The following is a 144,179-nucleotide window of genomic DNA, read 5'->3' on the forward strand; positions in this document are numbered from 1 at the left end:
GGTGGTTCAAATATTCGCACTCATAGAAATCGCTGTCAGGTCGCCCGAAGATATGTATAATGTTAAAAGCTGAATCTCGCAGGCTGCTGAATGTCTTCATGCCATGTCAGTTCCTGTGGTTGGGAAAAGAGATAAATGAACTCGCTCACTGTGCCCTTACATAGATGAGGGTTGATGAAACTGATGATAGGCTCGGGCTGCTGAAGAAGTGATCCCAGTGGAGACCTTACAGTGCTCTGTCCCACTCACAAGACAAATTATATAATTAGGCACGTGTCTTAGGGGATGGCCACCTTTGCCCCTTTCTTGACATCTTCAATGGTAAATGACAGCATATCTTGCTAAAATAACTGAGCAAATTCATCTTGGTGACACAAGTGGAATTCTCTTTACAGTTGTGTTAATTGTCTGGTTTTGAGAAATCCCATGAAAATGACGATATGCACTCAAGGGAAACATTACATTTGATTATAAAGATGATCACGATTCTTAGGCTGGCCTCTCTGAGAGATTTGCATGAATCAAAAGCAAAATATTTAAACAGTACAGTCATTTGCATAAATAATGAATAAAATACAGTATCATACACTTCATTTGGGAAGCATAAAATAGAAATGTCTTTTTGTCCAATTCAAAACTCTATAATTGTATGCGTATAAGTGTCCGTTTTAGGCATTGTTTAAAAGTTTGTTTAGCTCTTAATACGTTTGGGAATCGTCGCACTAAAACATGGGCGCTTTTGTCTTGTTCTGAAACCCACAATTCTTTATGAAGAATTGCCGTGCAACCAAACAGAAACGCCCTCGCAGACAGCTTCCTTTCATCACCTCGTGCTTATCACCGGCATTGTCAAAATGTTCGTTGCGGGCCGCGTGCTCTGCAAGGGGCTCCGATTGAAAAAGCAGAGCCCGGGCTCCTGCCTCGTCCAGGCAGGGTTAAGCCACCTCTCCAACCAGGCGGCCCCCAGCGGAACCCTCATTACTTTGGCTCCTGGAGCAGTCAGCTGTGCTGTGGTTCAGAGAAGAGAAGCTCCTTACCTGAGCATCACTGCTTACACACGCGCCTTCACCAACCTGATTTGACAGCTCACGCTCAACTACAGCCTGCTGAACATGGACATGTGATAAAAATACATTTCGTTTCGTTCCCTGTGAAATGTCACTGTCTTCCTTTCGCTGGGAGTATATGACAGCCTTGAGATAGCCTAGTTGCCAGGTTTTGTTTGTTTAAATCCACTTCTAGATAGAATTAGGAGTGTTTATGCTGTCTGTATATTCAAATAAAGCTGCCATTTTTCAGCTAACAGGGCTTTGAGGTGTGAGGTTTTATTAAGTTTAAACCCCCATGTGGTTTCTCTTCTGTAGAGGCAACACTTTATATTATGCATACGGTGCTTTGTGGACACTGCGGTTATGTTACGTTGTGGAAACAGAAATTGATTTAGTAACCTACTTTTAAACATTTTTAATAATTATAGCGTGATAAAATAATTATTTAAAAAAAAAACGTTTTTTGAAGGCTATACAAAGCGTTTATAAAAGGAAGCCAACGCCATAAGCATTTATGATGTGAAATTCAACTTGAAGTGAGAAATGAAGTGAGGCTGTCTACTGCGCAAAGAAAAAGGTAAAACGGGCATGATAAAATGATTCATGAGTCCCATATCCCACTTTACTCTGCCAGGTGTTCTTTACGCTGCCCGGAGTCCAGAATTCATTCAAAATAAATAAAGTGGCTTGTTTTTAAATAAAATGTATTCATTTAATATTCTAAATGATAAATTAAAGATCATTTTGTTAACTTCAAATCAGACGTGAACAGATGTCGGTGTGAAACAAGCAAGTGAAGCAAGTAATCAAAAGTGTTGCGATGTCAAATTTTGTGCGCTAAACATTGTTTTATACTAATTTTAGAGTGAAACCAGACTGTTATAGAGTGTTGAAAGGAACAATTCAGTATTTAAAATTACACTTATTTTGGGTAGAAGTATTTTCTTTTTCTAATCGAATTAAATTTGTCACATATCTCTCTCGAAGATATCAAATAGATACCTACGTTTTTTTTATTGAAAATGTACACATTGTTAAGAGTACTTTTTCGTTAATATAGAAACAAATGTTTACGAAATACTGATTTAGATTAATTAAAAACTTTCCCATCTAAAGTATTTCAATGAAGTCAGACATATTTTTTTAATCTTGCAGTCGCGTTTCCAATTTGTCTTTTCTGACAAGCAAAACTTATCAGAAACGACGTGAGCTGAAGAATGAACCTGAAAAAATTAAGAAATTTTTAAATGTCGAAAAACTGCTTTTCTATGCGGAATTATGACTTTAAAAATGTCGGTGCTTCTGCCTGGTGCTTCTTTTATAAAAATGACCATTTCTAGGTTTGGAAGGTTCTCGCCCTGTTTTTTGTTTAGTATTTATCCAGAAAAACTCTCTCGGGTTTTTTTGGGCTATAATTCAGAAATTCGATCCCTGTAATTCCATAAAGCAAAGTATTAGGGAAATTATATATTTTTTGTAATCAGTCATAAATTAATGTATACATTCATTCATGTTTACTAAATACAAAAGAGCATTAAATAATTTCCCATTCCAAGCAAGTTCAACCAATTAAATGTATTTAATTGAAAGGCAGAAATGTGTCGGCTGCCCTGTCTTTAAACAGCGGTATTCACTCTTCACAAAGTTCTGGGTCTATAGGACAAACATGTTTAATTGGATTAGCAGAGATGATGTCATAAACTACAATTAAGAGCTTGACTGTGCAAACACAGGCACGCGCTGAACGTGTTAAGACACAAGCATATGAAAATTACTGTAAATCATTTTTATAGTAACTATACGAACAAGGTTTATAAGCTTTTTGACAATTTATTTATTTTATTTATTTAAAGTCCTAGCATTTACAAAATAACAGATCAGTCCCTAGTACTCAAAAATAGATAATTATAACATTTAACAGATTAATTAAAATACATTTTGGAGAGAGTAATTCAGTCTGCAAATCATAAGAGACACTAAACACAGATAATGTTTATATGTCCCATAGGACCCATTGTCCTCCCTATAGTGTCTACAGTCTTTCTAATATAATCCATAATTAACTTTGTTAGGCTAATGTTCTGATATGGGATCAAACCCAGATCAACAATTTCTTTATAATTTTTTTAAACACTTTTCAACAAAACATGATCAAACATGTTCCGCTGTTACATTTATATTCATGTCTGTGAGTTAAAGTGATTTTTTCAGTAACCTATCACATGTAGCCTAATGTTTGTTAATGTTATGTTTAAAGTTTCCCGCCATATATATATCTATATCTATATCTATATCTATATCTATATATATGTGTGTGTATAGGCTATATAAAGAAAAAAAAACTATTTAGGAGAGAGAATGTAAATATTTAGGTGTTTCTAATGGCTTGTTTTAAGAATGTGGACACGGAAAGATCACTGTGTCAAGGGAAGGTGATAAACCAGCGGCTCGCGCTCCCATGACTCAATACCTGACAATTAAGTGAACTGGAAAAGATGTGAGCCTGTGTAGGTGGTTATAGGGTCACTCCAAGATACCCAAAGGGTAGAAACCTCTTTAAATTAAATAATCAGCCTGATCTCATGAAAATGCGTCTCTGTAGCACGTATTGTGCAATTTATACGCGAAAATGAGTTTTTACGTGCATAATGATACGGAGTTTTCGCGTGCATTTGATACGTAGCCTACTTTATTGCGTGTAATACCAACGCACTAATCCTAATCGAACGTATAATACACACGCACCCCACACCACTCCTAAACCTACCCATGCGTATCCTTTGCACGTAAAAACTCATTTTCGCATATAAATGTCACTATAAACACAATGCCTGCTTTAGAGACGCATTTGTGACCGGGTTGCAGCAAGAGGGCTTCACGGGCCTCCCGGGAGTTTTATTTATTTATTTATTTATTTTTTATGAGATATTGAAGACAATATGTTGGCCTTACGAACACCTTAAAATAAGCCCCTTTATTACATGACTTATTTTATCAATTGGCCTATTTCACATCCTTCTCTGCCAACCTTCGCATTTCAGTTATAGGTCTAAATGTGCATCGAGTTTAATTCACAGTGCACCTGTTACTCATTATAACTTATTGGGAGTAGGCTACAGATCCTATGTGCAGACAACAAACTAGATCATCTATTCCTCTCGACGGCTCGGTCTGGATGCATCTGCACCGTTCTAGGGGGGTTCAACTGCAAAAGTCCTAACAGCCAAGAAGCAATAAATGTCGCCTTTATGAACAGCCATTCTCTTCCTGCCCCCAATTTTGACAGCATCCGGCGGCACACTTCTTAAAGTTCTGTTCTTCTTTCATCAGAAAGCCAGTGGGTGAGATGGTACAAGCTGCGCCAAGCAGTCAAGTCACACAGCAAGCTCACCAGCACTCAAAAGCGTATCTGTTTTATCGCATCCATGAAAGATATAGCAGAATTGTTTTAATTTCTCTCTAATTCACAAGCGGTTGTGTGATAATGAGCCAGCCGCCATAATATACATAAAACCATGATACTCTGATTATCCTGGAGGCTACGCGACAATTGCACCATTTTGTCACAACAGAAGGAAAAGTCAATTTGAAGGGGGGCTGCCATGGGCTTGTAATTGGGGAATCCACCCATGGGCTGGTCCTAAGACTGCTAACAGTGAGGTGGAAATTACATCTGCTCATATTCTCTGTATAGGCCCGGCGATGAAGATATTATTAAAGTATAAAATATTATTAAATAGTAATCAGCTTGCAGGAAAACCCTTTTAAATTGTCTCTTTTTTATATATATAATGAAGTAATGCATTTCTATTCAAAACGAGTGGCTGCACTTCATAGTAAATTGTTATTATTATTCAATGTGAACAATATTATTAAAATAGCATCAGGCCTAAAAAAAAGTAGGCACAATAATGCACAAATCAACACTTTTTTGACATTGTATTTCTTTAAACTCGCTTGAATAAAGATACATGGGGTCAAGTCAGCTAAAAACAAAAAAGTTTAAGAGACTTTTTGTCGCACTGTAACGAGTCTGATTTACGTGGCCCCTCGACTTGAAGCCATAGCAACCGCAGACAAAGACCGGAGGAGGTTTACTGGGGTTTGTCCTTTGATCTGTCTCCATTTCAAATAAAGAGTCAGCTCAAGTCTGCGCTTATTCAGAGAGAACTATCCTTCACTCAAGCACACATTCAGTAGGCTACTCTGGCAAAACGTTAAGCTTATAATACCACATGTGAATTAAAGCTTTTTAACAGGTTATACATAGGAAAAAGGACCATAATTAAATATGCATCAACAAAATATGCAGCATTTCTGGAAATCACGCTTTCTTTCAAAAATGTTTATATTACAATAAACTCACGCTGGATTTTTATGACATCAAGGTGTGCGCTAGGGATAAAACAAGAGTTCTGATTGTGTCTGGTTCTACACACAAGATAAAGCTAGGCTATACAGTATTTTTAAGACGTTGCATTGCACCTAAAAGAAATAATAACAAATAAAAAAGCAGAGTTGAGAGTCTCGAATCATTTGTACTGACCAAAGAATAACAAAGTTTGCACAGACAAATTTTTTTTTTTTAAATGTATAAAATGAAGACACGAGAACAACACAATAAAAAGGTCAGCGTCTGTGTAGGTAACATCCTCATTCATGCACATTATTAGCCTATTATAATCATCACTGTAATAAAGCGGAGTATTCAGTAAGTCAATACCCCCAAATACAATCATTTATTGTGTTAATAATTTCTCAAAATAGCTAAAGGAGTAAATTATTGAATGTTTCTCAAATGTCACCAAAAGCTATATGGGCATTAATGTCGCATCTGCACCTATTTTCCATAGTGGAATAGCCTATTTGAAGTTATTCTCTGGCAATGTTATTCAAGCATTAACCTACGTGCAAAAAAAACGCCAGACATTTTACAACATTACTAGAGTTCAATTTCACTCATTATACCCCCACTGCCAATAAATTAAATTTCATTTCAATTACACATTATTTCCAAAATTGTTCCTGCTTTGCTCTTGTTGTAAACGATTCGTTTTATTGCAGGGGAATTATCTTTGTTGAAATGAGTTTGTCATATATTGTCTAGTAAAAGAATGAAGTCATTATTGGGAGATCCCTTGGCGAGAAATTAGGCGAGCAAAATCCTCCCTGCCACACGGGTCCCATTGAGATTAATGAAAAATATGTAAAACGTTTCCTTTTAATTTTCCTCTGAAAGCACTTTGCATACATGCATTTTCTCTGCTGGGTTGATATCAGATAATTTATGAGAGCAATCTCAGCACATAACCATCAGGACTGTGTTTCAAGCCTAATTGAGTGCTGTCAAGATTAGGTAAGGTCCTATTCGTGTTAATTGTATTGTACTCTCTTTGGGAATACCAGTAAATGTATTTAAATAATTCCGCCTTGTGAGCTGAAAAGATTATGTCAACTTACAGGCATAATAGAAATGTCATGAAAAATGACAAAGAAGTGGGAGGAAGTAGTATTTTCGCTGAACTATGAGTCCGCAAATCCTTTAAACCCTGAATCATTGTCTATGTCAGTTCCAAGCTTATTAATTAAAGAAATGGTGCCTTTAGTGCACTGATCAGAGGATTAATTCTACTGCTAAATGTAATTTCACTTTACAATAAATATTACAAACATAAATGACAATAAAGGCACAAAAACCCATAAGGTAGGGGTCAGCCAAAAATAATAATAAATAAAGCTAGTTTCAAATTAATGTCATATCAATCAACAGTCATATTTCCTAGAGGCTTAAGTTTCAGAGGTCATCATAGGAGCTCTTGTGTTTTGGTTGAGTGGTGTCAAAGGGATGGTTCACACATTTTTTTTTTTTTATTCTGACATTTACTCACCCCTCCAAATCTGTATGGATTTATTTCTTCTGCAAAACAATATTTCTAAGAACAAAAAAAGATTCTTCTGAATGTTTCAGCAGTTTTTTCATATAGTTCAAATAAATGTGGTCTAAAAACATTTCATTGTATGGAGTGGACAGCAAAGACATTTTTCAAAATATGATGACAGAATATATATTTTGTACTATACCTTAATGCCAATATCAATATTAATCACGTATAACAAGTTTGCAAATAAATAATAAATATATTAGTGCTGTCAAATCACATCTAACATAAAAGTTTTTTATACAAATGTATACTGTAAAATTGTATAATTTAGGTAATTAAGCGCAGGACGGCTCTAGGTGAATCTCATCGCATTGGCCTACCAATCCTACGGTCTCAGGATCTGATTGAGAGTCTTCAGACATGCTTAAAGAGCGCTTAGAGCGAAAGGGCTTGTCTGACATGAGTCCAAAAAGACAATTCCAAAGAAAATGAAAAATAAATGAGTGCAAAAGGCAGAGAGCATGGAGGGGTGGGGGGGGGGGGGCGTGGAGGGGTGTGGGACGGGTGCCAGGCCGTCAGCTTACTGTCGAGCCCTTTGGGCCACTCACAGCAGCGGCTTCCATATTTTTGTTTGTGTCCCCAGGCTGGCACGGATCTCAGGCCGAGTCGCTTGCTACAGACACTATTGATCACGCCATATTCAGTTGTGCTTTATGCAGAGGCCTATATTACCATAGTGACCAACTGAACCATCAACCATTCCCCCCACCCCCATCCCAGACAAATCCGCCCCAGACATTTCTGCCAAAAACCTCATCAGCTCGTGGGAGACCAGCAGGAAGGAGCGGGAACATAGCGTACTGTAGGATGCATTCATGACAAACACGACATAAACAATAACAACGCCCTCAAGGGTGGAAAGGAAGGTCATTCATTGGGAATGACATCCTAAAGTTTTATTTCAAAAGAGGCATTCTTGTCAAAGTGAGTGTGAGGAACACTGGCGAAACAGACAACGGCGGCACATCGTGGCCATGTTCATGGTGACTCCGAAGCTGGATGGAGAGATGGGAACCACTGACCGGGTAACAAATCCATAGAAAACTGCTGATATTTACATAGAGGGATCCCTTGCGGAGCTCTTTGTGTACGTGTTTGCGAGCGAGCGTGTGGCACGCCGCGTAGAGCTTACGCCAGGCTGCAGACACATTCAAGCCTTGTCTTGAAGAACAAAATGACTTGCTGAGTCCCCCTGAAACAAAGGCCTACAATTTAGAGCGGGATCACAGGCTCATTCTCTCGATGTTGGTTTTAGTAAATTCATGGCGGCTTCTTGGCAAATAGCGCTTTGATGTTCCGGGGCCTGGAGGAGCCTTCAGGCTGAATGGAAGCTCAACGGCAGGGCAGCTCTGTTTGTTTGCCCTTTCGCTGGGCACGCACAACCTTTACCACGGTCAATCGTCTACCCTGTCACTAGACGTGCAAGGGGCGAACATGACACACACACACAAACAAACTAATGCATAAAATGGTCATGCACCAGGTATTGCAGAAGACAAAATAATCAATCAATTACTAATTAAGTATCACATCTCTGTTACTGGTTAAACAAAGCACAGATCGTTTTAGCTGTTGACGTGAAGTGCGCGGCACCGCCAGCATGGTGCAAAGTTTGATGTCTGAGGAACCCAGATTTGGCTCATTTTCCCTGAACAGTTGAAGCCATTGTGACAATGTTCTGAGCCTGCTTCAGAGACGGCATGTCAATCATACTGCCATGAAAGGTGAAAGCCCCCTGAGGAGAAGAGAACAGAACACTGGTTGAATAAAAATAAAGGTAGATATTGTCTTGAAGAACATATCCTACTACACAGCTTTAATGCAATGCATATACGACACTACAAAGAAGGATAGGGTGGTTAGAGAGTATATATATATATATTACAAAGGAAGGATTTTTTAAATGCTTGTGTTAATGGTGTTTATTGTAGCGAATCAGTAACTTCATGTTAGCTTCCAAGCCAGTGTTTCATTCAAGATGGTTGGGAATTTAAAAGGACTAAAAATACTGAGCAGCATTAGAATGAAAATGGAGATATTCTTGACAGCTGCAGGAATTAGAGCTGGAAGTCTTTTATTTGCATGCCAGATACTCCTATTCACTGCACCACTGGACTGAGAAGGATATTTCAATCGGTCTACTCGTTCACATCCTCTTAAGAAAAAAAAGAGTTTCAATAATTACATGAAATATGCATCCAAGGAAACTAAATCTGCAGTTAAACTGCATCCTAAATGTAATGTTATGCTGATAGAGTCTAAAAATGATTTGTTGAGAGGCAGTAAAACCTCACGTGGGTATTTTGCAAACATTTTCTGTAATAAATCTGCAAGGAGATCGAAGAGGGCACAAACAAAAAACACAGGAAAACGCTAAATAAATCGAGCAACTGTGTCCCGGAATTTCAGTTTGTGAGCAAAGAGCCGAACGGGGAGAGTGCTGCTGATGCACCCCCAGGCCATCCTTAGCGTAAGAATTACTGGCAGATTGTACATTACTAGCACATCTCAGACACGCGCAGCCCTACCGAGCAGAAAACACAGGACTCAATGATGCACTAAATTAGGAACTATAATATTCAACACCTCATTTGATTTTCTCAGACAAAAGCTACAATGCTGCATGGATCATGGAGGATATCTTGATGCTATATCAGGCTGGAAAATAATACAGATCTTTGTGTGGAAACTCTGGGACTACTGAATGTGCACCTTTCCCAAATTCTGATGCTCCTCGAATGCAGCGATCAGCTCCGTGGCCCACTTGATTCTCTCTGGACTGGGGGAAAATTCCTCTTGAACGGCCTTGATCTGGTTGGGGTGAATCACTTGTTTTCCTAGAAAGAACCAAGTGCAAAAAAAAAAAACACAAACGAATAAGTCACTAACAACATAAACAGTAAATAAATATTCCAAAGAGAATAACATATTTAATGAGCATGTCTCAAAATGAACGAATAGACGTATGAATGATTAAATAAATAAATTGAAATCCTGAACATTCATACTTCAGTAACATTTATAATAAAATTGATATATATTTTTTTTATTAATAAAATATTTCTTATTTCTTTAACCACCTATCGTAATGTACATACCAATTCATTCCACAACCAAAAGTGTCCAATAATAAGAGTGAGTAGTATTTGACTAAAGATGTCAGCCCACATGTATTCATTTCTAAAACTTTTTATTTGTATTTTTAGTGCACCATTAACAGTGGAGCCCACTTACATACAGCACTACAGGAAGTAGTACTATTCTGTAAAAATAGAAGAAAAAAAAAACATCATCTAGGATTATTTCTCCACATTTAAAGGGCTTTGGCTCAGTAGAAGCAAAGGCATTGGTGTGTATTTTCTCCTCTTTCTCCAGTACAGCTCCCTGACCAAGAATGAATTTAAGGGACACAGCAGGGACAGAGGATGCTATGAATTATGGGTGTCATCCCGATTTTCGCCTTGTGCCCCGCTGAACTCTGAAACTTTACTGCACGCTTAGTTACACTCCAATCTGAGGCAGCCTCTGTGAGACTTCACTTGCTGTTTTTGTAACAGGCCTGTGTGAGAGCCACACACATGTACAGTCACCTCAACACACTTCATGCATACACACTACACATAGACATAGATGTCAAGGATAGCAGCATCAGCTACGTGTGTTAATGATCCAACGCTGGGGTGAAAAATAGATAAAAAAAAATAAAAAAATAAAAAATTCCTACATATGACCATGAAATGATCCATAATGTCCATGCACTTACTAAATCTACCTCTAAAAAACACAAGCTTTGTGAGCATCTGATCAATTAAAATGATTTCTTTCTTTTTTTTAATTTCCATAATCTATCTATCAATCAATCAATGTTATTTCTAGAGCATGTTTTAAACATTTAAAAAACGTTTTAAAAATAATATACATATATACCAACAAGCCAAACTAAGTAATAATAAGTAATATAAGCAAAATAAGTAATAATATTATAATCTGTCGTTTATTTTTATTGAATAATTGTATTAATAATAATATTGATATTAATAAATATAATAATGGCTTTTAGAAAGGCCCTATGTAAATAAAAAATAACAACAACAATAATATAATAATAACCCACAATATTATTAGTATTATTAATTTTTATTTATTTATGTAGGGCCTTTGTAAAACCCAAAGTTGCTTCATTGACACCGTGGGTACCATTTTCAAATTGTACATTTCCTTTTCCACCCTACTTTGCTGCATCGGCTAAGAAGCTAAAACGGATTACGGTCATGGAGGCTGAAACCTTATTCTCAAAAATAACATCTGTCCAGTACTGCACCATAATAATCAGGGACGTTTTCCCAGATCAAACCTTTAGGTGATGATATAAAAAATAAATAGCTGTTACGCTCCGCTTTAGCTCGTCTCTTAAAAACAAACACAGAAAGGTATCTAGCTGACAGCCGTAGAATTTAATACATGAGAAAACCATTAGCTCCATCTGTGGGTCTTTCCCCAGCTAACCCATCTGAAACAGCTTCTGCCATGTGTTATCTATTGAGATCCCACATAATTTAGCACACAATATTACATATTGCAGCATTATGTCAGTCATATGTTAACACGGTCTTGCAACAGCACAGGTGTTACTTTCTGCATCTTTTACACATCGCCGAAGCCAAATACTGCAAGGTACGACAATCTGATGATGCAGCCGAGAGTGAACGAGGCGTCAGGTTAACCAATGACAGCTAAGCATGCGCTTTAATGTAAATAAACCAAACCAGCTTGGTGACGGTGTTTTCTATTTGAGCCAACAGTGCTGCAGAAGGAAGAATCACCAGTGTGTGTGTGTGTGTGTGTGTGTACTGTCCCTCTGCTGCTCTGGAGGAGACGGCCTGTTGGATCAACACCCTAAAGCTGAGGCTCAAGGTCCATGTTTGTGACGCCCATCCCAGAAAAGACTGGCAGGGGGTCGTTCCCTCACATCAACAAAATATGCCCCTTCCCCAGACTGCCACCTGTTCAGGAGCTGTCTGTTCTGAGCCAGCTAGTGACAGAGTGAGCAAGGGGGGCGTGGTGAGCCCTTACGCCGCGCCGCTATTGGCCGGCTGCAGTGCATCATTAATGTTCCCCAATGCCATTTGGCCAATCGCAGGGTGCCATCTGTTTTGAGTATGTCTGGTTGGCTCACTACCATTTAGCAGAGTACCACTGTTAGATGATTCTCAAAATCTCACTTAGAAGGACAGAATTTATGAAAAAGGCAGAAAAACAACAACAGAAAAAGATAAACGTGAATAAAAGAAAGAAGGAAAATCTTATTTTGAATGATCTTAAATAATATATAACCTTTTTATATTGTTTCATTTTAGGAGACCAGCAAAAAAAATCGTATTCATTATACAGCACCACATATGTGTAGCTATGACTCGACATAAGGGCCAAAGTCAATTCACAGGTGGGGAGTTCAGGGAAATAATGTTTAGACAATATGTGTGAAGTAATACATACAAGAGGAGAGGATAAAATGTATGGTAAGACTCATCTTAATTTGTAACTTTTTGGCCTTTCTGTTTTGTACCAGATTTAACTGCTTGTCTGTTGCTAAAGATGTGATCATTGTAGTATTTAGCCCAATTATTATTTTCAAAGGAATATATTTATTTAAGAACAAATATATTGGAAAAAGTATTTCTCATGGTAGATAAAATGCCCGATTAGTTATTTAAAAATATTTTAGATAAGTCTGCCAATTTATTTCTAAGAACACATTGAAGGACATTTTCTGATTACAATTTTAAAACGTTAAAATCAGAAACATAAAGCTACAATTTACTGATTTAAAATAAATAACTAAAGTACATTTTGAAAATACAAAAAAAAAATAGTGATTTCAACTAACCATTTTATTAATAAAAAGTTTAAAACCGTTCTGAGCCCCCAATTATTGTATTTGCATTAAATATTATAGTAATAGATTTGCTCATGCAAGTTTAATACAAAATAAGAAGAAAAAAATTGGCTAAACTACATTTATCTGCATGCAATCTTAATTGCCTACGGATAAAAACCCATTCACTGACACACACTTCACACTGAGGGTGTAAACTGTAAACAGTGATTCTGTAGGCTTCCTCACACAGGGACCTCAGACTAGCAGTGGCAAACAGAACGGCGGTGAGCTGAGCGCATGCTACACGAGGAGCCGTTCCAATTCAGACTCGCGCGAGAGGCAGAAGAGAGTCATCAAACCCGACCCCACCTGCCTAATGACAGGCTGCTGAACAGAGCGCCCGGCTGATGGGCTGCAACATGGCATGGTCAACCCGCGGGCTGGCTGCTGGAGAAATACAAGCAACCAACCTCGCAGTGGCACCCTGATGGACGTCCTGGGACACCACAAACCGTAAAATGATGATAAAAAGTAAAGAATTCAGTTGGCTCACATGAATATTTGCATTTTTTTAATTGTTGTATGGTAACCAGTTTCTGCCAAAATAAAAAAATTACTCAAGTAAAAAAATTTGGTAATTTACTGCACTGTAGTATCCATTACAATCATCAAGAAAAATGCATAGTTTTGCATAGAAAGATTCTGAAAGTCTTTTGCATAGTTTGAAGGCAATCCAATATTAATTAATTATTATTTTACAGTAGTAATAATAATATGGTATTTTTGGAGAGACTATGGTTATCATGGTCATTTTTATAATGGTTGTAAATGCTCTTCAATGAATTGATGAATTCTCTTAAAATATTTTCATTAAATATTATAATATTCTATTAAATATAATATTCTATAAAATATTTCCCCGGAGCTGAATGATAATAAAAACGGTGGCTTAAATTAAATTCAGTGTTAGATGGAATTATTGATTAATTTTGATGTTTAAAAAAAGTGGCATGAAGAAAAACAAGACAAGTGAAATATTCTTTAGCAGAGGAGTGTTCTGGAGGAATGGCATTGCTAGTGTATACAGAGATGTGCATGGAGAACAGTGTGTATTCTGCAAACAGCAATTACATATTCATTAGCGGAGGCTCAGAGGAGGGCTGTGTCTGGCCTCCCGTGGCCAGTTACCAGCTCACCAGGACTCCACACACACACACACACACACACACACACACACACACACACACACACACACACACACACACGTACGTACGTATGCACAGACACACGTACAAACACACACACACACACACACACACACACACACACACACACACACACACATAGACGTACGCACACACACTTTCCTGGCTACAAACCCACACATCGCTAAGCTGTGAACATACGTCTATCTCCAACAAACACACTCGCAAATAACAGATACACATTCACACAGGCAAATAAAAAAACATTCACGCATGCGCACACTGACAAACACATGCCAGTAACTTTCTTTTTAAAATTTCATGTACTCATGTAGGATATTAAATGATTGGGTAATAAATCAAATCACCAATGCAATATGGGCAACATTATAATTATAAAACAGATGCCACAAAGTGTTGCAGATTTCAAATATAACAACCAGCACTAATGTCAGCACTAATAAGGTAGATGTCTGATCAAATATAAGATGTAGAGGAACTCAAAGGTGTAGGAACAGAAATACTAAAAAATACACAGATGAACCCACTAATCTCCAGAGGATAAAATATATAATTTATGAAATGTAATTAATATTTTCATTAAGGAATTTTGCAAGTTAAATACAAGTGGTGCTCTATTCATCGCATCTGTGGCAAGTTGTCCATTACCACTTGTTTTTAACCTGGAATATCCCTTTAAGACCTGAATATTATGATGTCAATCACTTCTGTCAATCACTGGTTCTCTTACTTGTTTTGCTCATGCAACAGAAATGTTTACCAAGTTCTGCCAGTATATTCTCTATATGCTATTATGCTTATGTTAGTGCATGAATTTTCATTGAGATCCTAAATCATTTGAGAACCAAGACCCACTTAAAGGAGGACCAGGCAAAAATGCAATACAGTAAGTGAACAGAAAAGAAAAATGATGCAGTCAGCGTACCAGTGAAGCCCATGAGTGCGCCCTCTCTGGCCTGCTGCCTCAGTCCATCCACATCCTGATAGTCGATGTAAACAAGGTCGATCGCCTGGAGACCGAACGCTTTGGTGGTGACCACCACTTTCTGCCGAGCGTACAGGAGTTCTTTAGCGTCTTTAGTGCGTGTGGCTCCTAGATCAAAAACATCATTTTTAAAAATCCCAAGCATCATATAACAGATAAATATGTGCAGTTTGAAGGGGTATTAATGACATATTATCATACAATTGCATCTTTTACATTAACTTATTATTTTTGGTACTGTCACAAAACAAAGCAAAAAAATAACAAAGTGGAAAAAAGGTTTATTAAAGAGAGAGATAAAAACATAGCAGACCTATGCTGGCGCAAAAGTCATCTGACCCAAAGACAACTCCGTCATGATGAAGACCTGCCTTTGGCCCAAGATCTCGAAGTGCTTCACACACTGCCTTCAAGAGAAAGAGAAAATAAAGAGCTGTGCAAATGTGTGTGTGTGTGTGTGTGTGTGTGTGTGTACTTTGGCACTCAATCAAGTCACAGAGTCAAACGACTCTAATTTTCCACCAATACTCCCTTTATCGCTGTCCATGCCTCTGTTCTTTATATTTGTGTTTAGAAATGGAACTATATCAGATATTAAAAAAAAGAAACACACACACACACAATTAATGGCCCGTCTCTGTCCCTGTGGATGGAGGAATCTAGAGATCTGTGAAGACCGTCCAAGGCTGAAACTAACCCCAGAACCAGGACTAGTGAGAGACAGTCTGGAATGTGATATGACCGTGTCAGGCGCGGAGCAGATGGAATTTCTTGAATGCTTTTGTTGGGTTCCAAATTAATTTCACTTCTCGCTGTGACTCTGCAAAATTTCCCTGTCTTGGCTCTGGGATTCTGTCTAGCCAGCACAACAGAGGGTTTGGGGGAGGGGGAAGAAAAATAATCAAAAGAAAAAAAGGAACTGCATATTTTATAAGCAGACAAAAAAAAAACATGACTTCGGCCATTTTTTTCCTAATAGGGGCATTTTTAATATCTATAACTCAAAATATAGGGTGTTATTTACCTTAAAATTCAGCAGACCCAAAGCAGTTTCCACAAAGGTGACCAAGCGGATGGGTTCCTCAAGCTCTCTGCCTTTTAAGTACCGCTGAAACCTGTCAACAAACTGAAACAAACACACACACACACAGTCAAAAACTGTTTAAACAGAAGACATTGTTTAAAAGCCAAGCCTAATTAAATTGAAAAACTTCTGACTCAGGGTTTTGGAGAAAGAAGAAGAATAAAGAGATATGGCTTCAAAAACTTGACAGTCTTTGGACAACTCCTGTTTCACAGGGGCCCTCGAGATATACTACAGGTTCCTGTCTGAATTTACAAAGAAAGGAGCGCTGAATATGAAAAGGGAAGGGATGAGATTTGAGCTGTCTGGGAGTGCATTTCATTTCAGTTTTATGCAGAGCCTCGGCTTCCCCCGGCGGACAGACTCGTGAGACTTGCGATGTGTGATACGACACTTCTCCGAGCTATTCATTTTACCGCTAATATTTGAGCTTACCTAAGAAGGTTTTAAAATGAAGTTTGGTGCTTTGAAGACCAAAGCATTCTGATTTTTTCCAACAGACCAGTTCACAGCTAGCCGTGGACTGCCAGTGGGGTTGCCCAAATTCCAAAATCTATCATCTGGAAACACACAAAAGCTCCCTCTGTCAGATATTTTCTTTTAAAGCCTGTACAAAAATAAAAGGAGGGGGGAAGGGAAGGGAAGGCAAGGGAAGGGAAGGAAAAAAACTCAAAGCAGAAAAGTGTAATTCCCTGTCCCCCCCGTTCCGTCTCTCTTTCACACATTGGGGACAGCAGATTAAAATAACCTCAGGTACGTCAAGGCTAGTTTTCCAAATAAAGGCTAAAATATCCCACACACACTTGTTTTATTAGCTCAAAGAATATGCCTTCATTGAGGGATTTTTTTCTAATGGGGGAATTTTAATCATCTCCCCATTCAATCTCAGTAGGATAAATCATATCTGAGAGATTTGCATAAATATAAACCATCAAAGACTTTTCATCTTCAAAGGGGTTTTCAAGACCCAATAAGCTTTGTACTGTAATCATCTGAGGTCACAACCCTGCAGGAGTAATGCTGCTATGGCAACATAAAAACGCCAACGGCTTAGCATAATATTCCCCTCGAACAGAGAAAAGGGAGGGAGAGGGTAGGGCTTGTTTGGCGGCCCTTCCATTTCCTCACAGTTTCTTTTATCAGACGCCACACTGCCCTCTCCGACGGCTCCGTATTTTTGCACAAAATTATAGCCACTTGGCAGAGAAATTAAGCATTTATAGCCCTCAATCAAACGAAAAGCTCGGTCCCGTCACGAGGTGCCATTAGGAAGTCGATGAGTGACAACAAATTACAGGTGTGCTTTTACTACACTGAAGTAATGGGAACGGTCAGCCCTTTCAATATTTACACAGTCTGAGCATTGAACCGCACTTGTGCAAACGCTAATACCGCTCTCAGGTGACAAGCTTTTCCGGTCGCTATAGGCCGCTTGTGAAAACCCACACTTCTCGACAACAAGTGCCACGGCGGCCCCATCCACCATGATCCGGATGGAAACGAGGCAGGGATTTTGGGGCGAGGGAGCCGCTAGAGCGAAAAAGGCGGCAAGTGGATAAGTTTCAATTAATTCTCTTCAAAAGAGGGCCAGATTAAATGTTTCCGGCCTGCTGAAGTGCTCATTTCACCGTGTGGTGGTGGTGGTGGAGGGGGGAGAATTAGGAGCGGACGGGGAGGGACGGGACTCGAGCTGGTTCCTTTCAGGACTCAGTAGTGTGGCGGCCAAAGAATGCACACAGCTCCGAATCTGTGGGAGAATTGTCTGTGGACAAAAGGAGGAGGGGGGGAGAGTTACGCCTGTTATAGTCCAATAAGCCTTGTCAGTCAAACAAGCACAGAGAGAGAGGATAGAAAGGGAGAGTAGAAGATTTTCACACAAAAGGAAACAAGTAAGTCCATCTTTTAGCAACAAATCAGTCTGGAGGTTCCTCTGCTCATCTACGTTAGAAAGGGGAAGAAAATAAACAACAGAGGGATTTAGGGTCGGTCGGCCGCCGGGACGAGAAGAAGAGGAGGAGAGAGAGATAATCAGGCTTGTAGTGGTACGACTTTGTGATGTGTGTTGGATTAGACACTCACTGACTGCTCATCAAAAGACACAAACACATACATAAGGGAAAAAGAGATATTTAATGCTAATTTAATAGCCAACGATTATTTTATTAAAAAATAAACAGTAACAAGTACCATTATTAAGCTCCCTCTTCATTCCAGAGTAAAACATGTTACAACATCACTGGATTACTCAAACTAAAAACAATTAATTTTGTAAAAGGCATCAAAATGCTGCGGTTTAAAATAGTTTATTCAGCATGTTGTTATTTTCTTTAACTATTTCCCTCACAAAAGCAACCATAGCTTCTGCAGTTACTGTTACTAATGTATGCCTAAAATAAAGTAAAAAAAAAAAAAAAAAAAAAAAAATAGTTTAAAGCAAATAGAATTACAAAAATAATCAGTTGTTGAAAATGTAATGAAAAACGTTTGCCTGCTATTGATTGGTCAAACAGGTAGTCCTGCCCCCTAACTCATGCCATTGGTTGAATCAATGTTGCTGTGTCAGACAGCACAAACAAACAGACCAATAACAGCACAGAACCACTGTCCTTTTAAGAGGAATTAACCTACAAATGACTTGCATGGTTTCTGCATATATTAAACAGTTTAAAAAAAAAAAAAATTTGTGAGGATAGTTTTCACTAAAACCAAGATACCACAAAAATAATTCGTGGCAACAAAAACTGTAGTAACTATGGTATTTTTTTTTTACAAAAACTAGTGACCAACCGTGGTCAATTTTGGTAAGGACTCTATATAACCAAGTATGATAATGTATCTAAACTGTTCAGATCTGTGAGACACAACAAAAGGGAGAGAAAGAGAAAGATAGAAACATCCTCTCCTTTCATGTTTGTCTCACGCCACTTTCAAAGCAATGGGCCCATGTCAGGTCAGTGCTACATGACTTCCTCTCCGCTCACAATCTCCCATATCCTGCTGCGGCTATGAGCTGGACCGTGTGCAAAGCATGTGGAGAGCATGTTCTAACCCCCACCACATATGTGTGCACTTTTTTAATGCATTCACACACACTGTATTACTCAATGTGACATGTGTAGGGGTTGTATTGATTTTCGAGTGGCTTAGTAGGTAGTGAATAGCAGATAGCGTAGGTAATTTTACTTGGACAAAACTCTGAAAATGGGGTTATTTTACATGTGGCTGAGAGAGGAGGATACCCGATACCAGCTGTATGTAACAATGATAGTAAGATTATAATATAATTGGAATATTACCGAGTTGCAGTAAGTATATATATATATATATATGTGTGTGTGTACGTGTAATGTATATTAATGTATATTAATATATATATATATACACATACGCACGCACGCACACACACACACACATGCACGCGTATAAGGGCTATTCATTTAAGTTGTTGTTTATGAACTACTCTATGGACGGCAAATATTTTTCAGCAATAGACAAAATGGCAGTGAACAAGAATGAGAGAGAGAAATATGAGCACCTGTCAGCAATTAAAAAGGGAAGAAAAAGAGCGGCCCGGGAAATATATGAGCACTAATTAAAACCACTAGTTAAAAACTTCCTGCTTCAAGCCTAAACTAACTGTGAGCAACAGACTAGGGGCCCCCTCCATTTCTCAGCCTCCCTCCCTCCCTTCATCTACCTAGTTAAGACATTGTGGCTTCTTTCAGGTCTTTTCAGTGCTCATGCAGAGTAGCTGAATACTGCAGATTTGGGCTGGGTTGGCTGGTTGGGGGAAATGAGCTGGAGGGATTTGGGGGCTGGTGTATTGGCTGTGCTGGGGGCCTCCTGGGGCCGACTACCAGAGGAAGCCCTGCTTTGATGGACGAACAAACGTCTTGAAGAATCCTCAACACCTCCTGCAACTCACACATGGAGGTGATCAGGAGGAATGAGTGTTTTGTGGCTTTTAGACCATGTCTGCTAGCTTTAAGACCTATATGCTAGTGCCACTGACTGACTGACTGGCCATCTCTATAATAATGAGATCTACGAGTGGCTTAAGTGTCCACCAGCTTTGATTTTAGAATATTTTTGCATTAAACATCAAAGCTCAACATTGCCAGCTTCATGGTAGGTTTACTGAAGAGGCCCTGTACTTCCAGGGGAAAGAAGTATTTTGTGACATCTGTCTTGTGAGGCTAGTTTTAAAATGTCATGGCTTTCTTGAGCTGATGCCAAGATATACAGCCCCATTTCTCCCCGGGCCTGACTACAGAGATCAAGTCCTCTGTACAGCCCAATAGAAAAGATTGTTATTATTGCTTTGAAAAGACCTGTGGTTTCTTCTTACCCTGCGAGTTCAGAGAATGTTGTGTTCTATACAAATGATGGAAAATGCAAGAGCACATTAGAGGTTCTCATTTTTCACATTAAGCAGGTCATAGTCTTCAATTTGTGGGATAAAATGATCATGAATGTCACATTAACTATAATTTAACCATAATCATATGGAAACATATGAGTCCTCAATGTACAATTCAATGTTTGCTAAATGTACTGATAAAAAAAAAGATTTTTTTAAATGTTTTTGAAAGAAGTCTCCTATGCTCACCAAGGCTGCATTTATTTGATCAAAAATACAGTAAAAACAGTAACATTATGAGATATTATTACAATTTAAAATAACCGTTTTCTGTTTTAATATATTTTAACATGTATTGTGTATGGCAAAGGTGAATTTTCAGCATCAGTCTTGCTCAAGAAACATTTCTTATTATTGAAGCATAATAAATGTATTTTCTGACACTTCTGATTTAAAGCATCCTTGCTGAATAAAATATTTTAGATATGACCCCACACTTTTGAACAGTAGTGTACAGTATAATGGAAAATGTATGATTTTCAGAAAATATTGACTAAAATGTTGCTCTGTTTCAAGCTAGACTTGAAAAATAAGACATGGGTTGTATGGGCCTCTTTTATGGTGCTTTTAAAATATTTTTTGGCCACTGCACTGTATAATTTCCATGTATTCTTTTGTATTTCACAGAAAGCGTATAAATATTGACAGAGTGCTCTTTTAGGTCAACTCTTTGTTTAAAGTGCTTAAAGAGTCATGATTCTCTCACCCACTGCACCTCTCCTGTGTTCTCCACCTTTGGCAGCATGAGAGCTGTGGGCAGCACGTCCGCCTGTAGAATAACCTCCATGTCGGCTTCGGCCAGGCCGCTAGACACAGAGTTCAACCGTACACACTTCTCCGTACGCCCCAGATCCAGATCAGCCAGCATCTTTGGGATGGTTTTCCGAGCTTCCTCCTGTGAAAAAAGGAAAAAAGAAAAAGAAATCACTTGTGCCATTGTGTCAAAAAGTGCTTATTTCTCCACAGCAGATAATACAGCATGACATTTCTCAATGCAGGCTGGACCACAAAATGAAAGGGTGACCCAACTGTGTATGCTCAGCTGGGTCACTATTCAGTGATGTAATAAACACACAATATGATTGCAAATAAACACTGAATGGTTATGTTACCCAATTCAGACTCTCTATTTGACAAAGAACACAGGCTTGTGGGCATCAAACCTGCAAAAAAATGATTGAAAATAGGTTAGGCAGGTTTATTGTTTGCTTTTGTGCTACTGGATGACTATGATTTGTGTTTACCTGATAAACGGGAGGAAATATGTCACGTATGAAAAGCTACAAGCAATAAAAATGGCCATTGGAGCACTTTTAAAAAGATAAAGATGCATCAGTTTGGACGAGCGGATGTTATGTGAATTTACAGGGAAGTGGCGGTTGGCGCCTGGGATTACAGTGCGGAAAAAGATCTAGTGAGAGGGATCAACCTCACTACAGCTGATCCACCAAAGGCCATAAAATGAAAAGCCCTGCACACACAAACACCACAGACACATGACCAATGGAAGTGGAGGGAGGAAGAAACAAAGTTAAAGCCAAGTTCCAGGGCCTAACTGTGACACAGCAGCACACGCCAGGAGATTCAAACCAGATGCAGCTCAAGAGACTGAATGTAGGTGGGAGGGAAAGGTCCAAAAAGATGAAGTTTCCATTGGTCGGAAAACAGCACTCCGTCCAAAGGGAAATGTGGTCTCAGTTAAACAGGAGGAGGAAACAGTAGCTCAGGAGTTGTCAGGTTAGATCAGAGGAGGGATGAGAAACGTCAAGAGAAAGAGGGGAGGGGGGTTAGCTCAGGGGTTCATTTAACTTGAATAAGAAACTCCTTAGGCTAGGTCATCCTCACACCATCCACACAACTAGGGTCACCTCTACCCAAAAACTGTTGAACTTTAGCCTAGACCATAACGGCCAAATACATGGCATTTACATCAAGATTAGAGATAATTCATAAAAAGGAATTAATTAAATAAATATTAGTATTATAATTAAATAATAACAACAACAATAACAGTTATTATTATTATTTAAATAAATAATAATAAAATGAATTAATCTTACAAGGTATGTATGGTTTTTTAATGTTTTAGTCTAATAATCATCCAGGTGTTATGGTGTCAAAAAAACACACAAAGAAAAATAACAAACATTTGGTTCGGCATATCAGTTACAAGACACTTAAACAAAAATAACCATTATACATATTGGTTATAAAAAAGGGCAAAGATAACCAATCTCTAGTCTAGATCTGTAACCCCCTTTTTAGATGAGCCTGCATGACCGTAAAACTCAGCCTTTTGAACTGGTAATCACAACCGGTCTGGATTCAGACTCCCTTAAACTAGATCTAAAATAACAATGCTGTCAACCATTTTTATTAGAAAAAATGTGTATACAAGCTGTGAAGTCTTCTATATGACATGTGAAGCATTGCAGATATACTAGCAAAACAGATTAAAACCAAAACACAGTCTAGACACTCGCATGTCTAAACTAACATTGTGGTCCTCAACTTACAGTTTATGTTGAGAGTTGTTGAACTGCAAAATGAACACAAAAGATTCTCAATAGGAAGTCATACTGTATGTATGCTTATAGCCTATAATATATTTGAAGATCACAGTGGTAATATTAGGAGGGCCGACGGATTTATGAAGCCATAACTCAGCATTCGTAAAGCTGTTCCATGGTGGATCCAGTTTGAGTCCTCCAGTATAATCCAAGACTGATCCAGTGTCTTTGACACTGCCGAACCACTGTTCTTTGTATGTCTGGTATCACATTCACTCTTGAACAAAAACATGAGGCTTTGAGTAACAAATCAACATCAAAAAGCACCTATATCAAGTCAAAAGATATGAGAGTAGCTAGAAATGGACCAATCAGACTGAAATAACCACTGAATTGTGTAATGCTATATCAAACCTTCATGCCACACGATTCTCTGCTTTTTATCACCACATTTCGCTTTGAACTGATATTCCCGACAGAAAAACATTTGAATTTCTATCAGTAGGAAGGGCTCGCTATTTCATCTCCCCTCACAGTAAATTGACAGAAAGAACATTCTCGAGAAGATCTCGGGCTCCTGAGGGGACCCAGCCATTCCGAGCCGGAATAAAAGTACTTTGAAAGCTGAAATGTTTTACATTAAATGGAAGCCCGTCCAACTAGTTGCTTCAAAAGACACTTCCCCAATCACACAGCATCCCACAGAGTGACCAGGAGAATCGCAGGTTTGAGGGATCTTTGATTCCTTCCATCAAGCCCATCATTAAAGCTCAACACAGTATCATGACAGCACGTCCACAAAACACTCAAAACAAAGGACAGACTTTAAAGTTGGTAGACGCTGACTTCTCATTTTAAAAAAAAGGCCGATCTTTTACATTTGTAGAGAATTCGGACTCCAACTGTGAGATATGTCAAGAAATGGATCTGCGTTTGGATTATTCAGTGTCTAATCAAAGCGCAGGAAAAACGTGTGGTTTGTATGACATTTGAAATGTATAATGATTTTGTATAGATTTGCATTATTAGAAATGAGAGCAAGAAATGTGAGAGGGAGGGACAAGAAGCAACTCAATTAGATATATTTCCATTTAATGTTTCTCACTCTATTATTTTTTCATCCCAGCTTCTTCCAACCAACCATGACACTTACGATTTCAAAAACCATGTGTAATCTAAGCAAACAATGTCTCACGGACAGTGTCTGACAGGTGACGCACCGGGCATCTGGAGCTCTATTCCAGATGAATGACTAACAGATCCAGCATCTGATTCCGCATTTGTCCGGTTACGCATGAGAGGGAAGCCTGTCCCTCTAGGCTCGCTGCTAGATTCTCTCAGCCTCTCGAAAACCGCCACTTCTCTTCACACTGTGAGGCTGAAGAATGATCTGTTACTACTTCAGAGCACTGCTCAGGCAGCTCACATTTTACTGACTGGTTCTGCCAATCAAAACAGAGGGCTGTAATTTGATAATGAGAGAGGGACAATATGTGCACTTTTCTTTAAAACTCAGCGTTTTGTGATACGCTGGGCTGCACTGGACTCCCAGCATTAAGATGATAGAGAGGTTGCTGGATTGAAGCGTTCAGATGGGACTTTCAACATCTGCCGTTCACAGTTAACTGGAGGCTTACTGTTCATGGCCTCTATTTACTTCTGTTCTAGAAGTACTTGAAATGTCTGTCATCATAATCTGATTTTAAGCAACACAATCTACACATTTGATAGCTGTGCCAGTAAAAACTTCAACCTAAACAAATAATGCTTAATGTGCTAACAGTGTAGCCCTGTGATGCAGGATGCATGTGAGAATTTCTTCTGCTTTTGAAGTGCTGAAGGAAAAACATCTAAGCTAGTGATGAGAGTGGGAACAGAAGATATTTGTGTCTCTGGGGAAATGACAGAGCTCAGTTTTTCTCAGGGATTTTTACTGCATCAAAGTTTTATAGGTAGCAACTCTGAGAGAATTATCTAATACTATTCAAACAGAAAACACCATACAGAATTGCAAAGTAAAGATCTCTGTAACTTTTCAAAGCTGATTATGATTGGACTTTTTTCTAGTTGTGTTGCAATCATAAAAGTAGTCATGTAGACACGTTACACAAATTTGTTTCTTTTTGTCACAACCCTTATATTTTCACAACCCTGTTACCAAAGTTTTGCATATCATTTAAAAATAGATTAAAGGAATATACATTAAATAAATTACATTTATTAAATTGATAAAATAATGACAACAACAACAATATATATATATATATATATATATATATATATATTATATATATATATATATATATATATATATATATATATATACACTACTATTATATAATATACAACACTACAATTTAATGTACAAAGTAAGAAATTGGAATGATTTTATTTATTTTAATTTAAAAAAGTACATTTCTTATAACAGAATAAAACTAAATTTTACCTTTTCATAGAAAATGTATAATCTGGATTTTTTTATTACACTAACCCATCTCTACCTGGCCATGCTCTTTATATTGCAGACACAAAGGTGTTTCTTACCCAGTTTCTTCTTGCTGTAAGGCTGATTATTTGCTAGACACTTATAAAAGCAAAGGTCGTATTTTTAAAAAGTGGCATTACATGGAGTAGCCTACCCGGGGCACATGGAGCGTTGGCAGTAACTGACTTTCAATTTTCTAGCCATTAGAGTAGTTCACACCTGCTGCCTGCCAGAGCTTTATAACAAAGTCACCTTTCGGTGTCAAGTGTGCCATGTAAAGCAAAGGAGAACTTAAATAATAATAATAAAATAATAATAATAATAATACTAATACTAACAACAATATGCTATAGGACACAACAAATCAGAGTAAAAGTCCTTCAAAGTAGAGCGATGTGAAAGTCTAGTGAATTATGCAATGCGATTATCTTGCTAAATCATGCTTAAAAAGCTGGAACATTTTGACGTTTATCAGTTGTTTATACAATATAGCACTGATCCGACACAAACCACGAGAGTGTGATCAAGTCACATTTTGTCAAGAAACAAAAATAATAATTACGATAATAATTAATAATAATAAATATAGCTGCAAGCAGCAATGAAAAAGCAAAGCACAAAAAAGGCACGATAAGTAATGCAAGCATGGCTGGGAGCTTCAGAGCAACTGCAACAATGAGTAATTAAAGACTTTTTTAAAAGATTGGTGTCAATATGCCAAAGCGTTGCAGAGTTACAGCCTCAGAATCAGCTTGGCATCATGCCTTTTAATACATTTTTGACAGGAATAGACTGAAGATGATCTGAGCCGATTGCCGAAAATTGGACCAACGGTCTAGGAGTTCGAAAAAAATAGGTTTTCAAATACATTTTTGTAATGATTCGTTAATGCATTCATAAATACAGCATTTTACGACAAAATTCAAAATGGCCGACATGGGAAACTTGGGAATCATTTGACTCGATATGCTGCACTGAATCAAAAGAGTTATTAGCAAAGTTATAAAATATAAACTAGCCATTGGAGAAAAAAATATTCATATATAAAATGTTATAGGCTACATCTCCTGACCAGTAAGTGGCGCTGTGCAGAAACGCTGCAAGTAGCCTCAGGTCATGCTTGTGATGACATATACCAAGATTGTTCTCAATATGCTAAAGAATTGTGGAGATATAAACTCACATCCATTTTAATGCGATCATTGTCGAATTTGTTTGTGCTTTATTAGAGAACTGTTCGGTTCATCAAAAAGCTTTGAATAACTTTATGCCATCATTGTTTATAGCCCTTACAGTTCAAAAGTTATTAGCATAAACGTAAGTGCAACTTTGGACAGTTGGTGGAGCAAGAGGAATTGAATTAGAGACAAAATTGCTCTGGTTGATGTTCAGACTGTACTTCATCTGTGTGCCAAATATAATAATTTTCCCACAAACATTTCTATGGGCTGCCATAGACTTCAACAGCGGTAGTAGTAGTAGTAGTAGTAGTAGTGGAGGAGGAGGAGGAGGAGGAGGTGAAGAACATATACAATAGGTGCCTTCGCATCTTTGCTGTTTGGCCCCTAATAATAAATTATAAAATGAATATGCAGATTTGGCATGAACATAAAAAAATGGGTTAATATGTATTAGATAACATGCTAGATAAAAGACTTTAAAATTGTAAAAGACTGTAGATAAATCAAGTTGACAGTCTTTTTCATTCGTAATGTTGTTGAAACAAATTCCTCATGGAGCTAATCTCTAATCATGTGTTGTTATTCTAATAAGAGCACATTTATCCAATCATCGTAAATAAGGCCATTACACATCAACCGGTCTTAAACACCTCTCATAAGCATTCATCATACTGGGTGACAGAGAACCAGATCAAGTAGATATCACTAACACACAGAAAACACTCCACACACATCTTATGATCTATCTCAGTTACACGCATCAGGCATAGCATATACGTATCTGGTTGCTTATAATGCAGCAGCTATGTTTGGCAGCATTTTCTTTTCCCTGGTGACAGTGAGGACAGATCTTCATATGATATTATGGCTTTCACAGGATTCAGCAAACAGATGCGTATCATTTGTCTTGACACATCATGAACATGAAATAAAATAGTTTACCCTCCATAGCTCTCATTTCTCATTTGCGCTTATTCATATACATTTATGGCATCTCAAGATATGGCAATGACATCAAACTGCATTGGTTCGGTTATCTTAAATTATGGTCTGTTCCTCACACTAATCTAGGGTATGGTTTGTGTAATATTTTTATGGTGCCTATTTTACTTTTTTGGAGTTCGAATGCCCTTGGTCAATGTCTATTTTCATTGTATGCATAAACACAGCTTGAATAAAAAAAAAAAAAAAAAAAAAATTCCTTTTCAGTTCCACAGAACAAAGTTAGTCAAACAGAAGTTTAAAACAACACGAGAGTGAGCAAATGATGGGAAAATTCAAGTTCTGTTTGGTAAATGACCTCCTTAAAGTAAGCTAGAAAAAAAAACAGGCTCTACTAGACCTCAGATTTCACACACCAAATCTTATAAAAACATGCTACAGATGACCAATCTATCGTGTCATAATATTGAATTTACATAAAAAAGCAAAATGATGTCAGTACCGTGATGTTGGAAGAAATCTTTCAATCTCTTCCTCAATCATCATCTCTCTCATTCAGTTCCAAACAATCGGGACCACCCTACTTCACTGACCCCTCAATAAACTTTAGCCTAGTATGACTACACAGTGCTCATAACTCCTGTGACGAAGGTATGACACACGCACACACACACACACACGGTTGACTGGCAGGCAGTTTCTGGCAGCACACAGGCTATCAGAGTTCACTAATGCTGGGGATCCATTTTCTGGATAAACGCCTCAGATCGCTGTTTGTTTCTCTTGGCAGCAGAATGCCCTGTGTTCCTCGGCTGCACCCTTTGATGAGAACCCTCTCTTCTTAAAGGAATGGTTCATCCAAAAATTTGCATTCTGTAATAATTTACTGACCCTCATATCACTCCAAACCTGCATGATGTTCTTTCCTCTATGGAACACAAAAAGAGAAGTTTAGCTGAATGTACAAGCTACTCTTTTTCATACAATAGAAGTACATGTGACTGGACCTGCTGAGCTGAAATGAAAAAAAAGAGCATCATAACAAACAAATATTTGTGTCGTAATTTGTTCAAAATATTTCTCTGGCTTTCAAATCTCATATGTGCACATTTAATATGCATATATTCATTTGTAGAGAGTTGATGACACTGATTAATTACGTTTCTGTCTTTTCCTCACACATGTTGTGTGTATTCCTTTTATGGTGCTTTTTGTAATTTTTTTAGCTTGGCAGGCCCCGGTCGCCATTTACTTTCACTGTATGGAAAAAGCAGCGTGAACATTTTGCTAAACGTCTCCTTTTGTGCTAAATGAAATAAAGTTACAGGTTTGGTACGACATGAGAAAAAGTAAATTACATCATTTTACTCTCTCTTTAAGACACAGTCTTTGTTTCCTACTCAGACCACCAATAAGCACTAGGACAGCTTTCTACAACAACCTCCCAGCTCAAATGAAGAGGGCTAAATCTAATTATTTAAGAAATGTGGACTTCACTAACACTCACTAAATCTACACATCACTACACTATTGCAAAGCATTGTGGCACCCCCTCTTTGAACTGACTCACAGAGAGTGTGGCAGAAGAAATCTGAGACGACTTCAAAATACCAGCATTGCATTTTAAGCTTCTATATCAAATAACAGTTGGTTGCATAGATTATGGTAAATTGGAAATGTTGACATGAAGCCAAAGTATTACACTTTCAAATAAGCTCAAACTGAAATCCAAGACTACAATAGTGTATTATTGAGCCTGACAAATAGAAGATGCATACTGTACTTGTGAATGTATACGAGTGCAAAAGATAACAGAAACGTTCTCACAAAGGGCGCTATTGCTATGGAGCTACACTGCAAAACATTTTAGTCATAGCTGACATATTAACTACAGATAGCATGTTAAAAATATAAGCCATTTCTTTTCACCAAATCATTTCATCTACTGCCACCACCAGGGTTGACAAAGAAAAGACACCACAACATAAACAGACACAGTACAGTCTGCTGTGACACAGTCAAAAACATTTGAGCTCTTAGTATCACAGACATGCAACTTTGCGTTCTTTTTGTTCTTGACTTTCGGTTTGGGGTCGGTATTTTATTTTTTTTAAGTCTCTTCCGCTCACCAATGCTGAATTTATTTGAACAAAAATACAGTAGAAATAGTAATATTGTGATATATTATTACAATTTAAAATCATTGGTTTCTGTTTTAATATATTTCAAAATGTAATTTATTCCTGTGATCCAGGAATCATTCTAATATGGATATTTACTGCCTTAAGAAAAAAAAAAATCTTATTATTAACATTGAAAATAGCTGTTGCTTAATATTTTTGGAGGAAACATTAGCTATGTTTCCATCACACTGTTTTTATCACCCAATGAATTAGGTGTTATTTGACACGGATAACGGTGGTATTGGTAAACAATATATAGTATGTATAGTATATAGTAACTAGTTTGGATGGAAACCCAGCTAGTGATACTTTTTGTTCAGGGTTTTGAACATAAAAAATGCCTTTACTGTCACTTTTGATCAAAAAGTGTTGAATAAAAAGTATCTCTCTCTCTCTCTCTCTCTCTATATATATATATACAGTACCAGTCAAAAGTTTGGAAACATTACTATTTTTAATGTTTTTGAAAGAAGTCTCTTATGCTCATCAAGCCTGCAGTTAAAAAAAACAAACAAAAAAAAAACAGTAATATTATGAAATATTATTACAATTTAAAATAATGGTTCTCTTTTTTAATATATTTTAAAATGTACTTTATTTTTGTGATGCAAAGCTGAATTTTCATCAGCAAGTACTCCAGTCTTTGGTGTCTTATGATCCTTCAGAAATCATTCTAATGATTTGATACTCAGTTATTATCAATGATGGAAACAGTTGTGCTGTTTAATATATTTTTTTTGGAATACTTTTTTCAGGATTCATTGATGAGTAAAACGTTAACAGCATTTATTCATAAAAACAGCATTTATTCAAAATAAAAACATTTCTAACAATATTAATCGTTACCATCACCTTTTATCAATTTAACGCATCCTTGTTGAATTAAAGTACTAATTTCTTTTAAAAAAGAAAATAGTTATTGTTCCCAAACTTTTGAACGGTAGTGTATATTGTTACAAAAGATTTCTATTCTAAATAAATACAGTTCTTTTTAACTTTTTATTCATCAAATAATCCTGAAAAAAGTATCTCAGGTTATAAAAAAAATATTAAGCAGCACAACTGTTTCCAACATTGATCATAAATCAGCATATTAGAATGATTTCTGAAGGATCATAAGACACCAAAGACTGGAGTACTTGCTGATGAAAATTCAGCTTTGCATCACAAAAATAAATTACATTTTAAAGTATATTAAAAAAGAGAACCATTATTTTAAATTGTAATAATATTTCATAATATTACTGTTTTTTTGTTTGTTTTTTAACTGCAGGCTTGATGAGCATAAGAGACTTCTTTCAAAAACATTAAAAATAGTAATGTTTCCAAACTTTTGACTGGTACTGTATATATATATATATATATATATATATATATAAATGTAGTATATTACACAGACCCCAAACCTTTGTTTGAATGGCATGTTATTTATTTTTGAGTCAAAGACATCCTACTCAAATTAAATTGTAAAAACAGAATTGGTTATACATTTAAAATGTTATTTTAAAATTGTATTACTCCATCAAATAGCTTCAGATTGGCAAGTTACTTTTTGGTAGCAGCTAATTATGGCTGGCTATTTTTCAAAAGTAGCTTGACAATCATTTAAATATCTGAAACCAAGCTGCTTATTATTTATAACAGCTTCTCCCAACACTGATCTGAATTTTCAGAACATCAAAACATCAAAATCAAAACAGAAAATAAGCAAACACATCTCCATCAGACTGAGCCGAACCAGCAAACCTGTTGCCTAGCAAGATGTTTCGCACTTGCTCTGCTGACTAAAGAAAGAGTGTAGAGAAGTGACAGAAAGGAAAAAAAGAAAAAGAGCAGGGATAAGTGTCATGATTCCAAGCATCAGCCGTCTCCACCCACAGGTGAGTGCATCAGATAATACAAGGGTCGATGCCAGTGACACTGCACAACCTCAGAAAAGCAACAAGGACAGACACACACACACACACACACACACACAGACAGCCATCACAGCTCGAGTGTGCCCGTAAGCAGGGGGATTTATTCTCTACATACGGTGCCGGGTGGTTTGAGGGAGCTCGGAGCTGATCACAGAGGATCCGAAAACAACATCCGTCCACTTTCACACTTCAGTGGAAGAGGTGGCCCCTCCCGGCAGGGCTGCGTAGTCTTGCCATCTGGAGAATAAATCGAGTGTGAAGTACAGTATAGTTTGGGACCAAGCTCCGTGGCGGCAGCTCAGCAGTCAGTTCATTAGTTCCAAACTTCCAGGGATTGGAGCTGGGAGGGGGGCAGTGCGGAGCGAAGCTGCCGCGGAGAGAAAGGGGAGGCGGGCAGGGAAGGAGAGGGGGGAAAAGGAGCCGTTGAGTGGAATGCCCCAAACTGAGCGGCTGTCTATAGGGCATCTCTGCCACAAAACACACAAATAAACAAACTCGCCCCCGGAGCGACAAAAGACAGGTGTAGCCTTCAGCCCCTGCCGGGGGGAGAAAAGGACAACTTCCTACCCCTCCTAATCAGTAAGGAGAGATATATTTACATACTAACTGTATGCTAGTGTGCAGCCATCATTTTAGAAGTGAGGGGGGACAGAAATGTCATGTGTAATAAAAAAAATTCTGAATAGAATAAAATATTTCATCTTATTTCTTGCTTTTTAACTGGCTAATAAATCAAATGTACTGCAGAAAAATTGCCAGTCATTTGAGTTCTATAATATTTTAATAATAATATTTCTAATGACAATTGTATTATTGGTTGATGTACTACAAACACGTTTGCATTAAGTCATCATGGATTTCATACAATGTAAAAAATGTAATAGCATGTATTTTTTTAAACCACTCATATACTTTCATATACTTTATTGTTAGGAAAATACCCAAAGATGGGGTGGGGTGGTAATGCTTTTGGCACACAGACAAAATCAAATCATCAACAAACAAACAAATATTTCCTGGCACTTTCAGCCTGGGAAATCATCCTCATCTACTGTGATTCTACTACAGCTCAACAGTGTATTTGTAAAATGACAGCAACAAAAATATGATGAAGGACTAAATGATTCCTAAATGTTCCAAAATCTAGTGAGCGGCCTTGCGGCCTACTAGGGAACCTCATGAGGGACTAGTTTAGAATGCTCTACATAGGCAGCAACTTTTTGGCACGCAAGTGCTCTGCATGGAAGACTCAAATGACAACGGATTTCAGTTAGCATGTTGCTAAGCTAACAGCACAATATTCTAAAAAGCATAAAATACATAAAACACACAAATTTTGGGTACGTTTAGTGTAGAATGAAAACCTATTTTATGTTGGTTTTGGAACAGAGCATGTGTATTATTCATTAAATAATTTGTTAATTTAGGTATGGACTATGAAGCTTGTACTTAAAAATAATCAGAATAAACAATTCTTCCAACACTTAAAGGGACAGTTTAAGCAAAAATAAAAAAAGATGCAATCATTTACTCAACTTCTCATCATTCCAAACCTGTATTTTCTTCTATACTTGTACTCTTTCATCTAAAGTTTACAGAAAATATTTTGAAGGATTTCTCAGTGTGTTTTTTTTAACAGTCAATGTGGTCCAATTTTTTATTTTATTTTTTGTTGCTTATCCCGTATAACAAGACTTTCAATCTGACGTTTTTCCATCACTCTACCCATTATTTTCAACCCTCTCTTCAATAAAATGTAACAAAAGTCCCAAATATTTAACATTTAGAATTTTACAGCAAAGATGCTATCAATCCTCAGCTATACAAAACTGAACATTTTTGAATAATGACACAATCTGAGTGTGTTTGAGCACTGCACGTGCATGTGTGTGACTCGTACCTTTTCCGCAATCCGCACTGGCTTATACAAGAGTAACTGAGCTGCGGGAGGAGTGTCGTTTAGTGGCATGGAAAATAAAACATCCATCTATAGGTATACACAAACCCCCATGGATTTTCAATTGCCAGGATAAGGGAAACAGCTGAGAGTGTGGGAAGTGAAAGAGCGGGTGCAGAGGAGCGAAGTGTGTTTTATTATTGAGTTAATAACTCATTTTTACATTACGCAGTTGTGCGCTAGCAAATAAATAATGGATCACAGCTTTCCCAGTTCCACGCCAAGCTCTTTAAAGCTAACATATGGTCTTTAAAATTGACTGCGTCTTGTACGAAGGATTGTAAGTGCTTGTAGCCTTGACAGATTTATACCATCAAAAAGCAGAGAAGCAATGGGATTATTTTTCAGTCTCGTCCCGAAGTACATTGTTATTTTCCAGAGTGAGTTATTAGCATTTTTATCTGGGAGACTACAGAGAGCGTTAATTCTATCAGCCCTGACAGGAACATGAGCTAGCAAAAAGAAACCCGCTTGGCTCCGAGAGGGGACCCGAGACCCTTCTCTAATGCCATTTTCTTCCCTCTCAGATCACCTAGCATTAATATTCCACCACAAAATAATCTTATCTGGGCAGAACCCCACAGAAGAGCTGAATTTTGTCTAAGCAATCTTATCTTTTTATACTAGTCATTCTAAAACAACGTTAACATTGTCAATATGCTAAGGTCTTACATGTTAACAAAGTACGTTTTTGACACTTAAAGGCCATCAAAGATGTATCAGGTTGAAACTAAGGCTCTGAAACAACACAATAGTCTTGAAAGTATTAAGCTAGTGTTATTTGTCTAGCTTTAGTGGATTCTTTCTTAAAAATGTTTCCCCCACTTGGCTGTGATAAAAGAAATTAGTGGGTGTTGGAAAACATTGGGATCCATCACCTTTTTTTTAGGGGTCACCGTTTAGGCTGTCTGTCAAACTTTTTCCCACTCAAGCAGGAATAGCCTCTGGCCATATCAATCATCTTTATTAACATGACTTAAAAACCTTTGTTAGCCGACTCTTTTCCACCGGTTCTCCTTTTAGCTCCTGCTCCAATCACGATTTCATGGAGAGGTAAACAGGGCCAATTGGCTGGCTGTGTGGGCGGGTCGAGAATGCTTTTAACCTGCAGCATCTGCTGAAGTCCTGCTGTTTGCTCAGTGTGAAGTGGGCACCTTGTTTCAAGTGAATGTGATAGGGGGGCATTTTTGCCTTTATTGGCACATAATGGGACGGAAATGTGCTTGTTTTAAGCATTGCGCTTAGGTAGCTTTCTTTGGAGTGATTAAGGATCAGCACCTGGCTAAAAGAGAGCTTTAAATGATGAGGATTTTGTGATTATGTCCTACAGAGTCAGGTGCTGGACGAAGAATGAGAGGTTAGGGTGGTAGGTACCTTCTTGTTAAGGGCGACTCCATCTTCACAGTCGAGAACAGCGCAGTCCACATCCAGTGAAGTCAGTTTCTGCAGTTTTCTCTCGTCGTTGCCGGGAACGTACAGCACGGCGCGGCGTGGTATGTACCTCAGAGAGGTGCCAGGAGTGTGGTGGGAACGCAGGCCAGACTGACACCAGGGGACCGCAGACAAAAGTAGACGACTTATCCCCCTGAGAAAACACAAGCATTTTATAATGGATATTTCAGTACGGGTCAATGACATGGCACTCATTTTCTGTCTCATCTATTAATTTACATTAAAATGCAATTCATACATACAATGACTTAAATACACCTGGTCTATGATGATGAGCATGTTTTTAATTTCATGTTTTTAATTTTTGGGGGGTGGGGGCATAAAATAAGGAAATACGGATATAACTGTCCTGATTAAAAGTATAATTTAAAGACTGAAATTCTTGAAAAGAAAACCTTTAGCAGTTTGGTATAATATTTTATTCTTATAACTTGACTGCTTAATATCTAATAACTGTCCATCACCTCAGAGTCCTGTGGCTCAACCTCTACCTTAATATATTTAATTAAAAATAAATATATATATAAAAAACATTTTGAGCTGCATGTAAGTTGAAAGAGAAATAGGTTATTCCTTTTTACTTGATGTTACATTGAATGACATTTCTGAGAACGTGTTTTTAAGCTAGATGAAAATACTATGACTTGTGTAAAGTGTTATATTTTAGAGATCTGTTGTAGCCTTCCATTTGTTTGCTGATCTCTCTTTATGCCTGCACCTATGAAACAAACCTCTGGCTAATCTCAAGTACTTAGCCTGAACTTCAATTTCCCTCCCAAATCTTTACAAACTGAAGAAACAAGGTTTGTTTTCCTTTCAGTCCTCTAATGGATAAGCACTGCTGACCTGAGGCCGTTATTTCCGACAACATCAGAGCAAACGCTCCTTCTCTAATGCTAATTCACAATGGCTTAGCAAGCACAGCTGAATAAATCTATTTAGAGCCAAGTCAGTGTGATGTGAAAGAGACTTGGGAGAGATTACATACCCTAACACAAGAAAGTTGAGACAAGACCCTAAATCTGTCTGGTAAATTACTTCTTAAAGCTGTCAGATGCAGATTTCCCTGCACCAGGGCTAATAGAGGTGTGCGTTTATGGCTTAATTTCCTCCTATCACATTTTATCACACACTAATAACCACTGTTATGCCTCAGACACGTTTTAATTGTTTTTTCGGTATGTCAGGGTGTTCAAACAATTAGCGTTAATAAATGCGCCAAATAATTGGTATCACATACAACTAATTACAGCCGGGAACAGTCTTCGCCTGGCGGTTCCTTGCGATTGCAAATGAAGGGATCGTATTAGTTGACTGTATTCCTTTCCGCCTTGACAAAAAGAAGGGGGTAGCAAAGTGCTTTAAAGGGGGAGTGAAGGGGTGAAGTATTCTTTTTTGGTCTTTGTTGTCAAAAGAAGCTAAAGTCACTTCAATAGCCACTTAATCCAATCCTTCACGCTTACAATTGCCCTCAAGAACCAAGCAAGCATATTCTCGACTGAGATGATGCAGCTATGCTAGGCAATTAAAAGCAATTCAGGTAGTTATGGCTGCAAGCACTTTGCAGGCCTAAGTACACAGAGTCTCGGTAGGGATTCTCAACTCTATAGTGTTCGGATTTGGTCAGTGGCAGTACCTCAACAAGGGGAAGGAGAAGGAGGAGATATGCAAAACCACTCTCAATGCAGACGGAGAGAGAGGGGAGGAATTTACTATTACTCAAGACCCCCAAACCTTACAGTGCCCAGATTGGCAATAAAGAATACAAACAGAGAAATTGGATGAAACAATCGCAGAGGTGGTAGAGGGCATTATGCATGTACGTGTGTAGGGGGTTGGCGAAGAAATGGGTAGAGCAAAAGGGGGAGGGAGGATCCAAATTAAATCTTCTACATTCAATGCATACTGCTGCAGGGTGAAAATGTTAAAAAGACATTTTAAGTGGGCACTTGAAAAAGAAATAAATTATCTTGTAAGTAGGAGGTTTACAAAATGATGGCACTCGTAATTAAAGAATAGATTTCATAAAGGTGCAGAAAAAAACATTAAAAAAGCTCCATGGGGGAAGAGAGGGGTATCCTTGATGGATCTTTATCAGAGAGAGAGAGAGAGAGCGAGAGCAGATCGCTTGACGGAGGTACAAGAGGTCTAATAGAGAAACGCCATTCAGTGCTACTCTCCCTCTATGCCTTTTTAAACACAGTAGGGGTTTCACTTTGCTGCAACCTAGCTGCCACGGGGGAAAGAGAGGAGTTTGCTTTGTTTAGTTGTTACTCTCTCTTTTATGTTTGAAGGAGATAGAGGAGGGAAAGACAAGTCGGTAAATTCAGGAAAGGTTTTTTGGTGTTCTCCGAGGGTGGCGTTTTGAAAGCCAAGTGGCTGGCCTCTCACGCGAGAGAGCGTGATGATGTGTGAGCAGCAGGAGACGATGCTGGCTGTGTTTGTGTGCTGTACACACGCACACATCCACGTCATAGTCATATTAATACATGCATAATCATCAGACTTCTAATAAAAGACTTCAAACGAGTTGCATGACAATACACACACGGATGATCATGACGGAATAAGAGAGTATTGTGTATCTCACACTCTCATTCTTCTTACAGTATATACACACTTTAAATAAATCTACGTTAAAGGGATAGTTCACTTAAAAAATATGACTTACTTTCTTCTGTGAAACACAAAGGATTTGGTATTTTTTTATCCATACAATGAAATTAAATGGCATCCAATCTTGTTTGCACCCTAACGTTCGGTTTCGCATAATAAAGAAAGTCATACATGTTTGGAATGACTGAGTAAATTATGACAAGAATTTTCATTTTTGGATGAACTATCATTTTAATGATTTTTGTTTTGAATAAATACACAGAATTAATTTCTATTGAAGCATTTTTGCTCTGTAATGTGTTTCAAAAATATACATGGTGGCAAAAATTAAGACCAAAGTAACAATTTTAAGTTCTTGGTCTTGGAGACGATTCCCATCTTAATTTCTTCAAATACATAATTACGATAAAAATGGAATGTAATGAGTTTAATACAAATTGGGTAATATAAACAGAAAACCTTATTTAAATTAGGTCAGTGACTCGAAGTCCACTTAGCACATTTCAAATCCATTTCATTTTAAGGGTTCTTTATTCAGAACAAAGTATTATAATTCATTCTGACTTGAGAATTTAATTCTCAGGTGGAGGAACTGATTGACAGAGACCAACCAAAGGGAAAAAAAGGTCTGCATTTACTGAATGAGATTTTTATTCACACGGACACTCAGAACCATGTCACACAAAGAAAATTCATCTAGTCCCTTTTTAAAAAATAAAATCTGTAACAAATGTTTTTCAAGGTTTATAATATGCCATATTGATGCTATACAATATGAATGCTGAAACACTGCAAAGGTAATTAGTATTAGCTTATGCAGTAGCTTGCAATGTTGGCTTACTTAGCCATGAAAGTCATAAAACTTTGTGGCATACCACTCTCACATTATAAACCAACCGGAATCCTGTTTAACAATGACTAATGAGATTTTTATACCAGCATAGTAATTCATTCAAGAAATTCACTTCAGGAAAATGAGCTTATCTCCCAGTGATTTATTTGATTACATGATTTGCCCACTTCTCATTTAGATCCACGCTTAGCTGAGAAAACCCTGAAATTAATATACGTAATAGTAACTCAAGTGGCCAATATTAAGTGTACAATAATTCACATAAAAAGCAACACAGACCATGGGCAATAAAAACAAGAAGCAATAAATGTTATTACGGCACTACGGCAGCTCTGGAACCATTTGGAGAGAGCTGGCCTTTCTGACCATATCCATACAGTGCTTCCGAGATATGCAATCTGGACCGTTTTATTGTTACATCTGTCCAGCATTTTACCCTGTCATTAACCTATGATATATGTTTTATAAGTTCAGCAATCCCTGATGTAGACAATATTTCTGCAGTCCTCACTTTTCTGGACTTGAAAGGCTATGATAACAGGGTGGTTAGCTTAGCAGTTAGTGGATTTACTGGTGAGAGTTCTGAGGTTTTCTGCTCTTTGCTGCTTTTATATGCTTCTAGACAGGCCTGGTCCTCATTAAATGTAAGTCTGGCTTCCCTATATAAGAGGACCAAGAGAAAATACAGAAACCTCTGGTGGTTTCGTTGGACATTCATTCTGCTCAGCTGTAGCTCAATTACTGTCCTTCCAAACTGCACTGTTGTGTCAGAAAAAGAAATGTCTAAACATACAATTTTTTCAGATGTTCTTATTTAATCTCAGATGTTCTTTTTCCTCCTCTAACCTTGAGATTAGACCCCAAGTATGAGGTCTGAGAATGTATGGGGTCGTATACCATCACTTTCAAAATGCCAACTTACCAGGAGACATGATGTGAAGATTTACTGCACAACTTTAACGTCGACATAAGTAGCTATTATATTTCTTCTAATGATACTGTAAGCTAGCCAAACAAACTAAGAATGCACTCGTTTAACCGCCCACTGTGTTGGCTCTGGCTAAAAACATGTTGGTGACATTTTAAATAAGTACACCGGTCCTATGATGCAACTTGCATCAGCATTTTATGATAAAACAAAAAGACCAGCATTTTATCTTAACTAGCACTGACAAAACAACCAATAGGCCAAAACTTCTTCAAAAGTTTCTTCAAAACCCCACTTTAAAGTGGCTGTGAAATCAAATGGTGGCAACAAAAATAAAATAGCCTTTTAAACAACACTGTAAGATTTTCTCCTCTGTTTTGTCTGTCTGGTATAGCAACGCATTTCAGCCTTTGAACTCCTGCGTTTTATGTATTCATAAAAAGCCCTGGACACGGCACCATGGATAAATATGTTGTCCAATTTAACCCCCCTTCACCATCTCATATAAGCACTGTTAACAGCAGCTCTTTCAATATGCAGATTTCACAATTATTTCCAGCATCTGGCCACAACAGCAGTAGCTGTGTCTAAAATGCACAAAATTAAAGATTTGTGTTTCTACTCTGCGATAATCAGCATCTTTTTAATATGCAAACTATTTCCAGGATCTGTAGTGTTTGGGGTTTTAAATTAAATTTAAGAATGGGGGGGGGGGGGGGGGGGGGATGAAACAGAAGGATAAAAAGAAATAACAAAAACAAATCAATGTCTTGATGCATAAACATGAAATAAATTTCGGAAGATGGTGGAGAAATAAATGGTCAAGGAGTCATCAATATTTATTCTGTTTCCAGGCCTTGTCTTGCCCTCCCGCCTCCTCCTGGCACCAGGCTAAAACAATCCCAATAAAAGCTGTTTCTCAGCATGGGATCGGTGTTGTTTTCCAGTTAAAAGACACAAAGTGCCAGTGCTAAAATATGTGGCCAAATTAACTGTGGGGCATTGATGATAGTAAGTGAAACTTCTTTCTGTTGCCTCCTTAACTCCCTCCTTCCCTCCCATTCCTCTCTGGGCTGACAGACACATCTGATCCGCTTGTAACAGGATCAGCTGGTGGCTGGTGACCCTGGCAACAGTATCCCAGAAGTTGCATGTTCTCCGCTCCTCCATCGTTCCCCTTGCCGCTGCCTCATTAGAGTGGATGTTACGCCCTAATCTGCACATGAGGGTGAAGTCATAGCAGTTACGTGCACTGGCCTACCTGTAATCCATGTGGAAAAGGGTTGCTCACTCTCTCTCTTTCGCAAAGCTGCACACACACAATGGCTGACAAACCGCAAACTCTAAGCTCTAATTCTTCTTCCCACAAAGACTACAGACGGCTCAGCTGTCAAGCATCAGAGTTTTTTTTGTTTTTTTTTGGACCAAAGACTCATGACTACCTGCCTTCAGCACGAGGAACGTCTATATCCAATTCATCACACCTAAGCAAAATAATAACGGCGACCAATTGTTGAAAGTTACCCAGTCCTGAAAGAACTTCTACAGATGTGTGCAATAATAATTGGCATAAAACCTAAAGTTTCAACCCACACCATTGCAAGAAACTGACTGCTCCGTTCGATTCTCTTCCGCAGCAGGATCGACACTGAAAAAGTTCCCATTAATTTTTCTTTAGAAATAATTTAGAAGGGTCCATCAAAAGGAGGGAGCAAGCGATGGGTGTGGGGAGGGCAACGGGGTTAGCTTTTAACTTAGCATTTTTATTGACTCCGGGAAAACAAAATAAGGGATCCTACTAAGAGTGTGCACTCGGCAATAGCCATTCAGGCCTTTGGAGCTCCATTGTAGCACTTTGAAGGGTTTGAAAGGAAACCCCACTGGTGAAAATCCAGTGGAACATCTCCACAACAGAGCACAACTGTTCCCTTCGGCTTGAATGGGAGGGACATAAAAGGGGAGATGGACTTCTGAGGTACAGCCAGAAACAAAGGCAACAAAAGTGCTGATCATGAGGGAAAGACACAACTCGTTGCGGCAGAGAGGCTTGGAGAAAAGGAGCCTTAGACAATGGCACTCACGGCCAAGTGACACACAGAAGAACCAAAAAATCTACACAAGAAGTGCTTCTCTCCCCACTTCACAAAAAACCCACAAGGAACTGCTGGATGGCCGAGGGGCCAGAGTGTCCCAGAGGGGAAGAGGACGAGTGAGAGAATCAACGGCAGACTGACAGCAAAGTCTAGCCAAAGAAGTGAAGTCAGAGAATCTGACAAGAGACGATGCAAAAAAAAAAAAGAAAAAAAAAAGGGAGCTTGTTTTGTTTAGGGAAAGACGGGAATATACAGGAAGAAAGAGACCTAATAAGAGGGAGGAAGTCACCCCTGTCTCTTTAGGCACTTTAAAAGGTGAAGCTCAATCTCTGATGCTTTCCCACAGTGAGAGCTCTGCCACAGCATCACTATTCCTGATGCTCTGCTCTGTTCTTTTCCAGGACTTTTGAAGTGCCTCTTTGTGCATCAAAACAATTAGCTTTTAACCCCCAGGAGAAACATTTATTCCCACCAACTTGCCCATTCAACAAGTGGATGACACTTGAAGAGGTGATCGCCTTCATCTCATCCTGATAAAAAGGTCCTTGTGACTACGGACATAAATAAATAAGTCCCATCTACAATTATTATGCCCTCCACTAACATTTCCCCTATTCCCGACACTTTGTTGGAACAGAAAAGATTATTTTACCAGAACCAGCATGCGTTGTCCATTTTAATGGGTGGCAGGGCTTCATTTACAGTTAAATCGTGTCACCTCCAAGACTGAGCGCATCTGAACACAAGCCGGCAAGGAGGGGGGAGGGGGAGTGATTTGTTTGACATGTTTTTATAAAACCTTTCCAAACGATGGCCGCCTCCCCTTCGCACCAGGTCATTTGCATGCTCCGAAGCACAGCCCCAGTCTGAAAGATTAATGCTGATATGCATACAGAAAGAACACATTTTGAGATATGCATAATGTGGTTTGAACTGTTCTGCACGTGCCTGTCCTTAGAACTTATGATATGCAAATAAAACCACACTATTTGGAACTTAAAGGGGGTAGTTCACCTAAAAAATTTAATTGTGGCATAGTTTGTTCACCCTCATGTCATTCTAAACCTTTGACTTTCTTTCTTCTGTAGAAATCAGAAGGGTCCAAGTTTATTTTGAACCCCATTGACTTTCATTGTATGGACAAAAAGAGCAAAAAAAAAAAAAATCTTCAAAATATCTTCTTTTGTTTTTCACAGAAGTAAGACATACAAGTTTGCAACGACATAGTAAATGATGACAGAATTAAAAAATGTGGGTGAACCATCCCTTTAAGCTAGATGATAATGCTTTCATACTATAAAGTCAACTGATAATCTGAGGAAAGAATTATATATTTTTTTTAAATCAAAGTTACTAAAAATAAGAAAATAAAATAAAAATTATATATATATATATATATATATATATATATATATATATATATATATATATATATATATTTATTTATATATATATAAATATATGTACCGCTCTTCATCGGTGTGCTCCCCCAAATGTCTCTGCGTTGTGTTTAAATCAAGGTTGTATGAGGAAGCTTTATTTATTGGGCTCTTTATCTGCATCAGCCACTATGCAGTACACAGCAACATCTTTCCACAAGTAAATAGAACTGTTACCAATATCAAAATAACAATACATACAAAATTATAAAACGAAATAATATAGTTTTAGCTGCAGTTATAGTAACCTTAAATCACAGGGGGTTTTACACTGGAAAAATAACTTTCAGCATATGACAATTAAAGTTAAATGTCAGATGCATCCAAAATACAAAGAATAAACCACAAAATACTCAGATAAACGTTAAACACTATTCAATATACAGAAAAATATATCCCACCACATGGAATTTACAACACATGAAATAATATCAGAAATACAAAACCATCCATCGAAAATAACTGCACATATATGTTAGTAAACATCTTTCACAGCAATATATTTCTTCAAATAGCATGGATGGCCAAAATAATTTAAGAAATGAAATAGATTTATTAGAGAACAGCAATAACCCTCCTTACCTTTCCACAAGGAAATAGAACTGAATTAAACAACAGCTCCACCCATGTGAAGAAGGGCTCACTCACACAATGAAACACTCATAGAACACAGCTCCCCCCTAAGGCTAGGAGAAACATTTTACATCTTCCCTACATCCACCCTTTCTTTAAATGATGCCGTCCCAGTCATCACTTAAAAAAACAAAATTAAGTCAGTTTAAATCTTAAGATTCTCTTTGAAGTGTCTGTGTGGGGTGTGTGTGTTTATATGTATTGCTAAAGTAGAGCTTCTTCTTTGCTTTAGGCTTTTCCCACACTTTCCTTCCTCTCTCTACCTTCTCCTTATCACTTTCACTTTGGAGGACATGTATCTCCAAGGAGAGTCTATTTGGTGGGCGCCTTTTCCACTCAGGATATCTCCTCTCTGGCCGGTCAGGATTGGAGACTTCCAACGGCGTCTGCTCCCCATGCTCTCCATTTCACTCACAGTCTCTTTCAACTGACTTCCATCCTGTTTATGCTCTTCGTCCACAACATCTGGCCATTCCACACTTGTGCCAATGTCTCCACTTTCACTTGTCTCCACTACTTCCTCTTCTTCCTCTGAAAAACTTGAGTCCATTCCAGACACTTCCTAGCCTAGAAATCTAGACACACCCTAGCAGCAGCAAAATTGATTTTGCAGCCAGTGTAGTCTAGCAACTCTACGTTCACTGTCGAGCTGGAAAAACCTTAATTAGGTCAGGCCAATCACATCGTGTATAGAGTAGGCGGGGCGGGCTTAACATAATGACGACAGAGTTGCGACGGTTCCCTGCTACTTGAAAACAAAGAATGGCAGCTGCTGGAGAACAGTCTTTCGAATTGGCTTTGGCCGCGACTCTGGAGAACTTGGAGTTAAGTTTTTCTGTGAGAAAAGAGCAAAGAACGGCATTTAAGTCATTCTTAAAAAAGGAAGATGTGTTCGTAGTTTTGCCGGCCAGAATCAAAAGTTGAATCTATCAACTAACGTTAGCTCCGCTGTTGGGAAAACGCTCTGGTTGTTTGTAGCGCTATCCTATTGCGTGCAGAGGGAATTTGAAAGACAGTCGTTTATCCCGCCCCTCGGATTGAGCCGTGTCTATGGTGAGTTGCCAGACCTAACATCTTGATGTAGGTCTGGCTTGCCAGGCTAGACACTTCCTCCATGTCAGGCTCTTCTCGGGCAAGGTACTTGGAACTAACCGGGAAAAACATACACTGGGACAGAAGATTTCGGTGGATGACTCTTTTCCTGTCATCATCTTCTGGACGAACCACATACAATGGAATTCCTGGCTGTTTCTTCACCACAACATATGGACATGGTTCCCACCTATCAGCCAGCTTCTGTTTCCCCTCGACATAACACAATTTCACCATCACTCTGTCACCAGGTTGGAACATGTGGCTTTTGGCTTTCTTGTCATAGTACTTTTTCTGAAGATCCTTCGCATGCCTCGACATTCGGTCTGCTTCATCATAAGCATAGGTCAAGCACACATGCAGAGTCTGGACATATTCACTATACTCACATGGCTCTTTTGCTGTTGACAGGCCAAAAAGGAGACCAACAGGCAGTCATGGATGTCTACCATACATCAAGAAGTATGGGGAGAAACCAGTCAAATCGTGTTTAGTGCAGTTGTAAGCATGTGTCAGTGCGTCAATATATTCATGCCACCTGGTTGTTTTTTTTAAATCAGGATCAAGAGTGCCCAACATATTCATTAGAGTTCTGTTAAATCTCTCTGTGGTCCCATTGCCCTGCGGATGGTAGGGGCTAGTATGAGTCCTTGTAATTCCCGTCAGCTTACACAACTCCTTTACCACTGTACTCTCAAAATTTCAGCCTTGATCTGCATGGAGTCTTGCTGGGAAACCAAATCGACAGAAGAAATTCTTCCAGAGCACCTGGTCTTTTGTGGGGTAAGCCTGGGCTATTCTTGAGAAATGATCGGTGATGACCAGGACATTCTCTATTCCTCCCTTAGACTTCTCCAGGACAAGGAAATCCATGCAGATGAATTCCATAGGGGCATTAGTGTGAATGCTCACCAGTGGAGCCCTATTTCCAGAGGGAGTTTTCCTCAGACAACATCTTTCACCCTGCTCACACCAGGACGTTATTTCACACTGCATTCTCGGCCAAAAGAATCGTTCCCGAAACAGATTTAAGGTACGTTCAAATTCCAAATGACCGGAGTCGTCATAAAGACTTATTTTAACCAAAAGTCGCATTTTCTCTGGCAAGACCAGCTGAGCAATGGACCGTCCCTGAACATCTTTAACTTGCCTGTGAAGAATTCCATCTCTAACCACCAGCCTCCTCCACTCTTTTAAGAGAAGCCGTGCATCTTTCCCTTTTTCCAACCTTTCTCCACGTCTTGGCTTTTTGTTTAGTGTCTTGTAATGTAGGACTGGCCCAATGACAAGGTCCTCTTTTTGACATCCTCTGATCTCCAGCTTTAGCTCGTCAACCCGGTCCAGAAACTCTCCCTCTTTGCTAGGGCTGCACGATAATCGCATGAGATTGTTATGCGCATCTCGTCAGTAAAGCCGGTTCCTTGATTAGTAGTAAATCGCCATCACCTGCTTTCAGATGGAGCGGCATTTACTACAAAGAGCCGTAGTTAACTGAGCCATAAGTCCGCTGGCGATACGTCCGCGATATTAATGCGATATGGCTCAGCTTGTCAGTTAACTACGGCTCTTTGTAGTAAATGCCGCTCCATCTGAAAGCAGGTGATGGCGATTTACTACTAATCAAGGAACCGGCTTTACTGACGAGATGCGCATAACAATCTCATGCGATTTATCGTGCAGCCCTACTCTTTGCATACAACAGTTCTCTCCGTTTGCTCACTAACATCCACTTCCTTCCTCCCTGACTCATCTCCGCAGGACTTGTCTTGCTGTGTGGAGGAAATGCACTGTGGGCAGGACTGAAGAGTTTTTGTGACCTCTTGACTCGTCATCCTTGAGAGTGAGTCGGCATTAGAGTTGGACTTCACTTGCCTATACTCAATGTCAAAAAGTCAAACATGGCAAGCTGTGACACCCAAAGCTGACCTGTGGCGTCCAACTTCACTGTACTCATGGGTTGTTGTGGGTTGTTGTCAGTCAGCACAGAAAACTTATGCCCATAAAGGTGATTGTAAAACTTATCTGTAACAGCCCACTTTAGAGCCAAAAATTACTTTTTCCACACCATCTTGAACTTGCGCAAGGACCGCCCCAAGACCCTTCAGCTTCAAACCATGTTTGCGTAGCCGGCTGAACACTACTTCCAACTGCTCAAGATGCTCTTCAAAAGTCCTAGAGAAGTTAATTATGTCGTCGAGGTAGATAAGGAGGCTCTCAAAGTTCAGATCAACAAAGCAGCAGGTCATCAATCTTTGGAAGGTTGACGGGGCATTCTGCAGACCAAACGGCATCCTGTTGGCCTCATATAAACCCATGGGGGTGCTGAAAGCAGTTTTGAGCTTGTCGTGTTCAGCCACCTCAACTGGCCAGTAACCAGATGTAAGATCGAGAGTCTGCCTGTTCCAACGCCTCCAATGCCACCTCTATTCTTGGTAGCGGAAAAGCGTCTCTAGTACTGCAGGAATTCAGTTTCATGTAGTCCATGCAGATCCTCAGGGAGCCATTTTTTTTAGATACAACAACGATGGGGGATGTATAGGGGCTTTTGCTTGGCCAAATGACTCCAGCTTCTTTGATATGGCCTTACGCACTTCCTGGTACTGAGACGGGGGTATTTTGCAATAAGGGAGGTGGAAAGGTTTTGAGTCTACCAGATGTATCTACTGTTGCACTGTGGTGGTATGTCCATAGTCCATGAAGTGTTTGGAGAAGACATCAGCATTTCTCCTCAGCAAATCCTGGAGCAACACCAACTGCTCCTCACCTTCTACTGCTGCAGCACTAAGATCAACTCCACATGTCATACAATTAACAGACTCAACATTGGTAGTCTGCTGTTGACTTTGACAAGATGCTGTCACTGAATTCCCACCCTGACTCTGACACATGAACTGGTTCTGGCACAGCATTTGGCACTTTTCTTCCTCTTCAACGACATTCTGAACCAGGAAAGCATCTGCAAGTAGGGTCCTTGGTTTGACAATAATATCCCTTTCAGACAGATTCAAGAGCCGGATGGGAACACAACCTTTTTCCACTAGAACTGTGTAGTGTGTTCTCTTCGGTCCACCCATAACTCTGCCAATAACATCCTGCTCCTTACCAGCTGGTATCCTTATTCTGTGACCAGGATACTGTACTTGACCAACTTTACCTGTAGCTCCACCAGGTTTACTTTTACTCACAGCAACCACTGCAGAGTGCCACTCAGGATTGGTCAACTTCACTTTGGCCAGAGATTTTCTGCCATGTGATGCTTGGAGGTCATTTCTGGAAACCCTTATTACATTAGTCCCACTGAGCAATGGAACACTGGCTCGGTACTCTGTTACAGGGACAACAAAAGCAGGAACATTTGAGTAGACCCTTCCCAGAAACTTGAGGTTGATTCAAAGCACACCAACATAAGTTACGGGTTAGCCAGTGGCACCATCAATGGGGATGTCTGATGGCTGCAATTCCTGAGTACATAGGAGAGGATGTTGTCGAAAGGAACTCATCAGTAATTGTAGTTACTTGAGAGTGTCGTGGAAATTTTAAACTGTATATTAAACTAACCATGTTTCTAACATCTAACCTTATTTAACATCTAACAATGGAACAGGATGTACTGTACGAAACCAATGGAAAACTTGTGTCTTTGACCATGTGCGTATGTATGTAAAAATAACTTAGTTTTGGGAAATGAAACTAGACAGTCTGTTAGAATCTTGTGATTAACAGATGAAGTCATCACAAGATCAGAGTTTGCTTTACCTAGTAACAGAGGGGTTTGCATATGAAGAACCAATCAAATAGTGGGGAAATTATGTAATACAGCCTGACATTTATGTCATACCTCTATACTATAAAAACTGTTGTATATGCGTTTTACGGTGGGATGTCTCAATGGAATTTGTTTGAGATCCTCCGGCCTTGATTCTTCTTGGGAGAGTTTCTCTGAGAACTGCTCGAAGACTCTCCCAGCCGTTATTAAAGCATTTAAAGGACATTTGCTGAAAGTCTGTCTGTTAATTTCTGCTGCGCAGCAGGTCAGTTTAGGGAAGCAAGTAAGTTAGGGTAAGAGACTCGGCCAGTTGTCGACTGAAGACGCAAAGAGCTGGAGTATAAAGGTTATTAAGTGTCGATTTGTAGACGCTCTGTGTCGATGAGTAGACGCAACAGATTTATTTATTAAGTGTCGATTTGTAGACGCTAGATAGTCGGGTTTTAGGGGAAAATCCATTACAAGAGCCAGATCAATAAGAGCCTTACACATTTCTCCATTCACTCCAACCACCCCTTCATTACAGGGACCAACCAGCGGGGTATCAGCTGGTTTTGACCTGCCGGTTTCATGTTGCTAGGGACTCTGTTGCATGTCTGTGGTTGCCCCGGTAACCACAGGCCCTACACATTTAAATCCTGCCTGGACTGCTCCATTTTCAGCTTGGGCTGCCTCATCAGTCATCACTGTCCGACACAGACGTGTGATGTGTCCCGGTTTTCCACAACGATAGCACACTACGCCCCTTACTGCAGAGTCACTACTCTCTTGAGGTCTCTGGGTGTGAGGAAGCACAGTCCGTGGTGATGCTCCAACTCTAGCCTCCAGGTGCGTCAACCTGTTGATCTGATCCTCTTGACTGCTCACCAGTTTCTTCACCATGGCTGTGAGTTCAGTAAGATCTATGTTCTGCCTATTTCCTTTCTCTGTTCTCGGCTTTCCACCACTCTGGTTACCGCTCCCTGCCGTAAACCGAGCCTGGGCATACGTCTTTTTGGCCTTTGGCTGTGTCTGAAACTTCCTTGTCTCCCGAGCAAGGTTACAAAGTTCTACTTGAAGTTCTTCAAGCACAATCTGCTTGAAGTTCACTTGGAAGTCTAGGCCTCATCAGCGCTATCCTGTGAAAAACCTCTTCGTCACTCAATCCTCTCATGAACTGATGAGTCAGTTTGCCGTCCCGGTCTGGAAAAGGCTGGCTTCCATACTGTGCATCTTCCACCGAACGTAAAGTGGCCTCCAGAGCAATGGCGTATGAACACGCTGATTCGCCAGGACGATGGTATCGCTCATATAAATCAGCTAATGGGTCCAGGGATGTCTGCATATCACTATAGTCAGCTCGTAGTTTTTCAAAAGCTCTGCCGGCAGTCTGCTCATTAGGAGGGAGATTCAGAACTAGCCTCCTGGCTTCACCACTCAAATGTCGCACTACAGTAGCTGGGCTGTGGCGTGGTCATTACAGAGGCATGGATGTATGCATCTTGCTGATGAGCCACATGCGGAGGTGCAGTCTGAGGTCTTTGCACTGAAATGGGTTGTTGTGCATATACATATGTGAACTATGAGACACTGGCACTGCCATAGGAGCATGAACAGGAGGTGAGGAGGACGACAACGGCACAGTTCGAATGTAAGGTGCGCTGTCGCTCATTGGAATTTCGGTGTGTTTGAACAGAGTCTGTTTTTTGCAAAAAGTTTGTTCCAGACAAGACAGAAGGCGCTGGGGGCTGGAGTGTGTCAGGTGGTTTTGAGTACATGGCATTTGGCACACCATAACAGAAGGATGGAGGAACCTGAGTGGCCATTGGATGGCCAGGCAAGTTGGTTTGGGGTGAAGCAGCCATTGCAGCAGGAGAGTGCAGGCCATGTGGAGAAGTGCACATATTGGGTGCCTGCATCATACCTGGATAAGTAGAAATGTAAGCTGTAGGCGGCACAGTCAATGCTGGGGGCAGGTATGGGTCATTTGGAGAAGGGGACATGTCAGTTGGCATTCCTTTGGCCACGTTTGGAGAAGGCTGAATGGTAGTGACATTGGCATGCATGTTAGTTCGGGACGAAAAAAATCGGCACATTAGATGGCTGTGGGCTAACTGAAGACATGTGCATGGTGGTTGGAAGTCCATAGAATGGGTTATCTGGGGCTTGGGCATGAGCTGAGGGCTGATGTTGCGCAAAAGCGCTAGGCCAGGTGCCCAACTGGTGCCAGCTCACTGCTGAGGGGGGCACATTCTCTGTATGTGCCGCTAGCTGCCTTGTCTTTGGCCTGACAGACTGTTGGGGGTTATCATTTGGCTGGGATACAGTTTCAATACTCACATCGAAGGGCATGCTTATTTCATACAATTGGATTTTGTCCTGCTTTACTGGTAACCATGGGGTGGCCTGGAAGGGCTGCCTTAGTGGTACTCTGGGACTAGGAGGCGGTCGTGAGGGGTGGTTTCATGGAGCCCCTGCATTTCTCTTCCACTTCCACTTCCACTGTGTATGTAGTGTGCAATACACTGTGTGTAGTGTTGGAAAATGTAAAAATATGAAAAGTGTAGAAAAGTTAAAATTAATGCTGTATGTGAATGTGTTGTATATATATCTTATGTTTCACAAAGCACATAACTCCATATATATCACAAAGCACATAATCATAAATTAAGGCAAATGTGTGTGTGGGTGGGGGGGGGGGGGGGGTATAGTTTTAGCTGCAGTTATAGTAACCTTAAATCACGGGGGTTCTCAAACACTGGAAAAATAACTTTCAGCATATGACAATTAAAGTTAAATGTCAGATGCATCCAAAATACAAAGAATAAACCCCAAAATACTCAGATAAACGTTAAACACTATACAATATACAGAAAAATATATCCCACCACATGGAATTTACAACACATTAAATAATATCGGAAATACAAAACCATCCATCGAAAATAACTGCACATATATGTTAGTAAACATATTTAACAGCAATTTCTTCAAATAGCATGGATGGCCAAAATAATTTAGATTTATTAGAGAACAGCGATAACCCTTCCTTACCTTTCCACAAGGAAATAGAACTGAATTAAACAACAGCTCCACCCATGCAAAGAAGGGTTCACTCACACAATGAAACACTCATAGAACACAGCTCACCCAAGGCTGGGAGAAACATTTTACATCTTCCCTACATATATTAGGGATGTCAATTTTCACAAATTCCCATGATCGATCGTCATTTAAATTAACGATCAATTATTCGATTAATGACCTCTGAAAAGTTACCTCTGAGTGACACTAAGTTTACGTACCGTAATCACACGCATCACACACATGACCAGCGTCGGCCAATAGTGAGCCTATGTTCTGACATACTACCCAGAAGCGCTGCTGTTACACTACGTGAACTCATTTAGAGGCCCACACTGAAGAAAATGAATTGGCCTAGTTGAATAAAGTCGTTATTTTTGTTTGTTTTTTTGCGCCCAAAAAGTATTCTCATCGCTTGATAAACTTAAGATTGAGCCACTGTAGTCACTTGGACTATTTTAACAATGTCTTTACTAACTTTTCTGGGATGGCAGATATCGATTACATAGAAGCCTATAGGAGTGAGCCAGCTCTCAGATTTCATAAAAAATATCTTAATTTGTGAACGAAAGTCTTACGGGGTTGGAACAACATGAAGGTGAGTAATTACTGACAGAATATGCGTCTGATGCAGTGGCATATGGCCAACAGCATGACAGGGTGTGCAAATGCTGCTCAAAACGCTATTTTCGCTATTTCAACTAAACATGAATTCACAACGATTTAATAAAATGAACACAAAACTGGAGCACTTTGCTAACTCCAAGAAACGCATCCTATATGAGATTAATCAGATATACATAGCCTATTACAAATTATATCTTGAACGTGCCATTCAGAATGACTCATGTTGTGGACGCGCTCTTCCTGGAGCAACGCAATGAAACACGGCAACTAAGCCCAAATAATTAAATGTTTTATTACAATATTGTTCTCTTTGTAATGTTATGTAATATGACAATCCCAACATAGTCATTATTAGTCGTGCATTGCCGTTTGAGCTGCGCGCGCTTAAGCTGATCAGTGCTTTACTACAGCATGTATTCTTAACCAAATGCATCCTATTTGAGATACATTTGATATAGACAGGCCTACACAAAATAAACACAATATTACAACCTACATTTGCACAAAACAAAAGGCTGCGAATGTACACGCAAACTTATAGCCATGAAGAAGGTGTAAAATGGTCTAAAACATAACTCCGGCGCGTTCGCTTTACATGTTTCGCGGTTGAGCAGCACGCACACGCATGAAGCTGCTTAATCGACGATCGATACGTTTTATCGATTAAATGTATTATCAACAATTAATCGATCGTCGATTAATCGTTAACATCCCGAATATATATATATATATATATATATATATATATATATATTTATAGCAAGCATTAGTAACTTAAAAATTTATTGTACTGTCATTTATGCTTACAGCAAAAAACACAGAGTGGGAAAGCCAAAATAAAATCTACCGTTTCCTCCTGCTGATGCTGACAGACACCATCCCAGCTTGCACATTCCCAGGCAAAAGGTCCTGGCGATAAAGGCATGCACTGCCCCATGCAATCAAGAGGAGCCCACTTTTAACCCACGACTCTGTCTTTCCCTTTCACTTTAGCTGATTAATAGATCAACGCTATAATTGATTAGTGGCAAGGTGTGAATTTAACCAGAGTTCAGCAGCAATAATGGTCTCCCCACAATAGCAGCCGACGTAAAATGTAAAATGATAGCCTGCAGCCTGATGGCCATCAAAGGAGCGCAGCCCACATAAAGAGGCCAGCTATTCTCTGGAGCGCTGAATTTCTTTGGGCTTTTTTCTCTTTGTAATGCTGTCAGTTTAACTGACAGGAACCATTATGGATGGTGCTTGTCAGCTCACCTTCATAAAACAAGCTGTAAAACAGCAAATAACAGGCTTATATGGCTTCATTATCTGAGGCACTCTAAATCACAGTGGAGGCGCTGGGTTCTCGTGCGTGTACCATCCCTTCAGTTCAACCCTCATCTGAGAGGGCAGACAGGGCGTTTTCAGAGAGTAAAAAAGAGGGAGAGAGAGAAGTTGAGTGGCCCAGTCTCTTCTTCTCTAAGCGTTAATAAACTTCATCCTTTTCATCAGCCACAACAGCAAGAGAAGCCCCTCACCATGTTCAACAATCATTATCCAACATGTTATTAATTAGACCACATCCACTCTCCTATAGTTCCAAACCGAGGTGATCAGGGGCACCCAATGTTAAGATAAAATGTCCTCACAGTGGGACACAACTGAAGCGGAGAGGAAAAGAACGAGGAAGGAGAGATCGAGGGACAAAGAGAGAGAGAGAGAGAAAAAAAACTGTTAATAAAAGTACTGCTCCGGTGAAAATATTTAAGAGGTAACGCGACAGAAAGGGGTGGTTGAGGCACAGATGGAGACTGCATCTGGGAATAGAAACCTTTTGCCACTGCAACACGCTTGACGAGCAATTGGTTTTATTTATTTCATGCAAATAGATCCGGGCCTTTCACTAACCTGACAGCGGGGGCTGTGAGGTGTCGGCCTGTTTGAGGCACTGAGCGTTTCTGACTGCTTGCTGAGGTGCTGCGGGGAAAGATTGTTGCGATAGGTGGAGGCAGGGCTGTCGCGATATCAGATTTTCACTACATTATTATTGGATTACCAATATATATATATATGTATTACCATGATATCTATAGAAATTATGAGAAAAAATGCTATCAGTCAAATTCATCATTTGTGTTTTCGCTTTTATTTTGGCAAATTAATCACACTCAAAATAGGAATATGGAGGCGGAGAAAAAACTGCTAAAAAACATAAAAAAAATAACACTGCTGATCAGCACCTCATGTAGACGGAGGTGTCTAACACCCCATTTTTCTTTTGTTGTTTAACTTTTTTTCTTCTACAGAATCCCCCCAAAAATGAACACACTGGTGAGATAACAGCGTTTCTCAGCCGGAGGTTCCTGAAAATCTATTGTGAAATTTAGCCAGCATAAATATGTTTTTTTATAAATCACGTAGGTCTGGTTTTTAGCAGGTTTTTGTAAGTAGTACAGCTTTGATTTATTTATTAATTAATTGATTAACCGAATCATTCCTTTTTAGATTAATTCATTCTTTCAACCCTAATAAAGAACATATTAAAACAAAGACTGTGAAAACCAAATGATTAGTATCAGAAAAAAACTATAAATCATGATGAATGCAAATAAAGAAAGAAAATAATTGAAGGGGCTGAGCAGAATACAAGTAATTCTATATTTCACTGAAAGTCTGCCTTTGGCTGAGACAAACAAATGTAATTGTTTGTCAAACAGTGTGATTTGAGCGGTGCAGGTTGGGATTGTTCTAGATGCAGCAGTGAGTAGAGGACAGAGAAAGAGAGAGGAGGAACAAGAGATCAGTGTGACTGTCTCTTTAAGCACAGACAGGTTGGGAGGGCTGACTGATTAGCGTTTGTTTTAAACAGCAGTGCTAAGATTGACGAGTTGCCGCCAATAGCTCTGCGTCCCTGACACTCTCTCACACCCACACACTCAAATGCACTACAAAAGACATTAGATGTCATAAATGACTTAGATGACAAATTACTATGAAAAGGGACATTTTTATACTTTCTTTAGAAAATGTGAGTGCAAGGCTCACTGCTATGATGCAAGGGCATCGCCGAGTGGTTGCTAGAGTGGGTTACTAGAGTGCTAAGGTGATAAAGGTTGCTAGATAATAATTTCCTGGACCAAATAAATAATCCCGCCTTGTCAGTCTCTATGATATTCCGGGCTACAGATTTAACTCGGACTCCTCCTTCAATGGAAGTCAATGGAAATATATTTGCAAATGAGGCACCAACATTCTGGCAACAAAAAATATTCAGCCAAAATAGAAAAATAGGGCCAAAATCATTGACATTCACAGATGACGCGTTTTGACTTTGTCAGTGTCTATTTCATGTACACAATGCGAATAAGCAACATCAGGTAAATATGTCAGACACTTCACCATGACTAAAAATTTTGCTAGAGTATAGCAATATGTACAATTTGTTCAGCTGAAATATTGAGATCACCTGAGAACAAAACACTCTGAATATAATAAAGAGTTAAATTACCCAAATTTAATTAATACAAAGGTTTTAGTTTTCGGATAAATAAATTACCTTTATTTGGGTAAAATAAAAAAAATAAAAAATAAAGATTCTGGTACATAACAAATTTTTGTCCCTTTTATTGTTTACTAGGCAAAAATTGTGAGTCCAACAACTTAAAGTGATAGCTCACCTCATCTCAATAAGCCACATTGTTTAAAGTATCATTCATGTCTGTAGCACAAAATGTTGCAAGATGAGTTACAATCCAAAGTTTAATACTTAATTATGTATTCACAAATCCATTTACTACTCCTGCGTTAAGAATACGCAGGTGTGCACATTCAAGCACGCAACCATGCACCCACACACTCTTGCACGCACCCACAAGTGTGTAAATAAATCTAACCTATATGCCATGCCAAAGGAAGCAGACACACACACACACACACACTCACTCAGCCCCAGAGAGGCGTTGCTTTGTCATACCTCTACTCTCGACAGGCCCTGCCGTCTCCATGCCATGCTCAACTCTTCTGGCTACACTCCAAAGCACCTCAAAAGCACGCCTCGCTCTGTCCCTCCGCCATATGGACAGATCTGAGCCCTTTGTAGTCATCTCTCTATGGAGGGCCTACCTGACTAAAGCCCAGCGGACTGCGACCTGCAGGGATGAGCACGCCGGCGCCAGAGATTGGCCCTTAAACACGGCGTAACACTTGCCATCTGACTGCCGTAACAATCTGCACCCTACACACACACACACAAAAACACACATTTTTCAAACCATCTTTTTCAAGAGTTCAAATGTAATACATTTTGAAACAAATAATAACAAATATGTGTTAAACCAGCCTGATCTCATGAAAATGCGTCTCTATTGCACGCATTGTGTTTATCGTGCAATTTATACACGAAAATTTGTTTTTATGTGCATATGATACGCAGTTTTCGCATGCATTTGATACGCACTTTATTGCGCGTATCATATGCACGTACCCAACACCACTACTAACCCTACCCTAAACCTACCCATGGGTATCATATGCACGTAAAAACTCATTTTGGCATATAAATTGCACGATAAACAATGCGTGCTATAGAGACGCATTTAGTGTGACCGGGTTGGTTAAACAAAGGAGCTATGAAAACCCTGACTGGTGACAAAAACATTAAATAAATAAATAAATAAATATTTTCTTTCAGCAGAACACGCACGCTGCTATTTTTTCATAGAACAAAATCATATAGAGACCCCAGTCTGTTAAGCACTGCAAATGTAGCCCCAGAAACTCACACACAATATTCCATACACCCCTTTGCCTTCAGAACTACCTTATTTCGTTGTGGCATAGATTTACCAAGGTGCTTTCCTTTTGCAGATTTGTTGGCTGCACATCCATGATGTGAATCTCCTGTTCCAGCACAACCCAAAAGTGCTCTATTGGATTGAGATCTGGTGAGTTTCATATGATCTGAACTTTGTGACATGGTGCGTTATAGTGCTGGAAGTAGCCATCAGAAGATGGGTACACTGTGGTCAACAATAGTGGTGTTTAAATGATGCTCAGTTGGTACTAAGGGCCCCAAAGTGTGCAAATAAAATACCCTCCACACCATTACACCACCAGCACCAGCCTGAACCGTTGATACAAGGCCGTTGATATGCTTTCATGTTGTTTACGGCAAATTCAAACCCTTCCATCTGAATGTCGTAGTAAAAATGGAGACTCAGACCATGCAACATTTTTCCAATCTTCTAATGCCCAATTTTGGTGAGCCTGTGTGAATTTTAGTCTCAGTTCCATTCTTAGTTGATAGGAGTGGCACACAGTGAAGCCTTCTGCTGCTGAAGCCCATCTGCTTCAAGGTTTGACATGTGGTGCATTCAGAGATTTATAACAAGCTCATACCTCAGTTATAACAAGTGATTATTTGAGTTATTGTTGCCTTTCTATCAGCTCAATCCAGTCTGGCCATTCTGACCTCTGGACTCAACAAGATATTTTTGCCCACAGAACTGCCGCTCACTGGATATTTTCTCTTTTTCGGACCATTATCTGTAATGTCCCATGCCACTTCTCCAGAATATCTGCATTGGTTTTTATGGCAATGAAATTGCATTGGTAGGTATACACCAAAAACAACAACTTCAACATGGAGTGGTTGGCAATATAGATGATTTTTTACAACATGACAATGTGAAGCCCTGCACTGGACTACTGCGTATTATGAGGCAGCAGCAGAAACATTGGAGGCTGGTTTGCATGGCTTTATTCTGTGCTGTCATTTCTGCCTGTTTCAAAACATGCCTCCGTTATAATTTCATTTTCTACTCGTCCGGGACTATGCAACAACACAACCTTGTTTCTTCAGCGATTTTCAGCATATTTCCTAATAACAATGTCTGATGTTTACATAAACCAAACCAAACCAAACCAAACAAAATCTGATTAGTCAGACTGAAACGGATTTCCAGAAATGCAATTTGAATAGGATTTCAAATCACATATGAACGCAGATCGAAACAGATTTGTAAAAATCGCATTTCATGTGATTTTTTGCCGTTCACACTTGCTGAATCTGATTGGATTTCAATCGTATATGTGCAAAAAACGGATTTGGACTGACAGTCTGAACAAGGCTTTTAATCACCTTTCTTACCCATTTTGATTCTCAGTTTGAACTTCAGCAGATAGTCTTGACCATGTGTAAAAGCCTAAATGCATTGAGTTGCAGGCATGTGATTGGCTGATTAGATATTTGTGTTAATGAGCAGTTGAACAGGTGTTCCTAATGTGGCTGGTTTTGAGAGTATATGCATATTTAAACTTGCCATAATGGTTGCAAGACATGTGATAATCCAACACTATCTCACGACCAATTCGTACGAATTCGTACGAATGATAAAAAGTTGGCTAATTCGTACGACCTCACTCGTACGAATTTGTACGATTTGTCTAAACCCACGTGATGGGTAGGTTTAGGGGCGGGGTCAGGGGTAGGTCATTCGTATGAATTCATACGAATTGGGCAATTCGTAAAATATGTACGATTTTGCAAAAATCGTACTAATTTGTACGAGTGAGGTCGTATGAATTCGTACGAATTAGCCACCTCGTAGAATTTGTACGATTTCCTGTGAGATCAGGTTGGATAATCAATGCTGTTTGGTCACTGATGCTAAACCTTGATGTGACAAGTTTAGAACTTAAATATGCGCAAAAAGTGATTTGAGAGCCATGATTTAATTTAATTAAATTTTTACAAAAAAGGGACGTAAAATGTACTCTATTCCTCACACAAACTTATATGGCTTATTGGAATATAGCGCACAAGTTGTATGGACTACTTCAATGGTGCTGTTTTGTCCTTTTTGACTATCCCTGAGTGAGTTCACTGAAAGGACAAGAGCAGTGTGAAGATTTTTCGGTATTTTCTATATTTTTTTCCAAAACAGAAAGACATACAAGGTTGGAACACCATGAAGATGGGTATATGATAACAGCATTTTTATTTTTGAGTGACTATTCCTTTAACTGTTACATTAAGACATCAGGAGGATGCTTACGCAATGACTGTGGGGTACAGCCCATGTGTGTGGATAATTGTGTGTGTGGATGTGTGTGTGTGTGTGTGTGTGTGTGTGTAGGGGAAAGACGGATGGCCTAGCTGCACCACAGGTGGCTGAGGCCCAGCGCAGGGAGGATACGGGTCAGAGAGACTCTGTCTCCAGCTTTGTGGATGAAGGCAGCCCATGTGGCTCTTTGAACAGAACAACTGAACACAGAACAAATAGTAAGAACGCACAGACACAGACAGACACAGGTAAGATCTTCCCATACCACCCAGCATGGAGCTTATGTATATGATGGACATTGGGGTTTTGTACCCACCAGACCAAACAAATGGCACTGGACTGAGCTTGAATTTGGTTAATTTCTGCTCTGAGCTGCATGTTAATGTTAGAGAGCAGATCTGGAAATATATTCTGCTCTATATTTTGCATATAACTTATTAATTGCTTTACCCCGAAAGCAACATAGTGTTGGCCCAGATCCGGACTGGAATCCACACGTACCAGATGTGGGCCGGATCTGGGCCGACACTATGTTGCTGTCTGGGTACTGAATTCTTAACTCACTAAATGATGGGAGAAGTCCAGCAAATGAAGATTGCATTGTGTATCATGCTTCCATGTGAGAAAAGTTCCTTGTTTCATAATCATTGTTAATAAATGGAAAACTAATTAGGATATATGCAAATGTATTTATGCAAATTTTAATGTTAACAGTGCCTTTTAAATGAAGTTGAACTATAATTAGGGGTGAGCGGGGCACAAACTAACGTGGGGCTAGTTGTAACACACACGGGTTGCAACTTTCCACACATGCCAGCATGACGAAACTTAGTGTATTTACTAGTTGCCATATCAACACTATATAGAGAAAAAAATTGCGCCAACATTTTAAAATCTTAGGACGATATCACTGAACATTTATTTAACCATAGCAAAAGTACATTTCTTACTGAAGTAAATTTTTCATCAATATTTTGTTTATTTAAAATGAGACAAATCTGATATTATTTTAGTCTAATATACTTAACAGTTGAGATAGTTCTTTAATGCTGATCTAACCAGCAGAAGACACTAGCCAGGTTTAAATCCTAGTTGCGCAGGTTTTAACAGTTACAATGTGCCCCTATTAGAACTATGCTATTCTATTCTATACTTTTATGAATTCTGTTGAGAAACCATGAGAAAAGGGTGATTAAAGACAGAGTCAATGTTTAGAAACTATTCATTATTATTATGTTTTGAACTATGCTGTATAGCTGTGTTTTGCAGTGTCTTTGTTGTCAAACTCAAACTCAAATTTTTACTTTATTTTTAATTATTAAAAAATGCCCCACTTATGGTGCATGTTGTCACATTTCACTCCCATTCTTTCAGGGTATATCAAGAAAAAAAGTACACACTGTATTAATAAAACAAAACCACATAATTGTACTAGACAACCCCAAGTGAATTTACACAAACTGAGAAAGTCAAAAAGTGTTATACTAGCCATGTCTAGTATAGGACTGTTTTCTCTATTGCAGTTCTATCTAATCCCAAACACTCCCTCTAAAGCTGCCGAACACAAGCCTGATTAGTTTACCTCGCCCTCAAGTGGTAGGATCTGGTACTGCATGTTTATGTTGCATCACATGGGTGTGCTTTTGAAAACCTGGGAAATCATGACTGATTTTGATCAGGCTGGTCTTCCAAGAGTGGCTTACAAATTAAAAACAAACACACAATTATATATGCATTTATAGATAGGAACAGTTCAACTGTTTTGAATCACATTTCCCGGTTGCACAAATCAAAAATTGCTCAGATAAACTCACGCATGCTTAGGTTGGTGGTTAGACACTGAACAAATGAGAGGTGTCTCTTTCATAGGTGTCCCCCTCTCCTTTAAAACACTCTAAACCCAGAAAAGACACAGAAACGGGCACTGCCATTACTTAACAAAGAGACTGTGACACTCGCGCTGACCCTGGGTCAGTGAAACCTGACATGAACCGTGTGCATTTACAGCACTATTAGACATTTAAGCAGGATTCAGCCTCTCTCAGGCATGAATGTTTCCACCAGACCTGCACTAATAGCATCTAAACAGCTAATATCAACAGAACGGCCATTCAAATGCCGCACGCATGACTGACGTTTAGCTAGAGCTCTGTATCAAGCAAGATACTAGGGCAATGTGTAAGCGCTACCAGTAACATGCATCGTAAAATGAATGAATGAAATGGTGGAATAACATTTGATATTAATTTATAGTTCATAATAAAATGCTGTTATTAGGGCGTTAATAGAAATATCTTTTAGTACACAAGTAATAATCTGTTTTAGAGGCTGTTGTGGTCTGCGTGTGTGTGTGTGTGTGTGTGTGACCCAGAAGCCTATGTGACTGAACACCCCCCAACCCGCACCCTCCCTTCGGCCCAGTCCAGATCCTTTAATTAATACTGGCTTAGACCCGATTGCTTCTGACACTACAGGGAGTTTCCTGAAGCCCAGCCTACTTCTGCTCCACAACACAGTGACCAAATCCACTGAGGCCGCCCACCTCCACTCAGACACAAGACCTTGTGAAGACAATAATTAAAATGAACCATATTCTAGTCACTCAAATAGTAGCCTTTGGTCCTTACGGTCAATTTCAAGCAGGCAAAATAACGAAGTTCTGGCGTCAGGCTCTTAAAAATGATCGGTTAACAAGTATTACCGAACAATCAAACCACATCAAATTATTGAGCCTGAATTGTGGTCTATCGTGATAACGCACAGCTGAAAACCTAAACATTTTCACTCAGGTTAACCACTAGCACGTGGGGAAGCAAATCCAGATAACCAACACTGCCAAATTTTCACCCAGCACAGCGTATGAGGAAAAGTGGAGCATGTACGTTCCAGTGCCACGATATTTGGCCCATCGTGGGGTCATGAATCCAGCGGCGCCCTGTGTGGAATCGCTCCAACTCAGAACTGCTATGATCCGCACAGACTTGCGGTCTGCATGGTATGTTAAACGTTACATCAGACGGCTCCAGAAACATTTATTATGAATATTGATAAAAAAAATATGTAAAACTGAGGGCTTATTTAAATGCATTTACGATATGAAATTCCAGCTCTAAATGCTAAACAGACATGCTGCTGTGTGTTTCTCGGAAGTAAATACCAGGTTTCGTTTAATTAGCGTGACAGTGGAAACATGACTGAAGGCTACGGCTATAATCCAACATTCCAAACCACTGAATACAGTATTAACATACAGAATCTAATGGAATCTGGAATACAAATGCTGAGCGGAGGGCAGCGGGGAATAAAAAGAGCGAACGTGGAAAGGCAGAGTGGAGGTGGGAGGGTGGAAAGGGCAGCGTGTTTGTTTTCTTGCCTCTGGCTAATGAATTTACTAAACTGCCAGGTGGATGCAAATGGCAGAGCAGGCGCCTCGACTCTGCAGACGGCAAACTTCACAGCATCTGTAGAAACGCTGCAGTAAATCCAGAAGGCCTACATCAGTGTGTAAGCAGAGGGGGCAGGGGGGGATAAACAACCCTTCATCCTAAGGAGAAAGGCATACAGTCAAACAACTCTTTTAAATAGACAGTCAACAGATTAGCACTAGCACCAAACAGCTAAGTAGAGTGCAACGGGTTGAGTTTTTCACTAAATGACGGTCCATCTTTTCATTTAAAGATACCAACTGTATTCATACAAAAAACCCAACCTAAATATTACAATATGCATGTAGTGATGGTTATCTAATACTTCATGAAGCTTATTTAAAGTAAGCCACAGTTGAGCAAAGACAAATGCTTTTTTCACAATAAGCATTTTAGAGTGACCCCCAATGGTGAGGGAGTCCTGGAGTATGACGCGTGAGAGCAACCCCAGTATCGCAGAACAGCGTTGCACAAGTCATGATATAACATTAAGAAAAGCAACAGAGAATGTGTCTTTCTCGTGTCTAATGTTTGTTCGGTATATCAGCTTCAGAGGGAATAACATTATAATCTCCTTTGCAGTAGAGAAAGCTGCCTGCATACACAGGGGAAAAGAGTAACCGCAAAGACTTTGAGTTAAAGCCCTGATAATCATAACATATACAGCTTGCAAATCTGTTTTCGTGAATTCTGTCTCTCTCTAGGCCCGTCTTACTTTTTTCTCAATCGGCTGTACGTCACAATGCGGAAGAAAAGATCTGTCGCTCTTTCCATTTCATCACGAATTTAAGTCCCTGTGCACATTTTACATTGTCGTCTTTTTTTAAATGTGTAATAAATACTTCTATTTCGCCATATCTATTTCTATTTCGTTTTATTATAATAAATTTGATGCTTTATGATCTTTAATGTGCTTCTTTTTGTTAGTTGTTTATAGTGTCACTAACTACAGTATGTTTATAGGCTAGCTTGGTTGTAGCTTACTTTAAATAAGCTTGATTAGGCCTACACTCTAAAAACTGCTGGGTTGTGTTAACCCAATTTTGGGTCAAATATGGTCTCACCCAACGTTGGGTTAAAAAATGCAATTTAAAAATGGACAAATTGCATTTTGGACAAAATCAAAAATGGACAAAAATGCTATTTAAAAATGGACAAATTGCATTGGTTACATTAAAAATGTAAACCAACGGCTGGGTTTGTCCATTTTTAAATTGAATTTTTAACCCAACGTTGGGTGAGACCATATTTGACCCAAAATTGGGTTAACACAACCCAGCAGTTTTTAGAGTGTACTAATTTTAGGCTGAGATGAACCATTTTGTCATGCTACACAACTACTTGTTGGGAAAAATTGTTAGTGAACTTCAAAAACTGAGCAGTTGCAGGAGAAATAAATAAATAAATTAGTAGTTGCTATTTTAGTTGAATGAGTTTAGTTACCCCTCATCCCTGGCAGCCAGTTCATTCGCTGATAAGCTCAGCAAAATTAATTCTCACATCTTGCTGAATAAAGTCTGGATAATCAGTACGATGGAGGGAGGGAGGGTTGTGGAAAGGGAGGAATGGAGGGTTGTGGAAAGGGAGGAATGGAAGCTGTTGAGCTTGGCCGTGGACCGCATCCAACCACCACCCTTCCTTCCCCACTCCACCTGGACAACATTTTCACCACCTGATACACATCAACATGGAAAATACACGTCACGCGTTTACAGCAGGTACACGAGCTGAGAAAGCACAGCATCTTGGGATGTGAACGGACTTTATAATTTATCATTGGCTGGGGTGATTTTGCAAAGCCCGAAGTGTCTTTTACCTAAACTGTCCGACTTTTTCACCTCCAGCTGACATAACCGCCGACAGCATGGCTGATGACTCAGAGGAAATTATTTGAAAAGGTTCCATGTGATATTTCAGAAGCTTTCCTGTCCAGGCGGCACATAGGTGTGTTAATGATGGAAACTTCAGCAGATTGACACCCAGGTCAGGCAGGATGGCACTGAACACACGCTATTTTGCTTGGATAATGCTGGCATTTTCAAAACCGCTTGCCTAAATGTGGCGTCAATTGATAACATTTATCTTCTTGTTTGTGCTATGACAGGAATCCAAAAATAGACACAACTGCATCACCCCGTAAATGACATACACTAATCAAACTTCACTGCTACAGTCAGAGTCCGATTATAACTGAGCCCTTACCACTGCAGTGACTCTAATGAAGTCCGTCTGCGCCTCCTTAACCCGAGTTAAAGGAGGAGTAGCGAACTGGTTTCAATTTAGACTTGTAAGGGACAGAAGCTTTCCAAAATCCCAGGCCTCATGACTTCCTTCCGTGGATGTAGAGGAATGCTGTCTGGCTTTATGCACTGCTATAGGACTATAATAAAGCTAGAGGAGAGGAGGGGAGGCAAGTCAAGGGCATGTGTTTACCCTTTCTATGCAACTAAGTAAGACTGGGAAAAATCTAACCAAACAATAAGAAGTTGAACCAAAAGAAAGTTTTTATCCCCCCAATAATAAGTGGTTAATTATGGTAAAATGTCAACACTAAAAACTTCTTCTTTTTTTTCAGTTTTAAAGTTCAACCCACCTACAATCCACCAAAATACACTGCTAATAGAATTAAATAATAATACAAAATAAGTAACAGCAAAATTTACATGTTTTAGTAAAATTAACATAAACCAAAAAGTGACCTTCCTATAAAAAAAGGAAAATGTAAAAACCTTGCTCAAAGCAAGCTTGCCGTAGCCTTTATCAAACACACAGTGGTTAAAGCAATCGAACAAGAAGTCCCTTTTCTGACCACGGCTGTATCCTGTATTTTCCAATTATCACCTTTTAAAGGCCAGCTGGGTGCATTCCAAACCATCAGGGGGCAATTCCATTTGCATTGCTCTGAGACAAAGTCATGCTCAAGTACGCTCGTAGTAAAGTTCATTACGAGTGGAGAGACACCATCATTGCTTTCATTATTTTGGGAACAGGTTTCCTCATTTTCTGATCCCGGGCCCACGTTATTGATCCAATCTTTCGCGCTCTCTCAGCTATGACACCAATCAGAATCGGCACAAAATAAGAGTGCTCAATGCGAGCCACAGGGAAATACACTTCATTACAGAGGAGAAAATTGTCACTGGGGATAAACTGGGCAGTTTGTTATCTCTATGTTAGTTTTTCTCCTTCCTTATCATCTCCATAAAAGCTTGTCTGGTCTATACCAATGATTATATTTGTATTTTGTATTTAAAGGGTTTTCTACCATTTTAATTCTAGTCATGCAGTGGAACTCCAAACTGTGAAAGTTTCTTTCCTCTGGGTCATTGGTGTGTTTCATTCTTTCTCCATAATACAGCATTATTTATATAAAAAAATTAAATAAAATAAAAAAATATTCACGTTTAGATGGACCCCAGTTCATCTGGCATACAATTATATTGCTATACTACATTTGACCTTACTGGCATTGTGGGTATTTTTACAGCATATAATGCTGTGCCTGTGCATTTGGCACCAAAAGCAGTGGGACGGGAGCTTAGCAAGGAAAGTAAAGTCAACAGGGACACAAAAACAGTATTATGACGACTCTCGGTTGACATAATGGCAGATCAAACACAGTGTAACAAGAAAAAGAAGCGAACAATGGGCACCCGTTCTCACTGGTGGAGATATATCTAAATCAGGAAGCTACTGTGTGAAGTGGGAGAATGGGGGGGACGAAGTACAAAGGCCCGCTTAGAGCTTTCGCAGTGTCATGGCCCCTGATCTGTCCAGACAGAGCAAAGGGGCCGAGGTGTGAAGGAGGAGAGAGACGAGGGCCTCTGGGACACGCACCCACCTCCACACCAGCAGCCCCTTAATGTGCTGTGTCTAATGCGCCTATTTAGGTTTTGGGGTGCAACAGTGCACAGACTCAGGTTTTTGGGCGGCCTCAGGGTGAGGAGCACGGCTATCACCTATCCAAACAGCTGGGGCCCAGCAGGGTAAACAAAGGCCTGTAGGAAGTAGCGCATGGCTGCGGCTGGGCCTGAAAGACATGGCGATGTGTCTGAGAGACGGTTACCGTGGTCTGACTACAAGCTAGAGGTCTGCGTGGGATGGATTTTTCTGCTTCCGGCAAAAAAAAAAAAAATCCTATTTTATCCCGCTCCTGCCCGAAACGTTCACGTTTTGTCCCGTTCCCGCCCGCAAAAGTGGCCTACGCAGATTTTTTCAGTTAGTTTCTGTCTCGTTTTGATGTCTATAGGCTATTTATTTTTTCGATTTCCACACACAACACTTCAGATGTCCAGAACAGCCTTTGCGTGCTGTTATAATTATATTTTGCGGGAGCCCATGGGTCATTTAATTCTCCTGCTTCCCACATACATTTCAGTATCTTCCTTCCCGCATATGCACTCAGCAATTTAAACTTGTCCCGCGCCGCACTCTGTTGCGTCGGGTCCCCGCGGATCTCGTGGCCGCAGACCTCTACTACCAGCCATGTGAGATGATATCCAATGCCCTGGAAAAGAGTTACAGAAACCCCCCCAAAAGGATGACCAGAAATTCGACAATCAAAAAGTGACCCCACAACAGGTTTTTCCAGTAATTGTGAACACAAACAGTCCATTCCAAACACAAGAAAGACCCCCAAATGTTATTTTGTTCCATTTCATATTTAGCGTCCAGTTGCCTTAATTTGCAATTTTGTGATGGGCTCATTGTCAAACGGACAGATCAAAGCTGTGCCAACTGGACTAAGGGGGGTTTGTGGGGACTAGCCAGCACCGGAATTAAAGGGAAAAGGCCTCAAAAGGCTGTTCCTCTAAAGGCTTTGGTGCCATTCCCAGGTCGTCACTTTCAAATGACCTGGTCTGTAATTCACACGTCTTCATAATCATGGCCCTTCGTGTCGACTGAATACAAATCCATGCGGATCAGACAAATAAAAGGGCTTTGCTTTTTTTAAAAGGCCGGCCATGCCACCACCAATTTCAGCCTATCTGTTTGTTGGGCCGCTCGGGAAGGTTAAACCGTTTAGAGGACCTTTTCAGCTAAACAAACCATTCCCCCTCAACCCTTTCAGACATGAGCACAGAAAACAAATGCCGTGGGCAAATTCACGAGGCTGCTTTTCTTTGTTCGGAAGTAACCACAAACAAAGAGTTTGTGTCATATGTTCTTAGATACAGATAAACCAAACAATGCCAATCAAAAATGTTTTTTTTCCTCTGGTAAAACAAGTAGGCCTATTTCAATCGCAGCAAAAAAGCCAAAAATGAACCGAGACACCCTCACCTGTTAGATCATTTTGCAGCTGGGGCAGATTCTGATGAAGAACGCTCTTCTGGGGACATTTACAAAGGTGTTAAAACAATTCACTTTGTGCTCTCACGGAAGCAGAATCAGAGAATAATTAGCCTAGTTGTTTGTTGGCACATCAGCTATTAAGTGATAATTAGTTCAGAAGCGAAGCGTTTGAAAATGACTGTTTGATCCATGTACTAGTTCCCAAATGAACCTCTATGTTTTGTGTTACACTTAGCCTAAACCTTCACTTAGACATGCATCTCTCAAGTCACCAACAGAGTTAAATATTTCTGACCCAAAGGCCATCAGTTCAAGAGGTGAACATTTTTTAAGGATTTTAAACAATATGTACTACAAAAAACATTACATATTGGATTTTTTTTAGAACCCATGTAGACTCCTCTCCCACCTTCTGAACTGCAGTGACGACAAAGTGAAACAATGGGGTATGCAACATATGGATCACATAAGGGTTGTCACAAATCACATACAGGTGTTGATTGATGGGTATATTACGTGGCATCCACAATCACCCCCTACAGGTATATGACAGATATCTTTGTCTCCACAATACGCAGCGCACTTTCTATTGGATTTTTTCAGAAAACCTACATAAATTCCTTTCTTAACTCATGTTATGTGATTTCCGAGTGCAAAAACAGTGGAACAATATTTTGCCAAATTTAGCCTCGCACTACCCTTAAAAAATATGTTGTTGTGCCCATGTGTGACGTAACCACTCATATTTAGTGTTCAACCACTGCAAAATTGAAAAAAAGGCCAGTCGTCAAGGACTTCCTGTATCACACCCTAGTGTCCCAGAAACAGGTTAGTGTAATGAACAGCATTTAATCAAAAACAATCTAATCAAAGACTTAACATGCATTAACTACAGTGTACTGTGAGTAGGCTACTACTTAAAAAGCTATTAGCATTACATTCTTGTCCTTTAACGTCCCTTAATCACCTTAAATGCATGAGGCTTCCCTGCTATTTAAAGAAACGTGTGACATGATAACTCAGTTCAGAAAAAGTGCAGCCAAGAGTTGTTGTCCTCCTCCCGACCCAAGCTGCCGAGCGGTCAGGGAAAAGATTAAACAGACAACAAGGTCCGGAGAAAAAATAAAGCTTATACGTCACGGTCACACCTCATCCCAGGGGTCAGCCTCAGGCCAGACCGTGTTGCAGAGCTACTACACACGATACTGTATCACAGCTTTCTCAGCACCTTAACAACATGATGATCCCGTGATTAAGACTGACATGAGCTAAGCCCTGCCTGACACAGTCATCACACCGTAACCATGACGCCTCGGTGCTGACACCAGCTGCGTGCAACGGGAAACCGGTCTCCAGTCACTTTAGCAACGCAAACATACGGTCGCAACAAAACAGGCTGTAGTCTATGGAGACTGTGGCTAAACCAGAATGGCATGCAAGAGTAATCAAGACTCCTCTGGGTTAAGCTAAATCAACAGTATTTGTGGCATAATGTTCCCTGCCACAAAAATTTATTTTCACTTGTCCCTTGTATATTATTTTATTTTATTATTTTATTAAAAAAAGCAAAAATTTGGGCTTCAGTGAGGCACTTACAATAGATATGAATGGCGTTTAACATTGGTAAATGTTAAAATCACTATTTCAATAGAATGGCCACCAAACATACAATTTCAGTGTGGAAAAAAATATTATACATACATACATACACAGGCATATATATATAATTTTAATATTTTACAACTTTGTCACTATGACAGCACAACTGCAATTAACACAGCTTAACATTTCTGCCTTTAAATCCCCCCAAATTGGCCCCATTCTCTTCCATTGCAAGTGCTGCAATTTAACTTATGCTAATCAACATTATGCTACAAAATTATGTTGAATGAATGAGGCATTTAAATAGTGCTTTACAATCATATTGTATCAATCATGTTGATTGAGCTCAACTTGTATTGAACCCTGAGTTTGAGCTGCCCCCCTGGTTTTAACCGCATCCGAAGAGCAAGTCATCCACCCCCAGTTTACAGCCGAGACTGACCTCCTGTATTCCTGTAAATAAGTGACGTGGCTTTAACGGTGCCCAGATCCAGCCATGGGAAAAGGTTTCCAGCCTCATCAGTCCTTCTCATAACAAAAGGACCACATTTCACTGCACCTCCACGAACAAAGGAATTTGACCGGTTCCCAATACGGAACTAAATTACAGAGAACGAGACACTACCTTCACAACTGACCCTTAAACTTAGGGTAAACTTTGTGGCGTCACAACAAAGCTACACTGCACCTTTTCACGGTAGAAAAATACAGACAGCTTTTGACAGTTGTTACAGTTTCAAGGTAAAAAAAAAAAAAAGTGCCATCATAAAGCAGGGTCTAGGAAACAGGATAAGCACTCCAGCCAAGACTATAAAACGCTCGCTGGGAACATGAAAGCCACGCAGGCAAAGTTGAGGTCTGCCATCTGGAAACAATAAACAAACAAAAACTAACCAAACAAATATTGCATGTAGTCAGGAGGCACTAACTGTAACCGTACCAAAGGCAGCTGAGCCTGGAAACTAGCATCTTAAGGGGGTCAGTGATGCGTACAGATGCGTCCTACGAGGACAGATTTTTCTCTTGAGTGTGATGAGGTGGGGGGGTGAGGAGGATAGTCTTTGGCTCGGTCGAGTTCCTGTTTGTGGCAGGATCTTGGCCTTGTTCTAATGAGCTGCAGAACTAGCAGGGCAGTGTTGGCCCAGCGATGTGAGCAGGCTCCCATCACGCTCCCCATTAAGAGGCGCAAGTAAACGGTCTCGCTTGCCTGCGTGCTCCCACCTCCAAAGGCTGTACCAGTTCACCCCCCTGGGAAAAGGACAGGATACATGGAACAAGAATTTCAGGAGCAGGCGTTCTACCTAGAGAGCTTTCGGAAGGGCAGAAGGGGACAGAGTGGAGTAAGCAGTAGTAATGATATCTATTCAAAAAAGCTAAAAGCTTTTAGAGTACAAGAATCTTTTGGGGCCCTAGGGATGGGTTATTATGCTTGGCTCGTCGTCCAACATTCTACTGGCCAATTAGTTACTATAGGGCAACGTTCACAATCACATAACAATAGAATACGGTTGTCAGTCCTGTATCAGAGTCCTTAATACGCTTACGTTCACACACAGTTCAGTTACGGGAGTGACAACCGCATTCTAGAACCAAACTAACACCCGTACATTTTCAGGACTCAGAACCGCATTCTCGAAAAAACTCGCACTGTAAGAACAGAAACCGGACTGGACAACTAGTTGTGTCACATCATAGTGTGAGAGAGCTGCTCTGTGCTGCACAAACACGTCTACAGTATGTTCTAAGTGCAACTCAAATGCCCCGCTTTCCACCCAGATATAAAAGCTGCTGTCGTTTAATAAAGATTTGACAGATGAACTCGAGGCTTGATTGGACTGGAGTGATTTTTACGTTTTATGGATGTCGCCTTCGTTGATATTACTTTGGTCACTGTGGCTATGGTTGCTGGTAAGAGAATACGTGCATGACTCCCATTGCATATTCATACAGACATTGTAAGTTGCTGTGCAAATGGAACATTTCGAGACTCAGACCTGTAAGTAAATGTGGTTGTCAATCCCAAAAACTGACAATATGAATAGGTCGTGTTTAGGTTAACTTATTTTGCTAGGTCGGTTGTTAAAAGTACCGGTACTTCGGTACCAAGTCAATACTAAAATAAAAAAACAACAACATAATGATACCTGGCTTTCTGCAGAACTAGCCTACAGTTTCTGTAGTACTGAGTAAGTACCGGGTCAATCCGGTACCCGCTGATAGGCGGCAGTTTTCAAACGCTCCATCTGTATTTGTGTGAGCGTCAAACATTTCTATTTACAACACGTTTTTGCAGCCTTGAGCATTAGGGGTGTAAGAAAAAATCGATACACATGAGTATCGCGATATTTTATTTTGCAATACTGTATCGATTTTCAAAAACGCAATATCGATTTTTTTTTTTTTTTTTTTTTTACGTCCAAAAATATTCATGGTAAGACGGTGGTTCACGTTTATGTTGTTTAAAAGGCTCGCCGAACGGTGCGTGTCCACTGGCACGGAGCGAGCGGAGCAAGCGTTTTCAATTCATTCCATGGAAGTCGAGCTTCACGCTCAGCAGTGCAGGACCGGAGAAAGCGTTGAGAGCGACTGAGAGCGTCAAAAGGTTCTCGACTTTATGCAAATATCAAGCTAAAAACGCAGTCGGCAGTTTATGATGGATTTAGTGCGTAAATCATTTTGTTTACAAATTAGATGCTTTGCAGTTGTTTATATTTGTTAAAGATTTTATTTTGGATGTGTTTATTGTTATTATATTGGCTGGGTTTATAAAATTGAAAGGATCTTTGCTTGGTGCATTTGGAAACAAAGCTTGTCTATTTCTAAATGTAATCGCGTGCATGATGATTATACTGTCCGTGTGTTGAAAAAAACAAACACACTCGTAACAGACACACCCCAAAGCGGAGACGTTACAGCGTTGCCAGCGGCACCGAGCGTAGTTTTGCCACTGTAGTGGACGCGCACCATGAAGCTGCGTTCACACCAAACGCGAATAGAGTGTCTGGCGCGAGTGATTTCAATGTTAAGTTAATGCAAAGACGCGTTTACGCGCGTCTGGAGGTCCTGTGGCGCGAATGAGGCGTTTAGCGCGGCAGACGTTAATTTGCCTCATTCGCGCGTCCAGTTCTTTTAAAATCTTTTATCACATAAAAACTTGATTTCAATAGGCCTATATGACACATTCATTTTGTTCACTTTCATTCATTTTCGTCCAGTTCACGTTGTTGTTTTGTATTGTGACAGGGGCTATGTATTTTCTTTTATTATGGCCTACTTGAGAAATATACAAATTTGCTCACTAAGAACCTGTGAACCACAATACCAAACTGGCAGTCTGATTTTCTGTGAACTGAATTGTTAACCTAAAGTAAACTTCTTTGACTTTTATGCACATCATGTCTTTTTTTTTATATAATTTTTTCTAAAATTATAGTCCTACTTTAAAAAAATCCCAATATATCGCCTAATGCACAGTATCGAAATATATTGCAATATATTGAATCGTGACCCATGTATCGTGATACGTATCGTATCGCCAGATTCTTGCCAATACACAGCCCTATTGAGCATTGTAGCCAATCACTGTCATTTTTGTTGAGCGTGTAAATGCAATAGCCAATCAGAGGCATTTGATAGTCAGAATCAGCTCAATACAGCAGAGTTTGTACCTGTAACGTGTATTGTTCGGATTAGCTTGAGTGTGCGCACTCGTAAATCATTTAGTAATAACCAACAAAGTATAAAGTGTATAAAAGATTCATTGTGTAGAATATAATGAGTTTTCACTTAGAGAGCTTGCGCTGTGGCTGAACTGAAGTGATATCAGCTTCATTGATTATAAAGATCCCAATCGTTGCTCGCTTATATCACCCATTTATAATTTGAATAAAAGTACAAGTTTCATTAGTAACAACCAAGTCTGCAGTGTAAGTGCAATAGACCTGCACTTGTTCTGTACCTGACCTGACCTGTAATGTGTTTCTTTGTTTTTCATCTTTTTAATGCAATGCTTACTTAATGTAACAATATTTGAAGGATACATCCTAATGTTGTAATGTGTTATTTACTCATTATTATTATTAATAATCAACTAATTTAATTTAATTGTTTTCAAATAGTAAAATTACAACAGTTACAATAGCTTTATGGTACCGAAATTGGAAAAACCATGACATTTTACTGGTATTGGTACAGACTACTTAAATTGTGACAACCCTTATTGAATTCAATTTCACCCCTATATCTTGCACCTTTTTTTTTAAGATGCGGTTTCAATTTAAAAAACAGTCCAACTTTTAAGAACAAGACACTTTCTGTTCCAGGTCTTGCATATAAAAATGCATTCGATGAAGATAAGGTGAAGCTGGCCGGCCTAATTATACAGGGCTTCTTTCTAATGGTGAACTAGCTGTTTAAACATCTTTAAAAATACGTTATTTTGCACATTCCTAGCCGGTACAAATTCTCTGTGCTGAACATAAGCATCTTAAGTACATAGCTTCTGACATTGGGACAAACTACTTTCTAGCCTCTAGCCTGTACTTTCTAAATGACACACGAGTACAGGAGTAGCAATAGGAAAGAGGAAGTAAGGTGTAATAATTGCAGGGGTGATATCCATAATTAGTAGGTTTTTTTCAGGTTTGTCATTCTCCTAACACATGTCTGCTGAAAGAAGAGAAAACTGATTAACTCTCTCCAAATCCCACAGACGTGTGAATACCTGAAAAAAAAATCAGTTTCAGCCAAACCTTGAAAATCAAATTGGAGAGACAGTATTGCATTCATAGCAAATAGTTTTTTTTTTACTAATCTGCTCATTTAAACAGGCAGGGGTACTTTAATAAAAGTGCTTAAATAAGCTTTTAGTTTGATTTTGTTTGACAAAATCATATTGGATTAGAAAAATTATGTGTTTTTTTTTTTTACCTACAAACCGTACTGACAATTACAGACAATTCAGAATAATTTATTTTGTCCATTTAAGCAACACTATGCACGTTTATATAGACATTTTGGCAGAACAGTATTTCTGTGAATCTGACAACAGCTATGTTACTTTCGTATGATAAAACAGTGTAAAATAGACACGATTCCCTGAGGAAAAAAAAAAAGAAAGAAATTCACAGGCAGGACTCGGGAGCTTTGTTCTCCACAAAACACAAATCCAGAGCTATTAAAAGCCTGTTATGAAAAGAGAAGTCCAATAACCTAAATTTGACATTTAACAGTTACTATAAAATTAACATTTAATCACTTATTCAAATCCATAAACAAACTTCCTAGCAACATAAGCCAAACGCTCAATTTGGGATTGCAATAATTCATCCAACACAGTGGGAAAAGAGCCTTAAACCAATATGGAAAAATTACAAAAGCATTTATAGAAACTACAACTGGTGTTTTAAAAGTCCAAAGCACTTTGAAACGCTGTCAGAGTATACAGCTTGCCCGGGTTGTAAATAAGCTACAAACACTGTTCTAAAATCCAAGCTATAAGGCCGGTCAAGCCAGGCGATATTTAGGATCCCCAGCGCCACCTATCTTCCAAACACTGTCGAATGTAGGGCTCGAACCTCCTGCTGCGCAGCCTGAACCACGACGTGCTCATTTCCAAAGCTAATGAGAAACGGTGGAACGTTGGCTGGCTTGGTGGAGCCTCACAGACACAGAGAGAAGGAGCCCGGCCCAACCTCAGGGCTCCTATCTCCCCATTTCCATGTGCTGCACCATGGGAAATCTGCTCCTATTATTATTTCTCCTCTTATTGCTTATGTTCTTTTAATATTTCATTCAGTCATTAAAAAAGGGATGGATATGATTTCATTGCACGCTTCATCGCCGGAGACTAATTTCACTGTAAGTGCTGTTTGCTCTGGCCTTTAAATTAGAACTTAAGATCCGTGTTTCTACATAAAATAAACTGCCTCTAGTGATTTAGGTGGAGAGAGAGTAGATTTAGGTTTGGCATATGTCAGTCACGCACTTATTCAAATATATGATGTATATTTGGGGAGGGACAGTAGTTGTATGGTTGTACTTTATACTAAAACAATATATTTGTAGGACAAGACTAGCGCTTATTACCCTCAAAATAATAAATCAACAATATTAAATTAGATTCACTGAAATCACACTGTGCGTAGCCTACATAGCCTATAGCCTACACACAATGGGTATATTTTATAATAATGTTTTTTTTTAGATGTAGTAATAAAATTAAATATATATAACATTTTATTGTATAATGCATTGTACAAATGCATATTACTATTCTAAATTGTATACTTTTTTATTAATTATAATGTTAATGCTATTTCCAAATATTAACCTAACATGTTTTTATTAATAGGCTATTGCTATAAATGCTATATAATTTCTAATAATAAATGATATAACAACAATTCAACAAAAAAAACATATACTCAGAAACAAAAACAAGTAAAGAATACAAGTGTATTCTTGTCAATAAAATAGGAACCTGAATCTTTTCATTGACTTGCAGGGCCTGCACTGCCTACCTGGTGCGTGACCAAAGGGCAGTAATCAAACGTTGCAAACACTGACACCATGGGGACTGAGAGAGAACTGCTTCCACAAACCTGAGCATCTAAATCACTACAAAAATTCCTTCAGCTGCCTTCCATAAACTCAGCACTAAAGTTGACAATTATGATGTATAAGACAGAAAATGCATGTTGATTACGGTAGATCTTGGCACAGCTTGGCTCTCCCAGTCCAGGTGTCTCTCCAGAGCTCTGCCTGGAGTGTGATGAACTAAGCGTGGCAGACGCTGTGGCAGGAGATCATGCAAGCCAACGCACACACCTCACACTGCAGCCAGTTCACCTGATGCAAGCAGTGACTCAGTGGACTCTCCGTAAACGGTTTCAAATAATTGTTCTGTTCGGTTTAGTCACGCACACAGCAAAGCGTGTTAATCAAAAACAGCCATCAGATGTAACACCTTTGTGTTTCCTTATAAACATTACCTCTATTTTAAGAGCTGTGTAACATTAGTCATAACAGTTAAGCACTTTTTTTTTATTAATTGGGAGAAAACGCATTCATATTACTGTTAATTATGTATCCAAGTCAAACGAATTTAAATTGTAGCACACTGGCTCTATGGTCTCTCATCATTTTCTTGCCACTCACACGTTTAAACTCGTGTGAATCAAAGGCAAAGTTTCAACATCCCATCGCTGTTATGTCTGAAAACAGTGAATATTCCCAAAACTGTTAATTCAATCCGAGCACAAGCTCGATCGGTGAACCGCACGAGTCCAGGGGTCTGGCTCAAGAACAAGATTCTATTGTTGCATTGTTCACACATTCCTGAAAGGCCATGTTTATACAGATGCGAGTCCACGGCCTATCTGAGGAGCCGCTCTCTGGCCGAGACCCTCCGTTGATCAAAGCGTTTAATGCAAGAGCAGAGGCACTTGTTTGGGTCGGTGGGGACTCAGAGCACAAATCTCCATCTGTTGGCCGTATGGGCCTTCTCAGTTACCTCCGGGACAAGAACGCTGCTCCGAACTGCCATCCCTCTAACATTCAGTTTACTCAGCTGGCTCCCAATCCTGTTACCTCCCCTTTGTTTTCCCCCAGAACATGTGTTAAGTTAATGCTCTGTAACAAATTTCAAAGGCCCAATTTAGGGGGGTCAACAACAGGTAATAGACCGATATATTGACGCACTGATCTGAAATGCGAGAGCAAGACGGACGCAATACCGATATCTGTTTTTTTCTGGTTACGTGAAGTGCAGAGACAAATAAACACGTCTCACAACCTCACACGCTTTATGAGGGAGCGGCATAAATAAATACAGCTTATACTTATTCCACACTAAAACAACCTCAGGCTTGCTTTGATCACACTGGGTCAGCCGGTTAACCCACATTTCGGTTACTGGGACCTCTGTATAGGCAGAATTTCGTTACAGTGTGGCTCTGGTTTTCTTTCGTAATTGGATTAAGGCCACACACCTCTGCTCCTGTTACCGGCACCAATCAATGTGGAAATGAGTTGTCAACACATCACTATTTACTCAGCACTCATTTATTTTTCTATGGGATGCCAAAGGCTGCACCTACACTAAAAGGCACCAGATGAGGGGGGACCGACGTCTTTGAACATTTAAAATGATCTGTCCTGTCCTGTTGACTTTGTTCGGAAATGTCACAGTCCTTCCACACACACAAGGAATATTAGAACAGGAAACAACAACAACCCTAATTTATCCCTTTCATGCGCTGCCAACGCAGTTGATATAAAATTCTAACTCGGGACAAAGACGTATATTTGATCCAGTAGTTTAAAAGCAAATAATATGAACAATTAACTTGATGGCGATGGGCACAGTGGGATATTTTAGGGTATGGCATTTAGCATTTAATAAAAGTGAAAATCTTATTATAGAAGCAAAAATCCATCAAGTTTGGATCCCGAAGAGAAGTTCATTAAAAACGTTTCCTAAATGAAGGCATCTAGAACGCCACCTTTGATTTATGCTAACAAAACCCTCTAAAATCGCTTTCCAGTGCTTCCAGGTATCCGAGGGCATTTGCACAGTTGCTCTTAATTGAAAAAGTTATAGTAGCACATTACACTTCATGGTTCTATAACCAGTACTATAAAGCCTTGGCAGGCCTCAAAAGGGGAAGCTGCCCATTAACTTATAGGGTCCAGGCTCGGGAAGTGTAATTGACAAGCTCTAGGCTACTTTCATCACTTGTCGAGTTCATAGCGTCAATCCATGTTTCCTCTGGGATGCTGTTGCATCTTTGACATGAGGGTGTTTGTGACATATACCAGTCTGCTTCCAAGCCAGTGGCTCTCGGCTCTCCATAAAACATGCACACACACACACACACACACACACACACACACATTCCGCTCACGGCCCTCGGAATTGGGTCCAGCCCGTGCATTTAGCCATGTGTTCAAATTTCCTTCCAAGCCAACTCAGTTTGCTTTGTGGCTTTTGTGGAAGGAGGGAAAAAAAAAACACTCACATCAGCTCACAGTTATTAAACAAATGGGAAGCTGATGATAATCCAGGACCTCTGTATGTGTGCTCAGGCAAACTAATTTAACAGCGAATGTGTGAGAAATGCATTCCTTTAGAGAAGCTGAACAAATGGATTTGTCTTCAAGGGATAACAAACATGAACTGCTGGTTTAATTAACGGAGTTAAACACATCCTCCTGGATGACCTCAGGCACCGAAACTGTCATTGGACGCACCACATATTCACATACTAACTGCAAATATGACAAACCCTGGCGTGACAGTCACAGTTCACACTGTACATTAGCTGGCCCATCAGTGGAGCGCCTCTGGAAATTCATCTGCTATGAATTACAGCCACCTGGCACCATGTCCTGATGACCAATGCCCAATATGGACAGATTACTGGGACCTTAAAACCATGCCTTCTTTGTAATTGACATTTAAACTGTTTGAAGTCCCTCATTAAAGTCTCTCAAGAGGAATTAGACACAGATGTACCATGTAGAATTACAGTACTAATTTGCTTTAGTGATTTTGACTGGTTGTTTAAAATACCTATGGAAAAGACAAGCTTGTCGTACATGTTTTTTATTCTTAAGCATAGAAAATGTAATGCAATTTAATAGTCATTGATTCGTCATGTCTGAAGAATGGCGAACACACTCTATCAAAATAACATTTAAGCATGGTCTTTTTTTCATTTTCAGAGATTTATCTAGTCAAAACTGGGACTTTATTCATGTTGAAAAGTGTCTTACAACAAAATAAATAAATGCATTCATCGATAATAATGCTGCACGTTCTTTAAACTTAACCACAGACAACTCCAATAAAGATTTAAATGAATACAAAAAGTTATAGAATAATTCAATATTTTAAGTACAGTATATATAAAGAGAGAGCTGTGTAATATTACATATATCTTTATGTCTGTAAGATTTTTTTTGTAATGTTTGTGAAAGAAGTCTCTTATGCTTACCAACGCTGCATTTATTTGATCAGAAATACAGTAAAAACAGTGACGAACAACAATGTTTTGATATATTTTTGTAATTTATTCCTGTAATGTATTATTTATGTAATTTATTCCTGTGATGCAAAGCTGAATTTTCAGCAGCCTTTACTAGTCAGTGTCACATGATCCTTCAGAAATGATTCTAATAGCTGATTTGCTGCTCAAGAAACATTTCTTATTATTATCAATGTTGAAAACAGTTGTGCTGCTTAATATTTTTGTGGAAACTATGATAAATTTATTTTTTATTTTTACTTTGATGAATTGAAATCTCAAAAGAACAGCATTTATTTGAAATAGAAATCGTTTGTAACATTATAAATATTAATACATTTCATGCATCCTCGTTTTTCATTTCTTTTTTTTATTACAATGAGAGACTTAAAACAGTTTGAATGTAAATTGCAATGAAGGCACGGTCAGGTGTGTAGTATCAGTATGTCATGTCTATGTATTTATCTATTATTTTAAATAGTCGTGTATTAAACGGGATAATTTACAGGCAGCCTATCTGAATCGCAAACAGATGACAGGTGTATCAGCAAGCTATAGCGCTACTCGACACCTTACTGTCTATTTCTTCTTACACAGATATAGAATAATTTCAACTCAAAACAATATTTCATACTATTCGAAACGGATGATTCCATTCTGCATGTCTGATTAGGAAACAGGAGGTACGATTGACCAATAGTTTTGGACAACAATTCACATATCTGGTAAGACAGCAAACGAGACACATGGAGGATTATTAACTTCGATTTTAAGGCAACGTAACGTTAGGCGTTTAGTGGCAGAAACAATTAATCAGAAAGAAACAGACAAACTGTTATTCTTGTCAAAGAAAGCATCCAAAAATGTGTCAATGTCATACTCATAAAATAGGACTTTTTGTCATGTCACTTTTCTTCGCTTGTTTATATGGGACGCCTTTTCATTACTAATGCACCTTAAAACCGAGCAGTGTCATTTACACACAACGTATAATGTAAAGAGGAGAAAAATCTCCAGTAGGTTTAAACTTACAACACAGATTCTCTTCTGTAAGCAGCACGTCCTAAGCGCAGCGCCATGTCTTCAGCTTCCTCACATGAGGTATTCCTATTGGCTACCTGCGTCGCCATGTGTAAGAGTACTGACTTTTGATTGGCCAGAGAAAAATGGGTGACCATGAAGAACCGCCCTTTTCTGATTTAAAGTGGCAGGCAAATGCATGTATTCTAGTAAATAATAAACATCCATATGAATGTTCTTTTTTCTTTTTCTTGTTTAATATTTACTCAGACTTTTATATTTATTTTTTCCACCTTTTAATGTGATCTATTTCATCATGACTAGACTACTAGACGTTAATGTATGTTTGGGACAATGTTCAGGAAATACTGCCATACTACTTATATTATTGCTGCAATATGCAGTGCACATTATGGTAAATAAAATATCTGCATGACCTACTACATTTGCCAATAATGCACAGCATTCAACCAGAACACAATGTGTGGGATTATACCACAATGCAATGCATTAAACTGAGCTTCCATTTACAGTGTGGTGTATAAGGTAAAATCAATCTTGAATTTTAACAAAAGTTGACTCAAGTCATTACCTAAACTCACTGAGTTGCATTTTTTCTTAAACACAGAACTGGATTTCAATGCAAAATGACTTTTTATAAAAAAATTTATTTCCATAATGATATTAGAATGTCACTCACTAAATTTAATACATATCACATGACAACAATTTAGCACACTACTGTTGAAACATGTTTTTTTTTAGCATGTAGTGTATACTGAGTTAGTAAGCTGTTATTCCTTTCCAAGCATAGCCTCAGTTTGGTGATGATCCTGGTTGTCATGTCTATGCGCTGACGTGCACGACACCATGACTGTAGAGCACTCCAGGAACCAGCGCACAGCGGTGGTGAATTACTACTACTACCATCAGCCAGGTCCATGCGTGGCAAACAAATGACACGCAATATTTGCCATGATTAAGTCAGCAGGGGACTCTGAGGAAATGTCAGGTTTCAAAAACCCTTTCTCTGGCTATATACAGTATATGTGATGGTTGTGCACAGCATTGCTTGCAGGAGAGGAACTCTGTAAGAGCCCAAAAAATACCAAAAGAAAAAAACAACTATGGCACAGTCATTTGCATCAGAATCTAAAATAAGTGAGCAAACCATGTCAGACTTACATCGTTTTCAAATATTAAACTATATTTGGACAACTTGTCTATTAAAATAATCTATTTTTAATGTCAGAGAAGAAATACCTCTCATATGTAGAATCAAGATATATATATATTTTTACTTTATACTACTACACTTATTAATACATTCAATGCTAACACAAGCTATGAAATAAATTGCATATCCAGGACAGAACAGTAATGCAATGATACCTAAAACTAAATAGTCTGCAACAATATCACAACATAACGTGTAGAATGGGAACTTATAATCAACACATTGCATATAGTTTGAAATTCCATTGATGGGTTACTTGGAAACTCCCTTTTTCTTGCTCAATGCCTTTCATCAACCTCAATTGTCGTCTGTTAATCCAGTTTTGATAGCATTTGGCACACTTTCTTTGGATCACAGCAAGATCCACGACTTCTATTCTGGTCTCCCCTAGGAACCACAGAGCCCCCGAAAGAAGCCAGAGTTCGGTTGTCCCAAAAAGGGGGTCTGTGCCGTCTGATGAAAGTCGCTCATATATGCACGCGGCAAAATCATAATCAGACCATTTCACTTTCTGTACCAAATCTGATACAGCAGCACCAGAATTATTTGATGCCACTGTAAATCATGGAAAGTGGATAATGGCTGAATGTTATGATTTGATGTAAGAATATATCGAATGCATATAGTAACTCTTGACCGCCTTTGTTCTCTTTGGTCTACCCTGGTACAAATGGACAATGAATCAGCAGGGTTTTGTGTCTTGGATGTCTGGTTGATTGAAAATCTTGAAATAGTGCCAAGTCTGTTGCTGGAGATTAAAGAAAAAAACATGGACAAAATGGATGGATGGAAAGTCACAATCTAACTCTTACATTTCAAGTAAGCAAATGTTCTCTGTATCTGCTATTTTATACTGTTAATTCTGGTATATCGGTTTGATTTATTAGTATTGTCTAATTATTATTAGCAAATCTGTTTAGTTCATAAAAGTTACTTGGTTGTTCATCTTTGATGTTATTAAAGAAACAAGAATGAGTAAGTGATACAACAAACATCAAACCCACAAAATAAGAAAATATAATTTAGTACACTATACATTTTTTTTATTTAAGTATGTATTTTATGGAGCCTAACCAATGCAAATCACAAAGCTTCCTTATGAGTGCCATCAGTGCTCTGCCAGTGTTGGCAATGTTCACCCAGGGGTACATCCCATCACAGAAATGTCACTGGATTTGGTATGAAACCATGACATTTAGATCTAAGATATCCATTGTGATTTCCAGGAACATTTATCTTAATTATAACTTTTTCAGACACACATGTAAGTTAATGTTAAAATAATAATATTTCTGAAATAACACCTGCATGTGAATATATATATTCTTTTCTATATATATATGTGTGTGTGCGTTTGTGTGTGTGATTTATTTTATGATTAAATATTATATCAAAACAAAATTCAAAAGCACAATAATGATTAAATAATCTGTCAGAAGCACAAAATAAACATAGGAATGTATTTGCTTGATATAACTAAACAGATAAACATAAAATCTAATTTAAATAAATATTAGGAAAATTTTGTTCCTACATTTTTTTTTTTTTTTTTAACTGGCAAGCAACAGCAAAGGAGACTTTCAAAGTTATGATTCTGGGGTTTCCCTTTTCTTTTTTTGAGGGTTAGGAGGTTCTGAAACCTGCCAAAAGAGTGCTGTGCTATGCTGCGGTGAAGACCTAACTCAAGACAGCAGCAATTTGTGACATTATCACTGTTCATTTATAATGAAGAGCCCAACCTAAATTTAAAACAGGGCAACATGTCACAAACAACCCATGTCACGGTCATAACACCTACAACCTGTAAAATCACGATGCCGAGACAATTTTTTCGTTGCCTTCTCGCATTAGTAGTAATCTCAGTTTTGGATGAGGGAGAGAGTCCGTCCTTACTGAACCGCCTTCTTCCGCAATTCACATTAAGTATTACAAATGATATCATGGCAATTTGTCACGCTCCTCAGTTCAGTGATGTTTTACCGACTCATTTACTATGATACCTTGTTACGGATCCAGCTGCGAATCAGAGGCTTGTCATGGGGCTTGGGGCAGACCCCCCTCTGCGGCTACCCAATGACCTGGAAGGCAATAGGGGATGCCAGTGCCTAGAGCATGTGCTGCACTGACAGAGCAGCAGGGCTCTGTCAAAAGGCCTCCCATACAAACTTTCCAGATCACTCTGTTTTTAACAGATGAGTAAGCAGCCACGGAGCGAGCCTTCGGATTTGTGAATCACAGGTTTCTTGTTTGGTTCTTGTGGCCCTTTTTGACACACCCTGTATCGCCTGCCTCCAAGGGGGATCGTGCACTGGTGAATCTGGGCAGAGGGGGGGGAGATTGCAAGTGGCAGGGTCACTGGTTGGGTTAAGCAACAATTCAGATATGTGCTTTTAACAGACAAATGCCTGTGAAGGTATCTTGCGAGATTTTCTAGCACAAAGATGGCGATATTGATCTGTGCTGGTCTGGAGATACTGGTCCCATCTGCTCTTTTAGAGCATAATGGTTGCTTAAAATCAATCGATTCTTCATTTTAGGTTTATGCATAACAAAATATCAGCTTTTGCACTAAATCTATCCAGGCATACAGTTCGAACTTCAGTGATTTGAGCAGTGATTTGAGCATAACTGGCAATGTCACAAAACATTAGCCCCTAGAGGCCCAAAGTAAATGGAGTACAGCAAAGACTTTGAGCGAGATTGTGGTCGTTGACCCAGTAGCTGCTTGCAGTCAGGGTTGGTGGACCTGATCTGCACATTAACAAAATCACAGGAAATGCTTTCAAGATCGCCCAACCCCCCGTCCACCTCGAAAACAACTTTCTCACCTCATTTAACTAAATTAATGAGCAGGTTCAGGCCCATTTCAAACAGACAGAAAATAAAAGAGCCAATGAGAAAAATGGCCGGTTCTGCACCTGCCATGTTTGAAGTGAACGAGCATGTGTTGCATTTTAAATGTTCATGCATTTGATGGCATAATTTATTGTTTTGCATATTTTTAGATCGCATTGATTGTTGTGCTACTATTTAGTTCTCATGACCTCCCCTTTAGATAAACTCACTTTTCTCATGTGCACTCTCTTTTCTGATTTTTTTTTTCTTTTTCCCCCCCTCTGGTGACCTTCCACTCTCATCAAACAGACAAGGACAATATGTTTGCTTATGCCATGGTCATGTGATCTGTGAATTGATATGAGTTCATCCATTATTCATATGCAGTTTTGCATAAGCATTTCCCTATCATGCCTGTCACTTAGCCTACATAATCAACATTATGAAAGCGGCTCGTCACCGACACGGCCTCACAGTGGTCACAACTAGCTAGTTAGTACAGACATGACTTGCACAGGGGACATGCACCAAATGCCACTCCACTGACCCGTGAACTATAAAAACAAGCAAACAGCGACAGCAAGACATGCGGTGGCAGTATCTGATTATTAATATATTATTGGGGCGAGGAAACATGCACCACTGCCAAGCCATGGGTAACATGAATTCATTGGCCCTCAAGTACACGCCGGTGATGAGGGGAAAGGTGAAAACAGGTTATATTCCACTCACTGGACACATAAAAGCAGGTCATGTGACAAATTAGGTCTAATTATTGTAGGCGCCAATGAGGGCTTATTCTGCTCCATATGTATTCTTTGAATTGACACAATATATATCTTCAGCTCAAGAATGGCGATGATTATTTAGCTGAAACTGTCTAAAGTATAAAACTGCATGTAGTGTCAAACAGTGGCAGAAAAATAAAGATACAATTTATATTATACATATATTTAATGCATAACTGGATTTTTTTTAATTAGTTTAATTCTAGATTTTTTTTTCAATAATGACAATAAAGATCGGGACATCAAAGGAAACATTTAGTTAATACCTCTATGATGCATACATTTTTAATTCATTTACATAGAGATTACTCATCACAGTAAGCTAACTGCTGCCAGTTGCCCCAGTGCTGAGGATGGCTGGACTAGTACCAAAAAAGTTCTCATTAAAAAGTGTTTCTCTTGCAATCTACCACGAATCTAATCTGTCAACTGTGTGAAAACAAATATATAGACACCCCCTATAGTGACTATTTCAATCCAAAGTTTTGTACGAAAGAAAAGTTGGAAAGCATGAGCATGTATTGCCACATATCAAGGGAAGATGGATGTACAAGCTTTGTATAATCGTTGTGTCCAGATGTGCAGTTTATTTCATGAATTTTAGTGCTTCACAAAAGTAAACATATATGCTATAATATCATTTAAATAAAAGTAGTGTTAAATAAATGAGGCACTTTTTGTTATTGCCCCACCTAGAGGAAAAAACACTCTATACAACTAGGTTCGGTCTTATGTTACTGAAGCTTTTGCTTTTCCTCAAGCCAAACAAACAATTCACGCTATCCTGACGCATTTTCATTGTGTCCATCCATCAGCTAATAAAATAACATAATTAACACTTTAAAGTGCTTAAGGTACCAAATTAGCTTGAGTCCCTCTATACACCCTTAGCACTGACTAGCAGGACTATAAAGCTCTTTATGTTCGCACCTTTTTGATATAAATATCCTCCCACCCTGGGCATAGGAAAGCTGTCAGTAGAACATTTGTTTTCCATTTTTCACCACTGAGGGCAGTTCAGGAGGCAGAAGTTTGACAAGGTGTTAAAAATTTACACCAACACTTATTATTTGCCCTTCAGAAAATTTTAGCAGCTTAGCAGATGGGGTTTAATCTGGCACCATTTATTTTCTTCCCATTTTATCTCATTCCAATCAATGAGTGTCCACACAATGCATGAAGGTGAGCACTTGAGTGCACTGACAAAGAGAGGTTCAAGATGGAACAGTAGCATACTGCTAACTTCACTACTTGTACAATTTTTAAGACGCAGAAGTCAAGAAGCATATTTTGGATTGTATTATATTTGAAGCTCATTTGTCACAGTGAAAATGGAAGGTCAAGTTGTGCACTGCATTGTGGGATACAGTATTTCTGTATACTGTGTACTGCACATTTTGGCGAATGTATTCCTGTACATTTCTCATGCACAACATTTGCATTCTGCACACAGTATACAAACAGCATACTGCAGAAATTAATTTGGTGAGTATGTATACTATTCCAAACAGCCAAAAACAGGAATGGGAACTAAATCCACTTATAATAAATTTCCCAATTTTACAAAAAATTTGCAATGTTTATTTTAACATAAGCTACTGGTTTAGTCTAATTCCAATATCAGCATATAAAAAGTGGTAGTCTGTTTATAATATATATAACCCAACACCATGTGGTTAAACCTCAGAAGATTTTACATGGAAGGGCTTTAGTCAAAAGGAATGATAGTGAAGTTGTTGCTATTTTTCTCAAGAAAACATTATAGCTTTGTTGCTTTATCACCAACATGTCCAAACCAGTGCAATATGTTTTCAGTAACAAGCAATCTATCAGTCCATACTGAAAGCAAAAAAAAAAAAAAAAAAAAAATCAGAAAGCATTTACTTACTATGTGCCTGTCCCAAAACTCACACCTGTGGTCTTGGTTACCTGAGAACGCATGTAACAGTACATGCGCAAACTCAGAAAAATGCTAAAGCCTTAAGTGCCCTTAAAGGGGACCTATTATGCTCCTTTTTAGAAGATGCAGTATAAGTCTCAGGTGTCCCCAGAATGTGTCGGTGAAGTTTCAGCTCAATATACGCCACATATATTCATTTTTGAGTGGAATGAAAAACATGCTGTTTTCATGCATATCATTTTAAATGCAAATGAGCTGCTGCCCCCCACCCCACTTTCCAGAAGAGGGCAGAGCCTTAACAGCGTGTGCCTCCGATAGTCTGCCAAAAACTAAAACATCTGTTTTGTTTTGATTATCTCTATCACGGTCATGTGGCATTGCAGTTCTTCATCATCATGAAAGTTTATTATTTGCATGCGTTTTAAAGCCATATCAGTCTTAACTTCTGATGTATGGTTTTTCAGACGGCGCGTCCTGTGAGTATTAAACTAAGTTCTCTTTCACGTCCTATTGCCCTTAAACTGTCAAATACACACAAGGTTATGTCAAAAACATACAAAGTTCACAGAAACACAGTCGGTTATTTCTGTGAACATAAAGAAATCTCATGTGAAGATCTGTGTATTAAAGTGAAAGCAGCGTAATATACATAACCTGCTAAATATGCTGTTAATATGAATCAAACAACAAAAGAAAAACAGAATATCACTCACTGCTCTAGACTGAATAACTTTAGCAGCTTTAATAAGAATACATTTCTTACTTGAATGCTGCTGTTAAATGCACTGGCGAGGAGATAAACATGGCGGAGTGTGTACAGCTAACTCAGGACAGGGTCTATGCTAATAGGGCAGAGTCTGTCACTGGTCATGGGCGGGGCCTGTGCAATGTGACATCACATTGCATAGAAACTGCAAAACTGCTTATTCTGAGACACTGCTTATGATTTATGGGGATTAAAAAAAAGGAGTGGGTGAATTTTCCCAATTATAGGGTAATTGTGTACACACTGTCAACACACATTTATGTTCAAACCATGTAAACCATGTAAAAAGTGATTTTTTTGCATAATAGGACTCATTAAAATAATACTAAATCCACACTGAGTGGTATTGAGGCTAAGGGTATCCCATCATTCATCACGTTCAGGAACTCATGTCCCTGAATTCAAGAGAATTTCCAGTGTAAGGAAAATATAATTTGGTTATAAATATTATAATTATAATTTGTTGTACATCTCATGTAGAGATGATTATGTGTGTTTTGTAAAACATTTTAATAAGATGCATCAGTTACTAAATTGTGTCATCTGTTAAGGGTCTACTAAACTTTAAAAATAAATTTATTTTAAAGTGCATAGTACTGAGAATCAAAATGTATTATAAAGCTCTGTACAAACTTTACTTACATTTTAACAATGCTATATATGTTATAAGTGTGTCCGTTAAGTAATCAAAAGTTTGACGCTTGTGGACTTCAAGAATACAGGAAATATTATGTCAGGTAAGATAAGTGGTCAAGTGCAAATACCACAAGTAATGGCATTGGGACAACCTATAAAGGTTTGTGGAGAGAATTTTGGACAAATTGAGATTTCAGGGGGAAAAAATTCTTGTTCGAGAACATTTTTCACTATAGGTAAGAAAAGACTAGCACGTGTTTGATGCCGACTTTAATGAAGGTGTGTCAGTTAGTCTATGTGCTCGTAAAAGAGTGCAAATGTGTTATGGAACACCTTATGAATTCACTTAAATGTTAAAAATAATGTAAAAGTGTATATCTTACTCTGTGTGCAAACAGGACATGACACACCATAAACACACGTCCAACACACACAAAATGATATAAAGCACCCTATATGAATCCCTCAGTGTCTGAACCTCCATAAATGAGACTCACTATGGCTCAGAGCGAGCCCGTCGGAAGCTAAGCGATCTAGACGCGGGAGATGCCGCAACACAAGACCGTGTTGAAAGCGCCCTGGAACACGTGGAATTCCGCGTGTCAGGTGGCGAAGGGGACTGAAATAGATATCACCAGCATAGCCCGGAGAGTATTGTATAACCTATGCCCGCTGTTGACCTGATACCAGCAAGGAGAGCACAAAGAGTGGCCGAGTGACCGGGCAAGGCTCGAGTCGTCCAGTTGTCACCCCCTGATGCTGATGTGGTTTAATGAGCGGCGTGCTGTCACCACACATCTCTCCACTGCGTACGCTTGTACAATCTGGCAGCTGCAAAACCTGCTGGAGTTCGTGGAACTCCTCTCTTCACTATTAAATAACCTCCAAGTACATTACGTTCGTTTCACAGAAAATAAACACACAAATAAAACAGAAGAGCATAAATTTGCACGCAAGCCTTAAGAGGCCAGTCACATCTGTAAGCTACAGTGTAATGTTTACCCAACGTGCCCTGTATGTTAACATGGTCCGTGGATGATGATGTCATTACAGTGTGTATATGTATATTTCCCGCCAGCCCACACTCACACACACACACAAACACAAACACAAACACAAACAGCCTCAGTATTTCGATTTGGTTTAGTTGTTTGCTTTTAAAATATTCAATGGCCTCTTATTTGTTTATTTTTAAAGAATTTAGCTCCACATGAGCTTATGAAAAATCAACCTGTATTCAATTTAGTCTGGATTGTATTCTCCTCTACCTTAATTGTGTAGTTTGTTCATAGAAAACGAGTCCTTGTCACAGAACCTATCCATGTTGTCAATTTAGCCTTAAATGTTGACAAAAAAAAAAAAGACATGGATAAGATATGGAAAGTGTTTTCTCATCCCTATTTAAAAGTTGATAAGCATATTCATTTTGCTAACTATGCACAGCCATATGGTTGCATTTTATAATTTGCATTTAGCATTGTTGCCTGTGACTGTCAGAATAGACCTAAACCCCATTTTTGGGTCACAGCCCACCAGATGAGAACCATTGGAATAGGTAAATCCAGGATTATACAATTTACAATTCTCTTTGCAGGAAAAGAAAATCAATAATTGCTGGTGTGATTGAAAATAGACAGGTCACAGATATAAAATGCAAATCCACTTTTAGATTAAGTGTTTCTTTTGTGACAAGTGTGAGCAGACGAGCACAGAACAGAAGACTATCGTTCATAGAGGTTCAGGAAGAAAAGTGTATTTCTGTGGATTTGAAGACGTCTTTACGGACCAGCCTCCACCCTGCATTCCTCATGGGCATCCTCCTGGAAAATGGCATAAGGTTTACAAAACATCATTGTGGCGGTGGCACCAATTACTGTTAATATATGTCAAATGGCTAAAGCAGAGGCTTAGAAGCAGACTGATCACTCCGATAACGCCAACTGTCACTCTGTTAGCCGAAGAGCAGCCCCACTGGAATAATTAGTCCACTCTCTGTGAATAAAACAATATGAAAACAGCCAAAATGACATCCAAAATATGGGCTTTGCCTCAGATGACCTGAAAACAGGCTATCCCATATAGACCAAGTACAAGGACAACAACTTCAAACACAGAATTACATCAATATTGATTCCCCATATATTCATTTTTATATTCATTTCATGGAAATCAAATTGGATCCTATCCTATCCCATAGCGAGGATAGCATCACAGTGCTTTGCTTTTGAACAGGAAGAAATTGTTGGTATTATAACTTAAAAATGAACACAAAGATAACTAAACTAAGTATTTCTTGAACAAATGCAAAGGAAATGAAAAAAGAAAGAGAAGTTAGTGATCCACTGACATAAAACAGTATAAAAACAATGTAATTTGGCTAAAAGGCTAAGATAAGTATTTACAACAATATTGAAGAATTACATGTGAATGTATAGGCGAATCTTAAATGATTAAAATAAAAGCTCTAGCACCAAATACATACATGAATACACATTTTTCCTTAGTAAATTATTCCACCTTTACATTTTAGGATGTTGCCAAACACAAGGCAGTTTTTTAAATGAAATCATAGACTTCATATATACAGCAAGTTTAAGGATTAAATTAAGTGAGAGTGACCTGACCTCACTGCTAAATTCAACATTAATCAGTTTGCAATTTGAATAATAGAATGCAGATGTTTGAATCTGCAACCTGTTCAAAGTGTGGACCCGTGTTCATCTACCAGAGTATTATATGCCCCTATATGACAAAAAACAAGATGTTGTATGATCTTAACTGTTATATTAGGTAAAACATAATTGTAGGCTATACTCATAACCCCACATTTTTATTTGTGACTTACATAAATCACAGGACACAAAGTGAAACATATTTGTGGAATGTTCTGTATACCAAAACCAGAGCCAGAGCTTTAGGATCTCTCTCTCTCTCTCTCTCTCTCTCTCTCTCTCTCTCTCTCTCTCTCTCTCTCTCTCTCTCTCTCTCTCTCTCTCTCTCTCTCTCTCTCTCAAAAAAAATCATCTTGATAGATTTGTAGTTCTGTAGGAAACTCCTTTATATAATACACAGTGGGAGAATCAAAGACATTTTCACATAAATAAGGAAAATTCTCTCTGTTTCCCTCTCAAGTGTTTTTCTCTCACTCTCTCACACACACACACACACACACACACTGCAGGGCAGACAGTCGGGGCACGGCTCATCTATGTGAAGCCAGCTGGCTGTGGCGTCCCTGAGAGCCGAGCACTTGTCCCCTGCTGAGTGCAATTGAGAAGCGCAGACCTGCCTTTACTCTGCACACAGCCCAGAGCCAGGCCTGACAGACACTGTCAGTCTGAAACACAGCGACGCAGGGCCCGCGGCCTTATCCCCACTCAAACAAGCAAACATAGGCCTACGCAGGGCACTTTTACCTTAGTGTGCCTGTTCGCACACTCCCTACACATTTTTGTTTTCTTTTCTGAAATGAACTCTGAGTGTCGGTTCCCATAAGAGGGGAGGCAGCTAAACGGGAGTGCCAAATTTGACAAGCGGCTAAAGGTACGCAGGGCGTCTTCACACGAGTGTAAATGAGTGACACCACCAGAGATGTGCGTCCGAGAAAGCCACGTGTAATTGGTGATGATGGGAATGGACACAAGCCACATGAGACCGCTGACAAAGAACCAGCATCGCCACCAACAAAGGGCTGGCGGGAGAGATGACGGCTCTGAAAGGGGCAGGGCAGCTTCAAAGCCCGCCAGAGTCGTTCTTTTCTTCTTCACACACCCAGAGAGCCTCTAAAAAGTGATATTTCAGCATATCATTATCATTCAGCCTGGATGAATTCACAGTCGAAGATCAAAAGAACAGTTGCATTAGAGAGAGATAGAGATATATCATAATTACCCCGGGTGGGCCGAGACTCGAATCTAAAAGGGTCACATCATACTATATACTATAATACATACCATACCATATTATGTGGACAACATTACGTTAGAAGTTAAGAATAGTTACATTAGAACTGCACTGGGAAAGTGTCCAATAACAAAGGGTTTACCAAGGTAAAGTGAGTTGTATGCGGCTGGTCATGTGATCTCAACATGTCAGCCCCCATGAGACGACCCGCTCTAAGCAGAATAAAAATGAGTCTCATGTGAATGTACATGATTTTTAACACATCTTCAAAAGTACTATTCATTTCTTTGTGTAAAACATTTTTAATGTGCACATTGAACTTAAACCGACAATTTGGACTTTCACCTGTTCGCAAAGCCTGTTAACCAGCAGAATTATGCCATCTCCTAAAATGTTATTAATAAATCATGTCAATTGAATTTGATAATCTCCATTGTTTAAATAATCTAATGAGCTGAGTCATATTCAAATCAGTAACAAAATGCTGAGTAAAAGCAATATTCATATCACTTTTTTATGAAGCTGTTGATAAATATCTATATAAAGACTAAATAAATAGTGAGATGCAGTTCTGCTAAAGTGATAAACGAGCATTATTTGTTGGGTCAATAAGGTGAATGTCAGCTTGTAAAAATGTTTAGGTTAAATATATCCAGATCTTAATTTCTTTATTACTGCCACTTTTTATTCATGCATATGTCACTTGTAAATTTGATATGATACATATATTTTTTTGGTATGCAACTTTTTGTGCATTTATGAATTTATGAATTTATCAGGCAGTGCTCCTTCAAGTGGATTTGATAGTACTTGGTTCCCTCTAGTGGTCAGATAATGAATTATCATGTTTTATTTCAGTTAACCCTTTAACTGAAACTGCTAGAAAATGAAAGCCAAAAATCTAAACAAGTTGTGTTCCAAATTTTAGGTTGATATCTCAAAAAATGAGCTTTCAGTAAGATTTTATTTGGGCGCAGTACCAAACTTTTTCACTAGATGGACAACCAGCTTCCTTACTGACCATATAAGGGCGCCTCCATTTTCATATATGTTTTGAGTGATCTGAACCATGTATTTCCATAATTTCATACAATTTATGAAGTATACATCCTATTCAGAAATAGTATGGGTGTTTTGGCAGTATTTTATTTGATTTCAACCTCTAATAAACATAAAAAGAGCACATATGTGCGTTATAGCTCGCTGCCGCATCACAAATCGAGAATCCATAATATTTTTCTTTTCATTCAAAACATTTTCAGACCTTTTTTTCTCTTGGCATGAAAACAAACTGAGGTTTCTACCAATCTTTCATGATTTTTCATGTTTATTTCTATTTCAAAATAAAGGCCTAAACACGCCTAATGAATATGAAATATTCTTGTTGCAAATTGATAAATTACTGCTCCTCTGTAATTTATTTTTAAAAAACAGCCAACAGATATGAAAAGTAGAGATTGTAAGCTTTCAAATGATATATAGTTTGTCAATATCACTTTAGGTTTTTACTAAGATATTATTGTTCTAAATATATATGGGCAACGGTGACACTTAAGGGGTTAAAATGAAAGAACTGATTTATCTTTGATAGTACTTGATTCCCTCTAGTGGTCAGAGGATGAATTATCAGGTTTTATTTCAGTTGAAATGAAAGAACTGATTTATCTTTTTAAGCAGTATGAACATTTCTGTCTTAATCTTCATTTTAGCGTGTCTTGTATGCAGTTTATTCAACTGGCTAAACAAACTGCTGTCAATAACATGCACAAAGGCTGCACCTGGTAGCCATGGCATTTGGCATGGCATTTTCACATCCATTAATAATTACTGTCATCTGTGTCTTAGGTACTGGACCCCTGTGTAGATGATTGAGACCATTTCACTGATAACTGCATAGAATTTGAAATAATACCCATATACAAATGTGGAAAGATTACAGGTCAAATTGTATGCAGTATTTACAAGCAAAGTCCAATTTTGTCATGAATGATTAATAAAGTGAAATTATTAACATTCTTAAATGCTTACAACATTTTCTGTAAAATTGCACATAAAATCCTGTATAAGTGAAAATAAAATTAGTATATTAAAGCCTTTTTAACATCAAATAAATTCCAAACTCAGAAGTGATTTGAAATTTTGAGCAAAAACAGTGACTGCCTATATTCAGTTTTACCTGTGTTTTTTTCTGAAACTGATGTTGTACTCAAAATGCATAATTCCCTCCAAAACGGTTTCATCTCCCTCCCCTTCTAAACCAAACAGAAAAAGGTCAGACTCCTAAGAACTGACTTTCAAGTGTGTCTCACGCTGGTTCATCACTTTCAGTACTCAAAAACCCTTGCTGTCACTTGCCAATGCCAGCAAAGACAACTGTCTTTTGTGAGCTTCCCCCTACATTTCAGTCTACAGTAAGACTCCCATCTATCTATCTATCTATCTATCTATCTATCTATCTATCTATCTATCTATCTATCTATCTATCTATCTATCTATCTATCTATCTATCTATCTATCTATCTATCTATCTATCTATCTATCTATCTATCTATCTATCTATCTATCTATCTATCTATCTATCTATCTATCTATCTATCTATCTATATATCTAACTACCTAGCTATCTATCTATCTATCTGCTTAATCAGATATTTCTAGTGTACTCTGTTCCAGCATAGATATAATTGGACAATTGTCCTCACCGTTGTGCACATGCTTCGAAAGGCAGAGGTGATGAGCAACGTGAAATTCAAATATTTGAGTCAAGTACACTTTACAAAATGGTGCAGCATGGAGTAGTTAGAGGGGACAGGAAGAGCTCTTTGACTTTGTGTCTGATTATACTGAAGCATGAAATCTAGAGCTGACCTACAGAATGCTATTATCTCAGACACTGTCCACACGAGGCACTGGTGTTGTGACCTGTCTGAACTATATCATAACTGTAAGCGACTGGTGATGATTAGTGACCTTTTGCTGGTTTCGAATCACTTCAACCACAGTGTAGAAACCAGCTGGTTTCATGTCTTTTATGTCAAGTTTTTTTCACTGTCACGTTTCTTGGTAATGTGACTCCCTTGCTCTTCATGTGAAATACAAATGTGGGGTTATGAGTACTATTATGTTTTACCTAATATAACATTTAAGATCCTACAAAATCTTAATTTAGCCTACTTGTCATATAGGGACATCATTTATTTAAGAAAATGTGTATGCTCCTCTGGGAGATGAACACGGCCCTGTCCCAAATGGCACCTTGCGGTCTTCCTCTGAGTTTGCACTTTCGTGACGTAATACTGCTTTGACTGTCGGGAAGAAGTCTGCTGTGGAGCTTGCATCGGTGCGGGCTTGGCAAAAGACCGAAAAGGGGGCACCCAAGACCGAAAGTGCGCCATTTGGGACAGGACCATCATGTTGTGTGCTACTTTTACTCTATGACTGTGTATAAAATCACCCCTGTACCCTCATTCACTATTCCCTACATTACTCCACTAATATAGTCCACTTGAAGGAGTGAATGAAAACGAGTGAGCGAATTCGAACACTGAGTGCACAGGAAGGGCTGCAGCTTTCGCATAGTTTGTGCTTGCTGTTTAATAAGGATTTGAAACATGGGAAACTGGCAGCTCCAGTAGTAATGAAAAGATTTATCTTGAATTCTATCATTGGAAACTAGCATGAATAAAACTATTCAATAATCAAATTCGTGTATGATATTAGGCTGTACACACATTGGACCAGCGGTTTGGAAAATGGATGGATGGATGATTCGGCATCTTCTGGCGGAACAAGGGAATTCATTCAGCACGACCCTCACAGTGCATGGGTACACTCGTTACTGCAGTGCATTGTTGGATTGATAACATCCACTATGGTTTCGGACAGCAAATGGCTGCCTGCCTCAAATAGTGCACTATTTAAGGGTATAGGGGGCGATTTCGGACACCGCTTTTATATAGCCCTTGAGTTTCCATTGTGCCTTGTCTAGCTTTGTGTCGATATAACCCGCTGTTTGTCAAGTCTTAAGTTAAGTTTTCCATGTCTACACTTTGTATTTTGTTATCACACCAATAAACTGCACCTGGGTTCTCACTTTCAACCTTGGTTTCAGGGGACATGTAACAACTTTCGTGTTTTAAAAATATTTGTATGTGTATAAATTTTTTCAGTGTAACAATACTTTCTATCCCAGCTTACAGTTTTTCTCCATTGGTTTGGCTCATTTCTTGAAACAGAAATTACATTCTCAAAACTCTAAGATCATTTGGCAAAACAGTCTTAGAGTTCAGCACAACACTATAGCTCACTTGCAAAAGCTCACATCTCTCCCAAAACTGTTCACTCATGCTTCAAAACTAAATTTGTTTCCCATATAAAGAGTCAGTGCCACGAAAATGGCAAAGATCCTTCTCAATTGCTTTGGCTCATTTCTTGAAACAGATCGGACATTCTCAACACTCTTGGTGCTTTTGCCAAAATAACGTGGATGGTTCGGCACAACACCATGGTTCACCTGCAAAAGTTCACACCTCTCCCAAAACAGTTCACTCATGTGTCAAAACTAAATTTCCTTCTCATTTAAACAGTCAGTGCCCCCAAAATGCTCCGTCCCTTTGGCATTGTGTAAGCACTGCAAGTCAAAATGTTTAGATGTTTTGTCACTATGGCAGAGGACCATTGAAATATCCCTCATGTCCACCTTTCAGTCTTTGCCCAGTCCTTCATTGACAATGGTTACTGTACTGTTTTTTTGTCTAGCTAACAGAATACAATTGTGTATAAAACTAAACTAAAAAAAAAAAAAAAAAAGGAATAGGATTTTAGGGTAAGAGTAGCCTCCAAGGTTTGACATCACATATTGCACTCATACTGCCAAGGAAATTGTAACCATTATCATACATATAAAGTAACTTCCATACATCAGAGTAAAAAGAAAATGTATACAGCATAATATACTCTCATATATTATGAAAATATACAATGGAAATTCACATTGTCCCATACAATGACATATTGTGGTAGGTGAGGCTCTACAAGGCCTCTCTCATTTTCAGGGATCAAATCAAAATGAAGGCGGTCCAAGAAGATGAGGAGCTTCTGTGTATTGTATGGGCCAAGACTGCGATGTGAGTGGCCACACCATTCTCAGATATGGCAGCACACATAGTTTATATTGCCCCGTCACTGGCCTGGGACATCCACTGTGGCCCGGTGGCCAGTAATGTTATACGGTATAATATGGTATACGTTTGAAAATGTTAGTTACGTTTGAAAATGTAAAAAAAAAAAAAAAAAAAAAAAAAATTATATATATATATATATATACACACACATATGGTATTCATGGTATTATGTTCTTGACTAATTTTGACAATTTAACAGACTATTGTGCATGTGATGACTTATACAATGAAATGACGCTGACACGTTTTGGAGCAAACAACCATTAGACTGAGAATCAACAATCAGTTTAGATCAACAAGATCTATTCACTTGGAAAGTGTGCTAAATGTAGGCTACCTGTACTTAATCATTTGCAAAGATGTACTGAGACATTGAGACATGTACTTAGACATTTGCAATTTGATTAAATGAATGAGACATTCAATTCTGTTGTGAACAATTGCCAAGTGGTTTGGAGGTTTGTCCATGTTGTTTTGAGAATGTCATTTCTGTTTCAAGAAATGAGCCAAACCAATGGAGAAAAACTGTAATATGTAGAGGCTTATAGTTGTCTCTGCATATTGAAACCATTCGTAGGTCTTCTTTCAAAAAGTGTGAACACTGTGGCTTTGTGGCACATTGTTTGTGTCAGTGGCCTGACATGTCTTTTTGCAGAACCAATGATTTACTCAAGATACCTTCAAAGAAGCAAGCAAAGATGTGCATAACCGATAAAAAAAAAAAAAAATCTTCTTCTCACTAACATTTAATTATTGAATAAAACGGCAACAGTAAAAAGGGATAGCAAGATTAGCTCATTACCTTAAAGGTATAGTGGAGGATTTTCCAGTATTTTAGAAAAGAACCGCCCTCCACATGCACAGCACTCTACCTGCTCCCGAGAGGGAACGCCGATTAAACGTGTGCACAAGAGAGCATGTACGAGCTAATCATAGCTTACATTAACTTTTACTAGCAGTCATTTTAAATGGATTTCTCCAAATAGCATGCCAAACTTTACCTGTCGAGTAGAAACTTCGCGACTGAGGCATCAGCCCAACCTGTGTTTTGAGCGCACATAGTGTGAATCGTGTGCACGAGCACGTACGACGGCCTTACATAAACATATCACCAGAATGATTGACACTTAGGAGGACCAATAGTCTTGATGATCCACCCGGAAAAAGAAAATCCTCCGCTATACCTTTAAATGTCCATAAATATCACAGTCAGTTCGTACTGCCATTAACACTTTCTTGAACATGCGGATGCAATGGGCCCCTTTTTCCTTTTCCTTCATGTGACGTTCGACATAAAGCCTATAAATCAGGTCTGATTAACCAATACTAGTAAATTCGGTAAAAGTATTGGTCATTATTAGTGAATTAACTAATTTTGACAAACCTTATTGTTGCATCAGCAGCCAATGAGCTGCGGCTTAACATTAAAATACTGTTAGTGCTGCTGTTAGCAGTGCTGCCCCAGCTCCACCTGTAGAGATCTACTATGAGGATCTGATATAATTCATGTATGCTACATGTGCAGCAGCTGGAGCATGTCTTAAATGCTCACAGCAATGAATGTATTGGCAGTTGCAAGTCTCGGTACTTGTTCTGCAGCAGCAGCAGCAGCACAGCAGATCTATTCTGCCAAGACCAAATACATTAACACTGCCATAGCCATTACCATGAGAGTTGTCACGACAGAACTATAATGATGCAAATGTTTTTATAAAGTATCATTTGTAGTGAATTCCACAACAGTTGCTGTTATGTTCAAAGATTATGTAAAAGCATGTTTGCTTAAAGACCACAGGGATATCTTTAAGCAAAATCTTTTGCAGTTTTTCACCTTTTTTAGTATTGTGAAATGAATGGCAGTTGTTTTTTACTACTTTCATCGACCGAAACCAAAGAGATTGGGAAACTGCTGCCATGTATCGAACATGAGGATGAGGTATAGTGCGGTAATAAACCACAGATGTTATCAGCAGCTTGACTTGCTTGCTGGGTACTGCAGACTACCTGTGTAAATCAAAGTTGCACAACTATGCATACTTTGTTTCCATTTAAAATCGACGTCTAAATCGACTTCTGTTGGCTCTTCTAAAGCAGGCGCAGTGTGTGTGCTCCCTGTGCCTGTAGTGTGTTACATTTATCCTCCTATTTTTGAAAAGGGATGTTGTGAGACTGCAAAAGTACCTCAACATACTTGTTGGCATGTTAACTGGGTCAGTGCTGCAGAAACAGGAGCTTGTGGTTGTACCTGAGCTGTAATAACTAGAAAAAGAGGTATTTTTGCAGGTGTTATAGCATGTCTTTTTGACTATTAATACTGAAAAAAATGACTGAACACTGAGTAAACATTGACATTTATGACTACAGCGAACATGACCACTTGAAAATTTAGTATATTTTAGCTGGAATTTCTCTGATCATGTGATAATGGCAAACAATATTTTTAATAAAAAATATAACTGAATAATATAAAATTGAAAAAGAAAAGAGACATTACACAGATAAAAAAATGTTTTCATTACTATTCACTCCAAGAGTCATACATAGCCTACCTTACTTAATCTCAACTGAGCTGAACCAATCAGGTTAAAGGGGTGGGTTTCTATTGAAGCAAAAACACTTACTAACTTTAGTCACACCACTATCCAATTCAAAGAGAGAGAGACAATCAAACTTGCAGTGAGTACCAGACATTTAATGACTTTTTGATCCACAATCTTTTTGATCACTATATATATTGTACATATGAATATTTAATTTTATTGAACATTTTTAAAGATGAAGCACATGCTAATATTTTGATATTTATTTCCTCCTAAACCAAAGTTCTATTTCCCCAAACGGTCTCAGGAACATGACAGATCAAACTCCACTGGAATTTCAGACGATGCCAATGAATGACAGCTACACAAACCAGACTTGCGATGTTTTCATCTACAAGGAGTCTGCTAGGATCCTCTTTCCCATTTTCTACTGCCTGATTTTTGTCATCAGTGTGGCAGGTAACAGCCTGGTCCTCTGGATCACCTGTCAGAAAAAGCAGAAGATGAACTCCACAACAATGTATCTGATCAACCTGGCCATCTCCGACACCCTCTTCACCTTGGCTCTGCCCGGCAGGATCACATACTACATCAGAGGCTTCGACTGGCCATTTGGAGATTTCTTGTGCCGGCTGACTGCCATGATTTTCTACAGCAATACCTATGTTAGCATCGCCTTCATGTCCTGCATCAGTGTGGATCGCTACTTGGCCATGCTGCACCGTCAGCGCTGTCAAAGGCTGAGGAAAACCAAGGTCGTGCGAGGTATCTGCACTCTGGTGTGGGTTGTGGTTCTCCTTGAGACGTCCCCTCTGCTCTTCAAGAGCATCATGGAAGACAGATCCGGTCATCGAACGTGCATGGAGTTCTCCAAATTCGATGGTCCCAAGATGACATATGGCCTTCTGATTGCTTGCGTCATTGGGTTTTGTTTGCCATTGGGACTCATCCTGTGCAGTTACAGCAAGGTCAGCTGCAAGCTCTACAAGACGGCCAAGGAAAACCCGGTGACCAACAAGTCTGGAAGCAACAGCAGGGCCAAAAATATGATTCTGCTCATTCTGCTGAGCTTCATGGTGTGTTTCAGCCCCTACCACATTAACATCATGCAGTTTTTAGTGAGAAAGCTGTACCATGAGCCCTCTTGTGAAGAGTTAAAGACTCTTAAAATATCCTTGCAGGTAACCGTTGCCATGATGAACTTTAACAGCTGCCTCGACCCTCTCATTTACTTTTTTGCCATCAAAACATACAAGCAGAGAGTGATGAGTCTTTTTAAGAGCTACATTTCCATTTCGGCATCTTCCAAGAGCATGCAGGAGAACAGCAGCAGTAACACATGAGGACCAATATTATACGAAATAAAATGTGACAGTGTAAACTGCAGAGGAAATGCCATCACACGTGTGAAAATGTGGTTGGATTGACTGCAGAGACCAGTTATCTTTTATTTTTGAGCAAATTTCTTATTTCTTATGATTAAATGGGCTTTGAATCCATGGTATTTGATTTGATTTGGGATTTTTGACCACATTTTTTTAAGATCACTGGCATGCTCTTGTCTTTTAGCACATTTTTGGAAGGTCAGTATGAATTAGAAAATATATTTTTTGTTAATGATTAATGTGCTGTTGGATTCTCTTTTTTTAACTTGACCTTTTTTTAACAAAGATTAATAATACTGTAATGTTTTGCTTATTGTTAGTTCATGTTAGTTATTACAACGTTAACAAATGAGACCTTATTGTAAAGTGTTACCAGAATAATTAATTAAGTGGAAAAGTCCCACATAAAGGTCAAGGAGGCTAGAAACCATTAGCCGATTCTGAGTAAGAATGAGTGGTGTAGGTGTATGTTAATCCCTATTGACATTTCTTTAAGTTGCTGTTGAATACTGCGTTCTGCTTTAAAGATGCTCACGATGTTTGTGTAACATGTTGAGCAACCCCTAAAACGGCATTTTCCATTTGGGAATTTTAATGCTTATGTAGCTGTCAATTGCTCTAAACAACTTTCTTTTGACCTCTTTTTGAATAAAAAAAATAAAAAAAATCATTATCAAGTTTTGTGTTTTGTATCATTATCATCTCAAAAAAACTAATTTGCCCTTTAGTTATCAACCACTGGGAAAGCACAACAAGACTCAGAACACCACAACAAGAAGACACTTATCTAAAGTCAGAATCATATCTCAGTGTTTCTTAGAATATCATGGCACTTGATTCACTCTTTGTAGCTATACATGAAACAAATCAACTGAAACAGTGTTACTACGAAACAGCGATGACTTCACCGTCAGACATTTCTGTGCGGGCAGCAGGGACGAAAAAGCGCACGGTAACACGTGTTTGATGGGTGCATGTGGGTGTTAAACACACACATGGTAACGATGTTCCTTTTCCTGCCTAATTTCGACTAAGCTTCAGAACAGGATATCAACAAAACCACAAGCACAAAAAGTGTCTTTTTTAGCTGCTACAGGTGGTCTGATAGACTTTGTTGTGTATTCCATGAAGCTACGTGTCTATAAAAAAATGCGGAGAATGTGGCAAGCATGTAGCAGCCTACAAAACACAAGGATGTAGGTGGCATGTAATGTGGGTGGTAAAATTGTCTTTGTAGCGAATATATACTCAAGAGTATATCTGAATTTAACAATGATCAAAAATAGGCACTTAAATAGGCTAAAACATGAAATGAGGCAATACCACAATATGTTCTTAACCTTACCACACACCATAACCTATTTTCCCAAAATACATGGTACACGACACTCCTGGCAACAAACATTATAAGGCAAAAGAACCTTACTAAGTTAACCCTTAAGTGGACCTCTGGGTCAGTCTGACCCCGTTTGAATTTTCCTTCATTAAAAAACATGTTTTTTTTTTTTGTTTTTTGTTTTTTTAATAAAACCAGCATAAGTATGAAAATTTCCACACATAAATAAAGGTAACAAAATATAAAATAAAATAAAGAATGTCAGACATTAAGGCCAAAGTGGCGAGGATAAAAATCTTTGTCATTATTTTCATTGTTATTAAAACAAAGATACAAAGAACAAGATACACATTACATATATACACAACATATAATATACAAATGAAATAAACAGTGCACTACAGTATAGGTGCATTTAACAGAAGTAACCAAGAAAGAAATTAAATGAACAAATATAAAAATAAAACACTACATACACTTCACTGTATAAATTATACACTGATATTTATTAAAGCTACTTTTACAGTTCTCCGAGCAGTGCGTGATTTTCTCTGTTTTTTGTTGATAGTTCCCCCCAAAATGAAAATTGTCATCATTTACTCTCTCAAGTTGTTTTAAACCCAAATAAGTTTCTTTCTTCTGTTGAAAATAAGTTATTTTGAAGAATGTGACTGCTTAATTTTTTTTTTTTTTTTTTTTTTTTACATTTAAATTATTGAAATGAATAATATGTAATCACAATCAAGTCTTTTAGTGGCAACTAATGTGGCATCTCTGCAAATTCATGTGCCATTATTACAAAAACAGACAATTCAAAAGACCTCAGATAAAAACAACAATAACAACAAATTCTAACCTTTTAAAAATACTTATTTTAATGTATTGTATTATTTTTAAATATATATTCACAAAATATATATAACAGAAGTTGTGAGAGGAGCAGTTGGCCACATCCAGAAAAATGATCTCTATGGGCCTCTGCTATATGATCATTACACACCTAATCCTAACCAGCAGATGGCAGAATTCTGCCCCTAGCACCTAGATCACTATCCAGAAATAACTCATATTTAATTTTGATCAACATTAAAGGTTTTTTTTTTCATAAAAAAATTAACTAATTGTTTAGTTGAATAATTTTGTGGTAAATAGGTAAAAAAAAAAAAAAAGTATCACATTTCCCCAAAACACAGCATAAACGGATAGTTGAGAAGTAAATAAAAAATAAAAAGATATATCATTTGTATTATTACATTTTTTTTTTTTATACAATCGCTCTATAAAAATGACCCCATAGACCCTAGTGTTAACTGTATATGAGGACCAATAGAGGGTTAACCGGAAACTCATGAATACTGATGTGAAAGTGAATATAATTAAATATTTACTTAAAAAAAAAAAAAAAAAAAATTGATATAATTAACATTATATTCAAATTCACACCTCCACCATAACGCACATGTCCTCAGTCTGAGCAAAGTGGTCTAATAAATTTGTTACATGCCAATTGTGGTCTAATCTATTTCAGATCAACCCATCCATAATTAGTAGGCCTACATAAAAACAAAATAAACTTTGTCTTTCTCTTTCTGCCCAAGTGGCCTGTTTTTCACAGAATATGTTAATTGAGACCACTTTTCCAGTGCTCAGACTGAGGATATGAGTGTGAAGGCGTGAATGCAGAATTACTCTGTTCTCATTCAACAGAAGAAGATGGTGTTTACATAGAAAAAGTGCAAAAACACTTCAGTTCAGAGAAGGGTGGAAAATATTAATGTAAAACTAAATTATGTGACTGATTTGTATTGATATGACCCATTTGATTAGTTCCGAACATTTATCAATACGATTTTTTTTTTTAAATAAATATTTAATATTTACTTTCACATCAATATTCATGAGATTCAGGTTAACCCTTTATTGGTCCTCATATACAGTTAACACTTAGGGTCTTTGGGGTCATTTTTCCAGAATGATTGTATAAAATAAGATGACATGCCAACATGACAATTGTTCAGCTGACAAAACATCATTCATTTGCATTTACACATTTAACAGACGTTTGTCGATTCTTTTTCATGTGTGTTTTACTATTTTGCAAGTGACTGAGCATTACAGCCAAACTAATGTCCCTATTTTAAAAACAAAGCCTTACAAGGTAACAAAATATTTTAAATATTTTAAAAAAAGAATAGCAGACATTAAGGCCAAAGTGGCGAGGATAAAAATCTTTGTCATTATTTTCATTGTTATTAAAAGAAAGATACAAAGAACAAGATACACATTACATATACACAACATATAATATACTAATGAAATAAACAGTGCTTTATTTTTTCTGCTACAGTAAATGCATTTAACAGAAGTAACCAAGAAATAAATTAAATGAACAAATATAAAAATAAAACACTACATAGACCTCACTGTATAAATTATACATTGATACTTATTGAAGCTACTATTAAAGTTCTCCGAGCAGTGAGTGATATTCTCTTTGTTTGGTTTTTTTTTTCATTAAAGGGATAGTTCCCCAAAAAATGAAAATTGTCGTAATTTACTCTCTCAGGTTGTTTTAAACCCAAATAAGTTTCTTTCTTCTGTTGAAAATAAGTTATTTTGAAGAATGTGACCGACACGGACACCGGCACCGGCCAGGCAAGGACACACCGGCACGGACACAGACACGGAAACTCAGCACACACACACCGACACAATTTGCATGCCGACACAGGCACACCGACACGGACACTGCGACTGGCACAGACACCGGTGTTGTGCCGAATTCCGACCCCCTGCCAAATTATTACCCCGAAATTCGGCACAACACCGCGGCACCGACATGTCTCTTGTCAGGTGTTCTCCAATCTAATCAGGCATTAGGAGAAGACTCAGAGCTGTTATCTTGGAAAAAGAAGGTTGCAAAAAGTATTTAATAAAAGGGGGCAAATAGTTGTTCCTAACGTGTTTTGGAGAAAAACATTTATTTCATAATGTGATTTCCTCCCCACTTTCAATTATTTTACTTCAATGAAAGGTTAGATTTACACACACACACACACACACACACACACACACACACACACACACACACACACAAACAAACATGCTGTCGTAGAGAAGTGTCAGCACTTCTGTTCATATTTTTTTATTCTGTTCATGTTTGTGTTCAAGTGTTTCGAAAAATTAAATATTAAAAGAGGGCACTGATAAGTGCACCTAATTAGGTCACGTAGAAAATGACACTGTAATAAGCAGTAAACGTTTGTAGGCTACTGTATGAGCGGGCTTGTAGAAGCGATTATACAATCTTTAACTTGCACATGAAATGAAAAAACCTTTGCATAAAATAAATACTCAGTATACAAGTCATTTATTATTTAATTTTCATAATGGGCATAAAGTAGCATGTTGTACTTTTATACTAGTAGGCTACTATTTATTGGAGCACTACTACAACTGCTCATACTTTTGAGTAGGAGATTTGTATAAACCCACAACCTGTAGGGGGCTCCGTATCTACAGACCAGAAGATCACAGCCCTCAACCTATTTTCAAGTGCTATTAGTTCAGTACGTCACACAGTCGGGTGAACTTTATAGTTTACTTTATATGCACACGAAGAGCATAAAAAATAAAATAAAAATTATTTATTTTATTACATTTTGAAATGATGTCAAGACTGTCATGCAATATACTGATTTTCCACACAGAGCTGTGCGGGGTAAATTAAGAGTGCACACCTCAAGAGAGAGATTATAGTGTTGATACATGGCCCTCTGAATGCATGTAGCTGTGTAAATGAATGTGTACACTAAATATAGTCAGTGCATCATTACTGATCATCACACTGTGCAACAATGGTGCGTTACTGCCACCTTGTGACTAAACAGTTAACAGCTAACTTTAGGTACAAATTACTTTGGTTAAATCATATAAACTCCAAAGAAATGTCCCCTTTTCATGATACTGTATTTTAAAGATAACTTAGCAAAATCCAAATAAGCTTTACAGATCAGAAAGACACTAAAACACTGTTTATAAGCGGTAGACAATTAGTTCACTACAATAAAGGTATCTTTACTGGCTCCGAGGGTGTGTTCACATTTGTAGTTCGGTTCGCTTTGTTTGTTTGGTCCAGATGGGTCTGCTTAGCGTTCACAAATTGGCATGTTTACCTAAAAGCATAGGGCATAGACAGTGATGTATTGGATATGTTCACAAACTGTTTGTTCGGTTTTTCATGGCGTATATTTCAAGACGGACTTCCCGAACATCCAAAAGCATGCTTTGTGCTGATAAATGTGCGTAGCCTACATATGATGATGTGTTTTTGTTTGTTTTTTTTACTCGTGAAGAGCTTATAAAATGTGTGAAGGAGTCAAAACAATGGCAGGAATCCCTCCGTCACAGGTCATACACACACACAAATGAAAATCTGGGAGACGCAGTTCTGATGCCTGTAGGCCTACCGAACTGTGATGGGCAACATTGGCATGCTTGAGAACTCTCTCCTTTTTAGGGCCGCATCTTGTGACATCATGTCCTGTTTTTGGTTCATATGTCTTTGGTCCAAGTTGCGATCATATTTCATTCGAACCGCACCAGAGATCATTTGGAAGCGGATCAGAGACCCACATTTTTAGCAGTCTTGGTTCACTTGTTTGGTGCGCACCAGGGTTCAGATGGCAGCGTTGACATTTAAATGGACCGCAATAAGAGAGCAATTGAACCAAACATGCCAAGTGTGAACACACCCAGAAAAACACCAGGAAAAAGATACCCAGGGTCTCTGATCACCTGCATGAACATAATGATGTTTCTTTTTTTCTGATTGGAAATTAGCGGCTGTTCAAGTAAAATAAACTAAATGAAATGAAACTTAAATTATGTTTTTATTATTATTATTATATTCAAAATAATTTAAAATGACTGGTTTTATATGTTTTTATGCTCTGTAAAGAAAGTAAAAATCCTTATAAACAGTTAATTTATTTGCAATATCTTATAATTAAACTAGAATTACATCACTAGTTGCATATCTGATTTCTCTTGATTGGCTCATCATGAAGGGCAAAAGGTTGCATGTTGCTTCTCAAAATACCAAAGTCAACAGTTTTTCATGATCAGTCGATTCATTTGTTATATGCTCAGGGAAAGGGCAAAGTAAAATCATTTTCAATTTATTTGTATAAGTTATTCAAATGGATTTGTGACACATCCAAAACAGAATGTGCAGATATTAGATATTACAGTTTTTCTCAAATGCTAAAACACAAAAGCCAATCCTCTAAACCAAATGACCAGTTGTCTAAACACATTTACTAAATCTAGCCATCATTTTCCAATATCATAAACACATTTCACATGAAGACACAATTCACAAAACACAATCCTCCGTTCTCATAAATCTTAACACATTTTTCCTTGCTAAAACACAAGTTGCAAAAGAACTCTGCTCATATTCTCAAATGAAAGCTCATGTGATGCAAAATGCTTGCCACAGTCAGCAATATTTGAACACAATGAACACACCTGGCGTCATTCATTACACACAACGACTCAAAATTGAAGACACTTGTTGCTAATGCTGTGACCAGTGAGAGTCAGGGGAAGAGGAATTCGAGTCAGAGGAGGGAGAAGAGCTGGCCATGGAAGAAGAGGAGCAGGCCAATGAGGAAGAGGAGTTCAAATCAGAGGAGGAAGAGGAGCAGGCCAACGAGGAAGAGGAGGAGGCCAACAAGGGAGAGGAGAAGGTCCAGGAGGGAGAGCAAGACAACCTCGCATCATCATTACGGACGAGATGCGAGCAACAGTCATTGACCATGTCATTGTCCATGGCATGACAATGGCTGAAGCAGGACTAAGAGTCCGTCCAAACCTGAGTAGGATCACCGTGGCCACCATTATCAGGGCATTCAGACAACACAACAGGTATTGTACTCTATTGCTTTCTTTGTCACAATACAATTTTACAAGCCTATGAAAGTAGTCTATTGGTTTCAAATCAGTTGTTACTGTATTGTAAAACATGTCAATTGACAACACATGTTTCTTTCTTTAGAGTTGAAAGAATGCCACATAGAGGTGGGAGGGTTGCCATATTTACAGCGGCACAAGAAACCCTCATTGTGGATATGGTTCGTGAGAACAACCTCATCAGACTCCGGGAGATCAGAGACAAAGTCATTGCCGATAATGTCAACTTTGAGAGCATTGATGTCAGCTTGGCCACAATAGACCGAGTTCTCCGGTGCCAAAAGATGCGGATGAAACACGTCTATAGGGTTCCCTTTGAGCGCAACTCTGCGCGACACAAAGACCTACGTTACGAGTATGTGCAAGTAAGTATACATCCATGTTCACAGTACAGTTAGTGGACATACTGTGTTGCTCAGTGGCCTACATTACTTCTGGACAATACTGTGCTACCTGATTGACTGTTGTTCTGAACACCTGTGCACTTTCACATTTTCACAGAGGATATTACAGTTGGACGCGATGGCCAGACCTCATGAGTACCTCTTCCTGTATGAGTCTGGCTTCAACCTGCAGAAACGAAGGCAAAGAGGCCGTAACATCATTGGCCAAAGAGCCATCACTGAGGTTCCTGGCCAACGGGGGGGTAATATTACTCTTTGTGCGACCATGGGTTCGGAGGGGCTTGTCCACCGGCATGCTGTCCTTGGGTCTTACAACACCCAACGTCTTCTCACCTTCCTAGAGGAGCTAAAAGACATCCTCCTGGACCGCCAACAGCACCATCCTGGGCCCGCACATCACATTTATGTGATAATTTGGGACAATGTACGCTTCCACAGAACAAACCAAATCAGAGAGTGGTTCACCACCAACAGTAACCACTTTTTAAACGTCTGTCTGCCACCCTACTCCCCTTTCCTGAACCCTATAGAGGAGTTCTTCTCATCGTGGAGATGGAAGGTTTATACACTAGAGAGAACCTCCTAAGGGCAATGGAGCTGGCCTGTGTTGACATCCCAGTGGAGGCCTTCCAAGGATGGATTCGCCATTCCAGGGCGTTTTTCCTGTGGTGCCTGGCAGAGACAATATAGCCTGCGATGTGGATGAGGTGATGTGGCCCGATGCAGCTCAGCGACATAATGCCGCACAGTGATTATGGTGTGAATAAAGTAAATAAAAAAACTTCACACCCTGATCATGATTTCAAGAGTACTGTTGTGTGCAATAGATTCTGTTTTTGCATTGAGTAGTGTTACAGTAGTGTACATGCAGAATTTACTATAGATTTATACTCTTCATATGAAATTCACAAATCTAAATGCCTAATCCTCTGCAGAGATCTAAGATCCATTACTGTAAAGTTTCTAAAAATATGCATTGGCAGTTATGAAACAAAGAACCTTCTCACAAATTGAGCATTGTGTTTTCAATTGTTTTGCTGTAGTGTGTAATGATGTGTATAGTGTTTACATTTTTGAAAGCTTCGAGCTGCTCTTTTGGTGTGAAAGTTTGAGTTTTGAAGTGAGAAGGTGTGGTTGTGTTTATGTAGCTTTAGAAAAGGGTGTTGTGTTTAGACATTGGGGAACATGGAGGACTGTTTGTGAAATGTGTTTTAGCATTTGAGAAACTGTAAGATCCTCCTCTAAGAAGAAACCAAAAGGAGTAACCAAGAGTAATATGCTTTTCTGAATTTAGCTCAAGACTGAGCAGGGGAAGCCCTCCTCACGGGCAAAGGGGATGGCACCTACTAGCCTTTTAGACAGGAAGCAACCAAAACAAAATAGTTATCAGAAACACATATCCTGAACATATCTGTTAAAATGATGACACAACCCACTGCCATGACAGCCACAATAACATAAAAAAACAATGGAAGCGGTGCATCTAAAGAAAAATACTCACGCACCTAATACCTTGGCCAACCTTTCATGTAGCGGTTTCCCATATGAAATGCAAAACTCAGTTCAGTCATATTTAGGTTTTTCAAAATAAATAAATGGGTGTTTTTTAATAGATTTCCAAAAACACTGGCATAACCCAACAACTTTATCTTGCAGGATATCCATGAATAACACCAGAAATTACTATTTTCTGTCCCTACAAAATGGTAAAATGGCACTGGATACCATGGTAAACTTGATTTTTATTCACTAGCTAAACCAACACCCAGTTATGTGAACTCAGCAAGAACCTCCTTACCACAAGCTCTAACTTCCTGCTGATGTGTTGCAATCTTATCTTTGCCATCATCATGTAGGCTACAGGGACAACAGAATAAGTATTCAGTGTATTTTACCCAACAGAGGTTAAATAAGGCCTAGGTTTGGCTCTAGGAGGATTTAAAAGTAGAAGTTTGGTCCAAATTAAATTCAAGCAATTAACAGCTGGCAAATTTTTTTTACGAAGACTCATTTTTCACAATTTACATGAATACACAATTGCATGGTTTCCACTCAACACCATCATATTGTTCAAAATTGATGTCAAAAGTAGAATGTGAAGTCCAGGAATAGCCTAATACAAAATAAAATAAAATAAAGTCTCAGTAGTCCTTCTGGATCCCTTGTGTGTGTGTGTATATTACTCAAATGTCCATGTGTGTAAAGGCCTTTTTGTGTTTTCTACCCGGGTAGTTTGTATGTGCTTAGTTCTCAGTTCGGATCCGTGTTTTGAATTGTAGATCAGGGTCTGGCTCGCCGTTCAAAGGTGGATCACCAAACAGAATCAGCATTCAAAAAAGAAAACACAATCTCCACAAAACACTGCAGTCACATTAAACATTTCTTAATGTCAACAATTTCTACACCGACATTTACTATCGGCTGCACAAAATGTCCGTGAGTACAAATGTTAATCCAACATGTGACAACACAAGTGCACATAAGCACGCTTAAACACAAAAAAGTGTTTAAATATGCAACATATCTCGTTGCAAAACATATTGTTTGCATTTACATAGGCCTACTCATAGGTGATGCAATCATTCAACCAAAACAGTTAAACGTTGTATACAAATTAATTAACTCTATATATCAATTTGACTTTCTAAACATACAAAAATACATTCTTAAACATCCTAACTCTGGTTGGTTTTTAGGACATAGAAAGATGAATGTCAAAGTAATGCATAAACAAGCAAAACTCACCACCAGAGTTCTCGTAAAAGAAAGACCAGATGTATAAAAGAATATACACATAGAAACGAAGAAATATCTAAAAATTGAATAGTTTGTGCAATCTCACGCCAACGTCGTGCGTGCATGTTCAGCTGGCTTCTTCGTCTGACTTCGATATAAATCGACTCACTCAACATACCGCATAACCGCCCTCTAGTGGTTAATCATAGTACTGCACCAAAGATACAGGAGTTTCTTTGTGGAATACAAATCAAAAGTAGTTACAAATAAATTTACTTTAGGACTAAAAATAAAGAAAAAATAAGAATGTACAATTCAAAGGAGTTACATCCTCCCCTCCTGAACGCTTCTCTGCATGCTGTGTGCCTATAAAATCATTGATCTATCAGGGGTCAGTATTCTAACCTCAGGGAAATCATCTGACTCAAGGGCTTGTGTGAAGGCTTTGTTTAAACCACTTAACAGGGATTGCATGACTAACACTAAGGGGTTTCCTAATGTGTAAGTTAGCCTATCAGATGGCTCCCTGATTCTGGTAGAACGTCTGGACTCTGGCTCTGGTATTTCTTGCACAGGGGTATTTCCATTTCTTTCAACATTCTCCTCAATCAGTATTTCACTGTCGTTATCCTCTTTCCTCATTCCATCTCTTTTTCCTTCAACAGGTTCCCTTCTGTACCTGATCAACTCCTCCGTACACTCATCATCAAAGTAGCTTTATCTGAAAAGGGAGAAACAAACTTACCTGAGGACACCCTGGAAGAGAATGTGGGAAACTTTCCACACAAGACTTTCCACACCTCCAGAAGGTTCAAATGGTTGTGCATTTGGATTCAGTGTTGTCTCACAGGAACTTCCTTCCACCCCTTGTATGTAGGGCACATCCTTGACAATCGTTATGGTAGGATATGTCTTATCCTGAATTATTTGGGGGAAGTAATCTCCATCACTATCATACACTTGCTTATCGTCATCATCTGGAACTGTTGGTGATTCCCAAGAACAAGTTGTTTTTTCCTTTCTCTCCATCCTGTTGTCTTCATCACTGGAATTGGTGGGGGTTAAGAAACCACAGGGCAAAAGTAAATCTCGATGGAGGGTTATTTCAGGTCCGTCAGTAGTAAGAGGCGTTACAACATAAACTGGAGAATCAGTTATTTGCTTAACTACTTGGTAGATGGTCTTGCTCCATTGGTCAGCTATCTTGTGCTCGCCTCTTATGCCAACATACTTGACAAGAACACGGTCTCCAGCTTGTAAAGTGGATTCTCTCACCTTCAGATCATATCGTTGCTTGTTGCGAAGAGCTGTCTTCTTAATGTATTTATGTCTGCCACAGTGTGTCCATACAGTTGATGCTTTTGACAAACGGCTCCTACTGCTTCCTTAGGAAAGGAAATCCTATTTTCTTCATTCAGAAACCGGGAGATGAACTGACTGATGCGGTCATCTTTAATCTGGGAACTGTTATCGGGGTCTACCTGATCATTTGGTCGCCTGGAGAGACCGTCAGCATCTTGATTTTTCTTTCCAGCTCTGTATCTAATTCTGAAGTTGAAAGTAGACGGGGCTGCAAACCACCTGTGTCCTGCAGCGTCAAGCTTGGTAGATGTTAATATATATATATGTGAGGGGGTTATTATCGGTCATGATGGTGAACTCGAGCCCATACAGATAGTCATAAAACTTATACGTCACTGCCCACTTTACGGCTAAAAATTCCAGCTTGTGGGTGGGATAACGCTTTTCAAAGATGGACAACCCTCTGCTGGCAAATGAAATCACCCTCATATGACGATCTTGTTCCTGGTACAAGGCAGCGCCAAGACCACTGTTACGTCCCTCGTTAATTAGATGTTATTTGTCTAGGAATATTATTAGACGTAACAAAAGTTTTGCATGTGTGTGTCAATACAGTAACAGGAATTGCAATGGAAAAGGAACAGACAACAATCCATGACTTAGTTGAAAGATTTTAATGCTTCAACTGGAATAAAGTGAAGTAGTAAAGTAATGAAAAGTAATGAAGTAATAAATATTTACTATTCGTACAACGTAACCAGAAAAAGTACAGACAAACTGAGGGAGAGGAAAGAGCAAGAGAGTGGTGCTTAAATAAAAAAACTGAATATAACAAAAAGCCCCTTTAACTAAAGTTAAAGAACTAAACTAACTATCAACAAAAAAGGTAGAAATAAACATCTTCAGCGTACGAGACGCTATAACTAAACTATACTAACTAAAACAAAAACATACATAATTAGCACCACTCCTAACACTAGTGCGTCTAACACATCTCAGTAAACTACGTGTGCAAATGTAGGTCGCGACCTGCTTACCTGACTCACAACCTCTCCCGTCAGCCTAGTACACAATGTTGAACGATGAACTGAGATGAAGATTTCATGACAGCAACAAACACTTAGCAGGCACTGCAAGCACGTAAGTTACCAAGGGCAACACAAAACATAAGCACGTAAGTTACCAAGAGTAACACAAAATACATTCGAGCACAAACAAAGAGAACTGATCTAACTGCAAGATCACAAAAGCAGCGAACCCCAAACAATGATCAGTCTCTCAGACTGGTCTCTCGAACAAGAGAACCGTCCTCACAGAGTGTGCAAACTCTTTCCCAACCCAGAGTCTGTCTCGACTGCCGCCATTGAAGTTAGAGCCATTCATAAACTGCACGGCGACAGGCGATTGGTGGCGCGATTCCAGACGTCAGCATCCTACGTCAGCAGATTGACAGGCGGACTCTCCAACCGAGCTTCACACCTGAAACAAATAGAGTACACAGACATACACGACACACATATGCAGCAACATACGCACAAATAAAAATTGTAGCGCGGCGTGCGAAAACACCATGGAGACTAGCATCTGTATGTAAGATGTACGGCAGTTTCAGAAATCAGAATTGGAGACAGGCTTAAAACCCTTTGCATTCCTACGAGGTGGACAATAGCCAACTGTTAGTGCATTTAATGGCAATTTTGGAGTAGTCTCTGACAAACCTCTGATAATACCCAGTGAAACCCAAAAAGGACTTAAGCTTACTGATATTTGTCGGCCTTGGCCAGATGGTGAGTGCAGAGATTTTCTCAGGGTCTGTTTTAACGCCTTTCTCCGAAACAATATGTCCCAGATATTTAACAGATTTCATGAAAAAGTGGCATTTGCTTGGAGATAGTTTTAGACCAAACTCTTTCAGCTGGTTCAGGACTTTCATGAGGTGTTCTTCGTGTTCCTCCAGGCTTTTCGAGAAAACGATGAGATGGTCGAGGAAGACAAGGACTTCTTTGAGATGCAAGGTGCACTTTTCCATAACACGCTGAAATGTACAAGGTGCATTAGTCACTCCCTGCGGCATTCTATTAAATTCCCAGAATCCACAAAATGCGTAGACATCTTTGATGGTCTGATTATTTAGTTTTCTGTAGTCTATGCACAGGCGGATAGCACCATTCTTTTTCTTCACAATGACTATTGGCGAAGCGAAGGGGCTTTCCGACTCACGAATTAGGCTACATCTCCAGCTTAAAAATGTAGCCTAACAGCTTCATAACCTGAGGGATGGATGGGCCTCACTCTCTGTTTAAAAGGTGTTGGATCTGAAAGCCAAATTCTGGGCTTGACAGCTGCAGTGTGCCCATAGTCAAGGTTACCCATTGCAAATACTTCAGGAATGGAGTTGAACTTTGTTGTAATTCTATCTTTCCACACTTCTGTGATATAATTAATGAATTGAAATTTGGTAAATAGAAGCTCAAGCATGCATGCTTGCTTGACGTGCAAGAACCACTGAGGTTCATTCTCGCGTGTCAGTGTCACGCCAGGGCATTTGAGCTTCCACAAAAACCAGGCTGCATCTGAAATGACGTGTTGCCTTTCTGCCCTATATCAGGCAATGACTTTGCAGGCAGCGTTTGTGCATGTAGGTATCTCACAAAATTGATTTAGCCCAGGTTTCTGAGGTAGCATAACGGCTTAATGATCTACAATAAAATAGGGTGAGCTTTGGTAATAACTAAGTGAATATTTAGTAATTTCTCGCTAAATAACATCAAAAGTGGAAAAAGTTGTTAAAAAATTTACATTTACACACAAACTGACCACCAATCGCAACTTTCAGATGTCATAATTATTTTTTAGCTCAACTGTCACGGAATGGAAGACACAGGGGAACACACTGTGGGATATCCAACTAGGGTGGCCATACGTCCGGATTTTGGCCGGACAGTCCAGATTTTAAGCCCCCTGTCCGGCGTTCGGCGCAGCCTCAAGGACTTGTCCTCCTTTTTGGAGTTGCGCTGAATCGGCCTAAAAAACCCGCTCTAGAATCTTTATTGGGATGCAGCAGCATAGTGTCTAATGCCATAAGATCTCTGGTCAAACAAATGATTGGCTGAAAGCGTTGTCAAATAAATATCTGATATATCATTGGTTAAAAACATAAACAAGCCTCTACGTCGTGGAGTCCACGTGCTGGCTACGTCATATCATAACGTTAACATGCCGAAACGTCAGACCTCATTTAATCCGGAATGGACAAGGTGCTGTTGTCGCCTGAGCTGCTGCAGAGGGTGAACTTCTTTAAGAACTGAAATGTGTATTTATTTATTTTTCGCATTCATTATTTGTTTATTTATGTAGCCTATTTCTGTTATTTCCAGAAGTCCAGAAATTTTATGTTTTCTGGCACTGTGCACTTTTCAAGACAGGTTCATCTCAGTGGTCAGTTTTTGAAACAGACATCACAATGTCTTGAATAAATACAAATACTGTGAACAAACACTTTTTTGCCTCTTCTGTTACATCACGATTTATTGTAGATCAAATTGTCTGGCAATGAAGACTATTTCAGAATCACTGTATCATGATACCATCGATGTGATGGACAAAATTGTATTGTAGTTGCAAGTAGGCTACACCAGAGTCCTATCTATGCAATTATTGTTGCCTCACTAAATGCCGCTAAGTGTCCTCCCTTTTGGTGTTATGGAAATGGCCACCCTATATCCAACACAATCTCATGAAAGTGCATATCTATACCACAAATTTTATTTCTTGTGCCATTTACATGACAAAAATGTTTTTTTTTGCGTGCATATGCTACACACTGTCAACTCCTTGGGTAGGATTAGGGGTGTGGAGTGCGTGCGTATTATACACCATAAAGTGCGTATCATATGCACGCAAAAACTATTTTTCGCGTATAAATGGCACGAGAAATAAAATTTGTGGTGTAGATACTATATGTACTTTCATGAGATTGGGCTGGGATATCATAGGCAGTGAAGGATACATCTATGCTGCCTTCAAAAATGAGATCAGATGAAGGTATAGTGAAGCTATCGTGGATTTAGTCGGACGTGCCTGGATGCCTTCATTCAATCTTGAAATATATCGTCAAAAGGCAAAATCTTTCAGAGAGGTTTGTTCTTGCGTGTCAAGCTTCCGTTTACCATATTTGACTGCTCTATGTATGTTTGCTGGTAAATGTTTATATGTGAAATCTGTTCATAATATAATGCGATTGTGTCTCTTCAGGAGTCTTGGATTAAACATCTTGATTCATATGGATTTATTTTACTTTATGAACATTTTAAAGTGTCAGATTTTTGGATAACTTTCAGTGGAGGGACAGAAATCTATCAGATTTCATTAAAATATCTTAATTTGTGCTTTGAAGATGAACAAAATTCTTATGAGTTTGTAAAGACATGAGAGTGAGTAACTGATGACAAAATGTTTGTTTTTTGGGTGAACTATCCTTTTAATTATTCATATTTTCTTATTTTAATATGGAATGTATGATGTGTAATTTGGAACATTTTGCTATGTTTTCTGTTAACAAAATGTATCCTTTTTTTTCTGTTGAAACACTTTTAACTTTTATAAAGCGGTCATTTTAAAAGCAGGTTGTCACGGTTTGGGTTTTGTTTATTGTTCCTGGTTCTTGTCTGTCATGTGATCCCCTGTTCTAGTCATGTGATCTTGCCTTGTGTTCCCCTGTCTGTTGTCATGTTGTCATTGGTTAATTGTTTAAATGTTCACAGGTGTCCCTTGTCTCGTCATTAGTCCAGTATGTATTTAAAGGAGAACTCTGCAACTCTAGCGAACTCTAGTCACTTCTTCGCTGATTTTCCCTTTTGTTGTCGCGTGTTTTCCCCACGAGCTCCCCCTACAGCTGTGGGGGGGCGTATATTTCACAACACAGTCGTAAAAAACTCACTTGCAGCGGCCTCCTCCCCCTCTCTACCGCTGCTCATGTGCGTTTGTTTTGATCGGAGCAAGCCAACTGTATCGTGTGGAGCTATGTCTACCGAGGTGGGTAATCTGGTAATACATCAAACATGCGTGGGTGTTTAGGTCGAATTGCCGTAAAGCAATTTGTGTTTCGCACTCGTTCTCGTTCTAGTTCTCGCTTCTCACGAGACTTCCAATTTCTATCTTGCCGGGACGGTAGTCCTCAAGTTGCAAGGTTGGTTTTCCGCCTGGGAACGCTGGGGGGAGCGGGGAAAGTCACCAATATCACCAGAACAGGTTGTTTAACCATCCAAATGATTTCTAGACAGTTTTATTAATGTAACCAGGGCAAAAATAGCCTGTAGTTATGCTTCCCGCCTCTAGAGGGCACTCTGGTGCACATGAGTAGTGCAGTAACGGAAAGAACAAGAAGTTTCGGTTTTGCCTATTTTATAGACCTTCAGAGAACGCGTGAGCTGAGGCGCGTTAGAAACTAACACCAACTTATACCATTTGCTTATATGAAAGCGAAAAGGGGAAACCCCAATTTGGTCAAACGAGCCACCAATCACAGTAGTCTACAACTTGCGCGCTTTGTTTTGAACTTGCCTTATCTACTAAGCGCGAACCAAAGCCGTTAAATATGAGAGTTGCGACCATAGACAGTATATAAGAGGTTGCGACACACGCTTGTTCGACTTGAACCGGCGCTGCACAGACCGATCAGTTTATGACATCAAAGTATAGAGCGAAATCGCGAGAGCGATTGAAAAGCATACAGAGCCGTCTACTCTCTAATGGTATTAATAATGTCATTCACCGATTGGTCTGTGCAGTGTGCAGCGCCGGTTCAAGTCGAACAAAACTACTGTAATCTTCTCTCCGCCGCGCGGTCGCGTGATTCGTGTAGCTCTCAACAGTTCCAAACAAATTGCGTTGCCAATGATTTTAAGCGGGGCAGAGAGCAGCAGCTATTATTGCAGCAATTATCGGTAAATATTGACGCATAATGAACATTGCTTATTACATTGACACTAAAATTACTTGCATTTAATAGCATTTTTTTTTTCTGGGGAGTAGCAGAAACACTGCATTAATACGTTTTGGTGTTTAATTTTGGAGGGAAATTGGCTGCTCCCATAACGTAGAATATATATATGTATGTATATGTTTGTGTGTATATTTAATGCCATTGTGCAGGTTTATGTGAATGTATCATAACATTAGGATGTTTATAATTATGACCATAGACGCTCGTGAAAAATATATACAGTAAATACTGTAAATGTATTATACCTTATGGGAACAGTCCCCTTCCGTCCAAAATTAAACACGCAAAAAATTTATTCAATTCAAATATATATATATATATATATATATATATATATATATATATATGACTAATTAATGTCATTTTATTAATAGATTGATGCACCAAGAGTGACATTAGAGTCTTCACGTAGACTGAGTTAAACAAGAGTCTTGTGACAAAAATTCATTGTACTTGGATACTTAAGTACATTTGAAGGCAAATACTTTTGTACTTTTACTCAAGTGAATGTTGAAAGGCAGCACTTCTACTTTTACTTGAGTAATATTTTACCTTGAGTATCTTTACTTTAACTCAAGTACATGGTATGTATACTTCTTCCACCACTGGAAATGTAACATGTTATTTGAACTCATTTTTACAGCTCATGTTATTATTGAGGAGAAATATAAACAATACTTCTGTTTCTGTGATAAAATAATGTCAGAGGGGAGAACGAAGAGACGTTAGTGTACGTGAGATGACCGTTGCGCTGGCTTTCTAGTGCGGTGCATCGCTTCACAGAGTGAGTCATTTTATTTCATTCTTTTATTGTAAATGCTTATATTCAATTAAAGAAAGTATTTGGCTAGCTCTGCACTATTTGTAATGTTAAAGTTTATTAATAATCTGTAAGAGATGAGAATGAGTATAGTAATGTTAATTGTACAGTGTTAAGTATGTTTATTCCTGTCTTACAAGTGTGTCAGTGGCTTACTGTATGAGAATGTGTCTTTAATCATGTTTATGTTTTGTTCTTTATTCAGAAAACATAAAAAGCCACTACCGTTGTTTATTTGGGGTATAAATGCTCACATAAACAGTTTTGTGTATTGTTTTATTTTTGGGAATATACAATTATCTGCAAAAAGCTAAAAGGGAAAATTAACACAAATTGAGTATTGTGAAAGAGAACTTACTGAGGGAAAAATATGGTAGTGTAACTATTATCCTTTATTTCGGGTTGTTTCTTTGTACATTTGTGGAACATTGTAATTCACACTGTACGGGGCGAGCTCTGTTTGAAAGTTTTTATGTTTGTTATTTTCCTATTGTAACTCGTTGTATACATTTTTGTTTATATTCCTGCCACAAGCGGAAACTCCAGACATTAACGCTGCGTCTTTCTCATACGCAGTCGAAAATAAAGAACCCCTTTTTTAGATGTTTGGTTGTGTTTGAATTTTATATAGTGTACACATTTACACGGCCACATCTTTTTGGTACCAGGAGTGGGGCTTTTTCTTTCTGCTGGTTTCCTCTTGTGGGGAGGGTTTTTCTTTGAAAACGAATACACAAGCTAAGTCGAACATACCGTTAGCCTAAGTGGGTAGATAAACAACGGTAGTGGTCAAGGAGGATTGCGTGCCAGAGTCAGCAGAGAGAGCTGTGCACAGAGCCAGGAAGGATTGTGGGAGGACAAGGAGCCAGAGTGCCAGGACCGGCTGGAACGAGGAGGCTGCATTGGACTGTGTTTGCAGGTGAACTTTGTAGAGACTGAGACTCTTGATAACGCAGATATAGAGGTATGGAGGAAGACGCTCATGAGGAGATGGTCGATAGCCAAGAGGCTGGCGCCGCCTTCAGGGCTGATGATGATGATAGAGATAACCCGTTCCTACAGCTCCGATCACAAATTCAGGAGCTTGGGAAGAGACATGATCAGGTGATGTCGACACTTGCTAGTCTGAACACTGTTAACACTAGGTCGTATGTCTATATTCCCAGAGAAAGACAAATTGTTCCCTACTGTGGTGACTCTAGTAAAGACGGTCAGACCATTGACGAATTTATTGAGGAACTCGAACGAGTAATTCGGATAAGGGGATTGAGTGAAGAGGATCAAGTAGACTTTATTTTGTCACACTTAAGGGGATCAGCACTTGATGAGGTTAAATTGTGTGTGGGGAGGGAGGATGCAACGCCTCAGGACCTGTTTGATTGCTTGAGGGCCGCTTTCCGAGAGAAGCGGACGACTCCTTAACTGTTACATGCCTTCTATGCACGAAAGCAGTTAGAAGGGGAAGATCTACGAGAGTATTCGCATGCCTTGTCGACGATGTTAAACGCGGCACTCCAACAGTCACCTGATGCAGTGCCCGATGGGCAGTTAACGTTAAGGGATCAGTTCATAGAGGGGGTAAGGGACACTGTACTTCGACGGGAATTGCGCAAAATGGTGCGGGACCGGCCCCGTGTGACTCTAATTGAGGTCAGAGAAGAGGCTCTGTTGTGGTGTGCTGAGGAGCGTCCACGGGGGGCGAGCGTCGCTAGAAACCGTTACCTGATGGGCGTGGGGTTTGAGGAGGCTGCTAGATCCACAAATGTGTCTGCATCTTCTTCAAAGGAACTGAATGCTGTCTTGCAAGACGTCGTGAAAGTAGTGGCACAACAAGGAAAAGCAATAGGCCTATGTCACACTTCCTGCTTCCGGAACGCGGAGTAGGGATTCAGAACTTCCGGTCAACAGTATTTCTCCATAAGGATTTAGATTATCAGCCATAATGTCTAAACCATCCGAGGTAGACTGACCACGAGCTATGAGGTTGTGAAACGAATGTTTTTGCTCCTGTAGAAGCTATAAGTTAGTATGAAATCAACCCTGTTTTAAGAAAAACATGTTTTATCCGCGATCTTATGAAAAAAAACTACACTACCCACAATCCTAAGCGTAGCAGCAATGTCTGCTGATTGGTCCAACTCCCTGTTACCATAGAAACGTTTACCTTACTGACGAACAGCCCGCCGCTGTTGTTGTAGTGTACCGGGTTGCTCTGCGTCAGGACGTAGACAGCCATTCCTCAGCTTTCACGCTTTTCCACTTGAGAGTTTTCATTTACCATCCGAACCACATCGTCATATGTGACTTCAGGCAGGTTGCGGAGAGATTTGGTCCAGCGGTATCTATCGGACTCCGCCATTGTAAAAAGCTAACCGGAAGAGCCATATCCCTACTAAAAGACGTACTTCCGGTCTTCAATTTTTTCGTGACATAGGCCTATCGGCGAGCTAACTGATGCCGTTCGTAGCCTTACGACTCAAAGAGCCAGTTTTGGCTCTGAAAGGCCCCAAAGACCTAAATTCAAGCCTCGATATACTCCAGATGGTCAGCCAATCTGCTTGAGGTGTGATGGTGTGGGACATATAGCCCGCAGTTGCACCACGCCACGTAAGCAGGAAGGACAGGTAGCGGCCCCTGCAGAAGCCCTAGTGCCGGGAAACGTGCTCCCTCCATTGCGCAGAGCCGAGCAATGAGAGGGGCGTCCCAGGGCTCAAACAGCAGCTTTCTGACTAAAGAACGGTTCTTGGAACGTGCCGTGGGCAAATGCCCCGAGGTTGAAATCAGCATAGGGGGAATAGTTGTTAAGTGTCTTTTAGATACGGGCAGCAACGTGAGCACGTTGACGGAAAGCTTTTTCAGAGAGCGCTTACGTGGGGAAGATAAGGATATGCACAGCACGATGAAGTGGTTGCGGATTACGGCCGCCTACAAACTGCCCCTCCCGTATTTGGGATATGTGGAGTTGGATATTCAGGTGTTGGGGGTAACAATACCCGGCTGCGGATTCTTGATAATCCGATACCAGAAGGATGGAGAAGCTGATCATTCACCTCCAGGAATTCTCGGCATGAATATTGCTCAGCGCTGCAAACAGCTGATCTTGGCCGAGTTTGATAATGGCCTAGCGGGGACACTAGACTCGGACTGGCGAGATGCTTTCAGTAAAGTACAGGAAGAGGCACTAATTGCGGCAAGCTCTACAGTTCGACTAGCAGGAAAATTCAAAACGTGCGTACCTGCAGCCTCTGTTGCCACGGTTCAGGTCAGAGTACATAAAGAGCTACCCAAGACTAAGGGTGTGGTCATACTTGAACCAGGGGCAGTTCCGCTGCCAGGGGGTTTGATCCTCGTGCCCATGGTGGTGTCAGCTGGTAAACAAGTATTTCCAGTTCAAGTTTTAAATTGGGCGACAGAAGATGTTTGGCTACGGCCGAAAGCAAGGCTTGGAGTACTGTCCCAAGGTTGCCCAGTGGAGAGTGGTTCTTGTAATGTAGCATTCCGACGGATTTCCCAAGATCATGAGGAAGTTACTGTCAGCGTAAGGTCGATGACAGAGACCCACAGTGACTTATCGTGTCCCTCAGACAGGGTACAGGTGGGGGGAACTCCAGGTCAACAAGCAGAGTTGAGAGCATTGTTGAGGCAGTACGCGGATGTGTTCGCAATGTGTGATGAGGATCTTGGGTACACTGATCGGGTTAAACACGAGATTCCTGTGTCTGACAATACCCCCGTTACCCAAGCATACAGACGGATACCTCCAAATCAGTTCGAGGAGGTGAGGGAGCATATTTCCGGACTTCTCAAGAAAGGAGTTATTAAGGAAAGTTCAAGTCCATATGCCTCCCCGGTGGTCTTAGTCAGGAAGGCAGATGGGAGTTTGCTGCTATGCGCGGACTATCGAAAACTGAACTCGAAGACTTTGCGAGACGCATTTCCCCTGCCGCGGATAGATGAGAGCTTGGATGCGCTGGGTAAAGCCCAGGTGTTTTCATCCATAGACTTGGCAAGTGGTTATCACCAAGTAGCTGTTCACGAGAAGAATCAGCATAAGACCGCCTTCGTCACGCCATTCGGACTGTATGAATATCAACGGATGCCGTTTGGTCTCTGCAATGCACCGGCGACATTTCAGAGACTCATGCAGGCCGTAATGGGTGATCTGGTGTTCCAAATGGTTCTTGTCTACTTGGATGACCTTCTCGTCTATTCGAGTACTTTCGAGACTCACCTGTCCAGACTTGAAGCAGTGCTCCGCCGACTGAGGGAGTCTGGGTTGAAGATTAAAGTGGAGAAATGCCACGTTCTCCAAGCGGAGGTGAGGTTTCTGGGGCACAGAGTATCGGCCCAAGGGGTAGGCCCGGACCCCGACAAGATCAGTTCAGTAGAGCAGTGGCCAACACCTAGCACCGGAAAGGAATTGCGATCCTTTTTGGGGTTTTGCAGTTATTACCGCCGGTTTATAGCAGATTTTTCCAAGGTGGCGGGACCTTTGCACGATGTTGTGAATAAGTGCACCAAAAAGGGCAGTGGGGCCCAGTGCAATAAGTTGTTCCAGGACTCCTGGACATCGGAGTGCCAACAGGCATTTGAACGTCTGAAAAGGGAGCTGACCTGCGCTCCAGTGCTGGGATATGCCGATTTCTCTCTTCCGTTCATGCTGGAGACGGATGCCAGTAGCTTGGGTTTAGGCGTTGTCTTGTATCAGTACCAGAATGGGAGAAAGAAGGTCATAGCCTACGCTAGTCGAAGATTGAGAGGTGCCGAACGCAACGACCGGAACTACAGTAGCATGAAGTTAGAGCTCCTGGCGTTAAAGTGGGCTGTAGCTGAAAAGTTCAGAGGTTATCTGCTGGGATCTCGTTTCACTATCCTCACGGACAACAACCCACTCTGCCATCTAAACACGGCTAAGCTGGGAGCGGTGGAGCAGCGGTGGGTGGCACAGCTGGCAGTGTTCAATTTCGAGGTACGCTATCGGCCGGGGCGTTGTAATACAGCTGCTGATGCTCTCTCCCGGAGGCCAGACATGGAAGAGGGGGAGATAGTGACAGAAGATGCAGAGTATGATGGCTGTGTGGCCATTTGCAATGAGCTGCAGGTGGGAACTGCTGTAGAACCAGACCTTGCAACAGCTGAATTGGGTCCAGTGGAGCTGATTGAAGAGGAAGCTAGCTTGGATCCTGCCCTTGGAAACACTCCAACGTTACCTGGGTATACTAAGGAGGAGCACTGTCGCTTTCAGGATGCTGACCCTTTTCTGAGTATCCTAAAATGGTTTTGGCAGTCGAGTAGGAAGCCTTCTTCTCGCGAGAGACGGACTTTGCCTCGGCAAGTGCGATCATTGCTCAAACAATGGGACAAGTTCAAGGAAGATGGAGGATTATTGTATCGGGTATTCGATGATGTGTTTCTAGGTGAGTGTCAGCAGCTGTTACTTCCCGTTTGTCTGGTTGAGCCAGTGCTACGGAGTGTTCATGACCAGATGGGACACCAAGGAATTGAGAGGACGTTGGGCTTGCTTAAGCAAAGGTGTTATTGGGCAGGTATGCATGAAGCTGTAGACAAATGGGTGAAAAACTGTCAACGCTGTGTACTGGCAAAGATGCCTCAGCCTAAGATCCGGGCATCTTGGACCCCTTTTCTGGCTTCCCGTCCATTAGAAGTGGTAGCTGTTGATTTTACTACCCTTGAGGCCGCCTCTGATGGTCGAGAAAATGTCCTTGTGGTGACAAATGTTTTCACCAAGTTCAGCCAGGCTTTCCCCACCCGGGATCAGAAAGCTGATACCACCGCAAAGGTCCTCTTGAAAGAGTGGTTCCTCAGGTATGGAGTACCGCAGAGACTGCACTCCGATCAAGGGAGGAATTTTGAGAGCGCGGTTATAGCAGAACTGTGCAGACTGTACGGGGTACGGAAGTCAAGAACTACTCCGTATCACCCCCAGGGTGAACGATTCAATCGCACGCTGCATGAGCTGCTGCGCTCATTACCGCCCGACAAGAAGAGGAGGTGGCCTGAACACCTGCCAGAATTGGTGTATGCCTACAACGTGACGCCTCACTCCTCCACGGGATATTCCCCAAATTACATGTTGTTTGGGACACAACCGCACCTTTCAGTTGATGCCTTGTTGGGAAGGGAGCCTGAGGAAGGCACGGAAACCAACTGGTTGTCCGTTCACAGGGAGAGACTCCAGGATGCCCATGCTAGAGCGAGAGAGTACGCAGAGAAAAAAGCAGTGGAACGGACTATCAGACATGAGAGTGAGGTGTATTGCCCTGAAGTTGCTGTTGGAGAGCAAGTGTACTTAAGGCACCGTCCTGCAGGGAGAAATAAAATTCAGGACGCGTGGGCGCCAGAGGTCTATGTCGTGAAAGACATTCAAGGAACTACGTATGCGGTGGAACCTGTCGGAGGAGGTGTACAAAGAAGAGTACATCGGTCGCATATTCAACCTTGTCCATTACCAACCCCGGTGCCAGCACCGCGTAGCAAGGTACGGCAGGTGAAGGAAGGTGTTAGTTCCCTGGATAAAGGACCGTTATTGCCTTTGGACCTTGAGTGTGTAGTTGTGGATGAGACATGGCAAAGGGCAAGAGGGCGGTCATCGCCTTTAGTGAAAGAAGGTCACGAGCAATCCAATCCGCAAGCGGAGGGTTCGATAGAGCCTTGATGCGAAGGTGTTGAAGAAACACTAACTGCGTCAGAGGAAGGAATTGATAGTGGGGAAGTGGTACCAACATACTCAGTTCCTGATACTGTGGTGAAGCATCCAATCCCGGCTCAGAGACATAGTTTGGGCGTTCCAGAGAAGCCAAGAGCACCTACACCAATGCCACGTCGGTCTCAAAGGCAGAATGTGGGTAAACACAGTAACCCGTACCATTTACCCCAGTCCGTTTGTAACTCTGTGTCATTCAGTCCAGACGTTTTGTCTCAAGTTTTGGGAGTGTTTGGTTAATGGAAATGTAACATGTTATTTGAACTCATTTTTACAGCTCATGTTATTATTGAGGAGAAATATAAACAATACTTCTGTTTCTGTGATAAAATAATGTCAGAGGGGAGAACGAAGAGACGTTAGTGTACGTGAGATGACCATTGCGCGGGCTTTCTAGTGCGGTGCATCGCTTCACAGAGTGAGTCATTTTATTTCATTCTTTTATTGTAAATGCTTATATTCAATTAAAAAAAAGTATTTGGCTAGCTCTGCACTATTTGTAATGTTAAAGTTTATTAATAATCTGTAAGAGATGAGAATGAGTATAGTAATGTTAATTGTAGAGTGTTAAGTATGTTTATTCCTGTCTTACAAGTGTGTCAGTGGCTTACTGTATGAGAATGTGTCTTTAATCATGTTTATGTTTTGTTCTTTATTCAGAAAACATAAAAAGCCACTACCGTTGTTTATTTGGGGTATAAGTGCTCACATAAACCGTTTTGTGTATTGTTTTATTTTTGGGAATATACAATTATCTGCAAAAAGCTAAAAGGGAAAATTAACACAAATTGAGTATTGTGAAAGAGAACTTACTGAGGGAAAAATATGGTAGTGTAACTATTATCCTTTATTTCGGGTTGTTTTTTTGTACATTTGTGGAACATTGTAATTCACACTGTACGGGGCGAGCTCTGTTTGAAAGTTTTTATGTTTGTTATTTTCCTATTGTAACTCGTTGTATACATTTTTGTTTATATTCCTGACCACAAGCGGAAACTCCAGACATTAACTAGAATTCATTAACCAGTCTTTCTCATACGCAGTCGAAAATAAAGAACCCCTTTTTTAGATGTTTGGTTGTGTTTGAGTTTTATATAGTGTACACATTTACACGGCCACATTAAGTTAAAAAAGTTACCAAGTTCTCCTTTAAGCCCTGTGTCTAGTTCAGTCTTTGTGAGTTCTTGATGTTGTTAAGTGGATGTTGGTTGTTCTGTTCCTGTATTTGAGTTTGTAAGTCTGGAGTTTGTTTATTAAAGTGTGCTGCATTTGGATCCTGCTTCCTCCATGTTTCAACCGAATCGTAACAGAAGAACTCACCACAAAATGAATCCAGCAGTGGTTAGCAACCAGGCCCTGAGGAAATTCCTTTCTTCATTAGCCGCGTTTCCACTGTCGGGCCAGGGCCGGGCCAGGGCTTTAAACGGGCCGTGCCGGGCTAATAGCCTCGGGCCAATAGCACCGGGCATGCGTTTCCACTGTCGGGCCAGAAGCTCCACAGCGCTTCACTAAAACACGCCCGTAACACGCCTCTCTGGAACAACGTCACACTAACCCATCATTTCACCAACAAATGGAAGTTTTATCAGAAAACTAATCAGAAATCACTGGAAACAGCGTTAAAAACAAACACGATAAAAGCGGCCGTTTGCTAGCTTTTTTTGTTTGTTTGTTTAGCAGCTACTTGAATATTTAAAACCCAAGCATCGATGTTTTACCACAGGTTTACAATAAAAAGTGATACATTGATCATAATGAATTAATTTATGTAAAAATTGCACATTAGTCACTCAGAAATAAATTACCGTTAGGTCTATTTCACAAAAGAAAGAGGACACACTTACTTTTTCAGTCGCGTCTGTTTCTTTATCTGGTAACTTAGTTACAGGACATATTTACATCACATTTAGAAAAAATGATAATTTCTACAAATATATGCCATACGACCTGAGGAGCTTTAGCACTCTCTCGACTCCCATACAGATATTTTCAGTCAGAGAAACAGAGGAAGCTCCCGAAAAAAAAGTTACTTTATTTTTTGATAGTCCGGTTTAAGACGAGACGTAGGCTATGACAGATAAAATAAAAACATGACTGTGATAGCCTTTAAGATTGGTCTGATTTCTTCAAGCGTTCGCTATGTTGTTGTTTTTTTACTATGCGTATCTTCAAGCGTTTACTATGTTTACTATGGTAACGGCTAGCGCGCATAGTCTTTTGCATCACAACCAGAAGGCATTCAAACATGAACGCGATTTAAATTATTTTATTTTTAAGTCTTAAATGCTGACAGAATCATCCGGCGCTGCCGTCTCCCAACGGTAAACTCCTCCTCTGTTGGTAACCACTCCTCTAGCCCGAGCTGGCCCGCTTTGGCCCAAGGTATTCGACGGGCCAGAAATCCTGGCCGTTGGCCCCGAGTTAGCCCCGATCAAGCCCCAGAAGTGACAGTGGAAACGCGACTGGCCCTGGCACGCACTAGCACGCTCCCGGCCCTAGCCCGACAGTGGAAACGCGGCTATTGTTTCAGGATGGCCAGCCCATTGAGAGATATGCGAGGGACTTTTTGACTTGCTGTCATCTGGGATCATTAGATGACATCCAGCTCATGGAGCTGTTTTGGAGCGGGTTGGATGATGACATTGCTCAATTTATGCCGGAGGACTATACCGGCTGGACCCTGGAGGGATATGTCGACCTGGCCCTCTCCTTGAGCGGTTTGGCCTTTACTGTGGGCTTGGCTAATGAAACACCCCTTGAGCTCACAGTACCCCCAGAGCCCTCACCGCTGGTCCCGTCCAGTCCAGAGTCTTCACAGCTTCACGTCTCGTGTGGCCACCCTGGACTCCTGAACCAGCGACGCCCTGGTGGCCCCCTGAACTGCCAGAACCTTCCGGGAGAGGGAGGTAATGTCACGTTTGTGTTTGGACTTCCTCTATTCACTGTGTTCAGTTTCTAGCCACTCCTCCTTCATTAGTTCATCCCAAGCCTGTTTGTTACTATGGTTTCTGTCACTGAGTTCATTTGTCCCAGCTGTGTCTCGTTTCCCTCATCTGCTCTGTGTATTTAAGCCCTGTGTTTTGTCCTGTTCAGTGTCTGTTACGATTCGGTTGAAACATGGAGGAAGCAGGATCCAAATGCAGCACACTTTAATAAACAAACTCCAGACTTACAAACTCAAATACAGGAACAGGGAACAGGGAACAGGGAACAGGGAACAGGACTCAGGAACAGAACAACCAACATCCACTTAACAACATCAAGAACTCACAAAGACTGAACTAGACACAGGGCTTAAATACATACTGGACTAATGACGAGACAAGGGACACCTGTGAACATTTAAACAATCAACCAATGACAACATGACAACAGACAGGGGAACACAAGGCAAGATCACATGACTAGAACAGGGGATCACATGACAGACAAGAACCAGGAACAATAAACAAAACCCAAACCGTGACACAGGTTTTGTGCTCAGGTATTGATCCACATTCCACAATATTTTTAAACTGTACCTTACCATTAGCACCCTGAAATGTTTATAATATAACGACTATAATATAATGACCGTTGTCTACACACAAGAGACACATTAGACGTGATATTTTTAATTCCTCCTAGGAAGTTTGTATTTATACGTTGGGAAGTCATAATTACTACGTCAGCTGAATTCAAATCACTTTGGTCAGAGCAAAATGATGTACTTTTTCTACAAAAAATACAGCAAAAAATAACTACTTTTTGATGAAAAAAGAATATGCGCATCAGGTGTGTTTTTATATTTTTATTTAATTCATGAAGGTGCCGTAAACTAAATCGTAATTGTATTATTCAATTGTATTTTGTACTAGCACCTTAGATAGTTTTATTGTAAAATTAAGCAATAATAATCATTTCATTAATGTTTTCCCACTGATACGCCCCTCCCCCCTCAACTCTGGGTTCAAAGAAAATTCAGAGATTGCCACTTGTAATTACAACTTTGTGGTGGAATTAATGTGTCAATACGATATTTCTAACATTACTCAAATGCACTATAACACTCTTTTGATTGAACTTATGATTGACACCAAAATGTGTCTTGGTTTGGTAATTGAGTTAGCTCAAAAATGTTGTGAAACTACTAAAACATTTTGTGTTGTAAAACTGTTACAGTTTTTATTTTTTTACAGAAAAAAAAATACAAAAAAGTGAGTAAACACAAAAAAACATTACGTCAGCGAAAGACATATCCGTCTAAAGAATCATCCAACACAAACTGCGCCTCTTGATGCAAAGCTATGAGGCAAGGATTTAAATTTAAATTTAAATTTAAATCAAAAACACATACTGTTTAAACACATAAAATGTTTCCAACATACAAATCTTTTATTTCCTTTAGCTGTTCAGCAGGGTTTGAAATGGATTTCCTCTTTCTAACAATTCACGATCGAGTCTTTGACGCTCTACTTCATATGTTCACTGGCCAACAAGAAAAAAGTAAACCTCAACTGCCAACCAGTTAACCTTTATCTCAGATATCCTGAAAGCAGAGAATTTGCATCACATTTCAATACAACCCACATTGAATTTCAAGAAAAGAATCATCATCATCTGTATTATCTTTTAGAAGAATCTCACTATAAGGTGACTGTGAAAATTAAACCGATTCTGTGTCAATAAGTCTGGGCAAAACCAAAAGTAGCCTACATTGCCGACACTCAAAACACAGAGCTCTCTTTTGCTATGAGTCAAAACTGAAACTTTTTAGTGTGCTTAAGATATCAAACAAATTCAGCTGTCTTTTGCCAGTCTCTGTGGTGTTTGTGGCCCAGATATTGTCATGACAAAAATGCAGCAAGGAATTTATTGTAAAATATTTGTATTGGCATTTTGTTTTTTACAAAAGAGGAACAAATCTGTCTGTTTTTTCATAAGTGTTTGACTCATCAAGTCACACACTGTCCTGTTCTTCCTTTCAGACACAGACTTAGACGCTGGCTCATGAAACACTAAGAGATGTATGTACATCCAAAGTGACTAACAGCACACTTTTGATATATTCAGTCTTTAAGCAGTAATATAAAATGAAGAGTCATGCTCAAGCGGATCATGGACCAACCCTTGATGGGTTCAAAACTACAACCACCCCAACTAAACAAAGCTAAAATAATAAAATGTGCCAATGAAATAATATGACTGTAAATGGCTTCACTTACAATATGACTTCAACAGTTGAAGAGAGTAGAGGAGCCCTCAGTGGGTGTGAAAACCACCCTGAGACATTTGAAAAACATCATCGGGAAATAGTTAACAGCTATATGCAGTGCCCTTAACGCGAGAAGTTATTGCTTACACATTTGAAAAATGTGTTTTTGAGGTGTCACCTCGGGTGTGCAGAAGCGGCAGGTGCCACCGTGCTTTTGGAACAGGGGTCAACATGTAGACAGCAGAAACTGAAGTCATTTATTTCAGGTTTCCTGTTTATCACAAACTGTCACAGGTTTAATAAAACAAACATCGCACGTTTAAGATATTCGTGGAAGAGAAGAATCTGACTGATTTTTTTTATGCTTTGTAACTGGATAATTGTCCAAAGTTAGAACCCAAACTTTAAAGTTAGACTTTTTGTGCATAAAATGTATATAAAACATTTTTGTATATAAAATAGGACTCTGCTCATTGAGGAACGCAGTTGTTTTGTGAACGTTCTGTCTAACCAACCACAGACCTACGCAAGTAAAAGGTAACCTCACAGGAATAAATTAGTCATTACTTTATTTACTTTAGTCCATGTGCGTAGCATGGAGTGAAGATTACAGTTTTTGATTGCATACATTTAAAGAGTGTTTAGCAGAAAAAAATAATGATTTCTCAAAAGCCACATCCTCTCAAAAGTTAGGATGGTAGCTTTGGTGACAGCAGCGACCAGTAGCCGGAAATAACATTTTCAATTTCTGTTTGTTGAAAGTAAGCTCTGAAAGTATTTTAAACACTGTTAATTATATATATATATATATATATATATATATATATATATATAAAGGACAAAGACATCCCCAAAAAAAAAAAAAAAAATTGTCTTGTCCTTTGTCAGATCTCATATGACTGAGAATATACATCCTCGACATTTTAAAAAATCCAGTCATAAACAGTGTTTCATTTGATATTAGAACAAAATCATGGAATGCAACCTGTATTCTCAACCTTTACATCATACGTTATACTTGTCTCATCCAGCTACTGTAGTTAAGTACAACCACAAAGCAGGCATTAGTGTTCTTTGATTCATCAAAATTTTGTTTTAAGTGGTTGTAACAAATGCCAACAGGTGCATATAGGATGTTTCAAACTAAACAGGGAAGTCTTTCAAAAGCTTGCAGATGTACATTTCAAATTCTAACAATAGAACGAAGAACTGTGCACTTTCACAACTGCTGTCACACCCAATAATGTTGCAAACCGCATGATAAAGAATCAAAATAACACATTTTATTTAAACAGATGAAAAATGTAGCCAGATTCTTAAATACATGTATACAAATATGTTTTTAAAAAATAACAATAACAATAATATATATATATATATATATATATATATATATATGATAATTAATCATTCTCTCTTTCTTTTCTACTGATGTTCTTGCCAGTTGTGTCACAATTTACACAATTTTAGTAGCCAAATGAAATTATTAAAGTAACCTTTAATAAGGGTTAAGTCCTGATGAGTTTCTTTTTTTCTGAAACCACAGTGGAACACGTGTAGGATGGCAATTGACATGTGATAGTAAGAGGTCCTCACTCAAATGAGAACTTCTAAGAAAAAAAAAAAGAAAAAAAAGGGGCAGATCTCGATCAGCAATACAGGAAATTATGTCAGTCGTCATGGTTACAAAAGCAGGCTGGAAACAGTATTTCATCGCTCAGTTGGGGTGCGCTAGAAAACGTGGTTAATGCTGGACCAGGAGGTGCCACTTTTGACACTGCCATGATCAGTTGACAAAACAGAAGCACAAAAACTGAACCAAAAGAAAGTGTTGGTAAGTAGATATGTTTTTATAATAATCTTTTTTGAAGTATTCAGACTTTGTATATATATGTATATTTGTAAATATATATATATTCAGCTTGCATAATATAAGTAAAAAGATTAATGCGAATACAAATGGACATATCCATTCTAGTTTGCTGTGTTGCTTCAGAGCATGCGAGTACTCAGTGTACTGGAACATGGATGAAAAGATCCTACTTATGACTCATTAACATGCAGCAAATCGTGATTAAATCTATGAATAGCAAGGTTACCACTAAACAGTGAAAAAAATATGAATTATTGCAGCATGCTAAAGCAGTATATTCTTTTTTTAAAGATTTACCATTCAAATTTACTGAAAACTTTCTAAAAGCAGTTATTGGCTTTGCAGAAGTACACTAGCCATTACGCAATCACCATTACCCCATCACAGAGAATTGTTTTCTACCCAGACATGTTTTTCTTGCATTCAAGGTCTTTGTGAGGGTAATTCGAGCGGTTGTAGGACTGACAGGAAACACCTTTTGCTGCTCCAATGGAGCACGGTGCCCGTCTGGACCTCTATTCTAAGCATTTGCGCTGATGATTGACATAAAACTTCCTTTCCGTTCACAGCGGTATCACAAACTTCCGTACGTGCACGTTAAAATAATTTGACTCGTTCATAAAAACATCATCGTAAGGAGTTTGGGGGCGAGCAAGTGCTTTGAAACCACAGGTGGCTTGTGGCATTTCCTTTGCTATGTGTGCCCGTTACAAAAAAGGACACAAAAGTTTTGCACTTCCTTAGTGAAACAACACCATGAAATCCGATACAAGCATTGATTGTGATCTCATGGTTCTGTAGTAATGTATCTGTTTTCCCTTCTTCAGATTTCATAACTGACCCCATGGAGATGGTAGCAGCTACAAACTCAACTCGCAATGACTCTGCCATCTGTACCAACCTGTACGACCATCGTGGTTGGGCACAGTATTTCCTGCCTGCAATGTATTCTCTGATTTGCATTGTGGGACTGCTGGGCAATGTGTTGGCTTTGCATGTCATTTGGCCTAATTTAAAAAAAATCAACTCCACAACTTTGTATTCAGCCAACCTGGTGGTGTCAGACATCTTGTTTTCAATCGCTCTGCCCTTGCGTGTTGTTTACTATGCTTTGGGATTTCACTGGCCAATGGGGGAGGGTTTATGCAAAGCCGTGGCTCTGCTGTTCTACATCAACATGTACGCTGGCGTCAACTTCATGACTTGTTTAAGCGTGGACCGTTTCATTGCAGTGGTGCTGCCGCTGCGCTTCTCCCGCTTCCGGAAGGTTCAGAAGGTGCAGTACATTTGTGTGGGCGTATGGATCTTGGTGTTGATGCAGACACTGCCTTTGCTGTCAATGCCCATGACGAACACCGAGCAAAGTGGTCACATAACATGTATGGAGTATCCCAACTTTGAGAAAATCGACAACCTGCCTGTCATGCTCATCGGTGCCGTGTTGCTCGGCTTCGGCCTTCCTGTCGTCACCATCCTGGTATGCTATTCGGCACTGTGCTCCAAGCTCCGCATCCTGGCCAAGTCCAATAAACTGACAGAGAGGTCGGGTCGCAGTCGTAAAGCCATCGGCGTGATTTGCACCGTCATTCTGGTGTTTGTGGTGTGCTACAGTCCATACCACATCGACCTCCTGCAGTACATGATCAGAAAGCTGCGGTACGAGCCAGACTGCTCAGAACTGCACGACTTTCAGATCTCCCTTCACATCACCGTCTGTCTGATGAATCTCAATTCATGCCTCGACCCCTTCATCTACTTCTTTGCCTGCAAAGGATACAAGAAGAAGGTACTCAGACTGCTCAGAAAACAAGTCAGCATGTCCTTCTCGAGCGTGGTCAGGACCTCCCCTGAAGGCTCCTCCAAAGACGTGTTTGGGAATGACAAAATCCACATGAGCTCAAGAAGCACTCAGAAAGAGAGGAGCAGTGTGCTATTGAGTGACTAATGGCAGCACTGTTTTTGAACTATAAACAAGAAGAAGAAATGCAGATGAGTGACTGTATGAGACTTAAAACAACACATTTCTTACCTCTGGATTATTTTACGTTTCAAGCGATTTGTTCTCAGTCGGTAGATAACATTTTGTGATGCTGTCTTAGTTCATGATAGAATTTGTTCTGGAGTTTTTTATTTGATCTTTTCAGTAATAAAGAAAACAGTTGAAATGACAAAAACACCTGCAGTAAAATGATGAGCTATAGCACTCGTAAAATACCAAGAAACAGTAAGCCAGGTGACTCAAACCTGTGATTCCACAGAATGAGATTCCAGTAAGAAATAGATTCAGAATCAATCACTGATTCATTCAGTGATATTACATCATTAAACACATAGGTCGTCAACCTCTACCAACTAAACACATGAACTTGCCTATACTGATTTAGGGGTGAGCGATATACACGATTAACAGGTAGAAATTTGTCAACAGGTAGAGATTTTGAACTATTGTCTCTCATGACCTTGCTGTGCTGCATGGTCACGAAAGCTTATCATTTACATACGTTTTTAAGCATTGCAGTTTAAAAACAAGTGATTTTAAACCACTGAAGCGCAATTAGCAGCGAAAGAGAGCTGAACTGATGAAGCTGCTGCATGTGAGAACTGAACCAAGTACTTTTTGCCGCCTAAATGGGTTTGAACGGTTAAATACATATCAAAGTGACCATGCATTTGCAAGTAAACACAGTAATTTATGTCTTAAGTGAACGTAAACAGTTCAGAAAGAAAACGCACGAGTATAATGGATCCGCGCAGTCGGTCTTAAAGTGACAGCACTCAAATTTACCTGCTGTCATTATTAATGCTACTCAAACAACAAAAAAGAGAAAATATCTCACTGCTCTTGACTGAATCACTTTTGTACCTGTAATAAGAATAAATGTATATTTAATTTACACAGTAAAAACTATGCATTGTTTTTTTGTTTTTGTTTTTAAATAAATTGGATTACTTTACACATTTTATGTATTTCCTTTTAATAGTGCTTAGTTTTTCATGTAGGTCTATTTCATTTATCACTGTTTATTTTTAGGCTAGTGTTAGTTTTTCTTTTTTTGTGGCTAGTGTTAGTTGATATTGAAAATAGTGATAAGAATTATGAAATTTCAATGGTATCAATATTTTTTATATCATAACCTTATTTAAAGCTAAAATAACTATTGTGATATATATTGTTATCGTAAAAAAAAAAAAAAAAAAAAAAAATTACTCATATTGTATAATATAAGATTTTGGGCATATCGCTCACCCCTGTTTGAATTTATATATATATATATATATATATATATATTTTATGTTATTTAATTTTGACCAAAACTATAATAATTTGCAGACAAGCACCATGCAGTATCTCTGTGGTCCACAAACCGCAAGGTAAAAACCACTGTCCTAGTTCTGGTAACATATTAAAAAGTACTTTTGACTAGTTTTAGATGGGTTTTAGGCAGCTTGGAAACCAGACGCTTCACAGCTAAACTATCTTTAACCACAAAGGACCAGCAAACCAGCCTTTTTAGCAGGGCAGAATATTTTTTACTCATGTAGCCAACAGCTAAAAAAAACAAAAAAAAACAAAAATAATAATCCTGGAGATAAAGAGAACATAAAATTCACGCAGACTGGTTAAATATTTTCTTGACCATGATCTTACAGCCATGTCAAACTTGAATTCAGTGCAATTACAACAAAGAGCCATAAGAGGGAGACATAAAGCAAAAAGTGAAGTTCATGAATAGCAAAACATGTCACTTCTTCCTCTTTACACAGGGAACTATATTGACATTTTAGTGTTAAGTTAGTTTGTAATGAAAAACAAGTGGTAATATTGCTTAGAGACACGGGGAGATTAAATTGCTTGCTGTACTAAACTGAATTAAAATGACTTTTTCACCCTTCAGAAAGGCACTAAAATGTATAATTGCAGTAAATGTTTACTGCAGACTTATTGTGATTGGTTAGTTGATTGAAAGTGGTTAGATTCTGGATTGCATCAAAATACTTGGTCTGAAAACTGGCCAAATAGTTCATCTTCAGAAGGGATGTGAAAGACTGAATTAGAGACACCACAGACAAAAACAGGAAAAAGTTTGAAGACCAATATGTGGTGTCTTGACAAAGACCCCAGAGAAGCAGAACATGCAGAATCGGGGGAATTGTGGTTAGCTAAACGTTGCAAAAATTGACGGAAGCTGCTGTGCTGCTTCAAACCTCTTTGAACGGATCCTTTTTACAAGAAAAGGTACACAGTTTGTAAGCTTGATTTAGCCCTTAATCGCTGTTAAAAAAGGATAACACTTAAGATGTTTGGGGTCATTTTGACCCCAAACTTTTAAAGAGCGATTGCATAAGGAAATATACATTTTTTAAATGGAAAACTATATATCATTTTTTTTATTTACTTCTCAACTATACATTTATGCTGTGTTTTTGTGGAAATTTTGAAGTTTTTTACCTATTTACTGCACAATTACATAACTAGGCCATAAATTGGCTCATGAAAAAAGATTTTTTAAAGAAAAAATCACTTAAATGATGATCTTAATTAAATCTAAATAGTTTTTGGACATTGCTCTATGTGTTAGGGATAGAATACTGACATCTGCTGGTTTGTGGAAAAACTTTAGAAATTATAATTAAAGAAAGAAATTGCAATGACCACATATATCCAATAGAGGGCCATAGAGACTCATTCATTTTCACTTCATTTTTCTTGATACTTAAACTTCTCCTCACAACTTTATGATATATATTTTGTGAATATTTATTTAAACATTTTGAAATACATAAAAAATATGTAGTTTTGTCAGAGTTATAATTTGTTGTTGTTTTCTGATATATTTTGAATTATCTTGCTTTTGCAAATTATTATACATACATTTGCAGTAACATTACAAGTCACCACTATGACATGACTGTAGTGTGTGTGTGTGTGTGTGTGTGTGGGGGGGGGGGGTTGGCAAGCTTATTCCATGTTGCATATGTGACATTTTTCAGATTTATGCCAGTTTAGTTTATTTTATTTGCCAATTTCTATAAAAATGCTCTCTGTTGCAGTCACATACATGTGTGTGTTTGTGTGTGTGTGTGAGTGTGTGTGTATGAGATAGAAAGTTCGTTCTACTTTGGGTTTATGCTCTAGGACCAGACCTTGGTTTATTTGTAAAAATTTTCAGATTTATAATGGATTTACTTTTATTTTTTTGACAAACAAAATTTTAAAAAGTCATTTTTTTCATTTTCCCATTCATTTTCAATGTGGGGTCATTTTTTTTGTACACACCTTTAGAACAACCAAATCAAGGCCAGGTTTTTTGTGCATGGTTAGATAGATTATTTAGGAAAAGTCAGAGTTTCATGCCCCTGAGATGAAGGTAGCACTTTTAAAAAATGAAGGAAAAGTCCATTGGGGACATTTTGACCCCAAACAGCGATTAAGGGTTAAAAAAAAACATTAAAAAAAAAATTCACACTGAAGGCCTAGAGATTCACTGTCAGTGTAAAAGTTTTGTCAATAATTACATCTCAGTAACTAGAGACTGAGTCTCAAATAACAATTGGCTGATCAAAGTACTTGTTCGGGGGTATTATTTGGTGCATGATTATAAGCTTATGGTTAGCTAAGATAAATTAATCCACAATTCCACATCATATTAAACCCTCATAGAATGTCATGGTAATGTCATATGTAAGCAATAAGGTAGGCTACGAGAGGCTGTGCTGTATTGTGAATAAGTAACGGCTTCGTGGAGTGCCTGCAACCCCTTCAGCCGTTACTCATTCACGATACAGCACTTGCCTCGAGTACCTTATTGCTTTTATAAAACGGTTACCACACAATAAAAAATGTATTAGTGCAACTTTCATGAAGTTAAATCAATAAAAGCATTCCTTCCGCTAGAAAAAAATTGTCCCTGACTGTGAACAACAACGTTCCAATGTGTAATAGGGGAGAGTGGGGTGATTTGTGCCAGGGGGGAAGTAGTTCCACCCTTGTTTCTGGAAAACCATAGAAGAAATTGGTCATGTGACCACATCATTTTGAAAAGCAATCACTACTCATCCTCCAAAGAAGAGAGACACATGGCATGAGAGTTAAGCATATTTTAGTGCAAAAAACTGTTTTTTCCCTTTCAAAGTTAAATTTCTATGATTAAGGTTTTTTGATTGTAGTGTCTGAACAATTATAGACAAGTTTGAAAACATTTCACACATGTTTTAGTGCTTTAGTAGGCTACACAATGAGTCTATACAGTTAGCATGATGTTAGCTCTTAACTGCTGGATCATGCTAGTTTTTCAAACTTGTGGGTCTGGGGTGATTTGTGCCAAAGGGCCTGGGTTAAGTTGTGCCAGATCCAGACCACCTAGACCTACATACTCACAGGGGATAATCTTGAGAAATGAGGAGATGGGCATGCCTCATCATTGTTTGACTTAGGCCTGCCTGTTATTTCTTTAATTTAGCTAACACTGATTTCAGTTTTGAGTTTGCACTATGTTATTAAAGAGAAGTTTTATTCCGTTTTTAAGTGACCTATGTCACAATAGGATGTTTAGAAATTAGCCTAGTCACTTTATTCTTATGTCACATAGTTGACAGACAGCGCTATGTCAACAGGCATCTATTGCCAAAGCCTTTTTGACTGAAATGATTCACAAATATCATATATTGTGTTGCTATGGTGCTCTAAATGGTTGCTAGGGCGTAGCTTGATAGCTTCACAATGATCCTGAAAGACTGATTGGTCGTCTGAGTAAAATGAGCCCGCCCCCTTGTCTCTATGACACTGTGATCCAGAGTTATGTTCAATACAACATCCCTATGCAATTGACCATAGTAGGAAAAACGCATGCTATGGTATTCCAGGGTGACAATATCTAAATAAACCTTAAATGAGTAATTTTGTATTGAATTTATCTTGCTTTCATATAGCATTACGGTTCATAACATTAAAATGTTCTGTTTTACTTCAGAAATCACTGGCACAATTTACCCCCAATGTATTCCCCCAAAGGCACAACTTCCCCCGCACCAGGGGCAAGTTGTGCCATGAGACCACTTTTTTCCCAAGAGCTATATTTCTGAAACAATTTATTTCAGATCCAAAGTTATTGTTCTCAGGGATGCACCACATCCTGAAATATATGTACATCCTTAAGTTGAAGGCATTACTGCCATGGCCTCACTTTAAAGTCACTTTGAGTAAAAACTGGCACAACTCACCCCACTCTCCCCTATGCATGAAAGCTCAAATAAAAACAACAAACCGTTCTCAAACTTTGTCTCATTATTTTTTATTTTTTACAACACAATATTTGTGAAATTTCCTCACACAAATAGGCATAGCTTATCTCTCAGCATGAGAAAACGTTTATTTATTTTTTGTTTATTCCGTTATTTATATAAATTTATATAAATATTTACATAGCCTAAATAAAAACGAGGCACATATTTTGATAGATAACAGTTAGGTCTTTAATCTATTTTATTAATGTTATTAATTTAGTTGCTAAAATGCTGCCTAACAAGAGATACTTTTTTTTATTGTTGTTTATTTAAATTTATTTGAACATCTCCGTTTATTGTGCACGCATTAAATATTTTTTTCATTACGAGTCTTCTCGAATGTATCAGTGTTACATTTCAGCACTTCAGCATGACGGTTCATATTTGTAGAAGTCTCTCCAAATTGTTCCTCAAACCACTCATCCATCGTCATGCCACCTATAAAATCGAAATTTACTTTAAACATTTTAGCCTTTTTAATTCTTACGTTTTTTCTGTGTTTATGTTGATATGTGTGGTTGCTAAGGGCGCAGTGATAAATAGAACCGTTGGGTGAAGCGGTCATGGCTATGTTTTATCGTGAATAAAGCACAGCTTTTGACCAATCAGAATCAAGGATTGGAACTAACTGTTTTATAATTCTTTTTTAACCTTACAGTATGATGTGAAACTGTCAAATAGATTTATTATTATTATTTTAGGGATCACAAAAGACACATTACATTCAAGTTATATTCAATGCAGTATCCAGATTAAAGGTATAGCGGAGGATTTTCTTTTTCCGGGTGGATCATCAAGACTATTGGTCCTCCTAAGTGTCAATCATTCTGGTGATATGTTTACGTAAGGCCGTCGTACGTGCTCGTGCACACGATTCACACGATGACGTGCGCTCAGAACACAGGTTGGGCTTCCCACTGATGCCTCAGTCGCGAAGTTTCTACTTGACAGGTAAAGTTTGGCATGCTATTTGGAGAAATCCATTTAAAATCACTGCTAGTAAAAGTTAATGTAAGCTATGATTAGCTCGTGCATGCTCTCTCGTGCACACGTTTAATAGGCGTTCCCTCTCGGGAGCAGGTAGAGTGTTGCGCATGTGCATTTTTTCAAAAAGTGGAGAGGGCGGTTCTTTTCTAAAATTCGGGAAAATCCTCCGCTATACCTTTAACTATGTTTTATATTATGTCATCTACATTGAGGTCCTGACCTGTTTAATAATGGCTGTATTTATACTACCTGTTTCAGGGGTGTGACAAGATTACCAATTACCAAAAAACTATTTTAAAACGTGATACTTCTCGTAGAGGTGAAAACCTGTCTCAATATATTTTACCAGATTTGTAACTTAAATCATTTAAAACCCTACACCAACACAGAGTATACATCAATTTGTTTCTAAATATGCAAATTGTTGTTCATCGTGATTTCAAAATAAAAGTTTAAACCCTTGCTCTGAGTTTGCATGTTTTGATGTCCACATGTTCTTGTTCAAGAAATGCTACAGTGGCTGAGAAGTGGCCAAATCTTAAAGATTAAGTGGACATTAGAATTAAATGTTATTTGGCCAATGTTAAACAAGGATTTGATCATGCTGTAAAGTGCAACAACAACAATCACCAGGCCTTTGTCACCCTCTGCAGGCATTTGTTATAATACATAATGTATTTAAGTTGATTATGTTTCTATTACATTACATTATGTATTTTAACTGTGTTGTTCAATATGTAACCATATGATTACTTGCTTTTGAACCAATTATTATTACCTCATTGTTATTATATAGCTATATTTAAAGGCTATTGTTCACTCTATTTTTAGTGATTAATCGTCAAAATAATCGACCGATTACTCGTAAGTGTAAGTGACAACACTAGATTAGTTAAAACATTTCAAAATGCACCTGCATTGTTTTGCATTTTGTGACTTTCAGTCAAATAAAAGACTGTCCATACCCAGACTTAAATTTCGTCATTGAAGGGTTCTTAAAAACGGTGTCGTCTCGTTCTCCTGAACCTAATATTGTACTAAGTACAACTATTGTACTGTACTAAGTGTATCGTCACACCCATACTGTTTACCCATATCTCTTAATTAGGTAGCAGATGAACCTTGACTACAAGGCCTTGACTACAACACTGCTGTCTCTATCTCAAATGTCCACACAAGTCTACAAAATGAGATTAAGTCATTATACAGGTGTCACTTCTCTAGAGCTATAATATTCACTTCTCTAGAATCTACAGTATAATACCCTGTATGACATTGGCATATGAAATCATTAAGACTAAATATAAAACTGTTGTCTCACTCATATCTTCTGGAGAAAAAGTTTTTAGCTTATAAGGCCTGTTGGGAGTCTAATTTGCATTGACCAGATTTGATACATTCAATTGTACTGCCTAAGGTTAAAGTGATAGAAAAAATTGGTAAGAGTGCTTTCATAACCTACCATTTTTGGCTTCAAATATTAAAATATTTGCAATTACTTAAATTGCATCCTGAAACGAAGGTCAAGCTATACAAAAGCTTTCTAATTCCCTGTTTTTGCTATTACTCATCTAATATATCCAATACATTCCTTCATGATGCTAATAATCATACAGATCTGAGCACA

At 39.1% G+C, this 144,179-nt stretch overlaps 3 protein-coding genes across 5 annotated transcripts; 2 read left to right on the forward strand and 1 right to left on the reverse strand.

The window, feature by feature from the left end:
• Positions 1 to 6,922: 6,922 nt before the first annotated feature.
• On the reverse strand, positions 6,923 to 80,835 carry clybl (citrate lyase beta like). Of its 2 annotated transcripts, none has more exons than XM_084421732.1 (8): positions 80,752 to 80,835; positions 35,136 to 35,346; positions 21,291 to 21,479; positions 16,105 to 16,206; positions 15,394 to 15,487; positions 15,021 to 15,188; positions 9,704 to 9,828; positions 6,923 to 8,726 (listed from the first exon to the last, which is right to left on the reverse strand). In XM_084421732.1, the coding sequence occupies exons 1-8, from the start codon at positions 80,796 to 80,798 to the stop codon at positions 8,631 to 8,633; spliced, it is 1,032 nt and encodes a 343-aa protein (XP_084277858.1). In that variant the 5' UTR covers positions 80,799 to 80,835; the 3' UTR covers positions 6,923 to 8,630. The 2 variants fall into 2 exon arrangements, with proteins under 2 accessions (XP_084277858.1, XP_084277859.1); XM_084421733.1 differs by lacking the exon at positions 80,752 to 80,835 and adding an exon at positions 69,057 to 69,343 and having other exon boundaries at positions 7,841 to 8,726.
• A 19,795-nt stretch (positions 80,836 to 100,630) lies between these two features.
• On the forward strand, positions 100,631 to 102,559 carry LOC311299085 (G-protein coupled receptor 183). Of its 2 annotated transcripts, none has more exons than XM_084422466.1 (2): positions 100,631 to 100,663; positions 100,835 to 102,559. In XM_084422466.1, the coding sequence occupies exon 2, from the start codon at positions 100,839 to 100,841 to the stop codon at positions 101,868 to 101,870; it is 1,032 nt and encodes a 343-aa protein (XP_084278592.1). In that variant the 5' UTR covers positions 100,631 to 100,663; positions 100,835 to 100,838; the 3' UTR covers positions 101,871 to 102,559. The 2 variants fall into 2 exon arrangements, with proteins under 2 accessions (XP_084278592.1, XP_084278593.1); XM_084422467.1 differs by having other exon boundaries at positions 100,642 to 100,663; positions 100,811 to 102,553.
• Positions 102,560 to 133,957: 31,398 nt separating this feature from the next.
• Positions 133,958 to 137,239, forward strand: gpr183a (G protein-coupled receptor 183a). Its single transcript, XM_084422154.1, has 2 exons — positions 133,958 to 134,242; positions 135,109 to 137,239. Exon 2 carries the CDS (start codon positions 135,126 to 135,128, stop codon positions 136,224 to 136,226), a length of 1,101 nt encoding a protein of 366 aa, XP_084278280.1. The 5' UTR covers positions 133,958 to 134,242; positions 135,109 to 135,125; the 3' UTR covers positions 136,227 to 137,239.
• Positions 137,240 to 144,179: the final 6,940 nt, after the last annotated feature.

The sequence above is a fragment of the Rutilus rutilus genome (genome assembly GCF_951802725.1).
Source record: "Rutilus rutilus genome assembly, chromosome: 10".
NCBI lineage: Eukaryota > Metazoa > Chordata > Actinopteri > Cypriniformes > Leuciscidae > Rutilus > Rutilus rutilus.

Coding starts and splice junctions, on each gene's coding strand:
- clybl (XM_084421732.1), bottom strand. CDS start 80,798: ATGGCGCTGCGCTTAGGACGTGCTGCTTACAGAAGAGAATCTGTGTT. Junction 35,347..80,751: donor TACAGAAGAGAATCTGTGTT/GTAAGTTTAAAC, acceptor GTGTTTTCTCAG/GGGGATAAGTCGTCTACTTT. Junction 15,189..15,393: donor TGACTTTTGCGCCAGCATAG/GTCTGCTATGTT, acceptor TTTTTGATCTAG/GAGCCACACGCACTAAAGAC.
- LOC311299085 (XM_084422466.1), top strand. CDS start 100,839: ATGACAGATCAAACTCCACTGGAATTTCAGACGATGCCAATGAATGAC.
- gpr183a (XM_084422154.1), top strand. CDS start 135,126: ATGGAGATGGTAGCAGCTACAAACTCAACTCGCAATGACTCTGCCATC.